Here is a 107562-nt window from a genome sequence, read left to right as displayed (position 1 = left end):
TTGAAAAGTTATGTTATGTTTAAACAAAGTGTCATCAAACAAGAAAGTTCCTGGGGTCAATGGCAGAAAGAATAATTTACCATAAAAAGTGATGAACTTAAGCCATGAAAATTATAAAGCACGTGCCAAAAAAATCCAACGTTAAAATCAACTGTACAAAGTCATGCTTAATTAATGTTTTCCTCAATTTAATTTAATTACCCATCTAAGCCCAATAGTACTCAAACCCAAAAATGCTGATTTACAAAGTCATGCATAATTAATGTTTTCTCAATTTAATTTAATAAACCAACGTAAATCAACTGTACAAAGTCATGCAAAGTCATGCATAATTAATGTTTTCTCAATTTAATTTAATTACCCATCTAAGCTCCATAGTACTCAACCCAAAAATGCTGATTTACAAAGTCATGCATAATTAATGTTTTCTCATTTAATTTAATTACCCATCTAAGCTCCAAATAGTACTCAACCCAAAAATGCTGATTCAGTAATACAAATAATATTCCCAAACCTGACAAAGCATGCTGATTCAGTTAATAAAAATAGTATTTCTCAATTTAATTTAATTAAATCCAACGTAAATCAACTGTACAAAGTCATGCAAAGTCATGCATAATTAATGTTTTCTCTCATTTAATTTAATTACCCATCTAAGCTCCAATAGTACTCACCCAAAAATGCTGATTTACAAAGTCATGCATAATTAATGTTTTTCTCAATTTAATTTAATTACCCATCTAAGCTCCAATAGTACTCAACCCAAAAATGCTGATTCAGTTAATACAAATAATATTCCCAAATAATATTCCCAAACCTGACAAAGCATGCTGATTCAGTTAATAAAAATAGTATTTCTCAATTTAATTTAATTAAATCCAACGTTAAATCAACTGTACAAAGTCATGCAAAGTCATGCATAATTAATGTTTTCTCAATTTAATTTAATTACCCATCTAAGCTCCAATAGTACTCAACCCAAAAATGCTGATTTACAAGTCATGCATAATTAATGTTTTCTCAATTTAATTTAATTACCCATCTAAGCTCCATAGTACTCAACCCAAAAATGCTGATTCAGTTAATACAAATAATATTCCCAAACCTGACAAAGCATGCTGATTCAGTTAATAAAAATAGTATTCCCAAACCTGACAAAGCTTATGCATAAACCAGGTTTGTCTGATTCAGTTAATAAAAATAATATTCCCAAACCTGACAAAGCTTATTCATAAACCAGGTTTGTTTGAATTCACATGAACATATGAAAAATATGAAAAAAACTCATACGATAGAAATAAGGATGATTCAGTTAATAAATATAATATTCCCGAGCCTGACAAAGCTCATGCATAAACCGGTTTGTTTGAATGCACATGAACATATGAAAAAACTCATGTGGTACTAAGAAAGGTTTAAAAAATGCTGATTCAGTTAATAAATATGCAATAAACCGGTTTGTTTGAATGCACATGCTATTCATAAAACCAGGTTTGTTTGAATTCACATGAACATATGAAAAATATGAAAAAAACTCATACGATAGAAATAAGGATGATTCAGTTAAAAAATAATAATATTCCCGAGCCTGACAAAGCTCATGCATAAACCGGTTTGTTTGAATGCACATGAACATATGAAAAAAACTCATGTGGGAACTAAGAAAGGTTCAAAAAATGCTGATTCAGTTAATAAATATGCATAAACCGGGTTTTTTTGAATGCACATAAAAAATATGCATAAACCGGGTTTGTTTGAATGCACATGAACATATGAAAAACACTCATGTGGTACAAGAAGGTTTAAAAAAATGCTGATTCAGTTAATAAATATAATAAATATAATATTCCCGAGCTTGACAAAAGCTTATGCATAACAAGGTTTCTCTGAATGCACATGAATGAGTTTCAAAAATAGAAACTGAGAAACCTCGGACAGAACATTCATAATTATGCTCCAATGACAGACTTTCAATTTTTACACGACCTAAGATCCAATGACAGATTTTCAATTTTTACACGTTCCTGGGTAAAAATTGGGAGCAGGATTGCACCTAGATACTCATTTTCATTTACATATCATTTAAATTTGCTGAACAATATCTGATGAAAATTACAATCTTGATAGAATGTCTCAACAACTGGGACACAAGGGAGGCATTTCACTGACAAGAAGCTCCCATTATTAATGGTGTTCTTGTAAATAAAGAGTGTACTTCAAATTGTTCTTATGTTTCCAAGAACTACCTTGAGAGTGGTGCCGAACCTTGGTTACTTAATGATGGATTTAATCCGACAGTCCCATTATTTGGGGGAGGTCCAACACCCCATTTCCCTTCTTACTCTGAAGGCTCAATAACATGAACTCCATCCGTTTTTCCCAAGAGCAAAGGCTCAATAACATGAACTCCATCAGCTCAATAACATGAACTCCATCCGTTTCTCCCAAGAGCAAAGGCTCAATAACATGAACTCCATCCGTTTTTTCCAAGAGCAAATTGATTCGGTTTGGATGGCTCTGATGCAACGACAGTGATGCTTCCGTTATTAATGGTATTCTTGTAAATAAAGAGTGTAATTCAAATTGTAAATAAAGAGTGCACTTCAAATTGTTCTTATGTTTCCAAGAACTACCTTGAGGGTGGTGCCGAACCTTGGTTACTTAAATGATGGATTTAATCCGACAGTCCCATTATTTGGGGGAGGTCCAACACCCCATTTCCCTTCTTACTCTGAAGGCTCAATAACATGAACTCCATCTGTTTTTCCAAGAGCAAATTGATTCGGTTCGGATGGATGTGATGCAACGACTGGAGAATAGGCATTACTGCCGAATAAATAACCAAACAATAAATTAAATCATAATATGCCTGTCAAAATCCAAATCTAAAAAACAGATGCATGAACCATGACAGAAATAAAGAGCCCATTTACCTGTGATTTTCTTTTGGTGGCTCTTGAGCTTTGCTTTTACCTGTAAAAATTACAGCAAGTTCAGAGAATGCCACTTAAAGGTGAGTTTTGGTAAAGGGCACAATGAAGAAAAATGATAAGGATTGAAAGAGATATTCACAGGCAGCACCTCATCAACCTGAACATTGTATGTTTGAAACCTCATCAACCTGAACATTGTATGTTTGAAATGATGAATCCTCCATGCCAATTGCAATGGTGTTATTGTCCTGATGGTGGAAAGCCACAAAAGTGGCTGCAGGAGGTGGCATAAAAGTTGAGTTGTCATGACCTGCAATGAATCAGTAATTAACATTCCATGAAACCAGCGATTTAGATAAATTGGGAGCCTTTGGATAGAACATTACACAAGAAACTTATAGAGTAACTGAACCCCCTTATCCACATAATTTGAAAGCTGAAGGTGAGACAGTAGAGAATAAACCCTAAGCAGACCAATGTACCAAAACTGAAATTATATATATCATTGGAAACATTAGAGTGAAACTGGTCTTACGTAAAAGGCTCTCTTACCTTAAATGTCATCATATTGAATAAGGAGACCTTGCCACCGGAAGCAGGCAAACGCGATATATCTGCCAAATGGTTTTTTCCACGTTCGTATTCGCTTTTTGCTTTTTACCTTCAGCCTTCATCACCAAGTGCACCAGAAGCCATTAGCCAGAAGAAGCCTTCACCTTTTTCCAGAAGCATGTAATCAGGAACCGTAAACAGTAAACAGATAATCTATAAACTCTTACCACTAGCCATAAGCCTATAGACAGAACCTTCCAACAGGAGCCTCTCAGCAGAAGTCATTCACCAGGAAGGAGCCTCAAACCTAGCAACAGAAGCCAGGTAAAATAGAATTAACAACAAGATTAGAAAGGCAGGCTGCCCAGTTTGGATGCCTATACAAAAGTGTTTTTCTCTATTATGTCTCCCCAATTTGGATAACTACGGCTTTACAGTCCAGAAGTGACAGGCAGTACCTAAGGATCTCTCCACGGAAGGATATATCTACACATCTAGTAATTGTACCTAAACAAAACAAAATGTCTTCTTTCCGCGTTGTTCTTACCAGGTCGACCTTTCGGGTGAATAAAAAAGAAGCAAACAACAACTACTAAAGAACCCCACCTTTCCGGATGGATTCCGTTCACTCCACAACCATTTCCATAGCTTATGGGGAGCACTGGATGTCAATGCTAAGACAGAAGTCATTCACCAGGAAGGAGCCTCAAACCTAGCAACAGAAGCCAGGTAAAATAGAATTAACAACAAGATTAGAAAGGCAGGCTGCCCAGTTTGGATGCCTATACAAAAGTGTTTTCTCTATTATGTTCTCCCAATTTCGATAACTACGGCTTTACAGTCCAGAAGTGACAGGCAGTACCTAAGGATCTCTCCACGGATCTCTCCACGGAAGGATATATCTACATCTAGTAATTGTACCTAAACAAAACAAAATGTCTTCTTTCCGCGTTGTTCTTACCAGGTCGACCTTTCGGGTGAATAAAAAAGAAGCAAACAACAACTACTAAAGAACCATTTCCATAGCTTATGGGGAGCACTGGATGTCAATGCTAAGACAACAACACCGGAATTGGTGTATATCAGTTTTACCACCTGCAAGAAATAGCATATTACTTGTTTGGATCAATATCGACAGAATTTGTAGAACCTAAAATTGTAAAGTATGCCAACCTTTAGTGTTTTCTGTAATAGAGGGATGATTGCATACCTTGCTCGCATGCATTCTGTCAGGAAACCTGAGAGACCTACACTGACCCAAATCAGTGATATCAGTCAATTTCCAGTTGTTCTCTTGTCTGTGACCTCATCTAGAAGCCTCCGTTTAACATCTGGGGTCCGACTGTCTGTCTATACTACTCTGCACACATGTTGTCTCGAGTGTCACATAATTTGTAGCACAGAAAATTGTAAAGTATGCCAACCTTTAGTGTTTTCTGTAATAGAGGGATGATTGCATACCTTGCTCGCATGCATTCTGTCAGGCAACCTGAGAGACCTACACTGACCCGAATTAGTGATATCAGTGAATATCCAATTGTTGCTCTTGTCTGTGACCTCATCTAGAAGCCTTCGTTTAACATCTGGGGTCCGACTGTCTGTCTATACTACTCTGCACATATGTTGTCTCGAGTGTCACATAATTGTTAGCATTCATTGATCATATCATCCTATTCCTATAAAAGATATGCCAATAATGGCTAATAGAGCATGTGAAAGGGGAAAGAACAAAATCCTATGCCATAAGGAAACTTGAAAGCAACAATATTTAGACTCTTGAGTGAAAGTTTGGAAAATGATAAGATATATGTAACAAACTAAACTGAATAATGCTGGACCAATATTCTAGATCATAAAGAAATAATTCTAGAGAAAGCTCTTACAAAATTGGTCATTGAAAATGCAGGTGGAAGTCTTTCCGAACGTTCTATAGCACTGAGAAGGGAACCAGGAGCAGTGACTGCAGGAGGCATGGCATTCACAATTGGAGTCTGCGCATAAAAATGATCTAGTTAGAGTTTAAAATTTAGCATTAATTAGCAGTGCATGGACTAAACAATTTACCTTTGTTGCCATTGTCTTTGGTGGCACCCTCGTTCCTTCGAAGGATCTAATCTCTAGCATGCAAATTAAGGGAAATGTGAAATCCCTCTGCGTTGGGTAAGTTCTTTATGCCATTGTCATTCATTGTGACTGCCAATAGGGAACCATCTTTGCTAAAAGAGTAGATTGGTGGTCAAAGTTGTTGACACAAAACCCTACTTTGTATTACTTGTATCAGTGATTGCATGAGCGCCATGATCCCTGGTACAAGTGCCCTAAACAGTGGTATTATAGTTTGTTAATATAACGAAGTTGGGTTGTTAAAAAAATTGTAAAATGTTGTATATATTTGTGCAGTAGTTGATTTACTGTCCTTTATATTCTGTTGAGCAAAGTAGTTTGTTGTGGTATTTGGATTGGTAGTGTTAGTGATTCTAAGACCCTAACCTAGATTCTAGTACTATGGAAAAACAACATGGTATCAAAACTACTTTGAAGGGCCAGTGAATCAGAGTGTCCACAGCGAAGCAACTCAAAGGGAGTTGAGATTGTCTAGATCATGGACCATATGTTTCAGCTGAAGACATGGAGATGTGGTCTTGATTGACTTGGACCATATGTTTCAGCTGAAGACATGGAGATGTGGTCTTGATTGACTTGGCAATGAGATTGGTTGGGATGTGCATGTGTTGTGTTTCACCTACGAGGATGAGTGCTTGCCGGATTAAGTTGCAGTGATGATGGCCATATTTAAAAATAGCTCAGACTGACCTTGTAGGGCACGAGATCAGTGACAGGTTGAGCCAATGGAGATCATGCATACTCAGAGGGAGTCTAGCTTCAAAGGGAGCAACCCTACTTTGTATTACTTGTATCAGTGATTGTATGAGGGCAATGATCCTTGGTACAGAAACCCTAAACAATTGCATTACAGTTTGTTAATATAATGAAGTTGGGTTGTTAAAAAAATTGTAAAAGGTTGTATACATTTGTTCAGTAATTGATTTACTGTCGTTTATATTTCGTTGAGCAAAGTAGTTTGTTGTGGTATTTGGATTGGTAGTGTCAGTGATTCTAAGACCTTAACCTAGATTCTAGTACTGTGGAAAAACAACACGGTATCATAACTACTTGGAGGGCCATTGAATCAGTGTGTCCACAGCGAAGCAACTCAGAGGGAGTTGAGATTGTCTAGATCATGGAGCATATGTTTCAGCGGAAGACATGGAGATGTGGTCTTGACTGGCTTGGCAACGAGATTGGCTGGAATGTGCATGTGTTGTGTTTGACCTACGAGGATGAGTGCTTGCAGGATTAAGTTGCAGTGATGACGGTCGTGTTCGAATGGAGCTTAGACTGACCTTGTAGGGCACGAGATCAGTAACAGGTTGAGCCAATGGAGATAGTGCAGACTCAGAGGGAGTCTAGCTTCAAAGGGAGCAACCCTATGGAAGTGTTGAGATATTTCGGTTCAAATGAGTTGAGGCAGAGGCACTACTAAGATTGTGTTGTTCATTCTAGAGAGTATGCTACAATGGCAAACGTTAGATGGGCTAGTGTTGCCGGTGATGATGATGGAGACTTCCTAGTGTTGTAAGTACCTCCCTTGCTAACAGGGAGTGTTAAGATTGGTAGCTTTGGAGGTACTCCAAACCCTACTACAGGGTTGTGGAGGAATCAGCACCACAAAGTCACTTCTGGACCAATGTTGCATGAAGCGGGGACGAAGCAAGGACGTTTTTTGTAAGCGGGGACACAGAAGCGTCATTTTTCAAAAATCTAACAAGCGAAGCGTCTGCTATATATATATATATTTATATTTTTTTGCATTTATACTCGAAACAAACATCCCAAACAGGCGGAAGCGTCCAAAACAGGCGGAACCGTCCATAGAGCATCCAGGAAGCGTCCAAAACAGGCGGAAGTGCGCTTCCGAATTTTGCAAGCGCGCTTCTGGGGACGGTTCTTCGACGCATCCGCACGGGACGCCCTTCGGGCCTTAAAACCGGGGGGGGGGACGCTTCCTGCAACATTGTTCTGGACTAAGAACCCAAGGGTGTGGGCATTGCACCCAAGCTTGTGGTGTGAAACCGTGTATGGATTTGGACTCTTGGCACTTGGAGATTGTAGGAACCCTTAAAGGAACAATGGGTCGCTTGAAGCCCCAAGAAAGGCCTTGTGGGTTGAGAGAATTTTTTTTTTATGTGATTATGTGGGTGAATTTGTCTTAAGTTTCAAGTCATCCTTGACTTGAGGAGACTATTAAAGAATGTTAGATGTCATCCTAAGGAATGATATAAATAGGAGTGAGGAGGAGCCTCATTCCTCACCAAATCAAGTCATTTATTTCTCATCTGAAGATTGAAATAGGAGGCCAATTCCGCAACCATGACTTTTTAGGAAGAAATATGAGCATGAGAACAAAAGCAATCCCTCTAACAATTCGATATTCCTGAAGTATTGCAGATGGACAAAAGTATGGTTCTTGGAGGGCCAAGTCGCCTACTTAGCAGCCAAGGATATGCCAAATTCATCTATAGTACGAGAGAATAAATCAGAGGTTGTTGGAGTGGTTTGCAAGTGGGTTGGACCTACTTCAGGTTGCCCTAGTTAGGGGTGAGTTCTTCAGAAAAAGTCTCACTGAAATCCAAGTGTTTTGGAGAGCAGAAGTGGATGTCTACAAGGAGGAAAAGTGTAGGATTGGTGTATTAGTTTAGGACAGTAGTTGGAGCAACCAAAAGAGCTGTTTTGGGAGGGATGGAGTGGCTTGCTCCAAGCCCTAACTACAGTCACTTGAGAAGGAATTTGAGGATTGTTAAAAGGGCAAACGAAGGGATGCTCGAGAAAAGGAGGTCAAGGGAACAGTTTGACTAGCCCAAGTTTGTTGTTGAAGGACTTTTGACAGTGATAGGTGGCATCCATCCATTCCCTAAGTTTGCCTCATTGAAGCAGAACAAATAGGCAATAGAGGGAAGAATTCCCTAAGAGTTGTGTTCTTGAACGACTAAGGAGCAGCTAGTGGGCAAGAAGTCCCAAAGGAGCTAAGGAGCAGCAGTGGGTAGTCTAGAGTTGTTCGCAAACAGAGTTGTGTACAACTCAACAGAAGGCCCTATGTCTTGGTTGTTAATGGACTAATGCTAAGCTAGAGGGCAAATTGGCGTTGTGTTCAGTGACCTAAAGGAGCAGGATCATTCATAGAGGCAAATTGGTGTTGCTGCAAATTGGGAGACAATGAACCGGGCAAATGTGTTCCGGAAACGACCAATGGAGTTATGAAGTGCACTAGATCATCTAGTAAGATAGTGTTTCTTTTTCAACGTACTTTGGTGGTCAAATTTGTTGACATCAAACCCTAGTTTGTATTATTTGTATCAATGATTGTATGAGAGCGATGATCCCTAGTACGGGAACCTTAAACAATTGTATTACAGTTTAATATCACGAAGTTGGGTTATTAAAAAAATTGTAAAAAGTTGTCTATATTTGTGCACTAATTGATTACTGTTGTTTATATTTCATTGTGCAAAGTAGTTTGTTGTGGTATTTGGATTGGTAGTGTCAGTGATTTTATGACTCTAACCTAGATTCCAGTACAGTGGAAAAACAACAAAACACCCAAAATCCTAGTGTTGTCCACTAGCACAATGGTTGATTTGTTGAAGGCTCAGTATGCTTGCTTGCTCGACCTTACCATCCTCCTCTCTAAGGCACGTTGTGTGGGGTTTTGCGTGTGATGTTGACCAAATTAGCATATAATTTTAAACATACCATTTTATGTATATGTCAAACCATTATTTAAGTGGTACTACCCGAGAACCATGCTAGAAGGAGAAAACGCCGAAATAACAAATAATAATAACAATATTTTGTTGGAAAACAACATGACTCACCCATCCTCTGCGCTGCATGTATATTTCCTAAGCTATCTTGCCCACTCGATCCTCCCAGACACTACAATTCTAGTCACTCGCTGCACAAAGTAATATTATATATGAGATCACGAATAAACCATTGGAGCTTAAAGGATAAATATACAAAGTGATGAATTAACCATACACATACCTGCTCTCCATAGACATACCTAACAATTCTAGTCACTCCCTGCACAAAGTAATATTATATATGAGATCACGAATAAACCATTGGAGCTTAAAGGATAAATATACAAAGTGATGAATTAACCATACACATACTTGCTCTCCATAGACATACCTAACCGCCCTTGCTAATATTATAACATATACAAAGTGATGAATTAACCATACACATACTTGCTCTCCATAGACATACCTAACCGCCCTTGCTAATATTATAACAACAACAATCATGAAAAATAATCCCTAAACATGTGAACACCAATGTGGCATTTCCATTTCTTTCATATCAAAGTTCTAGGAAAAATATTTGAATGTCACATCCATGAACAAGAGCATACTACTTCGAAACAATGACAAAATGATAAATCATTGGGCAACTAACGAATATTTCAGCGTATTAAAGGACTAGTATTGTGCATGAGAGAAGTATGTTTCACCCTTCTTTTGTGCCAGGTTTGTAGAATGTCTAATGCATCTTCACCACTTCACCTTTGTAGACCATACAATTGTAGTTGTTCACTACATAAAAAGATCAATATACTTGACTATTAAAGCATAGATAAAACATATAATAATTTGAATAGCAAACAAATGGATCCACAAATAAGTGAAAAATGCTTTTAAGTGAACTGCATTTCATGTGTATATGTTGACTCACCTTCATTTATGAAGAATTACCTCAATTTTCTCTGTCTTCATCATTCATTTCCATTTCCGCACCCAACAAACGAAACCAAGACAAATTTACAAGAAACATTAAAGAAATAAAAAAACAAAACAAAGCAAGAGTACAACACACTCAACAAACGAAACCAAGACCAAACTACAAAAAAACAAAAAGAAATTCAAAACAAAGGAAAATGAGTACAACACAGCATGGCCATGCTCAAACTCAACAAAACAAAACATGCACACAAGAACAAAGAAAAAATTGCAAACATCCCCTCCGCACATCATCTCTCCTGCAATGTGTTGTCCTCCGCTGAAAGGGAAAAAAAGTGGGTTGAATATGGTTAAAATAAACACACAATTAGTAATGTTAAACATATTTCAAAAGCAATAATTATTCATAATAGGAAACACACCTCCCCTAGAGTTTGTTTTATAACAATGGACACTCTCCTGTATTCCACTTGCTTTTGCTCATCAAAACCAACCATCTACAAAAAATACACAATAAGCTATTAGAATCATTATATAAGTTAAACTAAAGAGTACGCGATAGTTGATCATAATAAGAAACACACCTTTATTTGAGATTGTTATATAAAAGGGGAGAGTCCATTTTGTATTTCACATATTCATGCTCATTGAAAATGGCATCTACAATAGATATACAATAAAACATTAGATTTCTAATAAAAGTCTAGTTTATTAGATTTCTAATAAAAGTCAAACTAGAGAGATTGAAGGCATGGACTTCAAAAAAACAAATCATGTAGACAACAACAAACAAAAAAATTGCAAACTTCCCTTTTGCACATTATATCTATTGTAGTGTCCTCTCCTTTGCTGAAAGGGAAAAAAGTGGTGTGAATGAGGTTAAAATAAAGACAAAAATAGTAATAGCAAGCATAATTCAAAACAAATTACTATTAGTAATTGCAAACTTACCTCGTCTTGGGTTTGCTATATAAAGATAGACATTCCATTTTTTATTCCACTTACACATGCTCACCCGAACAAGCCATCTACAGCGGATACATAATAAGATATTAGTATCATTATACAAGTTAAACATAGAGTTGAATGCAACAATCAATCATAATGTGAAAAATACCTCGCTTTGAACTTTATTTATATAAAGGGTTTGTATTTTATGTAATTCTACTCACTGGAATCAACCATCTGCGGTAAATAGAAAATAAAATATTAGTATTCTAATACAAAAAAAAATAGAGAATTTAAGGCATGAACTTGTGAAACAACTTAATTCCAACCCATTTATATTTCATGCTACATCTCAGTTTATAAATTTCTAAACTGACATAATTCTAGTAGGAATAATGCAATCAATGTTATCATAAGATAAATAATCCTTTTTGTAAGAGGGATCTAATCAAATTTAAACATATTGAACATGTTGAGATTGGTAACTTGGGAGGTACTCCAAACCCTAGGCTACAGGGTTTTGGAGGAATTGGCACCACAAAGTCATTTATGGGCGAAGAACCCAAGTGTGTCGACTTTGCACCCAAGCTTGCAGGTGTGAAACCGTGTATGGATTTGCACACTTGGCACTTGCAGATTGTAGGGCACCCCTAAAAGAAAAAGGGGTCGCTTGTAGCACCAACAGAGGCCTTGTGGATTGAGTGAAAAATTTTTTATTTGATTATGTGGATGAACTTGTCTTAAGTTTCAAGTCGGCCTTGAATTGAGGAGATAATTTGAGAAGTTTAAATGTCACCCTAAGGAATGATATAAATAGGAGTGAGGAGGAGCATCATTCCTCACCCAATCAAGACACTTATTCCTCACGTGAAGATTGAAATAGGAGGACGAATCCGAAACCAAGAAGGAGAAAGGATCAAGTCTAGTTAGGGTTGGTTTTGACACTGTTTTGGGTTGTGGTTATGCAGGTAAAGACAACGAGTAAAAGGGAACTAGGCCGAGACCTTTGAGAAGGAAATCTGAGCATGAAAACAGAAGCAAGCTCTCTCTAACAGGCCAAGATTTTTGAAGTATTGCAGGTGGATGAAATTATGACTATTGGAGGGTCGAGTAGCTTACTTGGCAGCCAAGGTTAGGCTGCATTCATCTACAGTAGTAGCGAAAAATAAAAGGTTCTTGGCGTGGTTTGAATGTAGGTTGGATCTGGTTAAGGTTACCGTAGTTAGGGTTGAGTTCTTCAAAAAAAGTCTCCCTTAGATCGAAGGGTTTTGGAGAGAAAAGGTGGACATCTACAAGGAGGAAAAGTACAGCATTGGTGTCCTCATTTAGGTGAGTATTAGGAGTAGCCAAAAGAACAGTTTTCGGAGGGTTGTAGTGGCTTGCTCCACGCTCTAAGTAAATTCACTTCAGGAGGAATTTGAGGACTGTTAGAACGACAAAAGAAGGGATGCTCAGGGAGAGGAGGAGGTTAAGGGAGTAGTTTGACAAGACCAAGTTTGTTGTTGAAGAAAGACTTTTGACAATGATAAGTGGAAGCCCTCCATGCCATAACTTTGTCTCATTGAAGCAACACAACTAGGAAAAAGAAGAAGTCCCTAAGAGTTGTGTTCCTAAATGACTAAGGAGCAGCTAATTTGCAAGAACTCCCAAAGGAGATGAGGAGAAGTAGTCAACAATCTAGAGTTGTGCATAGACTGAATTATCGACAACTCAATAGAAGATCCTATGTCTTGGTCGTTGATATACTAATGATCAACTGGAGCACAGATTGGAGCTGTGTTCAATCACCAAAAGGAACAATAACATTGATAGAGGCAGATTCGTGTTGATGCACGTTAGGAGCTAAAGCGCTGGGAAGATGTGTTCAAGATATGACTAGTGGAGCTGTGAAGTAGACTAGATCAACTAGTAAGTTAGTGCAACTTGTTAAGGGTATATTAGTGGTCAACAGAAGATCCTATGTCTTGATCGTTGATATACTAATGATCAACTGGAGCACAGATTGGAGCTGTGTTCAATCGCCAAAAGGAACAATAACATTGATAGAGGCAGATTCGTGTTGATGCACGTTAGGAGCTAAAGGGCTGGGAAGATGTGTTCAAGATATGACTAGTGGAGCTGTGAAGTAGACTAGATCAACTAGTAAGTTAGTGCAACTTGTTAAGGGTATATTAGTGGTCAAAGTTGTTGACACCAAACCCTACTTTGTATTACTTGTATTAGTGATTGCATGAGTGCCATGATCCTTGGTACAAAAGCCCTAAACAATTGTATTACAATGTGTTAATATAACGAAGTTGGGTTGTTAAAAAAATTGTAAAAAGTTGTATATATTTGTTCAGTAACTGATTTACTGTCGTTTATATTTCGTTGAGCAAAGTAGTTTGTTGTGGTATTTGGATTGGTAGTGTCAGTGATTCTAAGACCTTAACCTAGATTCCAGTACCGTGGAAAAACAACATGATATCATAACTACTTTGAAGGGCAATTGAATCAGTGTGTCCACATCGAAGCAACTCAGAGGGAGTTGAGATTGTCTAAATCATGGAGCATATGTTTCAGCTGAAGACATGGAGATGTGGTCTTGACTGGCTAGGGCACGAGATTAGTAACAGGTTGAGCCAATGGAGATCGTGCAGACTCAGAGGGAGTCTAGCTTCAAAGGGAGCAACCCTATGGAAGTGTTGAGATATTTTGGTTCAAATGAGATGAGGTAAAGGTAGAGGCATGAACTTGTTAAACAACTTAATTCCAACCCATTTATATTTCATGCTACATCTCAGTTTATAAATTTCTAAACTAGACATAATTCTAGTAGGAATAATGCAATCAATGTTATCACAAGATACATAATCCTTTTTGTAAAAGGGATCCAATCAAATTTAAACATATTGAACATGTTGAGATTGGTAACTTGGGAGGTACTCCAAACCCTAGGCTACAGGGTTTTGGAGGAATTGGCACCACAAAGTCATTTATGGGTGAAGAACCCAAGTATGTCGACTTTGCACCCAAACTTGCAGGTGTGAAACCGTGTATGGATTTGGACACTTGGCACTTGCAGATTGTAGGGCACCCCTAAAGGAATAAGGGGTCTCTTGTAGCACTAAGAGAGGCCTTGTGGATTCCTCACCCAATCAAGACACTTATTCCTCACGTGAAGATTGAAATAGGAGGACGAGTCCGCAACCAAGAAGGAGAAAGGATCAAGTCTAGTTAGGGTTGGTTTTGAGACTGTTTTGGGTTGTGGTTATGCAGGTAAAGACAACAAGTAAAAGGGGACTAGGCCGAGACTTTTGAGGACAAAATTTGAGCATGAACACAGAAGCAAGCTCTCTCTAACAGGCCAAGATTTTTGAAGTATTGCAAGTGGATGAAATTATGACTATTGGAGGGTCGAGTAGCTTACTTGGCAGCCAAGGTTAGGTTGCATTCATCTACAGTAGGAGCGAAAAATCAAAGGTTCTCGGAGTGGTTTGAATGTAGGTTGGATTTGGTTAAGGTTACCATAGTTAGGGTTGAGTTATTCCAAAAAGTCTCAGTTAGATCCAAGGGTTTTGGAGAGAAAACGTGGACGTCTACAAGGAGGAAAAGTAGAGGATTGGTGTCCTCGTTTAGGTGAGTATAAGGAGTAGCCAAAATAACAGTTTTCGAAGGGGGTTGTAGTGGCTTGCTCCACGCTCTAAGTAAATTCACTCCAGGAGGAATTTGAGGACAGTTAGAACGAGAAAAGAAGGGATGCTCAGGGAAAGGAGGCGTTAAGGGAGTAGTTTGACAAGACAAGGTTTGTTGTTGAATAAGGACTTTTGACAATGATAAGTGGAAGCCCTCCATGCCATAACTTTGTCTCATTGAAGCAACACAACTAGGAAAAAGAAGAAGTCCCTAAGAGTTGTGTTCTTGAATGACTAAGGAGCGGCTAGTTTGCAAGAACTCCCAAAGGAGATGAGGAGAAGTAGTCGACGGTCTAGAGTTGTTCACAGACTGAATTGTCAACAACTAACCAAAAGATCCTATGTCTTGGTTGTTAATATACTAATGATCAACTGGAGCGCAGATTGGAGCTGTGTTCAGTCACCAAAAGGAACAATAACATTGATGTAGAAATTTCTCATTTCCAACCCCGGTTTTCAGTTTCTCCTTATTTCTCCCATATAGTTAAATGCCCTTTCCCATAACCATACATTTAACAAGCTGGAAAAAATAAATTAGCTGAAAACACAAATTCTGGAAATTTTACAGAATGTTGGAAATTGCAGAAATAAAAATCAGCAGTAATAAACAGCCATTAAAACACATTTAAACACTGAGATTTTTGGTCAATGTGACCCTGGAAAAACCCCCTACAACTCTTGGGGAAAAACCAGTTTGAGAGCTCTTTTTTATTTCTGGAAAATGCCTTTTTACAGTAAGAGAAATATTCAGCAAAAATCAGCAAGCAAACTTTTACAACTTATCTCAACCTTGCTGAAACTTCGCCTTGCTGAAACTCCGCCCTGCTGAAACTCCGCTGTACAGACTTGCTGAAACTCCGCCCTGCTGAAACTCCATTGCTGAAACTCCGCTGCTGAAACTCCGCTCTGCTGAAACTTCGCTGTTGAAACTCTGCAACTCACTGTCCAGAAATCTCCCTTGCTCTCTTGCTCTCCTTCTCTCAATCTGCTCATGAAAGAATGAATGACCTTTTCCTCCTTTAAGCTAACCCAAGTGACTTTTGGGTGATCCAAATGACTTTTTGGTGATCCCTAAATCCAATGGCTAAAATAGATTGAGATCTAAGGCTGAGATTAAATGCTCATTTAAATCTCACTTTTTATTTTTTAATTCACCCCACTTTAATAAAGACCCACTTAGTCATTTATTTCCAAAGTCACTTTTCCTTTCTAATTTTTCATTGACTTTAATAAAGTCACTTTAAAATTAGACTTTAGTAACTTTATCACTTAAAGTCACTTTTCCTTTCTAATTTTTCATTGACTTTAATAAAGTCACTTTAAAATTAGACTTTAGTAACTTTATCACTTAAAGTCACTTTTAAATTAGATTTGACTTTATAAAAATTATAAAGTCACTTTAGGAGAAAAAATTAAATTCTTTTGGACACTTTTCCCTAAGCCAAAGATCAAAGCCTTAGGCAACCACCTGTCCTCCGGTACCAAATTTCAACAATTGATAGACGCAGATTCGTGTTGATGCAGATTGGGAGCTAAAGGGCTGGGAAGATGTGTTTAAGATATGACTAGTGGAGTTGTGACATACACTAGATCAACTAGTAAGTTAGTGCAACTTGTTAAGGGTATATTAGTGGTCAAAGTTGTTGACACAAAACCCTACTTTGTATTACTTGTATCAATGATTGTATGAGGGCAATGATCCTTGGTACAGAAACCCTAAACAATTGCATTACAGTTTGTTAATATAACGAAGTTGGGTTGTTAAAAAAATTGTAAAAGGTTGTATACATTTGTTCAGTAATTGATTTACTGTCGTTTACATTTCGTTGAGCAAAGTAGTTTGTTGTGGTATTTGGATTGGTAGTGTTAGTGATTCTAAGACCTTAACCTAGATTCTAGTACTGTGGAAAAACAACACGGTATCATAACTACTTGGAGGGCCATTGAATCAGTCTGTCCACAGCGAAGCAACTCAGAGGGAGTTGAGATTGTCTAGATCATGGAGCATATGTTTCAGCGGAAGACATGGAGATGTGGTATTGACTGGTTTGGCAACGAGATTGGCTGGAATGTGCATGTGTTGTGTTTGACCTACGAGGATGAGTGCTTGCAGGATTAAGTTGCAGTGATGACGGTCGTGTTCGAATGGAGCTTAGACTGACCTTGTAGGGCACAAGATCAGTAACAGGTTGAGCCAATGGAGATAGTGCAGACTCAGAGGGAGTCTAGCTTCAAAGGGAGCAACCCTATGGAAGTGTTGAGATATTTCGGTTCAAATGAGTTGAGGCAGAGGCAGAGGCACTACTAAGATTGTGTTGTTCATTCTAGAGAGTATGCTACAGTGGCAGACGTTAGATGGGCTAGTGTTGCCGGTGATGATGATGGAGACTTCCTAGTGTTGGAAGTACCTCCCTTGCTAACAGGGAGTGTTAAGATTGGTAGCTTTGGAGGTACTCCAAACCCTAGGCTACAGGGTTGTGGAGGAATCAGCACCACAAAATCACTTCTGGACCAATGTTGCATGAAGCGGGGACGAAGCAAGGACGTTTTTTGTAAGCGGGGACACAGAAGCGTCATTTTTCAAAAATGTAACAAGCGAAGCGTCTGCTATATATTAATAATTTATATTTTTTTGCATTTATACTCGAAACAAACATCCCAAACAGGCGGAAGCGTCCAAAATAGGCGGAACCGTCCATAGAGCATCCAGGAAGCGTCCTTCCTCACCAAATCAAGTCATTTATTTCTCATATGAAGATTGAAATACGAGGCCAATTCCGCAACCAAGAAGGAGAAAGGGTCAAGTCTGGTTAGGGCTGGTTTTGGTTTAGTTATGCAAGTAAAAGCAACGAGTAGAAGGAGACTAGGCCATGACTTTTTAGGAAGAAATATGAGCATGAGAACAAAAGCAATCTCTCTAACAGTTCGATATTCCTGAAGTATTGCAGATGGACAAAAGTATGGTTCTTGGAGGGCCAAGTTGCCTACTTAGCAGCCAAGGATATGCCAAATTCATCTATAGTACGAGAGAATAATCAGAGGTTGTTGGAGGGGTTTGCAAGTGGATTGGACCTACTTCAGGTTGCCCTAGTTAGGGGTGAGTTCTTCAGAAAAAGTCTCACTGCAATCCAAGTGTTTTGGAGAGCAGAAGTGGATGTCTACAAGGAGGAAAAGTGTAGGATTGGTGTATTAGTTTAGGACAGTAGTTGGAGCAACCAAAAGAGCTGTTTTGGGAAGGATGGAGTGGCTTGTTCCAAGCCCTAACTACAGTCACTTGAGAAGGAATTTGAGGATTGTTAAAAGGGCAAACGAAGGAATGCTCTAGAAAAGGAGGTCAAGGGAACAGTTTGACTAGCCCAAGTTTGTTGTTGAAGGACTTTTGACAGTGATAGGTGGCATCCATCCATTCCCTAAGTTTGCCTCATTGAAGCAGAACAAATACGCAATAGAGGGAAGAATTCCATAAGAGTTGTGTTCTTGAACGACTAAGGAGCAGCTAGTGGGCAAGAAGTCCCAAAGGAGCAGTGGGCAGTCTAGAATTCTTCGCAAACAGAGTTGTGTACAACTCAACAGAAGGCCCTGTGTCTTGGTTGTTAATGGACTAATGCTAAGCTAGAGGGCAAATTGGCTTTGTGTTCAGTGACCTAAAGAAGCAGGATCATTCATAGAGGCAAATTGGTGTTGCTGCAAATAGGGAGACAATGAACCGGGCCGATGTGTTCAGGAAACGACCAATGGAATTGTGAAGTGCACTAGATCATCTAGTAAGTTAGTGTATCTTTTTCAACTTACTGTGGTGGTCAAAGTTGTTGACATCAACCCTAGTTTGCATTCCTTGTATCAATGATTGTATGAGTGATGATCCCTGGTAGGGAGCCTTAGACAGTTGTATTACAGTTTGTTAATATCACGAAGTTGGGTTATTAAAAAAATTGTAAAAAGTTGTCTATATTTGTGCACTAATTGATTACTGTTGTTTATATTTCATTGTGCAAAGTAGTTTGTTGTGGTATTTGGATTGGTAGTGTTAGTGATTTTACAACTCTAACCTTGATTCCAGTACCGTGGAAAAACAACAAAACACCCAAAATCCTAGTGTTGTCCACTAGCACAATGGTTGATTTGTTGAAGGCCCAGTATTCTTGCTTGCTCGACCTTACCATCCTCCTCTCTAAGACACGTTGCGTGGGTTTTGCGTGTGATGTTGACCAAATTAGCATATAATTTTAAACATACCATTTTATGTATATGTCAAAACATTATTTAAGTGGTACAACTCGAGAACCATGCTAGAAGGAGAAAACGCCGAAATAACAAACAATAATAACAATATTTTGTTGGAAAACAACATGACTCACCCATCCTCTGTGCTGCATGTATATTTCCTAAGCTATCTTGCCCACTCGATCCTCCCAGACACTACAATTCTAGTCACTCGCTGCACAAAGTAATATTATATATGAGATCACGAATAAACCATTGGAGCTTAAAGGATAAATATACAAAGTGATGAATTAACCATACACATACCTGCTCTCCATAGACATACCTACCCGCCCTTGCTAATATTATAACAACAACAATCATGAAAAATAATCCCTAAACATGTGAACACCAATGTGGCATTTCCATTTCTTTCATATCAAAGTTCTAGGAAAAATATTGAATGTCACACCCATGAACAAGAGCATACTACCTCGAAACAATGACAAAATGATAAATCATTGTGCAACTAACGAATATTTCAGCGTATTAAAGGACTAGTATTGTGCATGAGAGAAGTATGTTTCACCCTTCTTTTGTGCCATGTTTGTAGAATGTCCAATGCATCTTCACCACTTCACTTTTGTAGACCATACAATTGTATTTGTTCACTACATAGAAAGATCAATATACTTGACTATCAGAGCATAGATAAAACATATAATAATTTGAATAGCAAACAAATGGATCCACAAATAAGTGAAAAATGCTTTTAAGTGAACTGCATTTCATGTAGATATGTTGACTCACCTTCATTTATGAACAATTACCTCAATTTTCTCTGTCTGCTTCATTCATTTCCATTTCCGCACCCAACAAACGAAACCAAGACAAATTTACAAGAAACATTAAAGAAATAAAAAAACAAAACAAAGCAAGAGTACAACACACTCAACAAACGAAAACAAGACCAAACTACAAAAAAACAAAAAGAAATTCCAAACAAAGGAAAATGAGTACAACACAGCATGGCCATGCTCAAACTCAACAAAACAAAACATGCACAAAAGAACAAAGAAAAAATTGCAAACATCCCCTCCACACATCATCTCTCCTGCATGTGTTGTCCTCCGCTGAAAGGGAAAAAAGTGGGTTGAATATGGTTAAAATAAACACACAATTAGTAATGTAAACATATTTCAAAAGAAATAATTACTCATAATAGGAAACACACCTCCCCCAGAGCTTGTTTTATAACAATGGACGCTCTCCTATATTCCACTTGCTTTTGCTCATCAAAACCAACCATCTACAAAAGATACACAATAAGCTATTAGAATCGTTATGTAAGTTAAACTAAAAAGTACGCAATAATTGATGATAATAAAGAACACACCTTAGAATCGTTATGTAAGTTAAACTAAAAAGTACGCGATAATTGATGATAATAAAGAACACACCTTAGAATCGTTATGTAAGTTAAACTAAAAAGTACGCGATAATTGATGATAATAAAGAACACACCTTTATTTGAGATTGTTATATAAAATGGGAGAGTCCATTTTGTATTTCACGTATTCATGCTCATTGAAAAATGGCATCTACAAGAGATATACAATAAAATATTAGATTTCTAATAAAAGTCAAACCAAAGAGATTGAAGGCATGGACTCCAACAAAAACAAATCATGTAGACAACAACATACAAAAAATTGCAAACTTCCCTTTTGGCACATTATATCTATTGTAGTGTCCTCTCCTTTGCTGAAAGGGAAAAAAGTGGTGTGAGTAAGGTTAATATAAAGACACAAATAGTAATAGCAATCATAATTTAAAAAAAATAACTATTAGTAATTGCAAACATACCTCGTCTTGAGTTTGCTATATAAAGATAGACATTCCATTTTTTATTCTACTTACACATGCTCCCCCGAACAAGCCATCTACAACAGATACATAATAAGATATTAGTATCATTATACAAGTTAAATTGTAGAGTTGAATGCAACAATCAATCATAATGTGAAACATACCTTACCTTGAACTTTTTTTATATAAAGGGGGATAATCCATTTTGTATTTTATGTAATTCTACTCATTGGAATCTCCTTTGCTGAAAGGGAAAAAAGTGGTGTGAGTAAGGTTAAAATAAAGACACAAATAGTAATAGCAATCATAATTTTAAAAAATAACTATTAGTAATTGCAAACATACCTCGTCTTGAGTTTGCTATATAAAGATAGACATTCCATTTTTTATTCTACTTACACATGCTCCCCCGAACAAGCCATCTACAACAGATACATAATAAGATATTAGTATCATTATACAAGTTAAATTGTAGAGTTGAATGCAACAATCAATCATAATGTGAAACATACCTTGCCTTGAACTTTTTTTATATAAAGGGGGATAATCCATTTTGTATTTTATGTAATTCTACTCATTGGAATCAACCATCTGCGGTAGATAGAAAATAAAATATTAGTATTCTAATAAAAAATAAATAGAGAATTGAAGGCATGAACTTGTGAAACAACTTAATTCCAACCCATTTATATTTCATGCTACATCTCAGTTTATAAATTTCTAAACTAGACATAATTCTAGTAGGAATAATGCAATCAATGTTATCACAAGATAAATAATCCTTTTTGTAAGAGGGATCCAATCAAATTTAAACATATTGAACATGTTGAGATTGGTAACTTGGGAGGTACTCCAAACCCTAGGCTACAGGGTTTTGGAGGAATTGGCACCACAAAGTCATTTATGGGCGAAGAACCCAAGTGTGTCGACTTTGCACCCAAGCTTGCAGGTGTGAAACCGTGTATGGATTTGGACACTTGGCACTTGGAGATTGTAGGGCACCCCTAAAGGAATAAGGGGTCGCTTGTAGCACCAAGAGAGGCCTTGTGGATTGAGTGAAAAATAATTTTTATTTGATTATGTGGATGAACTTGTCTTAAGTTTCAAGTCGGTCTTGAATTGAGGAGACAATTTGAGAAGTTTAAATGTCACCCTAAGGAATGATATAAATAGGAGTGAGGAGGAGCCTCATTCCTCACCCAATCAAGACACTTATTCCTCACGTGAAGATTGAAATAGGAGGACGAGTCCGCAACCAAGAAGGATAAAGGATCAAGTCTAGTTAGGGTTGGGTTTGAGATTGTTTTGGGTTATGGTTATGCAGGTAAAGACAACGAGTAAAAGGGGACTAGGCCGAGACTTTTAAGCACGAAATTTGAGCATGAAAACAAAAGCAAGCTCTCTCTAAAAAAGTTAGGTTGCGTTCATCTACAGTAGGAGCGAAAAATCAAAGGTTCTTGGAGTAGTTTGAATGTAGGTTGGATCTGGTTAAGGTTACTGTATTTGGGGTTGAGTTTTTCAAAAAAAGTCTCACTTAGATCCAAGGGTTTTGGAGAGAAAAAGTGGACGTCTACAAGGAGGAAAAGTACATGATTGGTGTCCTCGTTTAGGTGAGTATTACGAGTAGCAAAAAGAACAGTTTTCGGAGGGTTGTAGTGGCTTGCTCCACGCTCTAAGTAAGTTCACTTCAGGAGGAATTTGAGGACTGTTAGAACGACAAAAGAAGGCATGCTTAGGGAAAGGAGGAGGTTAAGGGATTAGTTTGACATGACTAAGATTGTTGTTGAAGAAGGACTTTTGACAATGATAAGTGGAAGCCCTCCATGCCATAACTTTGTCTCATTGAAGCAACACAACTAGGAAAAAGAAGAAGTCCCTAAGAGTTGTGTTCTTGAATGACTAAGGAGCGGTTAGTTTGCAAGAACTCCCAAAGGAGATGAGGAGAAGTAGTCGATGGTCTAGAGTTGTTCACAAACTGAATTGTCAACAACTCAACAAAAGATACTATGTCTTGGTTGTTAATATACTAATGATCAATTGGAGCGCAGATTCGAGCTGTGTTCAGTCACCAAAAGGAACAATAACATTGATAGAGGCAAATTCGTGTTGATGCAGATTGGAGAAGTAGTCGATGGTCTAGAGTTGTTCACAAACTGAATTGTCAACAACTCAACAAAGATACTATGTCTTGGTTGTTAATATACTAATGATCAATTGGAGCGCAGATTCGAGCTATGTTCAGTCACCAAAAGGAACAATAACATTGATAGAGGCAAATTCGTGTTGATGCAGATTGGGAACTAAGGGGTTGGGAAGATGCGTTCAAGATATGACTAGTAGAGTTGTGACGTACTCTAGATCAACTAGTAAGTCAGTGAAACTTGTTAAGGGTATATTAGTGGTCAAAGTTGTTGAGACCAAACCCTACTTTGTATTACTTGTATTAGTGATTGTATGAGGGCCATGATCTTTGGTACAAAAGCCCTAAACAATTGTATTATAGTTTGTTAATATAACGAAGTTGGGTTGTTAAGAAAAATGTAAAAAGTTGTATATATTTGTTTAGTAATTGATTTACTCTCGTTTATATTTCGTTGAGCAGAGTAGTTTGTTGTGGTATTTGTATTGTTAGTGTCAGTGATTCTAAGACCTTAACCTAGATTCCAGTACAGTTGAAAAACTACATGGTATCATAACTACTTTGAAGGGCCATTGAATCAGCGTGTCCACAGCGAAGCAACTCAGAGGGAGTTGAGATTGTCTAGATCATGGAGCATATGTTTAAGCTGAAGACATGGTGATGTGGTCTTGACTGGCTTGGCAACGTGATTGGCTGGAATGTGCATGTGTTGTGTTTGACCTACGAGGATGAGTGCTTGCAGGATTAAGTTGCAGTGATGACGGTCGTGTTCGACCGGAGCTCAGACTGACCTTGTAGGGCACGAGATCAGTAACAGGTTGAGCCAATGGAGATCGTGGAGACTCAGAGGGAGTCTAGCTTCAAAGGGAGCAACCCTATGGAAGTGTTGAGATATTTCGGTTCAAATGAGATGAGGCAGAGGCAGAGGCACTATTGAGATAGTGTTGTTCATTCTACAGAGTATGAGCCAATGGAGATCGTGCAGACTCAGAGGGAGTCTAGCTTCAAAGGGAGCAACCCTATGGAAGTGTTGAGATATTTCGGTTCAAATGAGATGAGGCAGAGGCAGAGGCACTAATGAGATAGTGTTGTTCATTCTACAGAGTATGCTACAGTGGCAGACGTTAGATGGGCTAGTGTCGTCGGTGATGATGATGGAGACTTCCTAGTGTTGGAAGTACCTCCCTTGCTAAGAGGGAGTGTTAAGATTGGTAGCTTTGGAGGTACTCCAAACCCTAGGCTACAGGGTTGTGGAGGAATCAGCACCACAAAGTCACTTCTGGACTAAGAACCCAAGGGTGTGGGCATTGCACCCAAGCTTGTGGGTGTGAAACCGTGTATGGATTTGGACACTTGGCACTTGGAGATTGTAGGGAACCCTTAAAGGAACAATGGGTCGCTTGTAGCACCAAGAGAGGCCTTGTGGGTTGAGAGAACTTTTTTATTTATGTGATTATGTGGGTGAATTTGTCTTAAGTTTCAAGTCGTCCTTGACTTGAGGAGACTATTAAAGAATGTTAGATGTCATCCTAAGGAATGATATAAATAGGAGTGAGGAGGAGCCTCATTCCTCACCAAATCAAGTCATTTATTTCTCATCTGAAGATTGAAATAGGAAGCCAATTCCGTAACCAAGAAGGAGAAAGGGTAAAGTCTGGGGAGCGCTGGTTTTGGGTTGTAGTTATGCAAGTAAAGGCAACGAGTAGAAGGAGACTAGGCCGTGAATTTTTAGGAAGAAATATGAGCATGAAAACAAAAGCAATCTCTCTAACAGTTCGATATTTCTGAAGTATTGCAGATGGACAAAAGTATGGTTCTTGGAGGGCCAAGTCGCCTACTTAGCAGCCAAGGATATGCCAAATTCATCTATAGTACGAGAGAATAAATCAGAGGTTGTTGGAATGGTTTGCAAGTAGATTGGACCTACTTCAGGTTGTCCTAGTTAGGGGTGAGTTCTTCAGAAAAAGTCTCGCTGAAATCCAAGTGTTTTGGAGAGCATAAGTGGATGTCTACAAGGAGGAAAAGTGTAGGATTGGTGTCTTAGTTTAGGACAGTAGTTGGAGCAGCCAAAAGAGCTGTTTTTGGAGGGTTGGAGTGGCTTGCTCCAAGCCTTAAGTGCAGTCACTTGACGAGCAATTTTCGGATTGTTAAAAGGGCAAAAGAAGGGATGCTCGGGAAAAGGAGGTCAAGGGAATAGTTTGACTAGCCTATGGTTGTTGTTGAAGGACTTTTGACAGTGATAGGTGGCATCCATCCATTCCCTAAGTTTACCTCATTGACGCAGAAAAAATAGGCAATAGAGGGAAGAATTCCCTAAGAGTTGTGTTCTTGAACGACTAATGAGTAGCTAGTGGGCAAGAAGTCCCAAAGGAGCTAAGGAGTAGCAGTGGGGAGTCTAGAGTTGTTCGCAAACAGAGTTGTGTACAACTCAACAAAAGGCCCTATGTCTTGGTTGTTAATGGACTAATGCTAAGCTAGAGGGCAAATTGGCATTGTGTTTAATGACCTAAAGGAGCAGGATCATTCATAGAGGCAAATTAGTGTTGCTGCAAATTGGGAGACAATGAACTAGGCAGATATGTTCAGGAAACGACCAATGGAGTTGTTAAGTGCACTAGATCATCTAGCAACTTAGTGTATCTTTTTCAACGTACTTTGGTGGTCAAAGTTTTTGACATCAAACCCTAGTTTGTATTCCTTGTATCAATGATTGTATGAGAGCGATGATCCCTAGTACGGGAGCCATAGACAATTATATTACAGTTTGTTAATATCACGAATTTGGGTTATTAAAAAATTGTAAAAAGTTGTCTATATTTGTGCACTAATTGATTAGTGTTGTTTATATTTCATTGTGCAAAGTAGTTTGTTGTGGTATTTGGATTGGTAGTGTCAGTGATTTTATGACTCTAACATAGAATCAGTATGCTTGCTTGCTCGACCTTACCATCCTCCTCTCTAAGGCACGTTGTGTGGGGTTTGCGTGTGATGTTGACCAAATTAGCATATAATTTTAAACATAGCATTTTATGTATATGTCAAACCATTATTTTAGTGGTACTAGTATTGTGCATGAGAGAAGTATGTTTCACCCTTTTTTTGTGCCACGTTTGTAGAATGTCTAATGCATCTTCACCACTTCACCTTTGTAGACCATACAATTGTAGTTGTTCACTACATAAAAAGATCAATATACTTGACTATCAGAGCATAGATAAAACATATAATAATTTGAATAGCAAACAAATCGATCCACAAATAAGTGAAAAATGCTTTTAAGTGAGCTGCATTTCATGTAGATATGTTGACTCACCTTCATTTATGAACAATTACCTCAATTTTCTCTGTCTGCTTCATTCATTTCCATTTCCGCACCCAACAAACGAAACCAAGACAAATTTACAAGAAACATTAAAGAAATAAAAAAACAAAACAAAGCAAGAGTACAACACACTCAACAAACGAAACCAAGACCAAACTACAAAAAAACAAAAAGAAATTCAAAACAAAGGAAAATGAGTACAACACAGCATGGCCATGCTCAAACTCAACAAAACAAAACATGCACACAAGAACAAAGAAAAAATTGCAAACATCCCCTCCGCACATCATCTCTCCTGCAATGTGTTGTCCTCCGCTGAAAGGGAAAAAAAGTGGGTTGAATATGGTTAAAATAAACACACGATTAGTAATGTTAAACATATTTCAAAAGCAATAATTATTCATAATAGGAAACACACCTCCCCTACAGTTTGTTTTATAACAATGGACACTCTCCTGGATTCCACTCGGGTTTGCTCATGAAAACCAACCATCTACAAAAGATTCACAATAAGCTATTAGAATTGTTATATAACTTAAAGGAAAGAGTACGCGATAATTGATCATAACAAGAAACACACCTTTATTTGAGATTGTTATATAAAATGAAAGAGTCCATTTTGTATTTCACGTATTCATGCTCATTGAAAAATGGCATCTACAATAGATATACAATAAAATATTAGATTTCTAATAAAAGTCAGACTAGAGAGATTGAACGCATGGACTTCGACAAAAAAAATCATCTAGACAACAACATACGAAAAATTGCAATCTTCCCTTTTGCACATTATATCTATTGTAGTGTCCTCTCCTTTGCTGAAAGGGAAAAAAGTGGTGTGAATAAGGTTAAAATAAAGACACAAATAGTAATAGAAAGCATAATTCAAAACAAATAACTATTAGTAATTGCAAACATACCTCGTCTTGAGTTTGCTATATAAAGATAGACATTCCATTTTGTATTCCACTTACACATGCTCACCTGAACAAGCCATCTACAGCAGATACATAATAAGATATTAGTATCATTATATAAGTTAAACTGTAGAGTTGAATGAAACAATCAATCATAATGTGAAACATACCTTGCTTTGGACTTTTTTTATAAAAAGGGGATAATCCATTTTGTATTTTATGTAATTCTAGTCATTGGAATCAACCATCTGCAGTAGATAGAAAATAAAATATTAGTATTCTAATAAAAAATAAATAGAGAATTGAAGGCATGAACTTGTTATCTGGTGTGAAACCGTGTATGGATTTGGACACTTGAGCAAAAAATCAAAGGTTCTTGGAGTGGTTTGAATGTAGGTTGGATCTGGTTAAGGTTACCGTAGTTAGGGTTGAGTTCTTCCAAAAAAGTCTCACTTAGATCCAAGGGTTTTGGAGAGAAAAAGTGGACGTCTACAAGGAGGAAAAGTACAGGATTGGTGTCCTCGTTTAGGTGAGTATTAGGAGTAGCCAAAATAACAGTTTTCGTAAGGTTGTAGTGGCTTGCTCCACGCTCTAAGTAAGTTCACTCCAGGAGGAATTTGAGGACTGTTATAACGACAAAAAGAAGGGATGCTCAGGGAAAGGAGGAGGTTAAGGGAGTAGTTTGACAAGACCAAGTTTGTTGTTGAAGAAGGACTTTTGACAATGATAAGTGGAAGCCCTCCATGCCATAACTTTGTCTCATTGAAGCAACACAACTAGGAAAAAGAAGGAGTCCCTAAGAGTTGTGTTCTTGAATGACTAAGCAACAACTAGTTTAAAAGAACTCCCAAAGGAGATAAGGAGAAGTAGTCGACAGTCTATAGTTGCTCACAAATTGAATTGTCAACAACTCAACAAAAGATCCTATCTTGGTTGTTAATATACTAATGATCAACTGTAGCGTAGATTGGAGCGGTGTTCAGTCACCAAAAGGAACAATAACATTGATAGAGGGAGATTCTTGTTGATGCAGATTGGGAGCTAAAGGGCTGGGAAGATGTGTTCAAGATATGACTAGTGGAGCTGTGACGTACACTAGATCAACTAGTAAGTCAGTGCAACTTGTTAAGGGTATATTAGTGGTCAAAGTTGTTGACACCAAACCCTACTTTGTATTACTTGTATCAGTGATTCTATGAGGGCCATGATCCTTGGTACGGAAGCCCTAAACAATTGTATTAGGGTTTGTTAATATAACAAAGTTGGGTTGTTAAAAAAATTGTAGAAAGTTGTATATATTTGTTCAGTAATTGATTTACTGTCGTTTATATTTCGTTGAGCAAAGTAGTTTGTTGTAGTATTTGGATTGGTAGTGTTAGTGATTCTAAGACCTTAACCTAGATTCCAGTACCATGGAAAAACAACAAGGTATCATAACTACTTTGAAGGGCCATTGAATCAACATGTCTACAACGAAGCAACTCAGAGGGAGTTGAGATTGTCCAGATCATGGAGCATAGGTTTTAGCTGAAGACATGGAGATGTGGTCTTGACTGGCTTCGCAACGAGATTGGCTGGAATGTGCATGTGTTGTGTTTGACCTACGAGGATGAGTGCTTGTAGGATTAAGTTGCAGTGATGACGTCGTGTTCGACCGGAGCTCAGACTGACCTTGTAGGGCACGAGATCAGTAACAGGTTGAGCCAATGGAGATCATCCAGCGTCAGAGGGAGTGTTAAGATTGGTAGCTTTGGAGGTACTCCAAGCCCTAGGCTACAGGGTTGTGGAGGAATCAGCACCACAAAGTCATTTCTGGACTAAGAACCCAAGGGTGGGAATTGCACCCAAGCTTGTGGGTGTGAAACCGTGTATGGATTTGGACATTTGGCACTTGGAGATTGTAGGGAACCGTTAAAGGAACAATGGGCCGCTTGTAGCACCAAGAGAGGTTTTTATGTGATTATGTGGGTGAATTTGTCTTAAGTTTCAAGTCGTCCTTGAATTGAGGAGACTATTAAAGAATGTTAGATGTCATCATAAGGAATGATATAAATAGGAGTGAGGAGGAGCCTCATTCCTCACCAAATCAAGTCATTTATTTCTCATCTGAAGATTGAAATACGAGGCCAATTCCGCAACCAAGAAGGAGAAAGGGTCAAGTCTGGTTAGGGCTGGTTTTGGGTTGTAGTTATGCAGGGTTGTAGTTATGCAAGTAAAGGCAACGAGTAGAGGGAGACTAGACCATGACTTTTTAGGAAGAAATATGACCATGGAAACAAAAGCAATCTCTCTAACAGTTCAATATTTCTAAAGTATTGCCAATGGACAAAAGTATGGTTCTTGGAGGGCCAAGTCGCCTACTTAGCAGCCAAGGATATGCCAAATTCATCTATAGTACGAGAGAATAAATCAGAGGTTGTTGGAGTGGTTTGCAAGTGGGTTGGACCTACTTCAGGTTGCCCTAGTTAGGGGTGAGTTCTTCAGAAAAATGTCTCGCTGAAATCCAAGTGTTTTGGAGAGTAGAAGTAGATGTCTACAAGGAGGAAAAGTGTAGGATTGGTGTCTTAGTTTAGGACAGTAGTTGGAGCAGCCAAAAGAGCTGTTTTGGGAGGGCTGGAGTGGCTTGCTCCAAGCCCTAAGTACAGTCACTTGAGAAGGAATTTGAGGATTGTTAAAAGGGCAAAAGAAGGGATGCTCGGGAAAAGGAGGTCAAGGGAACAGTTTGACTAGCCTATGGTTGTTGTTGAAGGACTTTTGACAGTGATAGGTGGCATCCATCCATTCCCTAAGTTTGCCTCATTGAAGCAGAACAAATACGCAATAGAGGGAAGAATTCCCTAAGAGTTGTGTTCTTGAACGACTAAGGAGCAGCTAGTGGGCAAGAAGTCCCAAAGGAGCTGAGGAGCAACAGTGGGCAGTCTAGAGTTGTTCGCAAACAAAGTTGTGTACAACTCAACAAAAGGCCCTATGTCTTGGTTATTAATGGATTAATGCTAAGCTAGAGGGAAAATTGGCATTGTGTTCAATGACCTAAAGGAGCAGGATCATTCATAGAGGCAAATTGGTGTTGCTGCAAATTGCGAGACAATGAACCAAGTAGATGTGTTCAGTAAATGACAAATGGAGTTGTGAAGTGCACTAGATCATCTAGTAAGTTAGTGTATCTTTTTCAACGTACTTTGGTGGTCAAAGTTGTTGACATCAAACCCTAGTTTTATTCCTTGTATCAATGATTTTATGAGACCGATGATTCCTAGTAAGGGAGCCTTACACAATTGTATTACAGTTTGTTAATATCACGAAGTTGGGTTATTAAAGAAATTGTAAAAAGTTGTCTATATTTGTGCACTAATTGTTTACTGTTGTTTATATTTCATTGTGCAAAGTAGTTTGTTGTGGTATTTGGATTGGTAGTGTTAGTGATTTTATGACTCTAACCTAGATTCCAGTACCGTGGAAAAACAACAAAACAACTTAAATCCTAGTGTTGTCCACTAGCACAATGGTTGATTTGTTGAAGGCTCAATATGCTTGCTTGCTCGACCTCACCATCCTCCTCTCTAAGGCACATTGTGTGGGGTTTTGCCTGTGATGTTGACCAAATTAGCATATAATTTTAAACATACCATTTTATGTATATGTCAAACCATTATTTAAGTGGTACTACCAGAAACCATGCTAGAAGGAGAAAACACCGAAATAACAAATAATAATAAAAATATTTTGTTGGAAAACAACATGACTTACCCATCCTCTATGCTGCATGTATATTTCCTAAGCTATCTTGCCCACTCAATCCTCCCAGACACGACAATTCTGGTCCCTCGCTGCACAAAGTAATATTATATATGAAATCATGAATAAACCATTGGAGCTTAAAGGATAAATATACAAAGTGATGAATTAACCATACACATACCTGCTCTCCATAGACATACCTACCCGCCCTTGCTAATATTATAACAACAACAATCATGAAAAAAAATCCCTAAACATGTGAACACCAATGTGGCATTTCCATTTCTTTCATATCAAAGTTCTAGGAAAAAATTGAATGTCACACCCATGAACAAGAGTATGCTACCTCGAAACAATGACAAAATGATAAATGATTGAGCAACTAATGAATATTTCAGCATATTAAAGGACTAGTACTGTGCATGAGAGAAGTATGTTTCACCCCTCTTTTGTGCCATGTTTGTAGAATTTCTGATGCATCTTCACCACTTCACCTTTGTAGACCATACCATTGTAGTTGTTCACTACATAAAAAGATCAATGTACTTGACTATCAGAGCATAGATAAAACATATAATAATTTGAATAGCAAACAAATGGATCAAAAAATAAGTGAAAAATGCTTTTAAGTGAACTGCATTTCAAGTAGATATGTTGACTCACCTTCATTTATGAACAATTACCTCAATTTTCTCTGTCTGCTTCATTCATTTCCATTTCCGCACCCAACAAACGAAACCAAGACAAATTTACAAGAAACATTAAAGAAATAAAAAAACAAAACAAAGCAAGAATACAACACACTCAACAAACGAAACCAAGACCAAACTACAAAAAAACGAAAAGAAATTCAAAACAAAGGAAAATGAGTACAACACAGCATGGCCATGCTCAAACTCAACAAAAGAAAACATCTACACAAGAACAAAGAAAAAATTGCAAACATCCCCTCCGCACATCATCTCTCCTGCAATGTGTTGTCCTCCGCTGAAAGGGAAAAAAAGTGGGTTGAATATGGTTAAAAAAACACACAATTAGTAATGTTAAACATATTTCAAAAGCAATAATTATTCATAATAGGAAACACACCTTCCCTAGAGTTTGTTTTATAACAAAGGACGCTCTCCTGTATTCCACTTGCTTTTGCTCATCAAAACCAACCATCTACAAAAGATACACAATAAGCTATTAGAATCGTTATATAAGTTAAACTAAAGAGTACCCGATAATTGATCATAATAAGAAACACACCTTTATTTGAGATTGTTATATAAAATGGGAGAGTCCATTTTGTATTTCACGTATTCATGCTCATTGAAAAATGGCATCTACAATAGATATACAATAAAATATTAGATTTCTAATAAATGTCAAACCAGAGAGATTGAAGGCATGGACTTCAACAAAAAAAAATCATGTAGACAACAACAAACAAAATATTGCAAACTTCCCTTTTGCACATTATATATATTGTAGTGTCCTCTCCTTTGCTGAAAGGGAAAAAAGTGGTGTGAATAAGGTTAAAATAAAGACCCAAATAGTAATAGCAATCATAATTCAAAACAAATAACTATTAGTAATTGCAAACATACCTCGTCTTGAGTTTGCTATATAAAGATAGACATTCCATTTTGTATTCCACTTACACATGCTCACCCAAACAAGCCATCTACAACAGATACATAATAAGATATTAGTATCATTATACAAGTTAAACTGTAGAGTTGAATGCAACAATCAATCATAATGTGAAACATACCTTGCTTTGAACTTTTTTTATATAAAGGGGGATAATCCATTTTGTATTTTATGTAATTCTACTCACTGGAATCAACCATCTGCGGTAGATAGAAAATAAAATATTAGTATTCTAATAAAAAATAAATAGAGAATTGAAGGCATGAACTTGTGAAACAACTTAATTCCAACCCATTTATATTTCATGCTACATCTCAGTTTATAAATTTCTAAACTAGACATAATTCTAGTAGGAATAATGCAATCAATGTTATCACAAGATAAATAATCCTTTTTGTAAGAGGGATCCAATCAATTTAAACATATTGAACATGTTGAGATTGGTAACTTGGGAGGTACTCCAAACCCTAGGCTACAGGGTTTTGGAGGAATTGACACCACAAAGTCATTTATGGGCAAAGAACCCAAGTGTGTCGACTTTGCACCCAAGCTTGCAGGTGTGAAACCGTGTATGGATTTGGACACTTGGCACTTGGAGATTGTAGGGCACCCCTAAAGGAATAAGGGGTCGCTTGTAGCACCAACAAAGGCCTTGTGGATTGAGTGAAAATAATTTTTATTTGATTATGTGGATGAACTTTTCTTAAGTTTCAAGTCAACCTTGAATTGAGGAGACAATTTGAGAAGTTTAAATGTCACCCTAACGAATGATATAAATAGGAGTGAGGAGGAGCCTCATTCCTCACCCAATCAAGACACTTATTCCTCACGTGAAGATTGAAATAGGAGGACGAGTCCGCAAACAAGAAGGATAAAGGATCAAGTCTAGGTAGGGTTGGTTTTGAGACTGTTTTGGGTTGTGGTTATGCAGGTAAAGACAACGAGTAAAAGGGGACTAGGCCGAGACTTTTGAGGACGAAATCTGAGCATGAAAACAAAAGCAAGCTCTCTCTAACAGGCCAAGATTTTTGAAGTATTGCAGGTGGATGAAATTATGACTATTGGAGGGTTGAGTAGCTTACTTAGCAGCCAAGGATAGGCTGCATTAATGTACAGTAGGAGCGAAAAATCAAAGGTTCTTGGAGTGGTTTGAATGTAGTTTGGATCTGGTTAAGGTTACCGTAGTTAGGGTTGAGTTCTTCCAAAAAAGTCTCACTTAGATAGAAGGGTTTTGGAGAGAAAATGTGGACGTGTACAAGTTGGAAAAGTACAGGATTGGTGTCCTCATTTAGGTGAGTATAAGGAGTAGCCAAAAGAACAGTTTTCGGAGGGTTGTAGTGGCTTGCTCCACGCTCTAGGTAAATTCACTCCAGGAAGAATTTGAGGACTGCTAGAACGACAAAGGAAGGGATGATCAGGGAAAGGAGGAGTTTAAGGCAGTAGTTTGACAAGACCAAGTTTGTTGTTGAAGAAGGAATTTAGACAATGATAAGTGGAAGCCCTCCATGCCATAGCTTTGTCTCATTGAAGCAACACAACTAGGAAAAAGAAGAAGTCCCTAAGAGTTGTGTTCTTGAATGACTAAGGAGCGGCTAGTTTGCAAGAACTCCCAAAGAAGATGAGAAGAAGTAGTCAACAGTCTAGAGTTGTTCACAGACTGAATTGTCAACAACTCAACAAAAGATCCTATGTCTTGGTTGTTAATATAATAATGATGAACTGGAGCGCAGATTGGAGCTGTGCTCAGTCACCAAAAGGAACAATAACATTGATATAGGCAGATTCGTGTTGATGCAGATTGGGAGCTAAAGGGCTAGGAAGATGTGTTCAAGATATGACTAGTGGAGTTGTGACATACACTAGATCAACTAGTAAGTCAGTGCAACTTGTTAAGGGTATATTAGTGGTCAAAGTTGTTGAGACCAAACCCTACTTTGTATTACTTGTATCAATGATTGTATGAGGGCCATGATCCTTGGTACAGAAGCCCTAAACAATTGTATTACAGTTTGTTAATATAACGAAGTTGGGTTGTTAAAAAAATTGTAAAAAGTTGTATATATTTGTTCAGTAATTGATTTACTGTCGTTTATATTTCGTTGAGCAAAGTAGTTTGTTGTGGTATTTGGATTGGTAGTGTCAGTGATTCTAAGACCTTAACCTAGATTCCAGTACCGTGGAAAAACAACATGGTATCATAACTACTTTGAAGGGCCATTGAATCAGCGTGTCCACAGCGAAGCAACTCAGAGGGAGTTGAGATTGTCTAGATCATGGAGCATATGTTTCAGCTGAAGACATGGAGATGTGGTCTAGACTGTCTTGGCAACGAGATTGGCTGGAATGTCCATGTGTTGTGTTTGACCTATGAGGATGAGTGCTTGCAGGATTAAGTTGCAGTGATGACGGTCGTGTTCGACCGGAGCTCAGGCTGACCTTGTAGGGCACGAGATCAGTAACAGGTTGAGCCAATGGAGATTGTGCAAAGTCAGAGGGAGTCTAGCTTCAAAGGGAGCAACCCTATGGAAGTGTTGAGATATTTCGGTTCAAATGAGATGAGGCAGAGGCAGAGGCACTACTGAGATAGTGTTGTTCATTCTACAGAGGATGCTACAGTGGCAGACGTTATATGGGCTAGTGTCACCGCTGATGATGATGGAGACTTCCTAGTGTTGTAAGTACCTCCCTTGCTAAGAGGGAGTGTTAAGATGGGTAGCTTTGGAGGTACTCCGAACCCTAGGCTACAGGGTTGTGGAGCAATCAGCACCACAAAGTCACTTCTGGACTAAGAACCCAAGGGTGTGGGCATCGCACCCAAGCTTGTGGGTGTGAAACTGTGTATGGATTTGGACACTTGGCACTTGGAGATTGTAGGGAACCCTTAAAGGAACAATGGGCCGCTTGTAGCACCCAGAGAAGCCTTGTCGGTTGAGAGAATTTATTTTTTTATGTGATAATGTGGGTGAATTTGTCTTAAGTTTCAAGTCGTCCTTGACTTGAGGAGACTATTAAAGAATGTTAGATGTCATCCTAACGAATGATATAAATAGGAGTGAGGAGGAGCCTCATTCCTCACCAAATCAAGTCATTTACTTCTCATCTGAAGATTGAAATAGGAGGCCAATTCTGCAAACAAGAAGGAGAAAGGGTCAAGTCTGGTTAGGGCTGGTTTTGGGTTGTAGTTATGCAAGTAAAGGCAACGAGTAGGAGACTAGGCCGTGACTTTTTAGGAAGAAATATGAGCATGAAAACAAAAGCAATCTCTCTAATAGTTCGATATTTCTGAAGTATTGCAGATGGACAAAAGTATGGTTTTTCGAGGGCCAATTCGCCTACTTAGCAGCCAAGGATATGCGAAATTCATCTATAGTATGAGAGAATAAATCAGAGGTTGTTGGAGTGGTTTGCAAGTGGGTTGGACCTACTTCAGGTTGCCCTAGTTAGCGGTGAGTTCTTCAGAAAAAGTCTCGCTGAAATCCAAAATCCGTGATTCTAGAACCGCGCAAAAACAACAAAACACCCAAAATCCTAGTGTTGTCCACTAGCAAAATGGTTGATTTGGCGAAGGCTCAGTATGCTTGCTTGCTCGACCTTACCATCCTCCTCTCTAAGGCACCTTGTGTGGGGTTTTGCGTTTGATGTTGACCAAATTAGCATATAATTTTAAACATGCCATTTTATGTATATGTCAAACCATTATTTAAGTTGTACTACTCGAGAACCATGCTAGAAGGACAAAACGCTGAAATAACAAATAATAATAACAATATTTTGTTGGAAAACAACATGACTCACCCATCCTCTGCGCTGCATGTATATTTCCTAAGCTATGTTGCCCACTCTATCCTCCCAGACACTATAATTCTAATCACTCACTGCACAAAGTAATATTATATATGAGATCACGAATAAACCATTGGAGCTTAAAGGATAAATATACAAAGTGATGAATTTACCATACACATACCTGCTCTCCATAGACATACCTACCCGCCCTTGCTAATATTATAACAACAACAATCATGAAAAATAATCCCTAAACATGTGAACACCAATGTGACATTTCCATTTCTTTCACATCAAAGTTCTAGGAAAAATATTGAATGTCACACCCATGAACAAGAGCATACTACCTCGAAACAATGACAAAATGATAAACCATTGTGCAAATAACGAATATTTCAGTGTATTAAAGGACTAGTATTGTGCATGAGAGAAGTATGTTTCACCCTTTTTTTGTGCCATGTTTGTAGAATGTCTAATGCATCTTCACAACTTCACCTTTGTAGACCATAAAATTGTAGTTGTTCACTACATAAAAAGATCAATATACTTGACTATCAAGGCAGAGATAAAACATATAATAATTTGAATAGCAAACAAATGGATCCACAAATAAGTGAAAAATGCTTTTAAGTGAACTGCATTTCATGTAGATATGTTGACTCACCTTCATTTATGAACAATTACCTCAATTTTCTCTGTCTGCTTCATTCATTTACAAGAAACATTAAACAAATAAAGAAACAAAACAAACCAAGAGTACAACACACTCAACAAACGAAACCAACACCAAACTACAAAAAAACAAAAAGACATTCCAAACAAAGGAAAATGAGTACAACAACGCATGGCCATGCTCAAACTCAACAAAACAAAACATGCACACAAGAACAAAGAAAAAATTGCAAACATCCGCTCCGCACATCATCTCTCCTGCAATGTGTTGTCCTCCGCTGAAAGGGAAAAAAAGTGGGTTGAATATGGTTAAAATAAACACACAATTAGTAATCTTAAACATATTTCAAAAGCAATTATTATTCATAATAGGAAACACACCTCCCCTATAGTTTGTTTTATAACAATGGACATTCTCCTGTATTCCACTAGCTTTTGCTCATCAAAACCAACCATCTACAAAGGATACACAATAAGCTATTAGAATCGTTATATAAGTTAAACTAAAGAGTACGTGATAATTTACCATAATAAGAAACACACCTTTATTTGAGATTGTTATATAAAATGGGAGAGTTCATTTTATATTTCACGTATTCATGCTCATTGAAAAATGGCATCTACAATAGATATAAAATAAAATATTAGATTTCTAATAAAAGTCAAACCAGAGAGATTGAAGGCATGGACTTCAACAAAAACAAATCATGTAGACAACAACAAACAAAAAATTGCAAACTTCCCTTTTGCACATTATATCTATTGTAGTGTCCTCTCCTTTGCTAAAAGGGAAAAAAGTGGTCTGAATAAGGTTAAAATAAAGACACAAATAGTAATAGCAAGCATAATTCAAAACAAATAACTATTAGTAATTGCAAACATACCTCGTCTTGAGTTTGCTATATAAAGATAGACATTCCATTTTGTATTCCACTTACGCTTGCTCACCCGAACAAGCCATCTACAGCAGATACATAATAAGATATTAGTAAGATTATACAAGTCAAATTGTAGAGTTGAATGCAACAATCAATCATAACGCAAAACATACCTTGCTTTGAACTTCTTTTATATAAAGGGGGATAATCCATTTTGTATTTTATGTAATTCTACTCACTAGAATTAACCATCTGCGGTACATAGAAAATAAAATATTAGTATTCTAATAAAAAATAAATAGAGAACTGAACGCATGAACTTGTGAAACAACTTAATTCCCACCCATTTATATTTCATGCTACATCTCAGTTTATAAATTTCTAAACTAGACATAATTCTAGTAGGAATAATGCAATCAATGTTACCACAAGATACATAATCCTTTTTGTAAGAGGGATCCAATCAAATTTAAACATATTGAACATGTTGAGATTGGTAACTTGGGAGCTACTCCAAACCCCAGGCTACAGGGTTTTGGAGGAATTGGCACCACAAAGTCATTTATGGGCGAAGAACCCAAGTGTGTCGACTTTGCACTCAAGCTTGCAAGTGTGAAACCGTGTATGGATTTGGACACTTGCACTTGGAGATTGTAGGGCACCCCTAAAGGAATAAGGGGTCGCCTGTAGCACCAACAGAGACCTTGTGGATTGAGTGAAAATAATTTTTATTTGATTATGTGGATCAACTTGTCTTAAGTTTCAAATCAACCTTGAATTGAGGAGATAGTTTGAGAAGTTTAAATGTCACCCGAAGGAATCATATAAATAGGAGTGAGGAGGAGCCTCATTCCTCACCCAATCAAGACACGTATTCCTCACATGAAGATTGAAATAGGAGGACAACTCCACAACCAAGAAGGAGAAAGGATCAAGTCTAGTTAGGGTTGGTTTTGAGACTGTTTTGGGTTGTGGTTATGCAAGTAAAGACAAGAAGTAAAAGGGGACTAGGCCGAGACTTTTGAGGACGAAATCTGAGCATGAAAACAGAAGCAAGCTCTCTCTAACAGGCCAAGATTTTTGAAGTATTGCAGGTGGATGAAATTATGACTATTGGAGGGTCGAGTAGCTTACTTGGCAGCCAAGGTTAGGCTACATTCATCTACAGTAGGAGCGAGAAATCAAAGGTTATGGACTGCTTTGAATGTAAGTTTCGATCTGGTTAAGGTTACTGTAGTTACGGTTGAGTTCTTCCAAAAAAGTCTCACTTAGATCCAAGGGTTTTGGAGAGAAAAAGTGGACGTCTACAAGGAGGAAAAGTACAGGATTGGTGTCCTCATTTAGGTGAGTATTAGGAGTAGCCAAAAGACAGTTTTCGGAGGTTTGTAGTGGCTTGCTCCACGCTCTATGTAAATTCACTCCAGGAGGAATTTGAGGACTGTTAGAACGACAAAAGAAGAGATGCTCAGGGAAAGGAGGAGGTTAAGGGAGTAGTTTGACAAGACCAAGTTTGTTGTTGAAGAAAGACTTTTGACAATAATAAGTGGAAGCCCTCCATGCCATAACTTTGTCTCATTGAAGCAACACAACTAGGAAAAAGAAGAAGTCCCTAAGAGTTGTGTTCCTAAATGACTAAGGAGCAGCTAATTTGCAAGAACTCCCAAAGGAGATGAGGAGAAGTAGTCGACAATCTAGAGTTGTTCACAGACTGAATTGTCAACAACTCAACAAAAGATCCTATGTCTTGGTTGTTAATATACTAATGATCAACTGGAGCGTGGATTGGAGCTGTGTTCAGTCACCAAAAGGAACAATAACATTGATAGAGGCAGATTCGTGTTGATGCAGGTTAGGAGCTAAAGGGTTGGGAAGATGTGTTCAAGATATGACTAGTGGAGCTGTGAAGTAGACTAGATCAACTAGTAAGTCAGTGCAACTTGTTAAGGGTATATTAGTGGTCAAAGTTGTTGACACCAAACCCTACTTTGTATTACTTGTATAGTGATTGTATGAGGTCCATGATCCTTGGTACAAAAGCCCTAAACAATTGTATTACAGTTTGTTAATATAACGAAGTTGGGTTGTTAAAAAATTGTAAAAAGTTGTATATATTTGTTCAGTAATTGATTTACTGTCGTTTATATTTCGTTGAGCAAAGTAGTTTGTTGTGGTATTTGGATTGGTTGTGTCAGTGATTTTAAGACCTTAACCTAGATTCCAATACCGTGGAAAAACAATATGGTAACATAACTACTTTGAAGGGCCATTGAATCAGCATGTCCACAGCGAAACAACTCAGAGGGAGTTGAGATTGTCTAGATCATGGAGCATATGTTTCAGCTGAAGACATGGAGATGTGGTCTTGACTGGCTTGGCAACAAGATTGGCTGGAATGTGCATGTGTTGTGTTTGACCTACAAGTAAAGGCAACGAGTAGAAGGAGACTAGGCCGTGACTTTTTAGGAAGAAATATGAGCATGAAAACAAAAGCAATCTCTCTAACAATTCGTTATTTCTTAAGTATTGTCGATGGACAAAAGTATGGTTCTTGGAGGGCCAAGTCGCCTACTTAGCAGCCAAGGATATGCCAAATTCATCTATAGTACGAGAGAATAAATCAGAGTTTGTTGGAGTGGTTTGCAAGTGGGTTGTACCTACTTCAAGTTGCCCTAGTTATGGTTTAGTTCTTCAGAAAAAGACTCGCTGAAATCCAAGTGTTTTGGAGAGTAGAAGTGGATGTCTACAAGGAGGAAAAGTGTAGGATTGTTGTCTTAGTTTAGGACAGTAGTTGTAGCAGCCAAAAGAGCTGTTTTGGGAGGGCTGGAGTGGCTTGCTCCAAGCCCTAAGTACAGTCACTTGAGAAGGAATTTGAGGATTGTTAAAAGGGCAAAACAAGGGATGCTCAGAAAAAGGAGGTCAAGGGAACAGTTTGACTAGCCCAAGTTTGTTGTTGAAGGACTTTTGATAGTGATAGGTGCAATCCATCCATTCCCTAAGTTTGCCTCATTGAAGCAAAACAAATAGGCAATAGAGGGAAGAATTCCCCAAGAGTTGTGTTCTTGAACGACTAAGGAGCAACTAGTGGGCAAGAAGTCCCAAAGGAGCTGAGGAGCAACAGTGGGCAGTCTAAAGTTGTTCGCAAACAGAGTCGTGTACAACTCAACAAAAGGCCCTATGTCTTGGTTGTTAATGGACTAATGCTAAGCTAGAGGGCAAATTGGCGTTGTGTTCTTTAACCTAGAGGAGCAGGATCATTCATAGAGGCAAATTGGTGTTGCTGCAAATTGGGAGACAATGAACTGGCCAGATCTGTTCAGGAAATGACCAATGGAGTTGTGAAGTGCACTAGATCATCTAGTAAGTTAGTGTATCTTTTTCAACGTACTTTGGTGGTCAAAGTTGTTGACATCAAACCCTAGTTTGTATTCCTTGTATCAATGATTGTATGAGAGCAATGATCCCTAGTACGAGAGCCTTAAACAGTTGTATTACAGTTTGTTAATATCACGAAGTTGGGTTATTAAAAAAATTGTAAGAAGTTGTCTATATTTGTGCACTAATTGATTACTGTTGTTTATATTTCATTGTGCAAAGTAGTTTGTTGTGGTATTTGGATTGGTAGTGTCAGTGATTTTATGACTCTAACCTAGATTCTAGTACCGTGGAAAAACAACAAAACACCTAAAATCATAGTGTTGTCCACTAGCACAATGGTTGATTTGTTGAAGGCTCAGTATGCTTGCTTCCTCGACCTTACCATCCTCCTCTCTAAGGCACGTTGTGTGGGGTTTTGCGTGTGATGTTGACCAAATTAGCATATAATTTTAAACATACCATTTTATGTATATGTCAAACCATATCTAAGTGGTACTACCAGAGAACCATGCTAGAAGGACAAAACGCCAAAATAACAAATAATAATAACAATATTTTGTTGGAAAACAACATGACTCACCCATCCTCTGCCTTGCATGTATATTTCCTAAGCTATCTTGCCCACTCGATCCTCCCAGACACTACAATTCTAGTCACTCGCTGCACAAAGTGATATTATATATGAGATCACAAATAAACCATTGAAGCTTATAGAATAAATATACAAAGTGATGAATTAACCATACACATATCTGCTCTCCATAGACATACCTACCCGCCCTTGCTAATATTATAACAAGAACAAGCATGAAAAATAATCCCTAAACATGTGAACACCAATGTGGCATTTCCATTCCTTTCATATCAAAGTTCTAGGAAAAATATTGAATGTCACACCCATGAACAAGAGCATACTACCTCGAAACAATGACAAAATGATAAATCATTGTGCAACTAACGAATATTTCAGCGTATTAAAGGACTAATATTGTGCATGAGAGAAGTATGTTTCACCCTTCTTTTGTGCCATGTTTGTAGAATGTCTAATGCATCTTCACCACTTCACCTTTGTAGACCATACAATTGTAGTTGTTCACTACATAAAAAGATCAATATACTTTACTATCAGAGCATAGATAAAACATATAATAATTTGAATAACAAACAAATGGATCCACAAATAAGTGAAAAATCATTTTAAGTGAATTGCATTTCATGTAGATATGTTGACTCACCTTCATTTATGAACAATTACCTCAATTTTCTCTATCTGCTTCATTCATTTCCATTTCCGCACCCAACAAACGAAACCAAGACAAATTTACAAGAAACATTAAACAAATAATAAAACAAAACAAACCAAGAGTACAACACACTCAACAAACGAAATGGAAACCAAACTACAAAAAAACATAAAGAAATTCCAAACAAAGGAAAATGAGTACAACACAGCTTGGCCATGCTCAAATTCAACAAAACAAAACATGCACACAAGAACAAATAAAAAAATGCAAACACCCCTCCGCACATCATCTCTCCTGCAATGTGTTGTCCTTCCCTGAAAGAGAAAAAAAAGTGGGATGAATATGGTTAAAATAAAAACACAATTAGTAATGTTAAACATATTTCAAAAGCAATAATTATTCATAATAGGAAACACACCTCCCCTAGAGTTTGTTTTATAACAATGGACACTCTCTTGTATTCCACTTGCTTTTGCTCATCAAAACCAACCATCTACAAAAGATACACAATAAGCTATTAGAATCGTTATATAAGTTAAACTAAAGAGTACACGATAATTGATCATAATAAGAAACACACCTTTATTTGAGATTGTTATATAAAATGGGAGAGTCCATTTTGTATTTCATGTATTCATGCTCATTGAAAAATGGCATCTACAATAGATATACAATAAAATATTAGATTTCTAATAAAAGTCAAACTAGAGAGATTGAAGGCATGGACTTCAACAAAAACAAATCATGTAGACAACAACAAACAAAAAATTGCAAACTTCCCTTTTGCACATTATATCTATTGTAGTGTCCTCTCCTTTGCTGAAAGGGAAAAAAGTGGTGTGAATGAGGTTAAAATAAAGACACAAATAGTAATAGCAAGCATAATTCAAAACAAATAACTATTAGTAATTGCAAACTTACCTCGTCTTGGGTTTGCTATATAAAGATAGACATTCCATTTTGTATTCCACTTACACATGCTCACCCGAACAAGCCATCTACAGCAGATACATAATAAGATATTAGTATCATTATACAAGTTAAACTATAGAGTTGAATGCAACAATCAATCATAATGTGAAAAATACCTTCCTTTGAACTTTTTTTATATAAAGGGGGGTAATCCATTTTGTATTTTATGTAATTCTACTCACTGGAATCAACCATCTGTGGTAAACAGAAAATAAAATATTAGTATTCTAATAGAAAATAAATAGAGAATTTAAGGCATGAACTTGTGAAACAACTTAATTCCAACCCATTTATATTTCATGCTACATCTCAGTTTATAAATTTCTAAACTAGACATAATTCTAGTAGGAATAATGCAATCAATGTTATCACAAGATAAATAATCCTTTTTGTAAGAGGGATCTAATCAAATTTAAACATATTGAACATGTTGAGATTGGTAACTTGGGAGGTACTCCAAACCCTAGGCTACAGGGTTTTGGAGGAATTGGCACCACAAAGTCATTTATGGGCGAAGAACCCAAGTGTGTTGACTTTGCACCCAAGCCTGCAAGTGTGAAACCGTGTATGGATTTGCACACTTGGCACTTGCAGATTGTAGGGCGCGCGTAAAAGAAAAAGGGGTCGCTTGTAGCACCAACAGAGGCCTTGTGGATTGAGTGAAAATAATTTTTATTTGATTATGTGGATGAACTTGTCTTAAGTTTCAAGTTGGCCTTGAATTGAGGAGATAATTTGAGAAGTTTAAATGTCACCCTAAGGAATGATATAAATAGGAGTGAGGAGGAGCCTCATTCCTCACCCAATCAAGACACTTATTCCTCACGTGAAGATTGAAATAGGAGGACGAATCTGAAACCAAGAAGGAGAAAGGATCAAGTCTAGTTAGGGTTGGTTTTGAGACTGTTTTGGGTTGTGGTTATGTAGGTAAAGACAACGAGTAAAAGGGGACTAGGCCGAGACTTTTGAGGACGAAATCTGAGCATGAAAACAGAAGCAAGCTCTCTCTAACAGGCCAAGATTTTTGAAGTATTGCAGGTGGATGAAATTATGACTATTGGAGGGTCGAGTAGCTTACTTGGCAGCCAAGGTTAGGCTGCATTCATCTACAGTAGGAGCGAAAAATAAAAGGTTCTTGGAGTGGTTTGAATGTAGGTTGGATCTGGTTAAGGTTACCGTAGTTAGGGTTGAGTTCTTCCAAAAAAGTCTCACTTAGATCCAATAGTTTTGGAGAGAAAAGGTGGATGTCTACAAGGAGGAAAAGTACAGCATTGGTGTCCTTGTTTAGGTGAGTATTAGGAGTAGCCAAAAAACAGTTTTCGGAGGGTTGTAGTGGCTTGCTCCACGCTCTAAGTAAATTCACTTCAGGAGGAATTTGAGGACTGTTAGAACGACAAAAGCAGGGATGCTCAGGGAAAGGAGGAGGTTAAGGGAGTAGTTTGACAAGACCAAGTTTGTTGTTGAAGAAAGACCTTTGACAATAATAAGTGGAAGCCCTCCATGCCATAACTTTGTCTCATTGAAGCAACACAACTAGGAAAAAGAAGTCCCTAAGAGTTGTGTTCCTAAATGACTAAGGAGCAGCGAATTTGCAAGAACTCCCAAAGGAGATGAGGAGAAGTAGTCGACAGTCTAGAGTTGTTCACAGACTGAATTGTCAACAACTCAACAAAAGATCCTATGTCTTGGTTGTTAATATACTAATGATCAACTGGAGCGCAGATTGGAGCTGTGTTCAGTCACCAAAAGGAACAATAACATTGATAGAGGCAGATTCGTGTTGATGCACGTTAGGAGCTAAAGGGTTGGGAAGATGTGTTCAAGATATGACTAGTGGAGCTGTGAAGTAGACTAGATCAACTAGTAAGTCAGTGCAACTTGTTAAGGGTATATTAGTGGTCAAAGTTGTTGAGACCAAACCCTACTTTGTATTACTTGTATCAATGATTGTATGAGGGCCATGATCCTTGGTACAGAAGCCCTAAACAATTGTATTACAGTTTGTTAATATAACGAAGTTGGGTTGTTAAAAAAATTGTAAAAAGTTGTATATATTTGTTCAGTAATTGATTTACTGTCGTTTATATTTCGTTGAGCAAAGTGGTTTGTTGTGGTATTTGGATTGGTAGTGTCAGTGATTCTAAGACCTTAACCTAGATTCCAGTACCGTGGAAAAACAACATGATATCTTAACTACTTTGAAGGGCAATTGAATCGGTGTGTCCACGTTGAAGCAACTCACAGGGAGTTGAGATTGTCTAAATCATGGAGCATATGTTTCAGCTGAAGACATGGAGATGTGGTCTTGACTGGCTTGGCAACGAGATTGGCTGGAATGTGCATGTGTTGTGTTTGACCTACGAGGATGAGTGCTTGCAGGATTAAGTTGCAGTGATGACGGTCGTGTTCGACCGGAGCTCAGACTGACCTTGTAGGGCACGAGATCAGTAACAGGTTGAGCCAATGGAGATCGTGCAGACTCAGAGGGAGTCTAGCTTCAAAGGGAGCAACCCTATGGAAGTGTTGACATATTTTGATTCAAATGAGATGAGGTAAAGGCAGAGGCACTACTGAGATTGTGTTGTTCATTCTACAGAGTATGCTACACTGGCAGACGTTAGATGGGCTAGTGTCGCCGGTGATGATGATGGAGACTTCCTAGTGTTGGAAGTACCTCCCTTGCTAAGAGGGAGTGTTAAGATTGGTAGCTTTGGAGGTACTCCAAACCCTAGGCTACAGAGTTGTGGAGGAATCAGCGCCACAAAGTCACTTCTGGACTAAGAACCCAAGGGTGTGGGCAATGCACCCAAGCTTGTGGTTGTGAAACCGTGTATGGATTTGGAAACTTGGCACTTGGAGATTGTAGGGAACCCTTAAAGGAAGAGTGGTCCTCTTGTAGCACCAAGAGAGGCCTTGTGGCTTGAGAGAATTTTTTTTCATGTGATTATGTGGGTGAATTTGTCTTAAGTTTCAAGTCGTCCTTGACTTGAGGAGACTATTAAAGAATGTTAGATGTCATCCTAAGGAATGATATAAATAGGAGTGAGAAGGAGCCTCATTCCTCACCAAATAAAGTCATTTATTTCTCATCTAAAGATTGAAATACGAGGCCAATTCCGCAACCAAGAAGAAGAAAGGTTCAAGTCTGGTTAGGGCTGGTTTTGGGTTGTAGTTAAGCAAGTAAAGGTAATGAATAGAAGGAGACTAGGCCGTGACCTTTTAGGAAGAAATATGAGCATGAAAACAAAAGCAATCTCTCTAACAGTTCGATATTTCTGAAGTATTGCAGATGGACAAAAGTATGGTTCTTGGAGGGCCAAGTCGCCTACTTAGGAGCCAAGGATATCCCAAATTCATCTATAGTACGAGAGAATAAATCAGAGGTTGTTGGAGTGGTTTACAAGTGGGTTGGACCTACTTCAAGTTGCCCTAGTTAGGAGTGAGTTCTTCAGAAAAAGTCTCGCTGAAATCCAAGTGTTTTGGAGAGCAGATGTGGATGTCTACAAGGAGGAAAAGTGTAGGATTGGTGTCTTAGTTTAGGACAGTAGTTGGAGTAGCCAAAAGAGCTGTTTTGGGAGGGCTGGAGTGGCTTGCTCCAAGCCCTAAGTACAGTCACTTGAGAAGGAATTTGAGGATTGTTAAAAGGGCAAAAGAAGGGATGCTCAGGAAAAGGAGGTCAAGGGAACAGTTTGACTACCCCAAGTTTGTTGTTGAAGGACTTTTGACAGTGATAGGTGGCATCCATCCATTCCCTAAGTTTGCCTCATTGAAGCAGAACAAATAGGCAATAGAGGGAAGAATTCCCTAAGAGTTGTGTTCTTGAACGACTAAGGAGCAGCTAGTGGGCAAGAAGTCCCAAAGGAGCTGAGGAGCAGCAGTGGGCAGTCTAGAGTTGTTCGCAAACAGAGTTGTGTATAACTCAACAGAAGGCCCTATGTCTTGGTTGTTAATGGACTAATGCTAAGCTAGAGGGCAAATTGGCGTTGTGTTTAGTGACCTAAAGAAGCAGGATCATTCATAGAGGCAAATTGGCGTTGCTGCAAATTGGGAGACAATCAACCGAGGATTGGTAGTGTCAGTGGTTTTATGACTCTAACCTAGATTCCAATACCGTGGAAAACAACAAAACCCCCAACATCCTAGTGTTGTCCACTAGCACAATGGTTGATTTGTTGAAGGCTCAGTATGCTTGCTTGCTCGACCTTACCATCCTCCTCTCTAAGGCACGTTGTGTGGGGTTTTGCGTGTGATGTTGACCAAATTAGCATATAATTTTAAACATACCATTCCATGTATATGTCAAACCATTATTTAAGTGGTACTACCCAAGAACCGTCCTAGAAGGTGAAAACGCTGAAATAACAAATAATAATAACAATATTTTGTTGGAAAACGACATGACTCACCCATCCTCTGTGCTGCACGTATATTTCCTACGCTATCTTGCCCACTCGATCCTCCCAGACACTACAATTCTAGTCACTCGCTGCACAAAGTAATATTATATATGAGATCATGAATAAACCATTGGAGCTTAAAGGATAAATATACAAAGTGATGAATTAACCATACACATACCTGCTCTCCATAGACATACCTACTTGCCCTTGCAAATATTATAACAACAACAATCATGAAAAATAATCCCTAAACATGTGAACACCAATGTGGCATTTCCATTTCTTTCATATCAAAGTTCTAGGAAAAATATTGAATGTCACACCCATGAACAAGAGCATACTACCTCGAAACAATGACAAAATGATAAATCATTGTGCAACTAACAAATATTTCAGCGTATTAAAGGACTAGTATTGTGCATGAGAGAAGTATGTTTCACCCTTCTTTTGTGCCATGTTTGTAGAATGTCTAATGCATCTTCACCACTTCACCTTTGTAGACCATACAATTGTAGTTGTTCACTACATAGAAAGATCAATATACTTGACTATCAGAGCATAGATAAAACATATAATAATTTGAATAGCAAACAAATGGATCCTCAAATAAGTGAAAAATGCTTTTAAGTGAACCACATTTCATGTAGATATGTTGACTCACCTTCATTTATGAACAATTACCTCAATTTTCTCTGTCTCCTTCGTTCATTTCCATTTCCGCACCCAACAAACGAAACCAAGACAAATTTACAAGAAACATTAAAGAAATAAAAAAAACAAAACAAAGCAAGACTACAACACACTCAACAAACGAAACCAAGACCAAACTACAAAAAAACAGAAAGAAATTCAAAACAAATGAAAATGAGTACAACACAGCATGGCCATGCTCAAACTCAACAAAACAAAACATGCACACAAGAACAAAGAAAAAATTGCCAACATCCCCTCCGCACATCATCTCTCCTGCAATGTGTTGTCCTCCGCTGAAAGGGAAAAAAAGTGGGTTGAATATGGTTAAAATAAACACACAATTAGTAATGTTACACATATTTCAGAAGCAATAATTATTCATAATAGGAAACACACCTCCCCTAGAGTTTGTTTTATAACAATGGACACTCTCTTGTATTCCACTTGCTTTTGCTCATCAAAACCAACCATCTACAAAAGATACACAATAAGCTATTAGAATCGTTATATAAGTTAAACTAAAGAGTATGCGATAATTGATCATAATAAGAAACACACCTTTATTTGAGATTGTTATATAAAATGGGAGAGTCCATTTTGTATTTCACGTATTCATACTCATTGAAAAATGCCATCTACAAAAGATATACAATAAAATAATAGATTTCTAATCAAAGTCAAACTAGAGAGATTGAAGGGTTGGACTTCAACAAAAACAAATCATGTAGACAACAACAAACAAAAAATTGCAAACTTCCCTTTTGCACATTATATCTATTGTAGTGTCCTCTCCTTTGCTGAAAGGGAAAAAAGTGGTGTGAATAAGGTTAAAATAAAGACACAAATAGTAATAGCAAGCATAATTCAAAACAAATAACTATTAGTAATTGCAAACATACCTCGTCTTATGTTTGCTATATAAAGATAGACATTCCATTTTGTATTCCACTTACACATACTCACCCGAATAACCCATCTACAACAGATACATAATAAGATATTAGTATCATTATACAAGTTAAACTGTAGAATTGAATGCAACAATCAATCATAGTGTGAAACATACATTGCTTTGAACTTGTTAAACAGCTTAATTCCAACCCATTTATATTTCATGCTACATCTCAGTTTATAAATTTCTAAACTAGACATAATTTTAGTAGGAATAATGCAAGCAATTGTACCACAAGATACATAATCCTTTTTGTAAAAGGGATCCAATCAAATTTAAACATATTGAACATGTTGAGATTGGTAACTTGGGAGGTAATCCAAACCCTAGGCTACATGGTTTTGGAGGAATTGGCACCACCAAGTCATTTATGGGCGAAGAACCCAAGTATGTCGACTTTGCACCCAAGCTTGCAGGTGTGAAACCCTGTATGGATTTGGACACTTGGCACTTGCAGATTGTAGGGCACCCCTAAAGGAATAAGGGGTCTCTTGTAGCACCAAGAGAGGCCTTGTGGATTGAGTGAAAATAATTTTTATTTGATTATGTGGATGAACTTGTCTTACGTTACAAGTCGGCCTTGAATTGAGGAGATAATTTGAGAAGTTTAAATGTCACCCTAAGGAATGATATAAATAGGAGCGAGGAGGAGCCGAATTCCTCACCCAATAAAGACACTTATTCCTCACGTGAAGATTGAAATAGGAGGACGAGTCCGCAACCAAGAAGGAGAAAGGATCAAGTCTAGTTAGGGTTGGTTTTGAGACTGTTTTGGGTTGTGGTTATGCAGGTAAAGACAACAAGTAAAAGGGGACTAGGCCAAGACTTTTGAGGACGAAATTTGAGCATGAACACAGAAGCAAGCTCTCTCTAACAAGCCAAGATTTTTGAAGTATTGCAAGTGGATGACATTATGACTATTGGAGGGTCGAGTAGCTTACTTGGCAGCCAAGGTTAGGTTGCATTCATCTACAGTAGGAGCGAAAAATCAAAGGTTCTCGGAGTAGTTTGAATGTAGGTTGGATATGGTTAAGGTTACCATAGTTAGGGTTGAGTTCTTCCAAAAAAGTCTCAGTTAGATCCAAGGGTTTTGGAGAGAAAAAGTGGACGTCTACAAGGAGGAAAAGCACAGGATTAGTGTCCTTGTTTAGGTGAGTATTAGGAGTAGCCAAAAGAACAGTTTTCGAAGGGTTGTAGTGGCTTGCTCCACGCTCTAAGTAAATTCACTCCAGGAGGAATTTGAGGATTGTTAGAACGACAAAAGAAGGGATGCTCAGGGAAAGGAGGTGATTAAGGGAGTAGTTTGACAAGACCACGTTTGTTGTTGAAGAAGGACTTTTGACAATGATAAGTGGAAGCCCTCCATGCCATAACTTTGTCTCATTGAAGCAACACAACTAGGAAAAAGAAGAAGTCCCTAAGAGTTGTGTTCTTGAATGACTAAAGAGCAGCTAGTTTGCAAGAACTCCCAAAGGAGATGAGGAGAAGTAGTCGACGGCCTAGAGTTGTTCATAGACTTAATTGTCAACAACTCAACAAATGATCCTATGTCTTGGTTGTTAATATACTAATGATCAACTGGAGCGCAGATTGGAGTTGTGTTCAGTCACCAAAAGGAACAATAACATTGATAGACGCAGATTCGTGTTGATGCAGATTAGGAGCTAAGGGCTGGGAAGATGTTAATATAATGGAGTTGGGTTGTTAAAAAAATTGTAAAAAGTTGTATACATTTGTTCAGTAATTGATTTACTGTCGTTTATACTTCGTTGAGCAGAGTAGTTTGTTGTGGTATTTGGATTGGTAGTGTCAGTGATTCTATGACCTTAACCTAGATTCTAGTACCGTGGAAAAACAACATGGTATCATAACTACTTTGAAGGGCCATTGAATCAGTGTGTCCACAGCGAAGCAACTCAGAGGGAGTTGAGATCATCTAGATCATGGAGCATATGTTTCAGCTGAAGACATGGAGATGTGGTCTTGACTGGCTTGGCAACGAGATTGGCTGGAATGTGTATGTGTTGTGTTTGACCTACGAGGATGAGTGCTTGCAGCGATGACGATCGTGTTCGACCGGAGCTTAGACTGACCTTGTAGGGCACGAGATCAGTAACAGGTTGAGTCAATGGAGATAGTGCATACTTAGAGGGAGTCTAGCTTCAAAGGGAGCAACCCTATGGAAGTGTTGAGATATTTCGGTTTAAATGAGATGAGGCAAAGGCAGATGCACTACTGAGATTGTGTTGTTCATTCTACAGAGTATGCTACAGTGGTCGACGTTAGATGGGCTAGTGTCGCCGGTGATGATGAATGAATCATCTAGACGTGGCAGCCAAGGATATGCCAAATTCATCTATAGTACGAGAGAATAAATCAGAGGTTGTTGGAGTGGTTTGCAAGTGGATTGGACCTACTTCAGGTTGCCCTAGTTAGGGGCGAGTTCTTCAGAAAAAGTCTCGCTGCAATCCAAGTCTTTTGGAGAGCAGAAGTGGATGTCTACACGGAGGAAAAGTGTAGGATTGGTGTCTTAGTTTAGGACAGTAGTTGGAGCAGCCAAAAGCGCTGTTTTGAGAGGGATGGAGTGGCTTGCTCCAAGCCCTAACTACAGTCACTTGAGAAGGAATTTGAGGATTTTTAAAAGGGCAAAAGAAGGGATGCTCCGGAAAAGGAGGTCAAGGGAACAGTTTGACTAGCCCAGGTTTGTTGTTGAGGGACTTTTGACAGTGATAGGTGGCATCCATCCATTCCCTAAGTTTGCCTCATTGAAGCAGAACAAATAGGCAATAGAGGGAAGAATTCCCTAAGAGTTGTGTTCTTGAACGACTAAGGAGCAACTAGTGGGCAAGAAGTCCCAAAGGAGCTGAGGAGTAGCAGTGGGCAGTCTAGAGTTGTTCGCAAACAGAGTTGTGTACAACTCAACAGAAGGCCCAGTGTCTTGGTTGTTAATGGACTAATGCTAAGCTAGAGGGCAAATTGGCTTTGTGTTCAGTGACCTAAAGAAGCAGGATCATTCATAGAGGCAAATTGGTGTTGTTGCAAATTGGGAAACAATGAACCGAGCAGATGTGTTCAGGAAACGACCAATGGAATTATGAAGTGCACTTGATCATCTAGTAAGTTAGTGTGTCTTTTTCAACGTACTTTGGTGGTCAAAGTTGTTGACATCAAACCCTAGTTTGCATTCCTTGTATCCATGATTGTATGAGAGCAATGATCCCTAGTAGGGGAGCCTTAGACAGTTGTATTACTATTTGTTAATATCACGAAGTTGGGTTATTAAAAAAATTGTAAAAAGTTGTCTATATTTGTGCACTAATTGATCACTGTTGTTTATATTTCATTGCGCAAAGTAGTTTGTTGTGGTATCTGGATTGGTAGTGTCAATGATTTTACGACTCTAACCTAGATTCCAGTACCGTGGAAAACAACAAAACACCCAAAATCCTAGTGTTGTCCACTAGCACAATGGTTGATTTGTTGAAGGCTCAGTATGCTTGCTTGCTCGACCTTACCATCCTCCTCTCTAAGACACATTGTGTGGGGTTTTGCATGTCACGTTGACCAAATTAGCATATAATTTTAAACATACCATTTTATGTATATGTCAAACCATTATTTAAGTGATACTACTCGAGAACCATGCTAGAAGGAGAAAACGCCGAAATAACAAACAATAATAACAATATTTTGTTGGAAAACAACATGACTCACCCATCCTCTGCGCTGCATGTATATTTCCTAAGCTATCTTGCCCACTCGATCCTCCCAGACACTACAATTCTAGTCACTCGCTGCACAAAGTAATATTATATATGAGATCACAAATAAACCATTGGAGCTTAAAGGATAAATATACAAAGTGATGAATTAACCATACACATACCTGCTCTCCATAGACATACCTACCCACCCTTGATAATATCATAACAACAACAACCATGAAAAATAATCCCTAAACATGTGAACACCAATGTGGCATTTCCAATTCTTTCATATCAAAGTTCTAGGAAAAATATTGAATTTCACACCCATGAACAAGAGCATACTACCTCGAAACAATGACAAAATGATAAATCATTGTGCAACTAACGAATATTTCAGCGTATTAAAGGACTAGTATTGTGCATGAGAGAAGTATGTTTCACCCTTCTTTTGTGCCATGTTTGTAGAATGTCTAATGCATCTTCACCACTTCACCTTTGTAAACCATACAATTGTATTTGTTCACTACATAGAAAGATCAATATACTTGACTATCAGAGCATAGATAAAACATATAATAATTTGAATAGCAAACAAATGGATCCACAAATAAGTGAAAAATGCTTTTAAGTGAACTGCATTTCATGTAGATGCATTGACTCACCTTCATTTATGAAAAATTTCCTCAATTTTCTCTGTCTGCTTCATTCATTTCCATTTCCGCACCCAACAAAAGAAACCAAGACAAATTTATAAGAAACATTAAAGAAATAAAAAAACAAAACAAAGCAAGAGTACAACACACTCAACAAACGAAACCAAGACCAAACTAAAAAAAACAAAAAGAAATTCCAAACAAAGGAAAATGAGTTCAACACAGCATGGCCATGCTCAAACTCAACAAAAGAAAACATGCACAAAAGAACAAAGAAAAAATTGCAAACATCCCCTCCACACATCATCTCTCCTGCAAGTGTTGTCCTCCGCTGAAAGGGAAAAAAAGTGGGTTGAATATGGTTAAAATAAACACACAATTAGTAATGTTAAACATATTTCAAAAGCAATAATTATTCATAATAGGAAACACACCTCCCCCAGAGTTTGTTTTATAACAATGGACGCTCTCCTGTATTCCACTTGCTTTTGCTCATCAAAACCAACCATCTACAAAAGATACACAATAAGCTATTAGAATCGTTATGTAAGTTAAACTAAAAGTATGCGATAATTGATCATAATAAGAAACACACCTTTATTTGAGATTGTTATATAAAATGGGAGAGTCCATTTTGTATTTCACGTATTCATGCTCATTGAAAAATGGCATCTACAAGAGATATACAATAAAATATTAGATTTCTAATAAAAGTCAAACCAGAGAGATTGAAGGCATGGACTTCAACAAAAACAAATCATGTAGACAACAACAAACAAAAAATTGCAAACTTCCCTTTTGCACATTATATCTATTGTGGTGTCCTCTCCTTTGCTGAAAGGGAAAAAAGTGGTGTGAATAAGGTTAAAATAAAGACACAAATAGTAATAGCAAGCATAATTCAAAACAAATGACTATTAGTAATTGCAAACATACCTCGTCTTGAGTTTTCTATATAAAGATAGACATTCCATTTTGTATTCCACTTACACATGCTCACCCGAACAAGCCATCTACAGTAGATACATAATAAGATATTAGTATCATTATACAAGTTAAACTGTAGAGTTGAATGCAACAATCAATCATAATGTGAAACATACCTTGCTTTGAACTTTTTTTATATAAAGGGGGATAATCCATTTTGTATTTTATGTAATTCTACTCATTCGAATCAACCATCTGCGGTAGATAGAAAATAAAATATTAGTATTCTAATAAAAAATAAATAGAGAATTGAAGGCATGAACTTGTGAAACAACTTAATTCCAACCCATTTATATTTCGTGCTACATCTCAGTTTATAAATTTCTAAACTAGACATAATTCTAGTAGGAATAATGCAATCAATGTTATCACAAGATAAATAATCCTTTTTGTAAGAGGGATCCAATCAAATTTAAACATATTGAACATGTTGAGATTGGTAACTTGGGAGGTACTCCAAACCCTAGGCTACAGGGTTTTGGAGGAATTGACACCACAAAGTCATTTATGGGCAAAGAACCCAAGTGTGTCGACTTTGCACCCAAGCTTGCAGGTGTGAAACCGTGTATGGATTTGGACACTTGGCACTTGGCACTTGGAGATTGTAGGGCACCCCTAAAGGAATAAGGGGTCGCTTGTAGCACCAACAGAGGCCTTGTGGATTGAGTGAAAATAATTTTTATTTGATTATGTGGATGAACTTGTCTTAAGTTTCAAGTCGACCTTGAATTGAGGAGATAATTTGAGAAGTTTAAATGTCACGCTAAGGAATGATATAAATAGGAGTGAGGAGAAGCCTCATTCCTCACCCAATCAAGACACTTATTCCTCACGTGAAGATTGAAATAGGAGGACGAGTCCGCAAACAAGAAGGATAAAGGATCAAGTCTAGTTAGGGTTGGGTTTGAGACTGTTTTGGGTTGTGGTTATGCAGGTAAAGACAACGAGTAAAAGGGGACTAGTCCGAGACTTTTGAGGACGAAATCTGAGCATGAAAACAAAAGCAAGCTCTCTCTAACAAGCCAAGATTTTTGAAGTATTGCAGGTGGATGAAATTATGACTATTGGAGGGTCATGTAGCTTACTTGGCAGCCAAGGTTAGGCTGCATTCATCTACAGTAGGAGCGAAAAATCAAAGGTTCTTGGAGTAGTTTGAATGTAGGTTGGATCTGGTTAAGGTTACCATAGTTAGGGTTGAGTTCTTCCAAAAAAGTCTCACTTAGATCCAAGGGTTTTGGAGAGAAAAAGTGGACGTCTACAAGGAGGAAAAGTACATGATTGGTGTCCTCGTTTAGGTGAGTATTAGGAGTAGCCAAAAGAACAGTTTTCAGAGGGTTGTAGTGGCTTGCTCCACGCTCTAAGTAAATTCACTTCAAGAGGAATTTGAGGACTTTTAGAACGACAAAAGAAGGGATGCTCAGGGAAAGGAGGAGGTTAAGGGATTAGTTTGACAAGACCAAGATTGTTGTTGAAGAAGTACTTTTGACAATGATAAGTGGAAGCCCTCCATGCCATAACTTTGTCTCATTGAAGCAACACAACTAGGAAAAAGAAGAAGTCCCTAAGAGTTGTGTTCTTGAATGACTAAGGAGCAGCTAGTTTGCAAGAACTCCCAAAGGAGATGAAGAGAAGTAGTCGAAAGTCTAGAGTTGTTCACAGACTGAATTGTCAACAACTCAACAAAAGATCCTATGTCTTGGTTGTTAATATACTAATGATCAACTGGAGCGCAGATTGGAGCTGTGTTCAGTCACCAAAAGGAACAATAACATTGATAGAGGCAGATTGGTGTTGATGCAGATTGGGAGCTAAAGGGCTAGGAAGATGTGTTCAAGATATGACTAGTGGAGCTGTGACGTACACTAGATCAACTAGTAAGTCAATGCAACTTGTTAAGGGTATATTAGTGGTCAAAGTTCTTGACACCAAACCCTACTTTGTATCACTTGTATCAGTGATTGTATGAGGGCCATGATCCTTGGTACAGAAGCCATAAACAATTGTATTACAGTTTGTTAATATAACGAAGTTGGGTTGTTAAAAAAATTGTAAAAAGTTGTATATATTTGTTCAGTAATTGATTTACTGTCGTTTATATTTCGTTGAGCAAAGGAGTTTGTTGTGGTATTTGGATTGGTAGTGTCAGTGATTCTAAGACCTTAACCTAGATTCTAGTATCGTGGAAAAACAACATGGTATCATAACTACTTTGGAGGGCCATTGAATCAGCGTGTCCACAGCGAAGCAACTAAGAGGGAGTTGAGATTGTCTAGATCATGGAGCATATGTTTCAGCTGAAGACATGGAGATGTGGTCTTGACTGGCTTGGCAACGAGATTGGCTGGAATGTGCATGTGTTGTGTTTGACCTACGAGGATGAGTGCTTGCAAGATTAAGTTGCAATGATGACGGTCGTGTTCGACCGGAGCTCAGACTGACCTTGAAGGGCACGAAATCAGTAACAGGTTCAGCCAATGGAGATCGTGTAGACTCAGAGGGATTCTAGCTTCAAAGGGAGCAACCCTTTGGAAATTTTGAGATATTTCGGTTCAAACGAGATGAGGCAGAGGCAGAGGCACTACTGAGATAGTGTTGTTCATTCTACAGAGTATGCTACAGTGGCAGACGTTAGATGGGCTAGTGTCGCCAGTGATGATGATGGAGACTTCCTAGTGTTGGAAGTACCTCCCTTGCTAAGAGGGAGTGTTAAGATTGGTAGCTTTGGAGGTACTCCAAACCCTAGGCTACAGGGTTGTGGAGAAATCAACACCACAAAATTACTTTTGGACTAAGAACCCATGGTGTGGGCATTGCACCCAAGCTTGTGGGTGTGAAACTGTGTATTGATTTGGCACTTGGCACTTGGAGATTGTAGGGAACCCTTAAAGGAACAATGGCCGCTTGTAGCACCAAGAGAGGCCTTGTGGGTTGAGAGAATTTTTTTTTTATGTCATTATGTGTGTGAATTTGTCTTAAGTTTCAAGTCGTCCTTGACTTGAGGAGACTATTAAAGAATGTTAGATGTCATCCTAAGGAATGATATAAATAGGAGTGAGGAGGAGCCTCATTCCTCACCAAATCAAGTCATTTATTTCTCATCATAAGATTGAAGTGGATGTCTACAAGGAGGAAAGTGTAGGATTGGTGTCTTAGTTTAGGACAGTAGTTGGAGCAGCCAAAAGAGTTGTTTTGGGAAGGCTGGAGTGGCTTGGTCCAAGCCCTAAGTACAGTCACTTGAGAAGGAATTTGAGGATGGTTAAAAGGGCAAAAGAAGGGATGCTCCGGAAAAGGAGGTCAAGGGAACAGTTTGACTAGCCCACGTTGGTTGTTGAAGGACTTTTGACAGTGATAGGTGGCATCCATCCATTCCCTAAGTTTGCCTCATTGAAGCAGAACAAATAGGCAATAGAGGGAAGAATTCCCTAAGAGTTGTGTTCTTGAACGACTAAGGAGCAGCTAGTGGGCAAGAAATCCCAAAGGAGCTGAGGAGCAGCAGTGGGCAGTCTAGAGTTGTTCGCAAACAGAGTTGTGTACAACTCAACAGAAGGCCCTATGTCTTCGTTGTTAATGGACTAATGCTAAGCTAGAGGGAATATTGGCGTTGTGTTTAGTGACCTAAAGGAGCAGGATCATTCATAGAGGCAAATTGGTGTTGCTGCAAATTGGGAGACAATGAACCGGGCAGATGTGTTCAGGAAACGACTAATGGAGTTGTGAAGTGCACTAGATCATCTAGTAAGTTAGTGTATCTTTTTCAACGTACTTTGGTGGTCAAAGTTGTTGACATCAAACCCTAGTTTGTATTCCTTGTATCAATGATTGTATGAGAGCGATGATCCCTAGTACGGGAGCCTTAGAGAGTTGTATTACAGTTTGTTAATATCACGAAGTTGGGTTATTCAGAAAATTGTAAAAATTTGTCTATATTTGTGCACTAATTGATTACTGTTGTTTATATTTCATTGGGCAAAGTAGTTTGTTGTGGTATTTGGATTGGTAGTGTCAGTGATTTTATGACTCTAACCTAGATTCCAGTACTGTGGAAAAACAACAAAACACCCAAAATCCTAGTGTTGTGCACGAGCACAATGGTTGATTTGTTGAAGGCTCAGTATGCTTGCTTGCTCGACCTTACCATCCTCCTCTCTAAGGCACATTGTGTGGGGTTTTGCGTGTGATGTTGACCAAATTAGCATATAATTTTAGACATACCATTTTATGTATGTGTCAAACCATTATTTAAGTGGTACTACCCGAGAACAATGCTAGAAGGAGAAAACGCCGAAATAACAAATAATAATAACAATATTTTGTTGAAAAACAACATGACTCACCCATCCTATGCGTTGCATGTATATTTCCTAAGCTCTCTTGCGCACTCGATCCTCCCAGACACTACAATTCTAGTCACTCGCTGCACAAAGTAATATTATATATGAGATCACGAATAAACCATTGGAGCTTAAAGGATAAATATACAAAATGATGAATTAACCATACACATACCTGCTCTCCATAGACATACCTACCCGCCCTTGCTAATATTATAACAACAACAATCATGAAAAATAATCCCTAAACATGTGAACAACAATGTGGCATTTCCATTTCTTTCATATCAAAGTTCTAGGAAAAATATTGAATGTCACACCCATGAACATGAGCATCCTACCTCGAAACAATGACAAAATGATAAATCATTGTGCAACTAACGAATATTTCAGCGTATTAAAGGACTACCATTGTGCATGAGAGAAGTATGTTTCACCCTTCTTTTTTGCCATGTTTGTAGAATGTCTAATGCATCTTCAACACTTGACCTTTGTAGACCATACAATTGTAGTTGTTCACTACATAAAAAGATCAATATACTTGACTATCAGAGCATAGATAAAACATATAATAATTGGAATAGCAAACAAATAGATCCACAAATAAGTGAAAAATGCTTTTAAGTGAACTGCATTTCATGTAGATATGTTGACTCACCTTCATTTATGAACAATCACCTCAATTTTCTCTGTCTGCTTCATTCATTTCAATTTCCGCACCCAACAAACGAAACCAAGACAAATTTGCAAGAAACATGAAAGAAATAAAAAAACAAAACAAAGCAAGAGTACAACACACTCAACAAACGAAACCAAGACAAAACTACAAAAAAACAAAAAGAAATTCAAAACAAAGGAAAACGAGTACAACACAGCATGGCCATGCTCAAACTCAACAAAGCAAAACATGCACAAAAGAACAATGAAAAAATTGCAAACATCCCCTCCGCACATCATCTCTCCTGCAATGTGTTGTCCTCCGCTGAAAGGGAAAAAAAAAAGTGTGTTGAATATTGTTAAAATAAAAACACAATTAGTAATGTTAAACATATTTCAAAAGCAATAATTATTCATAATAGGAAACACACCTCCCCTAGAGTTTGTCTTATAACAATGGACACTCTCCTGTATTCCACTTGCTTTTGCTCATCAAAACCAACCATCTACAAAAGATACACAATAAGCTATTAGAATCGTTATTTAAGTTAAACTAAAGAGTACGCGATAATTGATCATAATAAGAAACACACCTTTATTTGGGATTGTTATATAAAATGGGAGAGTCCATTTTGCATTTCACGTATTCATGCTCATTGAAAAATGGCATCCACAACAGATATACAATAAAATATTAGGTTTCTAATAAAAGTCAAACTAGAGAGAATGAAGGCATTGACTTCAACAAAAACAAATCATGTAGACAACAACAAACAAAAAATTGCAAACTTCCCTTTTGCATATTATGTCTATTGTAGTGTCCTTTGCAAACTTCCCTTTTGCATATTGTGTCTATTGTAGTGTCCTCTCCTTTGATGAAAGGGGAAAAAGTGGTGTGAATAAAGTTAAAATAAAGACGCAAATAGTAATAGCAAGCATAATTCAAAACAAATAACTATTAGTAATTGCAAACATACCTCGTCTTAAGTTTGCTATATAAAGATACACAGTCCATTTTGTATTCCACTTACACATGCTCACCCGAACAAGCCATCTACAACAGATACGTAATAAGAAATTAGTATCATTATACAAGTTATACTGTAGAGTTGAATGCAACAATCAATCATAATGTGAAACATACCTTGCTTTGAACTTTTTTTATATAAAGGGGGATAATCCATTTTGTATTTTATGTAATTCTACTCACTGGAATCGACCATCTGCGGTAGATAGAAAATAAAATATTAGTATTCTAATAAAAAATAAATAGAGAATTGAAGGCATGAACTTGTGAAACAACTTAATTCCAACCCATTTATATTTCATGCTACATCTCAGTTTATAAATTTCTAAACTAGACATAATTCTAGTAGGAATAATGCAATCAATGTTATCACAAGATAAATAATCCTTTTTGTAAGAGGGATCCAATCGAATTTAAACATATTGAACATGTTGAGATTGGTAACTTGGAAGGTACTCCAAACCCTAGGCTACAGGGTTTTGGAGGAATTGGCACCACAAAGTCATTTATGGGCGAAGAACCCAAGTGTGTCGACTTTGCACCCAAGCTTGCGGGTGTGAAACCGTGTATGGATTTGGACACTTGGCACTTGGAGATTGTAGGGCACCCCTAAATGAATAAGGGGTCGCTTGTAGCACCAACAAAGGCCTTATGGATTGAGTGAAAATAATTTTTATTTGATTATGTGGATGAACTTGTCTTAAGTTTCAAGTCGGCCTTGAATTGAGGAGATAATTTGAGAAGTTTAAATGTCACACTAAGGAATGATATAAATAGGAGTGAGGAGGAGCCTCATTCCTCACCCAATCAAGACACTTATTCCTTACGTGAAGATTGAAACAGGAGCACGAGTCCGCAACCAAGAAGGATAAAGGATCAAGTCTAGTTAGGGTTGGTTTTGAGACTGTTTTGGGTTGTGGTTATGCAGGTAAGCACAAGAAGTAAAGAGGGACTAGTCCGAGACTTTTGAGGACGAAATCTGAGCATGAAAACAGAAGCAGGCTCTCTCTAACAGGCCAAGACTTTTGAAGTATTGTAGGTGGATGATATAATGACTATTGGAGGGTCCTGTAGCTTACTTGGCAGCCAAGGTTAGGCTGCGTTCATCTACAGTACGAGCGAAAAATCAAAGGTTCTTGGAGTAGTTTGAATGTAGGTTGGATCTGGTTAAGGTTGCCGTAGTTAGGGTTGAGTTCTTCCACAAGGGTTTTGGAGAGAAAAAGTGGACGTCTACAAGGAGGAAAAGTACATGATAGGTGTCCTCGTTTAGGTGAGTATTAAGAGTAGCCAAAAGAATAGTTTTGGGAGGGTTGTAGTGCCTTGCTCCACGCTCTAAGTAAATTCACTTCAGGAGGAATTTGAGGACTGTTAGAGGAGGAGGTTAAGGGAGTAATTTGACAAGACCAAGTTTGTTGTCGAAGGAGTTTTGACAATGATAAGTGGAAGCCCTCCATGCCATAACTTTGTCTCATTGAAGCAACACAACTAGGAAAAAGAAGAAGTCCCTAAGAGTTGTGTTCTTGAATGACTAAGGAGCAGCTAGTTTGCAAGAACTCCCAAAGGAGATGAGGAGAATTAGTCGACAGTCTAGAGTTGTTCACAGACTGAATTGTCAACAACTCAACAAAAGATCCTATGTCTTGGTTGTTAATATACTAATGATCTACGAGAGCGCAGATTGGAGCTGTGCTCAGTCACCAAAAGAAACAATAACATTGATAGAGGCAAATTCGTGTTGATGCAGATTGGGAGCTAAAGGGATGGGAAGATGTGTTTAATATATGACTAGTGGAGTTGTGACGTACACTAGATCAACTAGTAAGTCAGTGCAGCTTGTTAAGGGTATATTAGCGGTCAAAGTTGTTGACACCAAACCCAACTTTGTATCACTTGTATCAGTGATTGTATGAGGGCCGTGATCCTTGGTACAGAAGCCATAAACAATTGTATTACAGTTTGTTAATATAACGAAGTTGGTTTGTTAAAAAAATTGTAAAAACTTGTATATATTTCTTCAGTAATTGATTTACTGTCATTTATATTTCGTTGAGCAAAGTATTTTGTTGTGGTATTTGGATTGGTAGTGTCAGTGATTTTAAGACCTTAACCTAGATTCCAGTACCGTGGAAAAACATGGTATCATAACTACTTTAGAGGGCCATTAAATCAGCGTGTCCGCAGCGAAGCAACTAAGAGGGAGTTGAGATTGTCTAGATCATGGAGCATATGTTTCAAGTAAAGACATGGAGATGTGGTCTTGATTGGCTTGGCAACTAGATTGGCTGCAATGTGCATGTGTTGTGTTTGACCTACGAGAATGAGTGCTTGCAGGATTAAGTTGCAGTGATGACGGTCGTATTCGACAGGAGCTCAGACTGACCTTGTAGAGCACGAATCAGTAACATGTTGAGCCAATGGAGATCATGCAGACTCAGAGAGAGTCTAGCTTCAAAGGGACCAACCCTATGGAAGTGTTGAGTTATTTCGGTTCAAATGAGATGAGGGAGAGGCAGAGGCACTACTGAGATAGTGTTGTTCATTCTACAGAGTATGCTACAGTGGCAGACGTTAGATGGGCTACTGTCGCTGGTGATGATGATGGATACTTCTTAGTGTTGGAAGTACCTCCCTTGCTAATAGGGAGTGTTAAGATTGGTAGTTTCAGAGGTACTCCAAAACCTAGGTCATAGGGTTGTGGAGGAATCAGCACCACAAAGTCACTTCTGGACTAAGAATCCAAGGTTGTGGGCATTGCACCCAAGCTTGTGGGTGTGAAACCGTGTATAGGTGGCATCCATCCATTCCCTAAGTTTGCCTCATTGAAGCAGAACAAATAGGCAATAGAGGGAAGAATTCCCTAAGAGTTGTGTTCTTGAACGACTAAGGAGCATCCAGTGGGCAAGAAGTCCCAAAGGAGCTGAGGAGCAGCAGTGGGCAGTCTAGAGTTGTGTACAACTCAACAGAAGGCCCTATGTCTTCGTGTTAATGGACTAATGCTAAGCTAGAGGGAAGATTGGCGTTGTGTTTAGTGACCTAAAGGAGCAGGATCATTCATAGAGGCAAATTGGTGTTGCTGCAAATTGGGAGACAATGAACCGGGCAGATGTGTTCAGGAAACGACTAATGGAGTTGTGAAGTGCACTAGATCATCTAGTAAGATAGTGTATCTTTTTCAACGTACTTTGGTGGTCAAAGTTGTTGACATCAAACCCTAGTTTGTATTCCTTGTATCAATGATTGTATGAGAGCGATGATCCCTAGTACGGGAGCCTTAGACAGTTGTATTACAGTTTGTTAATATCACGAAGTTGGGTTATTAAGAAAATTGTAAAAATTTGTCTATATTTGTGCACTAATTGATTACTGTTGTTTATATTTCATTGGGCAAAGTAGTTTGTTGTGGTATTTGGATTGGTAGTGTCAGTGATTTTATGACTCTAACCTAGATTCCAGTACCGTGGAAAAACAACAAAACACCCAAAATCCTAGTGTTGTGCACGAGCACAATGGTTGATTTGTTGAAGGCTCAGTATGCTTGCTTGCTCGACCTTACCATCCTCCTCTCTAAGGCACATTGTGTGGGGTTTTGCGTGTGATGTTGACCAAATTAGCATATAATTTTAGACATACCATTTTATGTATGTGTCAAACCATTATTTAAGTGTTACTAACCGAGAACAATGCTAGAAGGAGAAAACGCCGAAATAACAAATAATAATAACAATATTTTGTTGGAAAACAACATGACTCACCCATCCTATGCGCTGCATGTATATTTCCTAAGCTCTCTTGCGCACTCGATCCTCCCAGACACTACAATTCTAGTCACTCGCTGCACAAAGTAATATTATATATGAGATCACGAATAAACCATTGGAGCTTAAAGGATAAATATACAAAATGATGAATTAACCATACACATACCTGCTCTCCATAGACATACCTACCCGCCCTTGCTAATATTATAACAACAACAATCATGAAAAATAATCCCTAAACATGTGAACAACAATGTGGCATTTCCATTTCTTTCATATCAAAGTTCTAGGAAAAATATTGAATGTCACACCCATGAACATGAGCATCCTACCTCGAAACAATGACAAAATGATAAATCATTGTGCAACTAACGAATATTTCAGCGTATTAAAGGACTACCATTGTGCATGAGAGAAGTATGTTTCACCCTTCTTTTTTGCCATGTTTGTAGAATGTCTAATGCATCTTCACCACTTGACCTTTGTAGACCATACAATTGTAGTTGTTCACTACATAAAAAGATCAATATACTTGACTATCAGAGCATAGATAAAACATATAATAATTGGAATAGCAAACAAATAGATCCACAAATAAGTGAAAAATGCTTTTAAGTGAACTGCATTTCATGTAGATATGTTGACTCACCTTCATTTATGAACAATTACCTCAATTTTCTCTGTCTGCTTCATTCATTTCAATTTCCGCACCCAACAAACGAAACCAAGACAAATTTGCAAGAAACATGAAAGAAATAAAAAAACAAAACAAAGCAAGAGTACAACACACTCAACAAACGAAACCAAGACAAAACTACAAAAAAACAAAAAGAAATTCAAAACAAAGGAAAACGAGTACAACACAGCATGGCCATGCTCAAACTCAACAAAGCAAAACATGCACAAAAGAACAATGAAAAAATTGCAAACATCCCCTCCGCACATCATCTCTCCTGCAATGTGTTGTCCTCCTCTGAAAGGGAAAAAAAAAAGTGTGTTGAATATTGTTAAAATAAAAACACAATTAGTAATGTTAAACATATTTCAAAAGCAATAATTATTCATAATAGGAAACACACCTCCCCTAGAGTTTGTCTTATAACAATGGACACTCTCCTGTATTCCACTTGCTTTTGCTCATCAAAACCAACCATCTACAAAAGATACACAATAAGCTATTAGAATCGTTATTTAAGTTAAACTAAAGAGTACGCGATAATTGATCATAATAAGAAACACACCTTTATTTGGGATTGTTATATAAAATGGGAGAGTCCATTTTGCATTTCACGTATTCATGCTCATTGAAAAATGGCATCCACAATAGATATACAATAAAATATTAGGTTTCTAATAAAAGTCAAACTAGAGAGAATGAAGGCATTGACTTCAACAAAAACAAATCATGTAGACAACAACAAACAAAAAATTGCAAACTTCCCTTTTGCATATTATGTCTATTGTAGTGTCCTCTCCTTTGCTGAAAGGGGAAAAAGTGGTGTGAATAAAGTTAAAATAAAGACGCAAATAGTAATAGCAAGCATAATTCAAAACAAATAACTATTAGTAATTGCAAACATACCTCGTCTTAAGTTTGCTATATAAAGATACACAGTCCATTTTGTATTCCACTTACACATGCTCACCCGAACAAGCCATCTACAACAGATACATAATAAGAAATTAGTATCATTATACAAGTTATACTGTAGAGTTGAATGCAACAATCAATCATAATGTGAAACATACCTTGCTTTGAACTTTTTTTATATAAAGGGGGATAATCCATTTTGTATTTTATGTAATTCTACTCACTGGAATCAACCATCTGCGGTAGATAGAAAATAAAATATTAGTATTCTAATAAAAAATAAATAGAGAATTGAAGGCATGAACTTGTGAAACAACTTAATTCCAACCCATTTATATTTCATGCTACATCTCAGTTTATAAATTTCTAAACTAGACATAATTCTAGTAGGAATAATGCAATCAATGTTATCACAAGATAAATAATCCTTTTTGTAAGAGGGATCCAATCAAATTTAAACATATTGAACATGTTGAGATTGGTAACTTGGGAGGTACTCCAAACCCTAGGCTACAGGGTTTTGGAGGAATTGGCACCACAAAGTCATTTATGGGCGAAGAACCCAAGTGTGTCGACTTTGCACCCAAGCTTGCAGGTGTGAAACCGTGTATGGATTTGGACACTTGGCACTTGGAGATTGTAGGGCACCCCTAAATGAATAAGGGGTCGCTTGTAGCACCAACAAAGGCCTTATGGATTGAGTGAAAATAATTTTTATTTGATTATGTGGATGAACTTGTCTTAAGTTTCAAGTCGGCCTTGAATTGAGGAGATAATTTGAGAAGTTTAAATGTCACCCTAAGGAATGATATAAATAGGAGTGAGGAGGAGCCTCATTCCTCACCCAATCAAGACACTTATTCCTTACGTGAAGATTGAAACAGGAGCACGAGTCCGCAACCAAGAAGGATAAAGGATCAAGTCTAGTTAGGGTTGGTTTTGAGACTGTTTTGGGTTGTGGTTATGCAGGTAAACACAAGAAGTAAAGGGGGACTAGGCCGAGACTTTTGAGGACGAAATCTGAGCATGAAAACAGAAGCAGGCTCTCTCTAACAGGCCAAGACTTTTGAAGTATTACAAGTGGATGAAATTATGACTATTGGAGGGTCCTGTAGCTTACTTGGCAGCCAAGGTTAGGCTGCGTTCATCTACAGTACGAATGTAGGTTGGATCTGGTTAAGGTTGCTGTAGTTAGGGTTGAGTTCTTCTACAAGGGTTTTGGATAGAAAAAGTGGACGTCTACAAGGAGGAAAAGTACATGATTGGTGTCCTCGTTTAGGTGAGTATTAGGAGTAGCCAAAAGAATAGTTTTGGGAGGGTTGTAGTGCCTTGCTCCACGCTCTAAGTAAATTCACTTCAGGAGGAATTTGAGGACTGTTAGAGGAGGAGGTTAAGGGAGTAATTTGACAAGACCAAGTTTGTTGTCGAAGAAGGAGTTTTGACAATGATAAGTGGAAGCCCTCCATGCCATAACTTTGTCTCATTGAAGCAACACAACTAGGAAAAATAAGAAGTCCCTAAGAGTTGTGTTCTTGAATGACTAAGGAGCAGCTAGTTTGCAAGAACTCCCAAAGGAGATGAGGAGAATTAGTCGACAGTCTAGAGTTGTTCGCAGACTGAATTGTCAACAACTCAACAAAAGATCCTATGTCTTGGTTGTTAATATACTAATGATCTACGAGAGCGCAGATTGGAGCTGTGCTCAGTCACCAAAAGAAACAATAACATTGATAGAGGCAAATTCGTGTTGATGCAGATTGGGAGCTAAAGGGATGGGAAGATGTGTTTAATATATGACTAGTGGAGTTGTGACGTACACTAGATCAACTAGTAAGTCAGTGCAGCTTGTTAAGGGTATATTAGCGGTCAAAGTTGTTGACACCAAACCCAACTTTGTATCACTTGTATCAGTGATTGTATGAGGGCCGTGATCCTTGGTACAGAAGCCATAAACAATTGTATTACAGTTTGTTAATATAACGAAGTTGGGTTGTTAAAAAAATTGTAAAAACTTGTATATATTTCTTCAGTAATTGATTTACTGTCATTTATATTTCGTTGAGCAAAGTATTTTGTTGTGGTATTTGGATTGGTAGTGTCAGTGATTTTAAGACCTTAACCTAGATTCCAGTACCGTGGAAAAACATGGTATCATAACTACTTTAGAGGGCCATTAAATCAGCGTGTCCGCAGCGAAGCAACTAAGAGGGAGTTGAGATTGTCTAGATCATGGAGCATATGTTTCAAGTAAAGACATGGAGATGTGGTCTTGATTGGCTTGGCAACTAGATTGGCTGCAATGTGCATGTGTTGTGTTTGACCTACGAGAATGAGTGCTTGCAGGATTAAGTTGCAGTGATGACGGTCGTATTCGACAGGAGCTCAGACTGACCTTGTAGAGCACGAATCAGTAACATGTTGAGCCAATGGAGATCATGCAGACTCAGAGAGAGTCTAGCTTCAAAGGGAGCAACCCTATGGAAGTGTTGAGTTATTTCGGTTCAAATGAGATGAGGGAGAGGCAGAGGCACTACTGAGATAGTGTTGTTCATTCTACAGAGTATGCTACAGTGGCAGACGTTAGATGGGCTACTGTCGCTGGTGATGATGATGGATACTTCTTAGTGTTGGAAGTACCTCCCTTGCTAATAGGGAGTGTTAAGATTGGTAGTTTCGGAGGTACTCCAAAACCTAGGTCACAGGGTTGTGGAGGAATCAGCACCACAAAGTCACTTCTGGACTAAGAATCCAAGGTTGTGGGCATTGCACCCAAGCTTGTGGGTGTGAAACCGTGTATAGGTGGCATCCATCCATTCCCTAAGTTTGCCTCATTGAAGCAGAACAAATAGGCAATAGAGGGAAGAATTCCCTAAGAGTTGTGTTCTTGAACGACTAAGGAGCAGCAAGTGGGCAAGAAGTCCCAAAGGAGCTGAGGAGCAGCAGTGGGCAGTCTAGAGTTGTTCGCAAACAGAGTTGTGTACAACTCAACAGAAGGCCCTATGTCTTCGTTGTTAATGGACTAATGCTAAGCTAGAGGGAAGATTGGCGTTGTGTTTAGTGACCTAAAGGAGCAGGATCATTCATAGAGGCAAATTGGTGTTGCTGCAAATTGGGAGACAATGAACCGGGCAGATGTGTTCAGGAAACGACCAATGGAGTTGTGAAGTGCACTAGATCATCTAGTAAGTTAGTGTATCTTTTTCAACGTACTTTGGTGGTCAAAGTTGTTGACATCAAACCCTAGTTTGTATTCCTTGTATCAATGATTGTATGAGAGCGATGATCCCTAGTACGGGAGCCTTAGAGAGTTGTATGACAGCTTGTTAATATCATGAAGTTGGGTTATTAAAAAAATTGTAAAAATTTGTCTATATTTGTGCACTAATTGATTACTGTTGTTTATATTTCATTGTGCAAAGTAGTTTGTTGTGGTATTTGGATTGGTAGTGTCAGTGATTTTATGACTCTAACCTAAATTCCAATACCGTGGAAAAACAACAAAACACCCAAAATCATAGTGTTGTCCACAAGCACAATGGTTGATTTGTTGAAGGCTCAGTGTGCTTGCTTGCTCGACCTTACCATCCTCCTCTCTAAGGCACATTGTGTGGGGTTTTGCGTGTGATGTTGACCAAATTAGCATATAATTTTAGACATACCATTTTATGTATGTGTCAAACCATTATTTAAGTGTTACTACCCGAGAACAATGCTAGAAGGAGAAAACGCCGAAATAACAAATAATAATAACAATATTTTGTTGAAAAACAACATGACTCACCCATCCTATGCGTTGCATGTATATTTCCTAAGCTCTCTTGCGCACTCGATCCTCCCAGACACTACAATTCTAGTCACTCGCTGCACAAAGTAATATTATATATGAGATCACGAATAAACCATTGGAGCTTAAAGGATAAATATACAAAATGATGAATTAACCATACACATACCTGCTCTCCATAGACATACCTACCCGCCCTTGCTAATATTATAACAACAACAATCATGAAAAATAATCCCTAAACATGTGAACAACAATGTGGCATTTCCATTTCTTTCATATCAAAGTTCTAGGAAAAATATTGAATGTCACACCCATGAACATGAGCATCCTACCTCGAAACAATGACAAAATGATAAATCATTGTGCAACTAACGAATATTTCAGCGTATTAAAGGACTACCATTGTGCATGAGAGAAGTATGTTTCACCCTTCTTTTTTGCCATGTTTGTAGAATGTCTAATGCATCTTCACCACTTGACCTTTGTAGACCATACAATTGTAGTTGTTCACTACATAAAAAGATCAATATACTTGACTATCAGAGCATAGATAAAACATATAATAATTTGAATAGCAAACAAATAGATCCACAAATAAGTGAAAAATGCTTTTAAGTGAACTGCATTTCATGTAGATATGTTGACTCACCTTCATTTATGAACAATTACCTCAATTTTCTCTGTCTGCTTCATTCATTTCCATTTCCGCACCCAACAAACGAAACCAAGACAAATTTACAAGAAACATTAAAGAAATAAAAAAACAAAACAAAGCAAGAGTACAACACACTCAACAAACGAAACCAAGACAAAACTACAAAAAAACAAAAAGAAATTCAAAACAAAGGAAAACGAGTACAACACAGCATGGCCATGCTCAAACTCAACAAAGCAAAACATGCACAAAAGAACAAAGAAAAAATTGCAAACATCCCCTCCGCACATCATCTCTCCTGCAATGTGTTGTCCTCCGCTGAAAGGGAAAAAAAAAAGTGTGTTGAATATTGTTAAAATAAAAACACAATTAGTAATGTTAAACATATTTCAAAAGCAATAATTATTCATAATAGGAAACACACCTCCCCTAGAGTTTGTTTTATAACAATGGACACTCTCCTGTATTCCACTTGCTTTTGCTCATCAAAACCAACCATCTACAAAAGATACACAATAAGCTATTAGAATCGTTATTTAAGTTAAACTAAAGAGTACGCGATAATTGATCATAATAAGAAACACACCTTTATTTGGGATTGTTATATAAAATGGGAGAGTCCATTTTGCATTTCACGTATTCATGCTCATTGAAAAATGGCATCCACAATAGATATACAATAAAATATTAGGTTTCTAATAAAAGTCAAACTAGAGAGAATGAAGGCATTGACTTCAACAAAAACAAATCATGTAGACAACAACAAACAAAAAATTGCAAACTTCCCTTTTGCATATTATGTCTATTGTAGTGTCCTTTGCAAACTTCCCTTTTGCATATTGTGTCTATTGTAGTGTCCTCTCCTTTGATGAAAGGGGAAAAAGTGGTGTGAATAAAGTTAAAATAAAGACGCAAATAGTAATAGCAAGCATAATTCAAAACAAATAACTATTAGTAATTGCAAACATACCTCGTCTTAAGTTTGCTATATAAAGATACACAGTCCATTTTGTATTCCACTTACACATGCTCACCCGAACAAGCCATCTACAACAGATACATAATAAGAAATTAGTATCATTATACAAGTTATACTGTAGAGTTGAATGCAACAATCAATCATAATGTGAAACATACCTTGCTTTGAACTTTTTTTATATAAAGGGGGATAATCCATTTTGTATTTTATGTAATTCTACTCACTGGAATCGACCATCTGCGGTAGATAGAAAATAAAATATTAGTATTCTAATAAAAAATAAATAGAGAATTGAAGGCATGAACTTGTGAAACAACTTAATTCCAACCCATTTATATTTCATGCTACATCTCAGTTTATAAATTTCTAAACTAGACATAATTCTAGTAGGAATAATGCAATCAATGTTATCACAAGATAAATAATCCTTTTTGTAAGAGGGATCCAATCGAATTTAAACATATTGAACATGTTGAGATTGGTAACTTGGAAGGTACTCCAAACCCTAGGCTACAGGGTTTTGGAGGAATTGGCACCACAAAGTCATTTATGGGCGAAGAACCCAAGTGTGTCGACTTTGCACCCAAGCTTGCGGGTGTGAAACCGTGTATGGATTTGGACACTTGGCACTTGGAGATTGTAGGGCACCCCTAAATGAATAAGGGGTCGCTTGTAGCACCAACAAAGGCCTTATGGATTGAGTGAAAATAATTTTTATTTGATTATGTGGATGAACTTGTCTTAAGTTTCAAGTCGGCCTTGAATTGAGGAGATAATTTGAGAAGTTTAAATGTCACACTAAGGAATGATATAAATAGGAGTGAGGAGGAGCCTCATTCCTCACCCAATCAAGACACTTATTCCTTACGTGAAGATTGAAACAGGAGCACGAGTCCGCAACCAAGAAGGATAAAGGATCAAGTCTAGTTAGGGTTGGTTTTGAGACTGTTTTGGGTTGTGGTTATGCAGGTAAGCACAAGAAGTAAAGGGGGACTAGGCCGAGACTTTTGAGGACGAAATCTGAGCATGAAAACAAAAGCAGGCTCTCTCTAACAGGCCAAGACTTTTGAAGAATTGTAGGTGGATGATATTATGACTATTGGAGGGTCCTGTAGCTTACTTGGCAGCCAAGGTTAGGCTGCGTTCATCTACAGTACGAGCGAAAAATCAAAGGTTCTTGGAGTAGTTTGAATGTAGGTTGGATCTGGTTAAGGTTGCCGTAGTTAGGGTTGAGTTCTTCCACAAGGGTTTTGGAGAGAAAAAGTGGACGTCTACAAGGAGGAAAAGTACATGATAGGTGTCCTCGTTTAGGTGAGTATTAAGAGTAGCCAAAAGAATAGTTTTGGGAGGGTTGTAGTGCCTTGCTCCACGCTCTAAGTAAATTCACTTCAGGAGGAATTTGAGGACTGTTAGAGGAGGAGGTTAAGGGAGTAATTTGACAAGACCAAGTTTGTTGTCGAAGGAGTTTTGACAATGATAAGTGGAAGCCCTCCATGCCATAACTTTGTCTCATTGAAGCAACACAACTAGGAAAAAGAAGAAGTCCCTAAGAGTTGTGTTCTTGAATGACTAAGGAGCAGCTAGTTTGCAAGAACTCCCAAAGGAGATGAGGAGAATTAGTCGACAGTCTAGAGTTGTTCGCAGACTGAATTGTCAACAACTCAACAAAAGATCCTATGTCTTGGTTGTTAATATACTAATGATCTACGAGAGCGCAGATTGGAGCTGTGCTCAGTCACCAAAAGAAACAATAACATTGATAGAGGCAAATTCGTGTTGATGCAGATTGGGAGCTAAAGGGATGGGAAGATGTGTTTAATATATGACTAGTGGAGTTGTGACGTACACTAGATCAACTAGTAAGTCAGTGCAGCTTGTTAAGGGTATATTAGCGGTCAAAGTTGTTGACACCAAACCCAACTTTGTATCACTTGTATCAGTGATTGTATGAGGGCCGTGATCCTTGGTACAGAAGCCATAAACAATTGTATTACAGTTTGTTAATATAACGAAGTTGGTTTGTTAAAAAAATTGTAAAAACTTGTATATATTTCTTCAGTAATTGATTTACTGTCATTTATATTTCGTTGAGCAAAGTATTTTGTTGTGGTATTTGGATTGGTAGTGTCAGTGATTTTAAGACCTTAACCTAGATTCCAGTACCGTGGAAAAACATGGTATCATAACTACTTTAGAGGGCCATTAAATCAGCGTGTCCGCAGCGAAGCAACTAAGAGGGAGTTGAGATTGTCTAGATCATGGAGCATATGTTTCAAGTAAAGACATGGAGATGTGGTCTTGATTGGCTTGGCAACTAGATTGGCTGCAATGTGCATGTGTTGTGTTTGACCTACGAGAATGAGTGCTTGCAGGATTAAGTTGCAGTGATGACGGTCGTATTCGACAGGAGCTCAGACTGACCTTGTAGAGCACGAATCAGTAACATGTTGAGCCAATGGAGATCATGCAGACTCAGAGAGAGTCTAGCTTCAAAGGGAGCAACCCTATGGAAGTGTTGAGTTATTTCGGTTCAAATGAGATGAGGGAGAGGCAGAGGCACTACTTAGATAGTGTTGTTCATTCTACAGAGTATGCTACAGTGGCAGACGTTAGATGGGCTACTGTCGCTGGTGATGATGATGGATACTTCTTAGTGTTGGAAGTACCTCCCTTGCTAATAGGGAGTGTTAAGATTGGTAGTTTCGGAGGTACTCCAAAACCTAGGTCACAGGGTTGTGGAGGAATCAGCACCACAAAGTCACTTCTGGACTAAGAATCCAAGGTTGTGGGCATTGCACCCAAGCTTGTGGGTGTGAAACCGTGTATAGGTGGCATCCATCCATTCCCTAAGTTTGCCTCATTGAAGCAGAACAAATAGGCAATAGAGGGAAGAATTCCCTAAGAGTTGTGTTCTTGAACGACTAAGGAGCATCCAGTGGGCAAGAAGTCCCAAAGGAGCTGAGGAGCAGCAGTGGGCAGTCTAGAGTTGTTCGCAAACAGAGTTGTGTACAACTCAACAGAAGGCCCTATGTCTTCGTTGTTAATGGACTAATGCTAAGCTAGAGGGAAGATTGGCGTTGTGTTTAGTGACCTAAAGGAGCAGGATCATTCATAAGAGGCAAATTGGTGTTGCTGCAAATTGGGAGACAATGAACCGGGCAGATGTGTTCAGGAAACGACTAATGGAGTTGTGAAGTGCACTAGATCATCTAGTAAGATAGTGTATCTTTTTCAACGTACTTTGGTGGTCAAAGTTGTTGACATCAAACCCTAGTTTGTATTCCTTGTATCAATGATTGTATGAGAGCGATGATCCCTAGTACGGAGCCTTAGACAGTTGTATTACAGTTTGTTAATATCACGAAGTTGGGTTATTAAGAAAATTGTAAAAATTTGTCTATATTTGTGCACTAATTGATTACTGTTGTTTATATTTCATTGGGCAAAGTAGTTTGTTGTGGTATTTGGATTGGTAGTGTCAGTGATTTTATGACTCTAACCTAGATTCCAGTACCGTGGAAAAACAACAAAACACCCAAAATCCTAGTGTTGTGCACGAGCACAATGGTTGATTTGTTGAAGGCTCAGTATGCTTGCTTGCTCGACCTTACCATCCTCCTCTCTAAGGCACATTGTGTGGGGTTTTGCGTGTGATGTTGACCAAATTAGCATATAATTTTAAACATACCATTTTATGTATGTGTCAAACCATTATTTAAGTGTTACTAACCGAGAACAATGCTAGAAGGAGAAAACGCCGAAATAACAAATAATAATAACAATATTTTGTTGGAAAACAACATGACTCACCCATCCTATGCGCTGCATGTATATTTCCTAAGCTCTCTTGCGCACTCGATCCTCCCAGACACTACAATTCTAGTCACTCGCTGCACAAAGTAATATTATATATGAGATCACGAATAAACCATTGGAGCTTAAAGGATAAATATACAAAATGATGAATTAACCATACACATACCTGCTCTCCATAGACATACCTACCCGCCCTTGCTAATATTATAACAACAACAATCATGAAAAATAATCCCTAAACATGTGAACAACAATGTGGCATTTCCATTTCTTTCATATCAAAGTTCTAGGAAAAATATTGAATGTCACACCCATGAACATGAGCATCCTACCTCGAAACAATGACAAAATGATAAATCATTGTGCAACTAACGAATATTTCAGCGTATTAAAGGACTACCATTGTGCATGAGAGAAGTATGTTTCACCCTTCTTTTTTGCCATGTTTGTAGAATGTCTAATGCATCTTCACCACTTGACCTTTGTAGACCATACAATTGTAGTTGTTCACTACATAAAAAGATCAATATACTTGACTATCAGAGCATAGATAAAACATATAATAATTGGAATAGCAAACAAATAGATCCACAAATAAGTGAAAAATGCTTTTAAGTGAACTGCATTTCATGTAGATATGTTGACTCACCTTCATTTATGAACAATTACCTCAATTTTCTCTGTCTGCTTCATTCATTTCAATTTCCGCACCCAACAAACGAAACCAAGACAAATTTGCAAGAAACATGAAAGAAATAAAAAAACAAAACAAAACAAACAAAACCAAGACAAAACTACAAAAAAACAAAAAAAATTCAAAACAAAGGAAAACGAGTACAACACAGCATGGCCATGCTCAAACTCAACAAAGCAAAACATGCACAAAAGAACAATGAAAAAATTGCAAACATCCCCTCCGCACATCATCTCTCCTGCAATGTGTTGTCCTCCTCTGAAAGGGAAAAAAAAAGTGTGTTGAATATTGTTAAAATAAAAACACAATTAGTAATGTTAAACATATTTCAAAAGCAATAATTATTCATAATAGGAAACACACCTCCCCTAGAGTTTGTCTTATAACAATGGACACTCTCCTGTATTCCACTTGCTTTTGCTCATCAAAACCAACCATCTACAAAAGATACACAATAAGCTATTAGAATCGTTATATAAGTTAAACTAAAGAGTACGCGATAATTGATCATAATAAGAAACACACCTTTATTTGGGATTGTTATATAAAATGGGAGAGTCCATTTTGCATTTCACGTATTCATGCTCATTGAAAAATGGCATCCACAATAGATATACAATAAAATATTAGGTTTCTAATAAAAGTCAAACTAGAGAGAATGAAGGCATTGACTTCAACAAAAACAAATCATGTAGACAACAACAAACAAAAAATTGCAAACTTCCCTTTTGCATATTATGTCTATTGTAGTGTCCTCTCCTTTGCTGAAAGGGGAAAAAGTGGTGTGAATAAAGTTAAAATAAAGACGCAAATAGTAATAGCAAGCATAATTCAAAACAAATAACTATTAGTAATTGCAAACATACCTCGTCTTAAGTTTGCTATATAAAGATACACAGTCCATTTCGTATTCCACTTACACATGCTCACCCGAACAAGCCATCTACAACAGATACATAATAAGAAATTAGTATCATTATACAAGTTATACTGTAGAGTTGAATGCAACAATCAATCATAATGTGAAACATACCTTGCTTTGAACTTTTTTTATATAAAGGGGGATAATCCATTTTGTATTTTATGTAATTCTACTCACTGGAATCGACCATCTGCGGTAGATAGAAAATAAAATATTAGTATTCTAATAAAAAATAAATAGAGAATTGAAGGCATGAACTTGTGAAACAACTTAATTCCAACCCATTTATATTTCATGCTACATCTCAGTTTATAAATTTCTAAACTAGACATAATTCTAGTAGGAATAATGCAATCAATGTTATCACAAGATAAATAATCCTTTTTGTAAGAGGGATCCAATCGAATTTAAACATATTGAACATGTTGAGATTGGTAACTTGGAAGGTACTCCAAACCCTAGCCTACAGGGTTTTGGAGGAATTGGCACCACAAAGTCATTTATGGGCGAAGAACCCAAGTGTGTCGACTTTGCACCCAAGCTTGCGGGTGTGAAACCGTGTATGGATTTGGACACTTGGCACTTGGAGATTGTAGGGCACCCCTAAATGAATAAGGGGTCGCTTGTAGCACCAACAAAGGCCTTATGGATTGAGTGAAAATAATTTTTATTTGATTATGTGGATGAACTTGTCTTAAGTTTCAAGTCGGCCTTGAATTGAGGAGATAATTTGAGAAGTTTAAATGTCACACTAAGGAATGATATAAATAGGAGTGAGGAGGAGCCTCATTCCTCACCCAATCAAGACACTTATTCCTTACAGGAAGATTGAAACAGGAGCACGAGTCCGCAACCAAGAAGGATAAAGGATCAAGTCTAGTTAGGGTTGGTTTTGAGACTGTTTTGGGTTGTGGTTATGTAGGTAAGCACAAGAAGTAAAGGGGGACTAGGCCGAGACTTTTGAGGACGAAATCTGAGCATGAAAACAGAAGCAGGCTCTCTCTAACAGGCCAAGACTTTTGAAGTATTGTAGGTGGATGATATTATGACTATTGGAGGGTCCTGTAGCTTACTTGGCAGCCAAGGTTAGGCTGCGTTCATCTACAGTACGAGCGAAAAATCAAAGGTTCTTGGAGTAGTTTGAATGTAGGTTGGATCTGGTTAAGGTTGCCGTAGTTAGGGTTGAGTTCTTCCACAAGGGTTTTGGAGAGAAAAAGTGGACGTCTACAAGGAGGAAAAGTACATGATAGGTGTCCTCGTTTAGGTGAGTATTAAGAGTAGCCAAAAGAATAGTTTTGGGAGGGTTGTAGTGCCTTGCTCCACGCTCTAAGTAAATTCACTTCAGGAGGAATTTGAGGACTGTTAGAGGAGGAGGTTAAGGGAGTAATTTGACAAGACCAAGTTTGTTGTCGAAGGAGTTTTGACAATGATAAGTGGAAGCCCTCCATGCCATAACTTTGTCTCATTGAAGCAACACAACTAGGAAAAAGAAGAAGTCCCTAAGAGTTGTTTTCTTGAATGACTAAGGAGCAGCTAGTTTGCAAGAACTCCCAAAGGAGATGAGGAGAATTAGTCGACAGTCTAGAGTTGTTCGCAGACTGAATTGTCAACAACTCAACAAAAGATCCTATGTCTTGGTTGTTAATATACTAATGATCTACGAGAGCGCAGATTGGAGCTGTGCTCAGTCACCAAAAGAAACAATAACATTGATAGAGGCAAATTCGTGTTGATGCAGATTGGGAGCTAAAGGGATGGGAAGATGTGTTTAATATATGACTAGTGGAGTTGTGACGTACACTAGATCAACTAGTAAGTCAGTGCAGCTTGTTAAGGGTATATTAGCGGTCAAAGTTGTTGACACCAAACCCAACTTTGTATCACTTGTATCAGTGATTGTATGAGGGCTGTGATCCTTGGTACAGAAGCCATAAACAATTGTATTACAGTTTGTTAATATAACGAAGTTGGGTTGTTAAAAAAATTGTAAAAACTTGTATATATTTCTTCAGTAATTGATTTACTGTCATTTATATTTCGTTGAGCAAAGTATTTTGTTGTGGTATTTGGATTGGTAGTGTCAGTGATTTTAAGACCTTAACCTAGATTCCAGTACCGTGGAAAAACATGGTATCATAACTACTTTAGAGGGCCATTAAATCAGCGTGTCCGCAGCGAAGCAACTAAGAGGGAGTTGAGATTGTCTAGATCATGGAGCATATGTTTCAAGTAAAGACATGGAGATGTGGTCTTGATTGGCTTGGCAACTAGATTGGCTGCAATGTGCATGTGTTGTGTTTGACCTACGAGAATGAGTGCTTGCAGGATTAAGTTGCAGTGATGACGGTCGTATTCGACAGGAGCTCAGACTGACCTTGTAGAGCACGAATCAGTAACATGTTGAGCCAATGGAGATCATGCAGACTCAGAGAGAGTCTAGCTTCAAAGGGAGCAACCCTATGGAAGTGTTGAGTTATTTCGGTTCAAATGAGATGAGGGAGAGGCAGAGGCACTACTGAGATAGTGTTGTTCATTCTACAGAGTATGCTACAGTGGCAGACGTTAGATGGGCTACTGTCGCTGGTGATGATGATGGATACTTCTTAGTGTTGGAAGTACCTCCCTTGCTAATAGGGAGTGTTAAGATTGGTAGTTTCGGAGGTACTCCAAAACCTAGGTCACAGGGTTGTGGAGGAATCAGCACCACAAAGTCACTTCTGGACTAAGAATCCAAGGTTGTGGGCATTGCACCCAAGCTTGTGGGTGTGAAACCGTGTATAGGTGGCATCCATCCATTCCCTAAGTTTGCCTCATTGAAGCAGAACAAATAGGCAATAGAGGGAAGAATTCCCTAAGAGTTGTGTTCTTGAACGACTAAGGAGCAGCTAGTGGGCAAGAAGTCCCAAAGGAGCTGAGGAGCAGCAGTGGGCAGTCTAGAGTTGTTCGCAAACAGAGTTGTGTACAACTCAACAGAAGGCCCTATGTCTTGGTTGTTAATGGACTAATGCTAAGCTAGAGGGAAAATTGGCGTTGTGTTCAGTGACCTAAAGGAGCAGGATCATTCATAGAGGCAAATTGGTGTTGCTGCAAATTGGGAGACAATGAACCGGGCAGATGTGTTCAGGAAACGACCAATGGAGTTGTGAAGTGCACTAGATCATCTAGTAAGTTAGTGTATCTTTTTCAACGTACTTTGGTGGTCAAAGTTGTTGACATCAAACCCTAGTTTGTATTCCTTGTATCAATGATTGTATGAGAGCGATGATCCCTAGTACGGGAGCCTTAGACAGTTGTATTACAGTTTGTTAATATCACGAAGTTGGGTTATTAAGAAAATTGTAAAAAGTTGTCTATATTTGTGCACTAATTGATTACTGTTGTTTATATTTCATTGTGCAAAGTAGTTTGTTGTGGTATTTGGATTGGTAGTGTCAGTGATTTTATGACTCTAACCTAGATTCCAGTACCGTGGAAAAACAACAAAACACCCAAAATCCTAGTGTTGTCCACTAGCACAATGGTTGATTTGTTGAAGGCTCAGTATGCTTGCTTGCTCGACCTTACCATCCTCCTCTCTAAGGCACATTGTGTGGGGTTTTGCGTGTGATGTTGACCAAATTAGCATATAATTTTAAACATACCATTTTATGTATATGTCAAACCATTATTTAAGTGGTACTACCCGAGAACCATGCTAGAAGGAGAAAACGCCGAAATAACAAATAATAATAACAATATTTTGTTGGAAAACAACATGACTCACCCATCCTATGCGCTGCATGTATATTTCCTAAGCTATCTTGCGCACTCGATCCTCCCAGACACTACAATTCTAGTCACTCGCTGCACAAAGTAATATTATATATGAGATCACGAATAAACCATTGGAGCTTAAAGGATAAATATACAAAGTGATGAATTAACCATACACATACCTGCTCTCCATAGACATACCTACCCGCCCTTGCTAATATTATAACAACAACAATCATGAAAAATAATCCCTAAACATGTGAACACCAATGTGGCATTTCCATTTCTTTCATATCAAAGTTCTAGGAAAAATATTGAATGTCACACCCATGAACATGAGCATCCTACCTCGAAACAATGACAAAATGATAAATCATTGTGCAACTAACGAATATTTCAGCGTATTAAAGGACTACCATTGTGCATGAGAGAAGTATGTTTCACCCTTCTTTTTTGCCATGTTTGTAGAATGTCTAATGCATCTTCACCACTTGACCTTTGTAGACCATACAATTGTAGTCGTTCACTACATAAAAAGATCAATATACTTGACTATCAGAGCATAGATAAAACATATAATAATTGGAATAGCAAACAAATAGATCCACAAATAAGTGAAAAATGCTTTTAAGTGAACTGCATTTCATGTAGATATGTTGACTCACCTTCATTTATGAACAATTACCTCAATTTTCTCTGTCTGCTTCATTCATTTCAATTTCCGCACCCAACAAATGAAACCAAGACAAATTTGCAAGAAACATGAAAGAAATAAAAAAACAAAACAAAGCAAGAGTACAACACACTCAACAAACGAAACCAAGACAAAACTACAAAAAAACAAAAAGAAATTCAAAACAAAGGAAAACGAGTACAACACAGCATGGCCATGCTCAAACTCAACAAAGCAAAACATGCACAAAAGAACAATGAAAAAATTGCAAACATCCCCTCCGCACATCTCTCCTGCAATGTGTTGTCCTCCTCTGAAAGGGAAAAAAAAAGTGTGTTGAATATTGTTAAAATAAAAACACAATTAGTAATGTTAAACATATTTCAAAAGCAATAATTATTCATAATAGGAAACACACCTCCCCTAGAGTTTGTCTTATAACAATGGACACTCTCCTGTATTCCACTTGCTTTTGCTCATCAAAACCAACCATCTACAAAAGATACACAATAAGCTATTAGAATCGTTATATAAGTTAAACTAAAGAGTACGCGATAATTGATCATAATAAGAAACACACCTTTATTTGGGATTGTTATATAAAATGGGAGAGTCCATTTTGCATTTCACGTATTCATGCTCATTGAAAAATGGCATCCACAATAGATATACAATAAAATATTAGGTTTCTAATAAAAGTCAAACTAGAGAGAATGAAGGCATTGACTTCAACAAAAACAAATCATGTAGACAACAACAAACAAAAAATTGCAAACTTCCCTTTTGCATATTATATCTATTGTAGTGTCCTCTCCTTTCCTGAAAGGGAAAAAAGTGGTGTGAATAAAGTTAAAATAAAGACACAAATAGTAATAGCAAGCATAATTCAAAACAAATAACTATTAGTAATTGCAAACATACCTCGTCTTAAGTTTGCTATATAAAGATACACAGTCCATTTTGTATTCCACTTACACATGCTCACCCGAACAAGCCATCTACAACAGATACATAATAAGAAATTAGTATCATTATACAAGTTATACTGTAGAGTTGAATGCAACAATCAATCATAATGTGAAACATACCTTGCTTTGAACTTTTTTTATATAAAGGGGGATAATCCATTTTGTATTTTATGTAATTCTACTCACTGGAATCAACCATCTGCGGTAGATAGAAAATAAAATATTAGTATTCTAATAAAAAATAAATAGAGAATTGAAGGCATGAACTTGTGAAACAACTTAATTCCAACCCATTTATATTTCATGCTACATCTCAGTTTATAAATTTCTAAACTAGACATAATTCTAGTAGGAATAATGCAATCAATGTTATCACAAGATAAATAATCCTTTTTGTAAGAGGGATCCAATCAAATTTAAACATATTGAACATGTTGAGATTGGTAACTTGGAAGGTACTCCAAACCCTAGCCTACAGGGTTTTGGAGGAATTGGCACCACAAAGTCATTTATGGGCGAAGAACCCAAGTGTGTCGACTTTGCACCCAAGCTTGCGGGTGTGAAACTGTGTATGGATTTGGACACTTGGCACTTGGAGATTGTAGGGCACCCCTAAATGAATAAGGGGTCGCTTGTAGCACCAACAAAGGCCTTATGGATTGAGTGAAAATAATTTTTATTTGATTATGTGGATGAACTTGTCTTAAGTTTCAAGTCGGCCTTGAATTGAGGAGATAATTTGTGAAGTTTAAATGTCACACTAAGGAATGATATAAATAGGAGTGAGGAGGAGCCTCATTCCTCACCCAATCAAGACACTTATTCCTTACGTGAAGATTGAAACAGGAGCACGAGTCCGCAACCAAGAAGGATAAAGAATCAAGTCTAGTTAGGGTTGGTTTTGAGACTGTTTTGGGTTGTGATTATGCAGGTAAGCACAAGAAGTAAAGGGGGACTAGGCCGAGACTTTTGAGGACGAAATCTGAGCATGAAAACAGAAGCAGGCTCTCTCTAACAGGCCAAGACTTTTGAAGTATTGTGGGTGGATGATATTATGACTATTGGAGGGTCCTGTAGCTTACTTGGCAGCCAAGGTTAGGCTGCGTTCATCTACATTACGAGCGAAAAATCAAAGGTTCTTGGAGTAGTTTGAATGTAGGTTGGATCTGGTTAAGGTTGCCGTAGTTAGGGTTGAGTTCTTCCACAAGGGTTTTGGAGAGAAAAAGTGGACGTCTACAAGGAGGAAAAGTACATGATAGGTGTCCTCGTTTAGGTGAGTATTAAGAGTAGCCAAAAGAATAGTTTTGGGAGGGTTGTAGTGCCTTGCTCCACGCTCTAAGTAAATTCACTTCAGGAGGAATTTGAGGACTGTTAGAGGAGGAGGTTAAGGGAGTAATTTGACAAGACCAAGTTTGTTGTCGAAGGAGTTTTGACAATGATAAGTGGAAGCCCTCCATGCCATAACTCTCATTGAAGCAACACAACTAGGAAAAAGAAGAAGTCCCTAAGAGTTGTGTTCTTGAATGACTAAGGAGCAGCTAGTTTGCAAGAACTCCCAAAGGAGATGAGGAGAATTAGTCGACAGTCTAGAGTTTTTCACAGACTGAATTGTCAACAACTCAACAAAAGATCCTATGTCTTGGTTGTTAATATACTAATGATCTACGAGAGCGCAGATTGGAGCTGTGCTCAGTCACCAAAAGAAACAATAACATTGATAGAGGCAAATTCGTGTTGATGCAGATTGGGAGCTAAAGGGATGGGAAGATGTGTTTAATATATGACTAGTGGAGTTGTGACGTACACTAGATCAACTAGTAAGTCAGTGCAACTTGTTAAAGGTATATTAGCGGTCAAAGTTGTTGACACCAAACCCAACTTTGTATCACTTGTATCAGTGATTGTATGAGGGCCATGATCCTTGGTACAGAAGCCATAAACTATTGTATTACAGTTTGTTAATATAACGAAGTTGGGTTGTTAAAAAAATTGTAAAAACTTGTATATATTTCTTCAGTAATTGATTTACTGTCATTTATATTTCGTTGAGCAAAGTATTTTGTTGTGGTATTTGGATTGGTAGTGTCAGTGATTTTAAGACCTTAACCTAGATTCCAGTACCGTGGAAAAACATGGTATCATAACTACTTTAGAGGGCCATTAAATCAGCGTGTCCACAGCGAAGCAACTAAGAGGGAGTTGAGATTGTCTAGATCATGGAGCATATGTTTCAAGTAAAGACATGGAGATGTGGTCTTGATTGGCTTGGCAACTAGATTGGCTGCAATGTGCATGTGTTGTGTTTGACCTACGAGAATGAGTGCTTGCAGGATTAAGTTGCAGTGATGACGGTCGTATTCGACAGGAGCTCAGACTGACCTTGTAGAGCACGAATCAGTAACATGTTGAGCCAATGGAGATCATGCAGACTCAGAGAGAGTCTAGCTTCAAAGGGAGCAACCCTATGGAAGTGTTGAGTTATTTCGGTTCAAATGAGAAGAGGGAGAGGCAGAGGCACTACTGAGATAGTGTTGTTCATTCTACAGAGTATGCTACAGTGGCAGACGTTAGATGGGCTACTGTCGCTGGTGATGATGATGGATACTTCCTAGTGTTGGAAGTACCTCCCTTGCTAATAGGGAGTGTTAAGATTGGTAGTTTCGGAGGTACTCCAAAACCTAGGTTACAGGGTTGTGGAGGAATCAGCACCACAAAGTCACTTCTAGACTAAGAATCCAAGGGTGTGGGCATTGCACCCAAGCTTGTGGGTGTGAAACCGTGTATGGATTTGGACACTTGGCACTTGGAGATTGTAGGGAACCCTTAAAGGAACAATGGGCCGCTTGTAGCACCAAGAGAGGCCTTGTGGGTTGAGAGAATTTTTTTTTAATGTGATTATGTGGGTGAATTTGTCTTAAGTTTCAAGTTGTCCTTGACTTGAGGAGACTATTAAAGAATGTTAGATGTCATCCTAAGGAATGATATAAATAAGAGTGAGGAGGAGCCTCATTCCTCACCAAATCAAGTCATTTATTTCTCATCTGAAGATTGAAATAGGAGGCCAATTCCGCAACCAAGAAGGAGAAAGGGTCAAGTCTGGTTAGGGCTGGTTTTGGGTTGTAGTTATGCAAGTAAAGGCAACGAGTAGAAGGAGACTAGGCCGTGACTTTTTAGGAAGAAATATGAGCATGAAAACAAAAGCAATCTCTCTAACAGTTCGATATTTCTGAAGTATTGCAGATGGACAAAAGTATGGTTCTTGGAGGGCCAAGTCGCCTACTTAGCAGCCAAGGATATGCCAAATTCATCTATAGTACGAGAGAATAAATCAGAGGTTGTTGGAGTGGTTTGCAAGTGGGTTAGACCTACTTCAGGTTGCCCTAGTTAGGGGTGAGTTCTTCAGAAAAAGTCACGCTGAAATCCAAGTGTTTTGGGGAGCATAACTCAAAGTCTACAAGGAGGAAAAGTGTAGGATTGGTGTCTTAGTTTAGGACAGTAGTTGGAGCAACCAAAAGAGCTGTTTTGGGAGGGCTGGAGTGGCTTGCTCCAAGCCCTAAGTATAGTCACTTGAGAAGGAATTTGAGGATTGTTAAAAGGGAAAAAGAAGGGATGCTTAGGAATAAGGACGACAAGGGAATAGTTTGACTAGCCCAAGCTTGTTGTTGAAGGACTTTTAATAGTGATAGGTGGCATCCATCCTTTCCTTAAGTTTGCCTCATTGAAGTAGTCAAATAGGCAATAGAGGGAAGAATTCCCTAAGAGTTGTCTTCTTGAACGACTAAGGAGCAGCTAGTGGGCAAGAAGTCCCAAAGGAGCTGAGAAACAGCAGTGGGCAGTCTAGAGTTGTTCGCAAACAGAGTTGTGTACAACTCAACAGAAGACCCTATGTCTTGGTTGTTAATGGACTAATGCTAAGCTAGAGGGCAAATTGGCGTTGTGTTCACTAACCTAAAGGAGCAGGATCATTCGAGGCAAATTGGTGTTGCTGCAAATTGGGAGACAATGAACCGGCCAGATGTGTTCAGGAAATGACCAATGGAGTTGTGAAGTGCACTAGATCATCTAGTAAGTTAGTGTATCTTTTTCAACGTACTTTGGTGGTCAAAGTTGTTGACATCAAACCCTAGTTTGTGTTCCTTGTATCAATGATTGTATGAGAGCGATGATCCCTAGTACGGAAGCCTTAGACAATTGTATTATAGTTTTTTAATATCACGAAGTTGGGTTATTAAAAAAATTGTAAAAAGTTGTCTATATTTGTGCACTAATTGATTACTGTTGTTTATATTTCATTGTGCAAAGTAGTTTGTTGTGGTATTTGGATTGGTAGTGTTAGTGATTTTATGACTCTAACCTAGATTCCAGTACCATGGAAAAACAACAAAACACCCAAAATCCTAGTGTTGTCCACTAGCACAATGGTTGATTTGTTGAAGGCTCGATATGCCTGCTTGCTCGACCTTACCATCCTCCTCTCTAAGACACATTGTGTGGGGTTTTGGGTGTGATGTTGACCAAATTAGCATATAATTTTAAACATACCATTTTATGTATGTGTCAAACCGTTATTTAAGTGGTACTACCCGAGAACCATGCTATAAGGAGAAAACGCCGAAATAACAAATAATAATAACAATATTTTGTTGGAAAACAACATGACTCACCCATCCTCCGTGCTGCATGTATATTTCCTAAGCTATCCTGCCCACGCGATCCTCCCAGACACTACAATTCTAGTCACTCGCTGCACAAAGTAATATTATATATGAGTTCACGAATAAACCATTGGAGCTTAAAGGATAAATATACAAAGTGATGAATTAACCATACACATACCTTCTCTCCATAGAAATACCTACCCGCCCTTGCTAATATTATAACAACAACAATCATGAAAAATAATCCCTAAACATGTGAACACCAATGTGGCATTTCCATTTCTTTCATATCAAAGTTCTAGGAAAAATATTGAATGTCACACCCATGAACAAGAGCATACTACCTCAAAACAATGACAAAATGATAAATCATTGTGCAACTAATGAATATTTCAGCGTATTAAAGGACTAGTATTGTGCATGAGAAAAGTATGTTTCACCCTTCTTTTGTGCCATGTTTGTAGAATGTCTAATGCATCTTCACCACTTCACCTTTGCAGACCATACAATTGTAGTTGTTCACTACATAAAAAGATCAATATACTTGACTATCAAAGCATAGATAAAACATATAATAATTTGAATAGCAAACAAATGGATCCACAAATAAGTGAAAAATGCTTTTAAGTGAACTGCATTTCATGTAGATATGTTGACTCACCTTCATTTATGAACAATTACCTCAATTTTCTCTGTCTGCTTCATTCATTTCCATTTCCGCACCCAACAAATAAAACCAAGACAAATTTACAAGAAACATTAAAGAAATAAAAAAACAAAACAAAGCAAGAGTACAACACACTCGACAAACGAAACCAAGACAAAACTACAAAAAGAAATTCAAAACAAAGGAAAATGAGTACAACACAGCATGGCCATGCTAAAACTCAACAAAACAAAAAATGCACACAAGAACAAACAAAAAATTGCAAACATCCCCTCCGCACATCATCTCTCCTGCAATGTGTTGTCCTTCGTTGAAAGGGAAAAAAGTAGGTTGAAAATGGTTGAAATAAACACACAATTAGTAATGTTAAACATATTTCAAAAGCAATAATTATTCATAATATGAAACACACCTCCCTTAGAGTTTGTTTTATAACAATGGACACTCTCTTGTATTCCACTTGCTTTTGCTCATCAAAACCAACGATCTACAAAAGATACACCATAAGCTATTAGAATCGTTATACAAGTTAAACTAAAGAGTACGCGATAATTGATCTTAATAAGAAACACACCTTTATTTGAGATTGTTATATAAAATGGGAGAGTCCATTTTGTATTTCACGTATTCATGCTCATTGAAAAATGGCATCTACAATAGATATACAATAAAATATTAGATTTCTAATAAAAGTCAAACTAGAGAGATTTGAAGGCATGGATTTCAACAAAAACAAATCATGTAGACAACAACAAACAAAAAAGTGCAAACTTCCCTTTTGCACATTATATCTATTGTAGTGTCCTCTCCTTTGCTGAAAGAGAAAAAAGTGGTGTGAATAAGGTTAAAATAAAGACACAAATAATAATAGCAAGCATAATCCAAAACAAATAACTATTAGTAATTGCAAACATACCTCGTCTTAAGTTTGCTATATAAAGATACACAGTCCATTTCGTATTCCACTTACACATGCTCACCCGAACAAGCCATCTACAACAGATACATAATAAGAAATTAGTATCATTATACAAGTTATACTGTAGAGTTGAATGCAACAATCAATCATAATGTGAAACATACCTTGCTTTGAACTTTTTTTATATAAAGGGGGATAATCCATTTTGTATTTTATGTAATTCTACTCACTGGAATCGACCATCTGCGGTAGATAGAAAATAAAATATTAGTATTCTAATAAAAAATAAATAGAGAATTGAAGGCATGAACTTGTGAAACAACTTAATTCCAACCCATTTATATTTCATGCTACATCTCAGTTTATAAATTTCTAAACTAGATATAATTCTAGTAGGAATAATGCAATCAATGTTATCACAAGATAAATAATCCTTTTTGTAAGAGGGGTCCAACCAATTTTAAACATATTGAACATGTTGAGATTGGTAACTTGGGAGGTACACCAAACCCTAGTCTACAAGGTTTTGGAGGAATTGGCACCACAAAGTCATTTATGGGCGAAGAAACCAAGTGTGTTGACTTTGCACCCAAGCTTACAGGTGTGAAACCATGTATGGATTTGGACACTTGGCACTTGGAGATTGTAGGGCACCCCTAAAGGAATAAGGAGTCGCTTGTAACACCAACAGAGACCTTGTGGATTAAGTGAAAATAATTTTTATTTGATTATGTAGATGAACTTGTCTTAAGTTTCAAGTCGGCCTTGAATTGAGGAGATAATTTGAGAACTTTAAATGTCACCCTAAGGAATGATATAAATAGGAGTGACGAGGAGCCTAATTCCTCACCCAATCAAGACACTTATTCCTCACGTGAAGATTGAAATAGGAGGACGAGTCCGCAACCAAGAAGGAGAAAGGATCAAGTCTAGTTAAGGTTGGTTTTGAGACTGTTTTGGGTTGTGGTTATGCAGGTAAAGACAACAAGTAAAAGGGGCCTAGTCCGAGACTTTTGAGGATGAAAACAGAAGCAAGCTCTCTCTAACAGGCCAAGATTTTTGAAGTATTGCAGGTGGATGAAATTATGAGTATTGGAGTGTCGAGTAGCTTAATTGGTAGCCAAGGTTAGGTTGCATTCATCTACAGTAGGAGCGACAAATCAAAGGTTCTTGGAGTAGTTTGAATGTAAGTTAGATATGGTTAAGGTTACCGTAGTTAGGGTTGAGTTCTTCCAAAAATGTCTCACTTAGATCCAAGGGTTTTGGAGAGAAAAAGTGGACGTCTACAAGGAGGAAAAGTACATGATTGGTGTCCTCGTTTAGGTGAGTATTAGGAGTAGCCAAAAGAACAGTTTTCGAAGGGTTGTAATGGCTTGCTCCACGCTCTAAGTAAATTCACTTCAGGAGGAATTTGAGGACTGTTAGAACGACAAAAGAAGGGATGCTCAGGGAGAGGAGGAGGTTAAGGGATTAGTTTGACAAGACCAAGTTTGTTGTTGAAGAAGGACTTTTGACAATGATAAGTGGAAGCCCTCCATGATATAACTTTGTCTCATTGAAGCAACACAACTAGGAAAAAGAAGAAGTCCTAAGAGTTGCGTTCTTGAATGACTAAGGAGCAGCTAGTTTGCAAGAACTCCCAAAGGAGATGAGGAGAAGTAGTCAACAGTCTAGAGTTGTTCACAGACTAAATTGTCAACAACTCAACAAAAGATCCTATGTCTTGGTTGTTAATATACTAATGATCAACTGGAGCACAGATTGGAGCTGTGTTCAGTCACCAAAAGGAAGAATAACATTGATAGATGCAGATTGGTGTTGATGCAGATTGGGAGCTAAAGGGCTGGGAAGATGTGTTCAAGATATGACTAGTGGAGCTGTGACGTACACTAGATCAACTAGTAAGTCAGTGCAACTTGTTAAGGGTATATTAGTGGTCAAAGTTGTTGACACCAAACCCTACTTTGTATCACTTGTATCAGTGATTGTATGAGGGCCATGATCCTTGGTACAGAAGCCCTAAACAATTGTATTACAGTTTGTTAATATAATGAAGTTGGGTTGTTAAAAAAATTGTAAAAAGTTGGTAATATTTGTTCAGTAATTGATTTACAGTCGTTTATATTTCGTTGAGCAAAGTAGTTTGTTGTCGTTTATATTTCATTGAGCAAAGTAGTTTGTTCAGTAATTGATTTACCGTCGTTTATATTTCGTTGAGCAAAGTAGTTTGTTGTGGTATTTGGATTGGTAGTGTCAGTGATTCTAAGACCTTAACCTAGATTCCAGTTCCGTAAAAAAAAATGGTATCATAACTACTTTGGAGGCCATTGAATCAGTGTGTCCACCTCGAAGCAACTCAGAGGGAGTTGAGATTGTCTAGATCATGGAGCATATGTTTCAGCTGAAGACATTGAGATGCGGTCTTGACTGGCTTGGCAACGAGATTGGCTGGAATGTGCATGTGTTGTTTTTGACCTACGAGGATGGGTGCTTGCAGGATTAAGTTGCAGAAGTGACAGTCGTGTTCGACCGGAACTCAGACTGACCTTGTAGGGCACGAAATCAGTAACAGGTTGAGCCAATGGAGATCGTGTAAACTCAGAGGGAGTCTAGCTTCAAAGGGAACAACCCTATGGAAGTGTTGAGATATTTCAATTCAAATGAGATGAGGCAGAGGCAGAGGCACTACTAAGATAATGTTGTTCATTCTACAGAGTATGCTACAGTGGCAGACATTGGATGGGCTAATGTCGCCAGTGATGATGATGAAGACTTCCTAGTGTTGGAAGTACCTCCCTTGCTAAGAGGGAGTGTTAAGATTGGTAGCTTTGGAGGTACTCCAAACCCTAGGCTATAGGATTGTGGAGGAATCAGCACCATAAAGTCACTTCTGGACTAAGAACCCAAGGGTGTGGGCATTGCACCCAAGCTTGTGGGTGTGAAACCGTGTATGGATTTGGACACTTGGCACTTGGAGATTGTAGGGAACCCCTAAAGGAACAATGGTCTGCTTGTAGCACCAAGAGAGGCCTTGTGGGTTGAGATAATTATTTTTTCATGTTATTATGTGATTGAATTTGTCTTAAGTTTCAAGTCGTCCTTGACTTGAGGAGACTATTAAAGAATGTTAGATGTCATCCTAAGGAATGATATAAATAGGAGTGAGGAGGAGCCTCATTCCTCACCAAATCAAGTCATTTATTTCTCATCTAAAGATTGAAATAGGAGGCCAATTCCGCAACCAAGAAGGAGAAAGGGTCAAGTCTGGTTAGGGTTGGTTTTGGGTTGTAGTTATGCAAGTAAAGGCAATGAGTAGAAGGAGACTAGGCCATGACTTTTTAGGAAGAAATATGAGCATGAAAACAAAAGCAATCTCTCTAACAATTAGATATTTCTGAAGTATTGCAGATGGACAAAAGTATGGTTCTTGTTGTTTGCAGGTAACTGAGACATACTTATAGATATGTCACTATGTTTGTGCTACATGAGGTCGGCATGATTTGGCTTACTGATATATATGAATAATGTTTTGTCATGATGCTTGACAATAACTTTGAATTGATGATTAAAAAATGCTTTGATTATAGATCGCTCTATGATAGCATTTGGACTTGACCTGTTGTCTAGTGATCTGATTTGACGATTGTTGATTTGCCCTGATATCGATACTATGTGGGCATGATGACTTATTTGGAGATTGGCCTCCTTATTCTTAGCACATTGGTTGAAAGTGGAACTTACATGACTCATCCTTGGTGTATGCATTTGCGCATAGCAACATAAAAGACTTATGTTATGATTATGAGAATGACTTGATGTGCATGATTGATTGCAACTTGTTGGCATGATGAATTCATGATTTGAAATCAGCTTGATATGAGCTCCACCTGTTTTCTGGTTGAAAGTATTAAGACTATGATAATGATGACTTTCATAATGATCGTGATTTGGCTTATAAACTCTGATGAGTTGACTCTGTTGTTGATGGTACAACATTGAGTTATAATTATGTTCGCTTAGCAAGGCATTATGCTTAGAGCATTGCAAACCAGATATGTCTAGATTTGACAGTTATCTGATGAAGTCGGAATGATGAGTTCCAAGGTATGGCTTTGATATTGATCATATATCTTGATGATCTACTTGCGACATGTGATGAGCCTCTGATGATCTAAATCAAAGGGAGATGGCTTATGAAGCTTGGAATAATGTATCATGGCACAATGAATCAATTTCTAGAATTTGGGAAAGAAATTCCATAGTACAAAGCTATTGGAAAATGTTTTTGAAAAATCCTTGGATACTCAAATTTGAAGTTCAAGATGTTGTTGAACTTGACGTCGCATCCGAAAGTTGAAGCATTGATGTTCTGTTTTGAACATTCATCTGTATATGTATGATGTGCATAGAACCATAATGAACTCATGAGTGAGTTTCTTAATAAATTTTCCACCGAGCATGCTTTGAAATATCTACATAGGCGTTCTATTTTGAGAATGTGATATTTCTCCTATGATATGTGTCTGCACAGACGTATTGTTGATATTTGATAAGCACATTTGGATGTTGCTTATGTATGCGATCTGCCATGATATCTTGGATGAGATATCCATAGTATGAACGAGGTTGATCATGATTTTGTTAGCATGGCTAGCTAGGAAGCAGGATACGCAAGCTCCTTAGAGAGTTGTTTGAGCATGATCTGTATATGACATGGATACCATGGATACATTGTGATGATCTGATTGGTTGTAAGTCCCATATTTATAGTTGGAACCGAGATACTCTCATATATTGAGACAGTGCAGTTGTGCGAGACAAGCTTAAGCTTGTGGTGGGCACCTCCTTGAGAGGGAGGATGATTATGGTATCCTTTTGTGATTCATATGATTATATATGATCTGATATGATATTTGATTTGATGTTCTGTATGAACAAGAAACAACTGCTATTGAGACAAGTTGATGATTAGAGCAGCATTGATCGAGGACACTAAGCATACTCTTCCCACCCTACCTGAGCTCCCAGAGTGAGGAATTAAGATAGAGGGCTCCTGGGGTTGAGAGAACTTTGGGCAATAGGGTGGTACCCTATCTATTAACCAGGGTTGAAGAATGTTTCTCCCCTATCTTTATAGGGTCAGAGAATGTTGCTCCCCTCTTGGTCTTTGCAGAGTATACCCCAGTCAGCATCATACCCTCAAGCAGGCCAGCTTGATGGGAATACCGCTCCTCGTTTTGGCCAACGAGTTGAGAGTGTACTTGAGGTGTACAACCCAATTTGATTATGATGCAGGTGTTCTACCATCGATGGGAAGATCAGTAGGCAATAGGATGGGTTGAGATAACCCGATATGATTTTGGGTTGAGAGTGTAGCTCCCCGATGAAATTCCAGGGTCGAGCGTTTACTCCCCTGTGTGATGAGGTATCCTACTGCTCGATATGGGTGGAAGCTATTGCTCCCCGATGTGGTTTTAGGTTGAGACGTGCTCCTTGATGATATGCTCTCCGATGATGACGCGAGTCATAGATCTAACTCCCCACTAGTGTTTCCAGGTAGTAGCACGATGACATTTCCAGGTAGTAGCCTAATGATATTCCGGGTAGTTGCCCGCTAGCAGAGATTCCAGATAGCAGCCTGATGGATAGAGGGTGGTAGATTGAGCTCCCCTCTAGTAACAAATTCTTCTTCTTCTAGATCCGAGAATGTTCAGCATAAAAGCAGGAATAAGCAAATGATAGATCGAGATGTACAATGATGATTTGTGATAATTAGACACTTGAAATGGACATGGCACGACGACTACATGACAGAGATGATACATAATGACACTCTAAGATTCCAGAACGACATATTGTTCAATGGACAGATATTGGCAGGTGGAATTCTCCCTAGTTGAGAGGGAGTGTTAATTTTTGCAATTGCAGTAAAATTCCACCTTGGACGGCTCAAATGACCGAGATAATGATTGCATTAGATTCCTCTTTTCAAGAGGACCAAAATCGACCTAAAGATCGCCCAATTTGGTTAAGCGAAAGTTAAGTTATGAATTATTTTATTAACACATGTATTATGGAATGGATCGGCCCTAACCACATGAGTAACTGCTTGGGTCAGTCTTAACCCCAAGTGACCCCTCAGGAAATCCTATAAATAGAAGAGACCTCAATATCATTTGGGCGCATATCTTCTCTTCTCTTTTGTCTTGGTTTGCACAGGTTCAACGGAAGGAGTTCTCTCAAGGGTCCGAAATAATAGGCGAAAGGTTCGCTCTGGGTTAGGGTCTTCTAGATCTTGGTAGCTGGCACAGAACTGGGCATTCTGGTCCATAGTCACAGGCACAGAGGCTTATGAGAGTGACGATAGACCCATAGTTGCAGGCACAAAGGCTTATGAGAGCGACTATAGACCCATAGTCGCAAGCACAAAGGCTTATGGGAGCGACTATGGCTACAGAGATAGATCTGAGGTTTTTTGTCCTCAGTCGCAGGCACAGAGTGGGCAAGGGAGCGACTTTGGCCCTCTGGTCGCTCGGAGGCAGTTCAGAGGGAGCAACTTTGGGTTCAGAGGCATATCAGAAAGTTCTGATCCTCGTTCGCTCGCTTCAAGTAACCCAGGGAGCGACTTTGTCATTACAGTCGCTCGGATAGCACTGTGAGGGTGCAAATTTGCCTTTCTGGTCGCTCGGACAGCCCAACAAGAGAGCGACTTTGCAATTACAGTCGCTCGCATACTATCTTCATGAGTGCGACCCTAAAGTTTTTAATCACTCACAGACTGTGTTGATGAGGGCGACCCAGTTTAGATCTAGGGTTTTGGCATCTCGGCATCAGCTATCTTCGGTGATCTAGTAGATCTGGGTTTCTCTGTTGTTATAACAGATTTGTAGATCTTTAGATCTGGTTTATTGTTACATGCTGCAGATTATATGTATTGGGCTCATTGTACTCTCTTTTTGTTGGATCATTTGATGACGATCAAAGAAGAAGAAGATTTGCAAGGGTTTCCCCATACTGGGTTTTGCCCTGGTCTTGGACCAATCCTGGTGTTTCTATGTGTGCATGCTTTCTTCTATTGTGAAAATTCCTGAATCTAACACATCGGAAACCCTTACTGCAATTACTGGTTTATAATCTCATACTTGTTCTTTACATTAACAAGTTATTTAATTGCATAAACATCGAAGTAAACACTATTGCAGCCTTCACAAATATACAGATCATGCACTGAAATAAAGTGAGACAATAACAAAAGGGACACCGTTATTTTTGGACAATCGTCCCCGGAAAAACCTAATTCAGGAAAACTAGTGCAACATATAGAGGGTTTGTATTATTAAGCAGATTTCATGCATGCAACTAGGGTGCCAGAAATGGCTCACCCAACAGAGAATATCCTCGGCAGTAGTACCTCTATCCAGAGACAGATATTCCGTCAAATCAACAAACAGGTGATCAAACCCCAGCGACTCTGGTTGTTCCTTATGTTGGACAGCGAAAGCTACTCCAAGCACTGCTCTGGAACTGCGTCACTCCTCCAGGGGCTGTGTCAACCTCTCCCGGCTCAGACTCTGTTGATTTGCTCCTAGTCTGCCCCACAAAATCTCCCCAGCACTACCTTTGAGGCCCAGCATCAGCGTCTAGGACTTCAAATTCACCTGCATCGGCCTTCTGCGTCAGCCCTTCTAGGGCCTGCGCTGTCTCTCCCAGCACTACGCTGCCTCTCTGCTATGTATTCTTCAGCCTCGGATGAAAATCCCTTGTTGAATTGCCCATCACTCCAACTCTGATCACTAACTCGATTTCCTCAGCAAACCTCGCCCAAGAAAATCGAATTCTTTGATCACTTGGTGTATCTTCAACTGACCCTCAAGAATCCTCTTATACTTTTCCTGGAGACGAATCAACGATAGAGATTAAGTCCATAATCAACAGCTAAGATTAGAACTAGCTTGATCCTCTTCACTTAGAACTTTCTCACCCATATTTTATTAGTACACATTAATATTATTATTTTCCTAAGTTTAGACTTAGGAACCCATTAAAAATATTAATTATTTTAGTAACTCCTCATCCGTGTGGAATTTCTCCAAACGATTTTTGGGTCTTGGAGATCTCATGTGCCTTAGCCTCTCCACCAATTTTCAAGGCTAGAGCACGTCCGATGCTACCCAAAATCAACACTCCCTCTTAGCGAGGAATGTGCTCTAACAATGCTTCACCATAGAAGCATCACACTAATCCTCCACATCGGTCCTCTGTGCTGATGCTTGGCCTGATGCCCCACATCCACTGCACTGTTGCTTCCTGTACTGCTGCCCATGACACTGCCACTACCACTGCTACATCTATATTGCAGCTCCCTCTCAACATGCTGCATCATGTTGCCCATAGCACTGCCACTGCTAACTGTTGCGCTGCAACTTAGTTACCAAGAAGTAAGTAACTAACTTCACCCAAACACTGACATCCTGGTCAGTCTAGAAGCCTTGTGATGTTGAAGCCACCTCTGTTGCTATCTTGTGCTCCCTTTGTTGCCACTGCGCTTCTGCAACCTCTTTTGTGCCTCTCGCGCTACTGCAACCTCTTTTGTGCCTCTCGCACTGTTGCATCCTCCACTGCGCTGCTACAGATTTCTGCACTCTAACACTGCCTTGTCGCTTCATCACACCTTGCTCCACCCAACACTTGTCATCATGCTACTGTCTTTAAGGGCTCCCGTAGCCGGATGTGCACCTTAAGGATCCTGCCCCCTTCTATAGTCCTCTCGACTACAGCTCCAAGTCTCCCCACCTCTTCTCTAGAGGTGCATGAGCACTCATGGCACAATTGTCATCAGTCTCAACATCCTTCTTCGCCTTTGCTAGAGTAGCCTTTGAGTCAGAAGCTTCTCCCTTGCCTTTCTTCCTGGGGCACTAAGAGGCATAATGTCCCAGCCAATGTTGCACGAAGCGGGAGCGAAGCGGAAGCGCGAAGCGGAAGCGCGGAGCGCGGAAGCGTCATTTTCCAAAAATCTAGGGAGCGAAGCGTCCGCGGAAGCGTCTGCTATATATATATATATTTTTATATTTTTTTGCATTTATACTCAAAACAAACATCCCAAATACCAAATTAATTGTAGAAGACATGAAAACATGCATATTTTTGCATAAATCAAGATAGATATGGCATCCATGATTCCATTGTAGTTACTAGTATGTACAACAATCATCTATATTCTAGCTATTACAAACATACATCAAATTTTTAAGCATATTATAAAACATAAAACATTTAAGCATATTATAAAACATAAAACATAGAGCATATTATGATTTATCTAGCAAGTGAGCAACTGTCAACATTTGTCATGTCCAAAATTCAAATAATAATGTTTACAAAATATGTCACTTGGTCACCGCCAAGCCAAAAAGGTTCAAAATTCAAATTCACAAGTCTACAAGTCTAATGAGTAATCTATGACAAAAAGAAGTAGATTGTGAATATATCTACTAATCTCTCCTCCTTCCACCACGAATAGAACGTGATGGCGGGCCTCCACGTGGTGGCAATGAAGAAGATGGTCCCTGTGTAAGTCGTGGCACTGGAACTGATGAAGAACCTCCTCTAGTAGAAACCAAGGGACCAGATGGGGGTGGGGGTGGTGGCATATCAACACCCGTGTCATCATCCTAGAATCGCTCAAAAAATTCATGCAAAAAAAAAACACTAGTTAACAAAAAAATTAAAAACATGAATTCTTTATAAGGGAAAATTGGAAAATTCATACCACAATGGACATACCTGGATAAGAGAATCCTCTAATTGCTCTAGTCGCAACACTCCATCCTCCAAATTGGGCTCCTCTGGATTCTTGTCCCAAGTCAACAAGTCTTTATTAGACTTTGCATCTTCACAGTAATGGGACAACAATCGCAAGTTGTAATGAACATAAACCAAGCTCTCTGCCCGGTCTAAATTCAACCTGTTCCTTTTAACACTGTGGATGAAAGAATAAGAGCTCCAACACCTCTCTGCAGAAGAAGTGTTTACCACCTGTGATAGCACCCGCAATGCCAAACTCTGTAGAAGTGGAGTAGGCCCTCCATGCATGTTCCACCACTCAAGAGCAGAAAAATTCTCTCGATCTTGAATTGCATGCATGCTCGAAAATGGACCAGTGTTGCTCGTATAGTTGCTCACGTGTCTCCGTACCAATGCAGCCTCCTCCTCATCAGGGATTAATCTACTCAATGCAGCCATATATTTTTCGTGAACCTCTTTATCTTGGTGTGGTCTTCTCCTGACTCCCCCCCCAGGTGCTGGTTTTGAAAGCCATGATGGATGATAGTATTTAGGTGTCAAAACATATGCTAATGCATGCAATGGAACATTTAGGCTATCCCATCGTTTTACCACCTCTTCACGAATATAATTGTACAAGGTGGTATCTCTAGGCTCAACAATGTCTTTAATCTGCCCCAACATGCTATCCATTTGCTCATACACCTCCCCAATTACTGGTCGATCTGAATCTGCAAACTTGATCATGTAATAAATTGGTTTGGTGAATTGCAAAACATATTTAACCTGTGACCAAAAGTAACTGTCAAGAACAATGTCCTTGACTTCATTAGCACCATCTGTGTCATTGTTAATTTCATCCCATGTTTCAGCACACACCAGATTAGTTAAAGCTTGTCTCACCCTCACTAGCCGCCTAAAGGTGAGGTAATAACTAGCAAATCTTGTCTTTGCAATTTTAAGCAATTGCAACTTGGAGTAAGTGCCATAGAAGTAGTTTACCCTTGTATGCCCTGTGATGAATTTAATGAGCTGCTTCCCTTTCCTGTAAACCTCAGCAATCCACCCACAATCTTTGTGTTTCACAATATCATGCATCAAAAGGTTCAATGTGTGAACCAGGCACCCAGACCAAAAGATGTGTGGATGAGTACGCTCAATAATTTTTCTTGCTAACTTACAATTTGCTGCATTATCTGTGATCACTTGAATCACATTATTCGGACCAACATCTTTGATTGATTTCAATAGGAGATCTGCAATGTTTTGTGCAGTTGCACTGATGGAGGAGGAGTCATGAGATGCAATAAATACTGCACCACTAGAAGAAACACCAAGAACATTTATCAAATGTTGGTTTCTAATATTTGTCCACCCATCTGATACAATGGATACCCCATAATCCACCCACTCATGTGTAAAACGTGTCAAAGCTCTTTGAACCTTAGCTTTTTCTCTTTCTAATAACACTGTTCTAGCTTTCTCATAGTTGGGGGCCTTGTATCCTTTTGGGGCTTCATTGATGGCCTTTACCATGTCATGCCAATAGGGAGAGCGAAGCACATTGAATGGTACACCGCAAGCACAAAGAAAACGGACTATCTTTCCATCCACATCATCCCTCCCAGTAACATTAAGGAAATCCCCTATTGTTTTTCTACCTCCAGAGGTTGCAAAAGTACCATGAGGAGATGGGCAACTACCAAATTTAGAGGTTGCACTTGATTCAGAATGAGTTTTTTGTTTCTTGTTTTTTCCTTGTGCAGCCATCTCTAATTTGATGTATTTTTGTCTTTGTTCACTTGAAATGTTTGGGCAAATGGTTACCCCCACGGAACCCTTTCTTTCATCACTGTCTAGCACCCCACAAAGATGCCTCCTCAGACGGGTATATGAACCCGTATATGGTTTTCCTCCATGACAACCATGAGGGCACATCCATTTGTAAGATCCACCACCCTTTCCCCCTTCAAGTTTGGTCACAAAGGTCCACAAGGGATTTGATGTACCTTTCCCATCTTGTGCTTCAGTGTCCTCTTCAAGTTCATCCCCTTCCTCTTCAAACCCTTCCTCCTCATCATACATTGGGTCACTACTATTAGGACCAAGTTCATCCCCTTCCTCTTCCCCTCTATTCCTCACCCTTGCCATCATTAAAACCAAGAGTGGAATGATACATAGAAGCCAAAAGAACACCATCTTGGAATATGGATATAGGTGGTGGACAACCTGTAAATAAAGGAGCAAGTAGAAACAATGGGAAAGAGTAGGAGAGGGAGGAGAAAAATACAATTTTTTTTTCAAAAAAACAAGGGAGTTTGGGGTTTGAACTTACCTCTTTAGCTCTTGTAGATGAAGTCCTCCAAGCTCTTGCTCCAAGCTCCTCCTCCTTCTCCTAGCTCCTCCTTCTTCACTCCTCCAAGCTCTCCTCTCTTCTCCTCTCCTTTCCTCTCTTCTCTTCTCCTCTCCTCTCTTCTCTTCTCCAACTCTCATAAACTCAAAGTGAGAAAATGAGAAGAGAATGGGGGCTTTATTCTTTTCTAAAGTCACCCTAGACTCACCCTAAACTAACCTAACCCACCCCCTCATGCTAGTTAAGTCACATATTAAAACAAATTTAAAAAAAATAAATTAAAAAAAAGGAGGCCGCGGGGTTGCTTCCGGAATCGCCTGGGTGGCGTGCGGTTCCGGGCCGGAAGCGTGGCGCCACCCCGTGCCCGAACCGCCCTCCGATCCGCGGTTCCGGGGTGGCCGCAACCCAAAAGGCAGGAATCGCATTTAAATTCCGGAACCGCGCCACCTCCTCCTCCGAATCGCGCTTCCAAATTGGATTCCGGGACGGTTCGCTCCGATCCGCGGTTCCGGGTTTGGATCCTCCGGGGGGGGGGGGCGATTCCTGCAACATTGGTCCCAACTCCCAGCTCCCCACAGTTGAAGCACTTGACCTTGGAGATGTCTTTCTTCTTCCTCTCGTGTAGCCCTTGTTGTCCCACTAATGTGAGAGTTGCATCCTTCTCCTCCTCCTCCTTGATTCAAACTCCCTTACCGCTACTCCCTGCCTTGGTCAATCTCCTGAGCTCTTCCTGTCGAAGAGCTGCCCACATCTCCTCCCAACTTGGAGAGTTGCTCTGCCCAAAAATGCTCTGGACAAACGTCTCCCACTCCTCAAAGACTGCATTCAGGGCAGTCCTGACCATGAACTCTAGATCCGATGTAGACCCCACGGAAGTAAGCTAGTCATGAATCCCTTGCAACCTGAGAAGGAAGGGATCTATCTCCTGTCCTTTCTGCATCTGATATTGTCTTAGTTGATTTTCTAATAGCATCTTCTGTTGCACGAAAGAGCCCTGATACAAGGTGGTCAGGGTCTCCCACATCTCCCTTGTGTTCTTCTCAGCAATGTGTGGTACTACATGATCTTTGACCCCATCTAGGATCATGCACTTGGCCTTAGTCTGGGCCTCCTCGTATTTCTTCAATGGATCAGCGTCGACCGGTACAGCAACAACCTTCAAGGCATAGTCCTTGATGCGATGTTTGTCTAGGATTGTCAGGATCTTGGCCTTCCAGATGACAAAATTGGATGCTCCGTCCAATATGTCCTGATCCCTCAACCCATTCATTTCCATCTTTGCTCCTCTTCTCTAGACTCCCTCTGAGTCCTAATTTCCCTCTCAGAAATCCTCCGGCCAACCGTCGAATCACTCCTCTCCAATCCTCCTTTGCCGCTGCAACCCGGATCTAGATTTCTTGGCTAGAAATCTGTCGAGGTAGTGCTTCCCTCTACCTTGGTTCAGTCTCCTTAGACATTGTTCTGCACCGACAGAAACTGCATCCCACCAGCTCCTTAAATCAAAATCTGCACAACTCCCTTAGCCCCGACAACTTGAAGAATCTGAGCCCTTTAGGCTCTGTGTAATCACTGCGTGGGCTAAATCTGCTCCTCCCAACCAATTGCATCAATCCTTCCTAGCTCAGAAAGATGACGTGGCTCTGCGTGAGCCTGATCTGCCCTCCTCTGCCTCTGTGCTAGCCCTTCTCCTTGCTCAGAGTGTTGATGCATCAATCCTTCCTAGCTCAGAAAGATGACGTGGCTCTGCGTGAGCCTGATCTGCCCTCCTCTGCCTCTGTGCTAGCCCTTCTCCTTGCTCAGAGTGCTGATGCAAGCACTACGTGAGCCTCTGCGTCACTCTCTCTGCACTGCGTCACTCCTCTTCTTGCCTCTTCAGCTCCGGAACAGTGCTATCTCTCAGGACAGTTGCTTCTCTGCTGCAAATTCTCAAATTTTTCAGTTGGTGTCTTCAGTCACCTATGATCTGCAATCGCTCCAATACCATGTAGAAATTCCTGAATCTAACACATCAGAAACCCCTACTGCAATTACTGGTTTACAATATCCTACTTGTTCTTTACATTAACAAGTTATTTAATTGCATAAACATCGAAGTAAACACTATTGCAGCCTTCATAGATATACAGATCATGCACTGAAATAAACTGAGACAATAACACAAGGGACAACGTTATTTTTGGATAATCATCCCCGGAAAAACCCAATTCAATAAAACCGGTGCTGCATATAGAGGGTTTGTATTATTAAGCAGATTTCATGAATACAACTAGGGTGCCAGAAATGGCTCACCCAACAGAGAATATCCTCGGCAGTAGTACCTTTATCTGGAGACAGATATTCCAGCAAATCAGCAAACGGATGATCAAACCCCACAGCAACTCCAGTTGTTCCTTATGCTGGACAGCAAAAGCTGCTCCAAGCACTACTCTAGAACTGTGTCACTCCTCTAGGAGCTACGTCACCCTCTCCCGGCTCATAATCTGTTGATCTGCTCCTAGTCTACCCCAAAGAATCTCCCCAGCGTTGCCTCTGAGGCCTAGCGCCAACCTCTACGGCTTTTGCGTCAGCCTTCTGCATCCTCTACGTCAACTCTTCGGCCTCTGCGTCAGCCCTTCTAGAACTTGTGCTGACTCTCTCGGTACTGCGTTGCCTCTCTGGTATGTATTCTTCAACCTCAGATGAAAATCCCTTGCTGAACTGCCCCTCACTGCAACTCTGATCACTAACTCAATTTCCTCAGCAAACCTTGCCCTAGAAAATCGAATTCTTTGATCACTTGGTGTATCTTCAACTGACCCTCAAGCCTCCTCTTATACTTTTCCTGTTGACGAATCAACGACCGAGATTAAGTCCCTAATCAACAGCTAAGATTAGAACTAGCTTGATCCTCGTCACTTAGAACTTTCTCACCCATATTTTATTAATACACATTAATATTTTTATTTTCCTAAGTTTAGACTTAGGAACCCATTAAAAATATTAATTATTTTAATAACTCCTCATCCGGGTGGAATTTCTCCAAACGATTTCTGGGTCTTGGAGATCTCATGTGCCTTAGACTCTCCACCAATTTTCAAGGCTAGAGCACATCCGATGCTACCCAAAATCAACATTTATGTTCCACTGCATTGATGATGATGGTGATGTTGTTTCTTTCTACGTTATTGCACATGTTGATGTATAATGGTGTAGATCTGAATAATGTAATGATGATATGGGGTGAACTTAATGTATTTATGAAGAAATGCAACTATCATAGTAAAGAACAATGTTGCCGTAAGAAAAATTAACAAAAGTTGTTGACAACAAACCCTAGTTTGTATTCCTTGTATCAGTGATTTTATGAGGGCCACGATCCCTGGTACAAGAGCCCTAAATGTGAATATTCCACAACCGGAATCCTATTACAGCAACTTGAAATTATTCTCCTAATTGTTAATTTAATTTAATAATTTATTTATTGTTTGCTACAGCAAATACTGAATAAATCACACTGCAACCTACACAAATAAACTGCGGAAGAATAAACGTTGGAAGAAATGCTAGCACACACATAAAAATAACTCAATTAATTTTGGACCAATGTTAAAACCTGTGCAGCAGCTGAGGGTTTTAATATTAAGAAACATCGAAGTAATCTAAGTACAATTGGATGCCTAAACTGACAATCCTACAGAGAAATATTGGCAAGAATATCTAGTGAGGAAATTTTCTCACTCCACAGGCAAATTCGGGCTCTGACCTTAGCTCAAATTGAGTCGTCCAAACTAGCTCTGCGCAACTATTGCATCACCCTAGCGCAGTCACTTCTGCACTCAATTTGAACTAGCTTCTCCTCAAGCTAGATGGTCTACTATTGTCTGGGAAAATGTCTCTCCTGGCCTCGGGAACCTCTGCCCAGCTTCTGGCATTGAAACTCATCTTTCCCCAGCAAAATCGAAATTGCCTCTAGAGGATACAGCGTTGATCTGCATCAGCCTCTAGAGGATACAGCGTTGATCTACATCAGCCTCTCTGCAACTCCTCTGCCTCTGCAAATGCACTCACCGGATCTGGAATCCTCCCTTCGGCTTCACTGTCTCTGCCCCTCTCTCACCGCTTGGATTTTAGGCTCTCTCTCCAGCAATTGACTGGTACTACTCAAGAAATTGATCTGCTCATGAAATTGCACTGCTCAAGTGTATTCTCCATCACCACATCGACCTCCTCTTATAATCCTCTGTTGGAGCACCAATGGCCAAGATTAAAACTTAATTAATGGCTAGGATCATCTCTGGATCGATCCATGTGAGTTTCTAGATGATTCACGCCTTGACTTAAATAATTCTGATTAATTAGCCATATTCTCTAAGTTTAGACTTAGGAAATATTTAAAAACTAGTTAACAATCTAATTAAGTCATTTCTAGGCAGAATTTCCAGAAACGATTTATGGGTTTTGGAGATCTCCTGTACTCTAGCCTCTCCACAAAATTTCGTGACTAGAACACATCTGATGCTACAAAAAACTAACACTCCCTCTTAGCGAGGAATGTGTTCTAGTGCTCTACTACCCATCCTGTAGCAACACCTTAATCAATGGCTAGGATCATCTCTAGATCGATCCGTGTGAGTTTCTAGATGATTCACGCATTGAATTAAATAATTCTGATTGATTGGCCATATTCCCTAAGTTTAGACTTAGGAAATATTTAAAAACTAGCTAATAATCTAATTAAGTCATTTCTAGGCGGAATTTCCAAAAACGATTTTTGGGTTTTGGAGATCTCTTGTATTCTAACTCTTCCACAAAATTTCGTGACTAAAACACAACTGATGCTACAGAAAACTAGCACTCCCTCTTAGCAAGGAATGTGTTCTAGTGCTCTACTACCCATCCTGTAGCAACACCTTGTCTTTGCATCATCTCTTGTAACGTTACTAATGTCTAGCTCCTATTGCCCACCAACAACAGTGCAACTCTGATATTTGTTGCAATGATGTTGTTGTTGACCCTGCTGGACTGTAGCCAACATTGCATCTGCATTGCAACTCCCTCTCATTTGTTGTTGCTGCAACTGCAACATCTGCAACTGAGAAGCATCCTAAACACTAAATAAATTGTGATCAATATGATGCATTTGTCGCCCAAGTCTCTGACTGCTACTAGTATCTATATTGTCACTGAGGAATCTGTGCTACTGTCGACTCTGCACTGTGCCAATTGCACTACTGCCAACTCTGCATTGCGCTCCTCAGCATCTGACTGCTACTAGTCTCTGCAACTATCACTCTGGCATCATACTGCATCAACTGGCACTGATCCAGCCTGCTACCGAAAACTATGGGCCCCTGTAGCAAGATATTGATCCATGAGGTGGACTCCTCAAGGATCTTGCCCATCTATAGCACTCTAGGGCTACAGCACCAAATCACCCCACCTCACTCCTAGAGGTATGTCGGTGATCATAGCGAAGTCTTCCACAAACCTGGAGGACAGCATATCAATCTCGGCATGAGTTGTCGCCTGGTCCTGCTTCTTCTCTTTGTCCTTTCTAAGAGGACACTGGGTACTATAGTGTCCAAACTCACCACACCTAAAGCACTTGACCTTTGACAGGCCCTTCTTCTTCTTCCTCTGCTCACCCTACCCCTGAGTGGGACCCTTTGATGTGAGGGCCACATTCTCCTCCTCCTTCACCTATTTTTGTCTACTGATGTTGCCACTGATGGAGCTCTTTAAAAGAGCTCGCCTCAACTCCTCCTCTTGCAAATCAGCCCACATCTTGTCCCAACTTGGCAAGGTATCTCTGCCCAAAATACTTTAAATGAATACCTACCCCTCCTCGGAGACACTATTTAGTGCCAATCACACTAGCTCTATGGGTTGAGGCGCTGCCCCAACAGTTGACAACTGATCTTGGACCTCCTGAATCCTGGTGAGGAAGGGGTATATGCCTTCCCCCTTCTGCATCCTGATGCATCACAACTTCTCCTCTACGTACATCTTCCGATGCTCAGAGGTGCGCTGGTACAACGTGGAGAGAGTCTCCCACATCTCTCTGGCAATACCTTGGCCAGCTATGTGTGAAACAATGTGATCCCGGACTCCGTCTAGGATCAACCTCTTCACCCGCGCCATCTGCTTTTTGTACTCCTTCAGCTGATCTGCATCCTAGGGAACTGTCGACACTGCATCAATATATGGCTTTAGGCCATATTCATCCAGAAGAAAGGATATCCCTGCCCAACTTGGCAAGGTATCTCTGCCCAAATTACTTTGGATGAATACCTGCCCCTCCTCGGAGACACTATTTAGTGCCAATCACACTAGCTCTATGGGTTGAGGCGCTGCCCCAACAACTGACCACTGATATCGGACCTCCTGAATCCTGGTGAGGAAGGGGTATATGCCTTCCCCCTTCTGCATCCTGATGCGTCACAACTTCTCCTCTACGTACATCTTTCGATGCTCGAAGGTGCCCTAGTACAACGTGGAGAGAGTCTCCCACATCTCTCTGGCAGTACCTTGGCCAG

At 38.7% G+C, this 107562-nt stretch overlaps 1 protein-coding gene and 6 long non-coding RNA genes across 18 annotated transcripts; all 7 read right to left on the bottom strand.

Annotated features, from left to right (window-relative positions):
• Window positions 1–2382: 2382 nt before the first annotated feature.
• On the bottom strand, window positions 2383–32264 carry LOC149260967 (uncharacterized). Of its 12 annotated transcripts, none has more exons than XM_089421480.1 (29): window positions 32189–32264; window positions 31763–32086; window positions 31109–31623; window positions 27532–27609; window positions 27365–27441; window positions 27025–27262; window positions 26863–26937; window positions 26436–26759; window positions 26215–26296; window positions 21495–21573; window positions 21328–21404; window positions 21147–21226; window positions 20980–21056; window positions 20638–20877; window positions 20348–20422; window positions 19924–20246; window positions 19703–19784; window positions 19269–19348; window positions 5369–5476; window positions 4947–5097; window positions 4696–4845; window positions 4447–4580; window positions 4092–4197; window positions 3713–3792; window positions 3486–3601; window positions 3082–3243; window positions 2935–2973; window positions 2634–2831; window positions 2383–2517 (listed from the first exon to the last, which is right to left on the bottom strand). In XM_089421480.1, the coding sequence occupies exons 25-28, from the start codon at window positions 3498–3500 to the stop codon at window positions 2727–2729; spliced, it is 321 nt and encodes a 106-aa protein (XP_089277606.1). In that variant the 5' UTR covers window positions 3501–3601; window positions 3713–3792; window positions 4092–4197; window positions 4447–4580; window positions 4696–4845; window positions 4947–5097; window positions 5369–5476; window positions 19269–19348; window positions 19703–19784; window positions 19924–20246; window positions 20348–20422; window positions 20638–20877; window positions 20980–21056; window positions 21147–21226; window positions 21328–21404; window positions 21495–21573; window positions 26215–26296; window positions 26436–26759; window positions 26863–26937; window positions 27025–27262; window positions 27365–27441; window positions 27532–27609; window positions 31109–31623; window positions 31763–32086; window positions 32189–32264; the 3' UTR covers window positions 2383–2517; window positions 2634–2726. The 12 variants fall into 12 exon arrangements, with proteins under 12 accessions (XP_089277606.1, XP_089277604.1, XP_089277605.1 ...); XM_089421478.1 differs by having other exon boundaries at window positions 19269–19784; window positions 27025–27101; window positions 27206–27262; XM_089421479.1 differs by having other exon boundaries at window positions 19269–19784; window positions 31109–31188; window positions 31542–31623.
• Window positions 32265–32353: 89 nt separating this feature from the next.
• On the bottom strand, window positions 32354–32939 carry LOC149260966 (uncharacterized). Its single transcript, XR_016248377.1, has 3 exons — window positions 32859–32939; window positions 32692–32768; window positions 32354–32589 (listed from the first exon to the last, which is right to left on the bottom strand). It is a non-coding gene; the product is annotated as an uncharacterized LOC149260966 (long non-coding RNA).
• Window positions 32940–36535: 3596 nt separating this feature from the next.
• On the bottom strand, window positions 36536–48709 carry LOC149260965 (uncharacterized). Its single transcript, XR_016248376.1, has 14 exons — window positions 48071–48709; window positions 43781–43859; window positions 43614–43690; window positions 43273–43511; window positions 43111–43185; window positions 42684–43006; window positions 42463–42544; window positions 42029–42108; window positions 38247–38325; window positions 38080–38156; window positions 37739–37815; window positions 37577–37651; window positions 37188–37473; window positions 36536–37048 (listed from the first exon to the last, which is right to left on the bottom strand). It is a non-coding gene; the product is annotated as an uncharacterized LOC149260965 (long non-coding RNA).
• A 612-nt stretch (window positions 48710–49321) lies between these two features.
• On the bottom strand, window positions 49322–60344 carry LOC149260964 (uncharacterized). The gene is made up of 10 exons (XR_016248375.1): window positions 60046–60344; window positions 59391–59906; window positions 55173–55251; window positions 55006–55082; window positions 54665–54903; window positions 54504–54578; window positions 54079–54400; window positions 53424–53939; window positions 49657–49733; window positions 49322–49554 (listed from the first exon to the last, which is right to left on the bottom strand). It is a non-coding gene; the product is annotated as an uncharacterized LOC149260964 (long non-coding RNA).
• A 131-nt stretch (window positions 60345–60475) lies between these two features.
• Window positions 60476–65777, bottom strand: LOC149260963 (uncharacterized). Its single transcript, XR_016248374.1, has 6 exons — window positions 65479–65777; window positions 64824–65339; window positions 61189–61267; window positions 61022–61098; window positions 60638–60914; window positions 60476–60550 (listed from the first exon to the last, which is right to left on the bottom strand). It is a non-coding gene; the product is annotated as an uncharacterized LOC149260963 (long non-coding RNA).
• A 299-nt stretch (window positions 65778–66076) lies between these two features.
• On the bottom strand, window positions 66077–66658 carry LOC149260962 (uncharacterized). Its single transcript, XR_016248373.1, has 3 exons — window positions 66579–66658; window positions 66412–66488; window positions 66077–66309 (listed from the first exon to the last, which is right to left on the bottom strand). It is a non-coding gene; the product is annotated as an uncharacterized LOC149260962 (long non-coding RNA).
• Window positions 66659–71454: 4796 nt separating this feature from the next.
• On the bottom strand, window positions 71455–76141 carry LOC149260961 (uncharacterized). Its single transcript, XR_016248372.1, has 4 exons — window positions 75652–76141; window positions 72000–72078; window positions 71833–71909; window positions 71455–71725 (listed from the first exon to the last, which is right to left on the bottom strand). It is a non-coding gene; the product is annotated as an uncharacterized LOC149260961 (long non-coding RNA).
• Window positions 76142–107562: the final 31421 nt, after the last annotated feature.

The sequence above is a fragment of the Pinus tabuliformis genome, chromosome 6, assembly GCF_031772625.1.
Source record: "Pinus tabuliformis cultivar Carrire ecotype Pingquan chromosome 6, CPIR1, whole genome shotgun sequence".
In the NCBI taxonomy this organism is placed as follows: domain Eukaryota; kingdom Viridiplantae; phylum Streptophyta; class Pinopsida; order Pinales; family Pinaceae; genus Pinus; species Pinus tabuliformis.
Note: the sequence above shows the minus strand (reverse complement) of the source record. Positions and strands in the feature narration are given on the sequence as shown.

What these genes read in the sequence shown, in the direction of transcription:
- LOC149260967 (XM_089421476.1), bottom strand. An exon ending in ACAATGTTCAGGTTGATGAG is followed by an intron (nt 2,974 to 3,081) that starts GTGCTGCCTGTG and finishes TAATTTTTACAG; the next exon opens with GTAAAAGCAAAGCTCAAGAG. An exon ending in GCCACCAAAAGAAAATCACA is followed by an intron (nt 2,832 to 2,934) that starts GGTAAATGGGCT and finishes GGTTATTTATTC; the next exon opens with GGCAGTAATGCCTATTCTCC.